The following is a 144,179-nucleotide window of genomic DNA, read 5'->3' on the forward strand; positions in this document are numbered from 1 at the left end:
GTTAATATAAATGGAAGAGAGTTTTGATGATATGATGGTAATAATTTCTAGCGACACGCAACGTGTCTTGACGCCGATTAATCTTCCCATGCGTTCGCAACGCGATTTTATGCCTGAGAAGTTTAAACGGTTGATGGTGCTGTATTTATATATGCTTGTTATTGGGGTATGTTTATGAGCTAATGTATTATATTATGTTTCTCTCCAATAAAAGAAGAAGTATATGATTTTTGCTATTATAGATACAAATAAGATGTAAGTGTGTAAAATTTACAAGTTTAAACTGGTTCCATGCCGGTTTATTTCGGCACAGATCTATAAGCTTTGTGTGAATATATTTGCATGTAAAATAATCTAATGTTACTCATTACTTCTTATAAATGTTATAAATCATAAATTTGTTTTTAATAAGACTATAATAATAATAATAATAATAATAATAATAATAATAATAAATACTTTAATTAATTCGAGGTAGAAATTTTTAATCTTGAAGAGGATAAAACTTATCTTCTTTTGTCTTCTTAAAAAAGAAGTTTTTTTTATTTTGATTATTAATTATTATCACAATCAACACGAGTTGACAATAAAAATAATAAATATTTATTTGATGAATGAATTAACAGATAATATCATAGAAACATGATAAATTGTGGTCATTAAAACAGAAGTTGAAAAAAAAAAAAAAAAAGAAAAAAGAAGGGATTGAGTCAAGCTTTAGTATATTATAGCTTAGCCTATAAGAATTGAAATAAAAACTGGCTTGATCTGGACTTCACTAGATCCATTCAGATTCCGAGACGTATTGTCGTCTTAGAAGTTAATTGCTTAATTTGGCTTGATTGAAACTAATTATTTTTAGGACCAGCATTTCTATTCATCACAATCTGGAGACACACAACTAATCCGCTGATAGTGATCACCTAAAACGTGGAAATGTACCACTAAAACCAATAAATCTCGTCTTCGTTAGATATTATACTGTTTTAAACGATCCTAGAATTTAAAATCAGTCATACAATAAATGAATCACAAGAAGAAATACGAAATTTCTGAAGATCTGAATGAACTACTATTTATTTCAATTCAATTCAAAATGATTAAAAATTTTTATTTTAAAGCTTTAAATTATAAAAAATATCTTCTTGTTTGTTGAATGTCTTTATTCATCCCCTTATTATTACACTGATAAAAATATTAACTTTATTCAAGGAAAAAGTTATTGAACCAAGAAAACTATTTTGAAGAGTTTCATCATATTGAATAAAGCAGAAAAATTCTTGAACTAAAAAATTTTTTGTAGTGTAAGTAAAGTTTTCTTGGCTCAAAATTTTTTTTTTAATCAAGTTAATTTTTCTATCATTCCATATAAATTTATTACATTAATAGGTATTTAAAAAAATAGAGATTGACTTATACAAAATATAACAATTTTTATGAAAATATATATTTTAATTAGTAATAAATTTTTTCACCATTCTAATCAACCATTAAATTTTTCAATCATAAATATAACAATATTATTAAAATACCACATAGATTAACCTAAGAATACTAAGTTGAGCGATTTTGTTTAAAATTATAACTGTAATTTAAGTACTAAACGAGGTATCATACGCACATTAATAAAATTTGTTAAAGTAACTGACCATTATTGTCATTATACAAGATTAAGACGCCCTAATAGTTTTAGGCATTCATTACAACATACAAAGCACCAGTATGTTTATATTAGCGTACTAGACATTTGCCTTAAGGCTAAAGCAATTTTATTACAGAAATTACAATAAAAAACAAAACGATTATCACTAAGGAAAACAACATTATTTTTCATAATACTATCCAGATTTAAGATAAAACTGGTGTTAAAATTATTGAGATAATTTAAGAGAAAAATAGCTCTGTACTTTTGTACTTTGATGGAAAACAATAATTAATAAATATAATTGTAACAGAACACGTAAAAAAATTATTGTGAAAGGCAATGATGAATATTAAAATAATGATAAAATTAAATTACATGTGCGTGGTAGCAGTATTACATCGCGTTTTACTTTCAAATTCATATTTATGTGCAGTCACTCCATTATCAGTCTGAAGCCTCTTACGAATGCGCTTGGCTATGAAAGGGAAGAAGAGATCTGGGTTAATATTTTTCGGACTCTCTAATCCGAAGCATTCCGACAACTTGCTGGTGACCAAGCCTATGACAATAGTTATGAAAAAACCGATCGGTCCTGTCCACATGTAAGAGATTCGATAAAGATACAAAAATTGAGATTTGTCGGGAATAGGAGGATGTAAATATTCTTGTAGTGTTATATGTTCCATTTCGAGTTCCTTGTAAAGAGAAGACAGCGTTTCATTGCTGCAGCTTTCAATGGAAACAGGTAATCCCTGCGCAACTGGACGTGGATTACCAAATGACATCCATAGTGAAAACATAAGGGATAGTGTTGAACCAAAGACAGCACCGCGTTGATTTGCTGACTCAAATAACATACCAAGGGTAAACAAACCCAAGAGTGGCCCACCAACAGCGGCGAATATTGTTAAACTAGTCTGAAATTTAATATAATTGATGTTACTCGCATGGAAAAATATATATGCGAAAAATATATGTTGACATATATTTTTTTTTGCGCTAAATATATGTCCGCATATATGTTCACATATATGCGCGCATATAAATGCAATATATGTCTAGAGATACATAAAAAAAAATTTAACTTGAATCAAGTCAATAATTTTGAAGAATTTAACTTTCTTGATTTGAGTAAAAAAATTCTCAGACTAAGAAATTTTCTTTTCAGTGTATGCTTACATATATGTCTACATATATTTTAGCATGTATCTCTGCATATATGTCAGCATCTATGTGAAAAATATATGTTGACATATTTTTTTTTTGCGTAAATATATATTATATATGCGACATATATTTTTAACATATATATTTCTCCATGCGGGTAATTTAATTATTTAAAATAAATAAATTATTTTCAAATTTTACGTAGTAAATCTCACTTGAAGAATATTTTTGAAATGTTGAGCAATTACAGCAAGAGCTATACATAAAAATCCAGTAATGAATGCCAAAAATTTTCCCAATAACAATGATGTTGACGGTGACAATTGTTTCTTTGTACATTTTGAGTATAACGGTTTTACATAATCTTCTAAAGTAACAGCGGCGAGAGAATTTAATGCTGCTGATATGGTACTTAATCCTGCGCTAAATACACCTATATAATAATAATAATTTTATTGCTTTATACCAGACAGAAAGATAAAATATTTGTATATTTATATAATTGAATAAAAAAAATTTACCGGCGACAATTAAACCAGGTAAGCCTGGTATCGCAGACATTGAGTCCATAACATAGTATGGCAGTAACATATCTGATTTATCTATTTTTTTGGCAGTTTTTGGATCGCATTTAAAATACTTTGAATAAATAGCTAATCCAGATAAACTCGTTGCTAAATTAAGAATTATGAGAATAGGTAAACAAAACCACATTGCTAGTTGTGCTTTTTTTAAACTCCTAATAACAATAAAAAAATTGTTTAAAAATAATAGAATAGTGAAAATAAACTAAATTAAATATTTTTATCTTGTACAATTAGTAAAAAATAAAAATAATCATTAGATAACGAAAGTAAATGAATAATTATTTTGATAAGTGACAATTATCAGCGACACAATGACATCGTATGATCAAATATTTTTTTGATAAGAAAAAAATGTTTTTTTTTTTTTTTTTTTAAATTCATGTAGTTAAATGAGTTAAAGAATCATATAAAATTACCTGACTGTTAAAAATCGTTGAACTTGAACTTGGTTTACCGCGTAAAGTGATAAAAATGTACACATCCCTCCTATTATTTGAGTCCACCACGTGTGACGTTCGGTAGGATCAATAGAGAAGCTGTAAACCATGAAAAACATTTGAATATGAAGTTATGAAATAAAGTAATAGTAAATAAATAAAAGGTGACATTACTTGAACAAATCTATTCGACCTCCTTGATTTGCAATCTCAAATATTGCACCGAGGCCACCAGCTGAATAAGTAGCTACGGCAATTACACCGATTAACGAAGCAAACATCAAAACCGCTTGGAAAATATCTGTTATTAATACAGCCTTTATCCCTCCGATACTTGAATAAAAAGCGCAAGTTAATCCAACTGATAGAATACTTGTCATTCTTGTTAAGCCAGTTGTTGTTTCAAAAGCCAATGCCGGTGCGTAGAGTACAACACCTGAGTACAATAACATTTGGAGCCATACAACGAAGCTTGCCAATAATCTTGCGTGTACTCCAAAACGTTTTTCTAAGTACTTTAACAGAATAAATTTATTGTTTTATTTATCAATCTCAACACTCATTTATCAAAATTTATCCTCATTATTTTGTTTACCAATCATAAATTAAATAATAACTGATAGATGTTATACCTCATAAGTACTTGTCGCTTGTAATTTATAAAACACCGGCAAAAATGCATAACAAATTATTGGTGTAGATATAATGTAATTAATATTAATAATAATAAAGTGAGTTCCATAATCGTAACTTTCAGCAGACATTCCTAGAAGTGTTATTGCAGACATAAACGATACCATTAAGCAAATACCAATTGCTATCGGTCCCATTGATCTGTTTGCTGAAAAATATTCCTGCAATTTTATAAGTCAGTTATTCATTGTCCATTTAAATTAATTAAAAAGGTAAAAAAGCCGCATCGATAAATCTCTTTACTAAATAAGAGTTGGCTTTTATATGATATATTTTTATGAGTTGTAACAAATCAATTTATTTATTAAAGGCTATTACTGTAGGAATATAAAGTGATAGTCATAACTCATAAAAATTTTTGTTTGTTATTAATGTAAAAACCTCGGATGTTTTTTGTCTGTCTCCAGCAAACCGATAATAAATTCCGATTCCAACACTGATAGCTATTGTTAATGTGATAACCAGGTAATCAGCCCATTCCAAAACTTTGGCGGTCTCCATAGTTGATGATTTTCTGAAATTAAGTAACTATAAATTTTAGTAATTGCTACATCAATACCTTGAATTTTATAATGTCAAGAACAATAGACTAGGTAAAAATATTATTACTTTTTTAATAATCATTGTATTAAAAAAAAAAAAATGATAGTTAGATTTTATGTTATTATTTAAAAAATAAAAATTGGTTTAGATTTAATTACAATGAAAATTAATTTAGCAGATATTTTATAATTTTAAGAATTTTCCCTGAATAAAAAAAAGTATTGAGACAAAAAAAAAAGTATTGAAAAGTATTGGATTGACTAGAAAACCAATACTTTTCAATACTTTTTTTTAATCAGGGTTTTTAATAAATAAATTATGCCAAAGAAAATGAGAAAAAAAATTGACATTTAGAAAATTAAAAAAATAAAAAATCCAATTTTTTAGAAATAATTTTTCGGAGCAAATTTATTTATTAAAAAAAAATTAAAAAATTTTCAAGCGGCTGCTAACTTTAACGTCATTAATTACATTAAAAAAAAATGACATCCGATAACTTTGAAAATATTTTTTTCAAATTGTAAAATTCTATAAAAAAAAATTTTCGTGTAAAAAATTCAATATATTATATGTATAAAGTTTTGAAATGTTGTTTTGTAACAATTTATTTATTTAAAAAAAAAAAAAAAAAAAAAAAAAAAAAAAATTGTAACCTGTCTGTTGATTTCAAACAACTAGGTAAATTTATAATTCTAAAAATAGTTGAAATTCAATGATTTTCTGAATTATACATGAAACAAAATGACTGTTTAAATTCGATAAATTAAATATAACTTAGTAATAAATACCATAAAATTATAAAAACAACATTACCAAGCAAAATTTAGATGCGGCACTAATAGACATCCAATGTGCAAATTGTGTAATGCTATCGAACCGCGTTTATTATCGGTAACATTAGTAAGACTATACTGACAATTAAATAAACACTTATATTTCTTAAACCCATACTCACACAAAAACACTGTGTTTACGTGTGCTGTTCTGTATGCATGAAGATATGGACCTTAGCACGTGGTCATCAATACTTTAATAGGTATATGTCATATATCTATCACTATCGCCTCATATATATTCTTTTAATATTATTTTTATCTTGTTTACCTGGTAAAACAGAATTTCATTAGGTTTTATTTTTTATCACGGATCATCAGATACAAAGTCAGTATCTATGCAATCAAAAAAAATTTTTTTTAAAAATGAGTAAAATTTGAATTTTAATAAATAAAAATCCTAAAAGTCATTCGAACTTAATTAAGTTTTTGTCAAAATATATTTTTAAATTATTAGTTTGAGTTTTATTCACAAGTGGCGCTAGTAGTCTAAAAGTGGGGGGAAATCGTGCGAAGATGAAATTGACACTGAAAACAGAACTAGAAACTGCAGTATTGACTGAGTTTTCAATAAAGTCACATTAAATGCGTTGGGTATCGCTTCGGTCGAGTTAAATCATTCTGAATTGCAACGGATTTATAAATTAATCAACCGGTTTATAAAAGTATGTTTTGACAGTATAAATATTAAGACAAATTCGATGTTAATTAATTTTTATCGCTGACCTTGGACTATTGAGTTCGGAGAATCTCTTAAAAAATTTTTTTCGGGTTAATAATTAATTAGTTATTGACGCAACAATTTAAGCAACACAAAAAAATTTAATTTTTATGATAGAGAAGACAACACAATTTTATTTGAAAGTTTTCATGTTTATAGACATAAATTGTATAGTTGAAAAATGCCGAATGTCCATAAAATCAACATTTTTTTCGCACTGTATCATCTAGTTACACTTTCAATTTAATAAAAATGAAATTATAGACTTTGGTTCAAATATTATGACAATAAACAGAATATTTGGGATGGAAAAGATATGAATAAATGTAAGCGAGGCTGGGATCAATTAAATGATCTTTATTCATGCACTTTTAAATAATTAGTTAATTTATTTTAATTTTTAAAATTGTTCTATCACTGGTTTAAAAAAAGAATTGTCCGATTGTATATATAAATTAAAGTTTTATTAAAATCCATTAAATTAAAGTCCATCCGTTGGCTTGAATTAGATTTACTAGTCACTTGACCAATAGGCGTAAAACTTTAATATGTTAATTTTTCATAAAAGAAGGAATTCAAAAGTATTTAAAATATTTAGAAACATTGAAGAGCATTCAAATTCCATTATTTCGAATACTTTCAATTCGTTTTTTTTTTTTTAAGATTAAGGATTTTTAATATTATTTTGAGTTGATGGTAATTATTGAATAATTTAATTTTTAGTTTCAAAAAAATTCCGAATGCAAAGTAACCAGTGCCAATGAAGAACAAAAGCATCATTTGTCATCATCATCAATTAATACAATACATGTGAATCGTTTATTTGAGAAACCCCATAAGTCATATGGAAATCCTATATAACATGGGGTTTCTCAAATAAACGATTCATTTGCGTATTATAGCCGTTAAGTGACAGCCCTTCTACACATTTATTTCTTCGTCGAGGTTTGTTACTGCATGAAACTCCATAACTACCTATAATAAATTAAGAAAAAATACATGATTCTGAAATCACCAGACATCTGATAATTTTTCAGAATTTTACTATACATCGATTATTATAAAAAAAAATATTTGAAAAATTTTGCACATAATCTTATTTTTTTAATTTCTGCATGTGGAATTTTTATATCAAATTTTTTTCATAATTACTTAATTTTTATAAGAATTTAAAACATTATCAGATGTCTGTTAATTTCAATATCATAAAAATATGCATATATTTCAAACGTGATTTCTTATTACTTTAAAAATGTTTTACATCCATCACATGCATGAAGAAAACATGCGAAGCGAAATAATTATCTGTCTTATCGATTGATGTAACATAAAAAGCACCATCTGTGTGCATCGTGAATTAGGTCTTGGTTAAAGTTGTCAGTCGTCATGATGACTCGATGACTCGACCGTGAGACTGATTGTCACAATTTATTGAAGTCGGGGTCGTGGTATTGGAGTATTGGAGAAGTAGTCAAGCCAGGCACATTACACATTGTATGTTGTCTCTGTCGTGGTCAATTTAATAACATTAGACAGTGCAATACTGTGAATTAAATAGCTGTGTTGTCTATATACAACAAACTTTATTATCAATAGTAATCAGAGCTATTAAGTAAGTACTTATTTCAAAATAATTATAACAATTTCATTGATATTTACACTTTATTATCATTTTTTTGGGTCATTAATAATTTCACTTTTACACACGTAAGCATTTTTCACTTGGTTTATAGCATCGAGAAGTAGGGCTAGGTTGACGATTTCTACCTAACTGTAAATGTATACTTAATTGGTTGATCAAAGTTTATAAATTCATATCTAAATATGAATTAATTATTTTAGATTTAATCTAATCTAATCTAACTGAATTTAATTTAATTTAGGTTCATCACCATCAGATATTAATTGAATTTATTTATTACAGAATGGCTGACAGTCCTAGCTCAGGGTCTACCGACAGCTCACAGCAAGTCGAAAAGGGCTGGGGAGCATTGAAACAGCATGTACTTGCTAATAAAATTAATGCTGGACTTTGGGCCACTAGAGTATTTACTATTTTATTTACCATTGGATATTTAATTCCAGTTTTTGGGTATATACTTACTTATACCCATTAATTATTTATTAATTGATCTCCGAGATCACTGATTAATTTATTTTGTTCTATTTAATTTATAGAAATTCGTATAATGCTTATTACAAAGTATTAATGAGTGCTGCTGCTACCAGCGCACTTAGGTTACATCAAAGAGTCCCAGTGGTTCGACTCAACATGCAATTTATTGAAGATTTACTCATGGAGGATTCGTGTCACTACTTATTATACTCTATAATATTTTTATATGTGTCACCTGTGACAAGTATCCTTTTGACTGTAAATCATGGCAATTATAATGAGCGATGACTAAGCTCATAAGTTACTTCAAATATTTTTTACAATGTCTGTCACTGATAACATCTTAAAAAAATATTAATACTGTTTAGCTTATTTCGACTCATTCGTAATAATTTAACTAATTACTCCAATGAGTCGTAAAATTTTAATTTACGTAACGGTAAAAAAATATTTTCCTTAATTTTATTTATTAATTTAACAACAGTGGTGCTGGTACCGGTTTTATTATTCGCAATTCTCCATGCAGCTAGTTATTCTCTCGCACTATTAGACGTAAGTCAAAAAAAAAATTTTATTTATTAAATAATAAATAAAATTTTTTGTTTATCAAAATAATGATATATTGTGTAAGACGACAGATGAGTAGTTAAATAAATGACTTGCGATATTCCTTTTTTTAATAGACACTTGGGCAAAATAGCTGTTGGCCGGCTCGACTCATGATATCTCTGGTTGAGTATCAATCGAGCAATATTTTACGACTTTGTGGATTATGTGAAATCATGATATTGCCGCTTACAATCATTCTAGTCTTTTCGTAAGTATATGATATATTAGGGTGTGCCAAAATTCAAATTCCGTGATGGACCTCTTAAAGTCCATGTAAAAGCCTCAAAATCGGTCATTTTTTAAAAATATTTTTAAATGTGATAAAATAATTTTATTGTTTTTAAACTTCAACTTAATTAAACTTTATTAAGCCTTTCTAGAATACAGAAGTAATTTTTTTTTTCTTTTCAAAATGGCGGTTCAGGATAATTTTTTGTCTGCTGCCTCCGATGCGAGGTCCCAAACTGCTCTATTTATCACTCATCAACCATTCATCTGAATCAAAATATTTAAAGTGTTTTCTTTCAGGACACATTAACTGAAAGGATAAACCTCTAAAATTAAAAAAAAAAAAGGATAAAATTTATTATAAAATAAGCCTTCGAAAAAAAGTCAGAATTTGGGGCTATTTTTTTGACCCCAAAAAAGTATTTTATCAACGCAAAATATTTGAAATTTTAGGTTTATCCTTCCGAAAGTAATGTTGAGAAAGGCCTCACTAAATTTCAGACAAATCGGTCGATAACTTTTTGAGTTACAACACGAGCAGTTTTTAAAAATACAGTTTCGAGATAATCGCGTTTAAAGTTGCTCGCTCCTTTACAATACGTGCTCGGCCCGCTCCATTATATTAGCTATAACTTCGTCAATATTCGAGATTTTTTTTCCTCTCGTCAGTACACGCTCAACATATTATATTTTCAGATTATCGAAAAAAAAAAAAAAATCGATTTTTTGAAAATTTTACATGGACTTCCCTCCCTTAAAGATGGAATTTTGAGTTCTGTTTTCAACAGGAGTTGTGTTTGGGTATTTTCTGACATATTTTGAGTGTAAGGGATTTATTTAATTTTTTAACAAGAGTTTTGTTTAGGCATTTTTGCTGAAATTTCAAAATTTCAAAATTTGGCTAAACAAAACTCCTGTTAAAAAATTCCATGATAATCAAATAAATCCCTTACGCTTAAAATATATCAGGAAATGCCCAAACACAACTCCTTTTAAAAGCGGAACTAAAAATTCCAATTTTAAGAGGTCCCTCACGGAAGTTGAATTTTGGCACACCTTAATGTTATATATTATAATTATAAACAACAAGAAGTAATGATTGCTATTTCGGTAAATTATTAAATCTAATAATTAAATGACTTTCTTTAGTGGGCGTGCTGGTTTGCTAACACCGTTTGTGTACTATCAATTTTTCAAAATGCGTTTATCGTCACGAAGAAACCACTTCACACGCAACACCTTCCACGAATTGAGAAACGCTTTGAGTTCGTTGTCTATGCGGCCATCAATGCCTGGTGTTGTCAGATGGTTAATAAACGTTCTGCTCAAAATCACCCAACAAATAACTCCGAATCCTGTTCCTCAGTAACCCTTTTTCATTTTCTGTGAGTTTAAATAATAATAATAATACTAACAAAAATAATAATATATAATTTTTTTTTTTATTTATTTTGTTCTAAAACCTGTTTACAAATGTAATTTTTATAATACAATCGTTCGATCAAATAAATCGACACAAATATTAATATATACATATAATATATATTGATACTAATTGAGGATTTATAAAATAATATTTAAACTATAAATGATAAATTTTAAGATTTAACAATTTTCGTATCGTTTTTAATTACCACATATTAAAACTTTTATTTATAAATATTGTGGTTATTAACTTATGAGCATTTAAAAATTATAAATCTTAAATTTCAATTTATGAACAAACTCAAGCTCAATAATTATTAATATAAATTATTTAAATAACTAATTTTTTTAATCATAAACAGAAAATTATTCTCAACTATTATTGCATTGAAAAATACATTTTTTATGGTAATTATAATGATTTATGTTATATTGCCATTTAAATAATTAATTATTCAAATTTGGTGCAACAATATAATTACATAATTTCTAAAACTTTTAGCAAATTTTATTATCATTTAAATTCAGTCTTATATATCTTATTTATCAATACAATATTAATAATGACGAAAATACTTATAAATTATTGATGAAATTTTTTGTATGTGTGACTGTTGAACTTTTGTGTACGTGTGTGTTGGTGTGTATTATACTTGCAGTACAAAATATAATGTGAAACAACTTGATAAATTTTATTCACACTCACATATCGGTATGATCTTTATTTGATTAACTACAACTCTTTATTTAACATTTTTGGCACTTATGTTGACACTGGCTCTAAGGGAATATTTAATAATATATTAAACCTTTAAATAAAAGTTACATTTTAATTATTATCAGTATAAACTATGAGATTTAAGCACTTTGTCATAAACTTGTAAGTGTGTATGATATTATTCATAATTATTATTGTTTAAATGGTTAACTTGCGTTTTAAAATAATATAATGTTATAGTTGGTGGATGTTTCAATAAATTGTCAATAATTGTTTATTTCACTGTTAATTATTTAAAATATTTATAAAATTTTATGAATTTTAAAGAAAAATCGAGTTTATTATCGTTATCTATAAGATAAACTCCCCTTTATTGCTATAACGTTAATTGATAATCTCGTTTAGGTACACAGTGATGCGATTGTCCATTTAATTGATATGTATTTTTAATAATATTTTACAACATATATGTATAATACCGACGTATAATTTAGTAGTGCAGTGAAAATACTCGAGTTACTGCAAGACAGTATAATCTGCTCACAAGTTAAGTACAGTCTGGGAAGCCTTAGACTTACTTATATTAACAGAGGATCATGAATCCCATTCAAGATGGAGTGGAGAACGGTAGCACTGTCTGTCTTTATGATAAGCCTTTGTTTTCTGGCTATACCTATCAGAGTGCCATCATCAGATACAACTGATGATGATCTGAGATTATTTGAGACTTATATTTTGCGTTACAATAAATCTTACCGTCATGATCCGATTGAGTATGATAAAAGATTTAAACATTTTCAAGTAAGTCACTCTATTGATCAATAACTAGAAATAAGAAATAACTATAAATAGAATTAATTAGTTAATTAATTGTTCATAGATTTCGCTTCGAGGGATCGAGAAGATGAATAAATTAAGAACATCACCGGAGAGTGCTTACTACGGGCCAACCAAGTACTCAGATTTGTCAGAAGATGAATTTTTAAAGCTGGCATTACGTAGAGATTTATCAACTCGCGCTGAAAGACATCGAATTGACCGTTTTATGCGTCAAAAATATTCCAGTGCCGAAGGTAATTTAATACGCTATGAGAGAGCGGTAAGAATACCACCGAGACTTGACTGGAGAACGAAGGGAGTTGTTACACCAGTTAAAAGTCAAGGAAATTGTGGAGCTTGTTGGGCTTACAGTACTGTCGAATGTATTGAATCGATGATTGCTATCAAAAATCATACACTTACATCCTACAGCGTCCAGGAGGTAATTTTATTTATCTATCTTAACATTAGGATTTTCTGAGGTCAGAACTTATAAAAAGTCAAATTTTTAAAAGTTCAGTATTTTTAAAATATTTTTTTTTAAATTGCAAGTTGATTTAATGGATAATTTAAGAAAAGTTGAAATTTGTTTTTATACGCAAAACTTGAGTTATAAACTTTAAATACGTTTTCTTCAAAAGTTTTTCTTTAAAAGACGGTTATTATATTTTAAAAACTATTTGACGGGTTGAAATGAAATTTATACAATATATTTTAGGTTGATTTAATTTTTTTTTAACAATTTTTTTTTTTTTTTAAGTTACAAATATAATTTATTTTATTTTATTTATTTATTCAATTTTTATGCCAAGGCAAATAGCCGAATGACAAATCTATACATAAGTTTATAATAAAGTACACGTGTAACAAAATTAAATATAAAAGACAGTGTAAAGTTCTAGATTTTTGGGGTTTTTCCAGTTAAATGTTTTTATATAATTTTATCATTTTAAAACTCCAAGTTAGCTTCGTTAGATGATTGATCGACCTCAGGTGGGCCTATTACTGAACTCTCTCTTATTTTAAAAGGATTTTAAATAGGGTTTTGTTTAAATAATAAGAAGTTAATTATATTAATAGGTAGTATATTAAAATATTTCAATTAAAAAGAGTCAGTCAGTCTCCGGACATACGTCCGGGGCCTAAGATGTTCGTCGGCTGACTGCCTGCTCTGCATCTGCAGATTCAGTACGGTTACCCTAGCCAGAGAAGTCGTCGGAGCCCCGATCTCATGAGTTTAGATCCGAGTCCGGCGACTTTCTTATCAAAAAGATTCCTGGAACTTTGCTGACTATGAATTACATAGCAGCAATAATAACAAAAAAATATTAAAATTTGATTTTAAATTTAATTGTTAATTTTTAATAATTCTAAAATTAGCTGGAACGTCACAACAGACAGGATCAATTTTATGAAATTTTATGATTTGAAATGATTTTAATCAAATAATTGTGATTTTCTATTAATTTATTTTTTTTTATTAATAGATGATCGACTGTGCTGATAACAATAATTTTGGCTGTCAAGGAGGAGACATTTGCAGTCTACTGTCCTGGCTCGTAGACAATAAAGTATCTGTCTCAACAGAGTCTCTTTACCCGGTAACTGGAAAAACAGACACTTGCGTACTAGAGCGGTAAAACAATGAATTATTTTTAATGTTCATTCATTAATTAATTCACTTACCTTGTAACTAATCCATTGATGGATTAATTTTTTTTTATTTTTAGATCAGCAAAGTCAACAGTTCGAGTTACTGATTTTACATGTGATAGGTGAGTAAAATACTCCTCTTTTTCTATCTACTTTATATGCCGAGAGTCATCTCAAATTACGACTTACGCAAAAGTTCAAATCAAGATTTTAATAATATCGATGAATAAATACAGTGGGTGGTTATTTTGGTCTATAAAAATACTTTTTATGTTTTTTCAATCGTTTTATTGGTTTGCATATTGAATAGTAAGAAGTATATTGCGAAATTTAAAGTTTTAAAAAAGTTTCAAACTCTCAACTCACTTGGAAATTGAGATTTTGCAATATATTTTTTTATACATACATATATCAAGTTCAGTGAAACTGTTCAATATACGATTGGAAAAAAGTTATCAATAATGTTGCGAACAGGTATTTTCACAGCCCGAAATAAGTGGAGTCCTACTTTCAAGCCATTAGTGAAAAAACAAAAGTAATAAAAAGTTATATATTTTTTTCTAGCTTCATAAATACTGAAGATCAACTGCTAGATGTGTTAGTTAATCACGGACCAGTAGCAGTGGCAGTAAATGCTCTTACTTGGCAAAATTATTTAGGTGGAATAATACAATTTCACTGCGACGGTTCATTTAAAATGTTAAATCATGCAGTACAAATAGTAGGGTACGATAACACCGGAAAAATACCTTATTACATCGTTAGAAATTCATGGGGTACCCTGTTTGGCAATGACGGATATATTTATATAGCAATAGGAAATAATTTATGTGGTTGGTACAGTTTATATATATATTATTATTATTTATTATTATCTTTATTTGTAAATTGAAATATTGACAATGATAAGATTGAAAAATATTTTATACGATAATTATTATCAGAAGATACTTAAAAATATTATATTTTATTTTCAGGAATAGCAAATCAAGTATCATCTTTAAATGTTATTTGGTAGCTTTAATTATTAATATAACAATAATAATATTTATTTAATCAAATGGTCTACAATCAAGAACATTGAATTTCTGTTGAGATTACTGGATTTAAAACAACTATTTGTACTTTTTATACACTTAAATATATTGTTAGAGAAGTTGAGATAGAAACCATAGTATTAAACATAAATGTTTACGAACAAAATAAAAAGTAATAACTTCAAAAGAACGTGTATGCACAGAAGTAGTAGTTAGACCTCAAGGCTTCTAAATATGAGCTTTTATTCCTTAGAGAGATTCTTCAACAGAACTTTCGGAAACGTTCTGATCAGATACTTCGTCTTCAAGCCCCAAACAGCCCAAGGCTATTGAGAGCTTTGTTTTCATCTGTTTTGTCAGCGGCGGAATTAGATTTCGCGGTATCAAGAATGTTGAGAGATTGAATAGATCAAGAAATACTTTGTATCTGTCACTGTAAAGTAATTTTATTCATATTTAATTATTACTTAAAATTTTATCTTCACTAAAGGATTATATCAACTGTTTACCTGAGAGTTGATTTAAGGTAGTGGTAACCAGAAGAACCACCCGTTCCTAATTGCTGAGATCCAATCATTCTTTGAACCATAAGCACGTGGTTATCTGAAATGTCACAGTCATTAGTAATAATTTATTAAATATTATTATGCATTGATAAAAATTAATATTGCATCATTGGTTATAGGTGAGGTGGTTATTGATTATAATTATAGATAATGGATGTAACTTACATCTCCATTTAGTAATTAACGAATCGATATCCATTAGAGCTGTAAGTATTTGATGAGGCTGACTAAATCGCGGTTCATCACGATAAAGTGTTATCATAACAGCACCTTGGAGGGCTCGATAACTGAATCGTCTTTCGCCTCGTGATACCAGAGCGTTGTGTTGAGACTGGTTGAATATTGATTCAAAGACAGCTTTTCTTGAAGCAACATTTGCTTTCATATGAGTACGTACACTCTCTTTCGTTTGTTTCTTTAAATTATAAATAATATACGAATTATCTATATTATTAAGAGAATAAGCAAAATTTTGTGTCCAGGATAGTCATATGATAAAATCGGTTATTTTAGTTTTCAAGGTTTCATATCATTCTCACCGATAGTCAATTTATTATGATAAGTATTTAGGCTGCATTCGAAAATGCTCTATCTCAAGATACATAATTAAGAAATGACCTTGTATCTTGTAAACTATTGAAATTTTTAAAGATATAAGCTCACCCTGACATTACACTCATCGAGACCTTTCATTTGAGTACCCACATCAATTTTTCATATATTTTATATATTTATATATCGACGGTCTAATTAGCAATTTGTCTAACTCCTTATATTTTAGAGGGTGATTTTTTAACTTTTTGATGTAGCAATAATCCAATTATAAATTATTTTAATGATTCAAACCTAAATATTATATCTCTATTAGATAATAATGATATTAAATGCTTTTTTAAAGTGATAATAAATTTTGAACTAATTGTTTTTTTCATACAAATAGAAGATTCTCTAAAATGGAGTTAGACAATGTGTTAATTAGAACGTCGATATATATATATATATATATATATATATATATATATATATATATATATATATATATATATATATATATATATATATATATATATATATATATATAATATGTATATATGAGAAATATATCAAAAATGCATGTGGGTACTCAAATGAAAGCTCTTGATGAGTGTAACATCGGGATGAGCTTATATCTTTAAAATATATATTATATATATGTATATATGAAAAATATATCAAAATGCATGTAGGTACTCAAATGAATGCTCTTGATGAGTGTAACATCGGGATGGGCTTATATCTTTAATAACGTCAATATTTAAAAAAGTACAGTGCAATTTAACAAAAGTCATTATTTAATAAAGCAAAATTTTATTTATTTATAGTTCAAAAGTCACGGCAGTCACATAGTGATTGTAAGGTTGCTAGTTAAATATTAATCATGTAAAGTAATTAATGTTTTTAAAAATAATTGAAATAATTAGACCTTTTTTACGTTATTTACAAGTAATTTTATCAAAATTGGGATTTTACTCTAATTGTGGTAAAATACCGGATTTATCATAAATAATTATTTTTTAATGAGTAATTGTTGAAATAAAAGTTTCTTTTATAACACATAAAAGCTTAATAGCAAAAAACCCAAATTATAAAATACTAAAAAAATAAAAATTAATTACATTATTATATTTTTGTTACGAAATTTAATGATTAAAAAAATTACCTGAGCAATCATCTCTTGTTCATCAAGCATCTGCTCGACAGCGGTCTGATACTTTCCCCAAAAGTTATAATCATTTTCCTCAAGTCCAGGTGTACGTGAAAGCCACTCTTGAACCAACTGGCTCAAACTTGGTTCGCACTCAGATTTTTTAATTGCCTCAATAGCCTCAGGATCATTCCCGAAAACTTTAGTATAGTTCTGATTATATCTAACTCGATGCTCCTGTTTAATTCCAAGTTTGTTTTCCAACAGGCGAAATTGTAGTGACTGAAAGCCGGATGCTGGTGATAAGTAATCACGAAAGTCCATAAAGTCCAGCGGTGTCATAGTCTCTAGGATAGTCACTTGATCCACTAAAAGCTTTGAAATAAAAACATTATTTATAAAAATTACTTTTTTTTTTTATTTCAGAGATTTCTTAGAATTATTTTAATAATTAAATTAAAATTTTAACTGAGTGAAACATCAGACTGACAAAAATGAAATAAAAAAATTCAAAATTCAAAATTTTTATACCGGGAAGAATATTTTATTCTCACGTTATCTCAGGTCTATTGACCTTAAGGTATTTAAACCACGTCTTGTGGATTGTGGTTTCGTAAATATCACTATGGATTGTTAGCTAACAAAAGTTGGCATTCGTGTGGTAATACCTTTACAAAATATTATATTACTTACAGAGTATTGAATTTATTATTATTTTAATTTTTTACTAAAAGCCATAACTCTAATAACTGTTGTTTTATCTTACAGGTTTTAAACTCTACAAATTAGCAGGTGTCGAAGGAACATCATTAGTTATTGATTGTATCTAACTCAAGTAGACGTCTTATACATAACATCTAAGAAAGCAAAAAAGATTACAAGACCAGACAAATTAAGCCTTGACCCACTTGTATAGTTGCTACTGTACGTAAAAACACAAGTAACAACAAAAAAGTAGCGAGTAGGATTTGTCGGGGGTGCTAATTCAATTACAACCCCTTTATAAAAACGCCACCGCAAATCCCATAACTAATTGGCTTGTCATCAGAGTTCATTCAACTCTTCAGAGCTGGTCTTCACTGTCAGTGTCATCTTTTAAAATTATGTTTATGTTTACTTGTTTGTTATGTTTTTTAATTAATTTATCGCACCTACTTTGAGTATAAGAACAATGCGGTTCAGCCTTTTGAGAATTTCTAATGTTTGCGACTCATCTAAGCGCAAATATTCCGATAATTTCTCATTATTATCATAAGAATTGTCATTTTCGGCTTCTGAATTGAGCAGTCTCCGAACAGAGTCGAGCTCGTAAATTATTTGCTTGAACCAAAGCTCGTAGGCTGTTAAAAAATTAATTTAATAAATAAAAATAAAGTTTTATTTGAATAGTAATTTTCTAAAGGTACCTTGGTGAGTTACGATAAAAAGGTGCTCATCGTGAACTTCTTTTTTGTATTCTACACTAAGAAGTCGTTGCGCTGAGAGGATTTTATCGAGTCTTAGATATTCGCTGTAAAGAAGTCCGACACCTGGGCCATCCGTTAATTGGTCGCCTATTTGGCTGATGTCTTCATATCTATAAAGTATTACTTTTTTTAATGATGAAATCGTTTGAATATTGTCATAATAATATTTTATTGTTAAGAAAAAAAATATTCTTATCATCTGAATTTAAAACGCGTGGCCTCAAGATTTGTTTATCTAAAACAAATTGTAGACTGCTTTAATCTAAAAACTATTGCATCAAATTTTTGGGTCAAAGTTTATCGTTTCATTTTTTCCGAATGATCTTATTTGTGTTTATGTTAGTCATTTTGTAATATTAAAAAAATTTTTAACTTCCCGTCATGAAAATTAATTATTTAAAAAAATTAGGAAGTTAGTTATTTCATTCCGATTTTTAAAAGTTAAATTTTAATCGGATTTCTACGTTTTGAGATCCTAAAAAGCAATTTTGAATATTTTTACGATAATGTCCATATGTAACTTATGAATGGTTTGACCGGTCAAAATGCGATTTGCGGCATTACAAAGTGCTTAAATTTTAAACTACTATGCATCAAAATATAATGATTTGTTCAAAAATTATCATTGAAAAATTATAAATGAGTTTTTTTTTTTACATAATTTAAAAGTTTCTTGTTGGGTCGTTTTTTAAGTAAAAAGTTATATTTTTATGTTAAAAAAAAAACTAAATGCCGCAACCTACATCAAAATCAGTAGAGTCATTCAAGAGATTGAAATTTAAAATTTGTAAAAGTGTGTTCTGCTAAAAAAATAGGATAGCCGGGAAGGAAAGTTTTTTTTTTTTTTGATATTTAACAATTGAAATTTAATTATGACCCTGAAGTTAGCCGACACCCGCCATTTTAAAAATAAAAAAACCTGTAATTTGGAAAAAAAAAATTTTTTTTTAGTTTTGAAAAAATACTCGTCTAGATTTTTGAATTTTCTAAACGAGTATTATCTAGACGAGTATTTTTTTATTTTTCACTTTTCCAATTTTTCAGCCTGAAATTCACCGTAAACCGCTATTTTTTAAAAAAATGTCTTGTAATTTAAAAAAAAACAAAAATTTTTAAATTAAAAAAAAATACTCGTGTAGATTTGTCATTTTTCTGAACGAGTATTTTTTTTTTATATTCATAATTTTTTTCATTTAAAAAAAAAAAATTTCGAAAAAAAAAAAAATTTTCAAAAAAAATTGAAATTTTTTTTTTTTCAAATTTTTTAAAAAATCAATCTTTTTGACGGAAAAAATAAAGATTTTTAAGAAAAAAAAATTTTTTTCATTCAGAAAAAGAATGAAAATCGAAAAATTGCTTATAATCGTGATTTTTGCGAAAACAAAGAATTTGAAGCTTCGGGGCACTATGAAAAAAAAATCGCAGCGCTTTGAATTTTTCAGAGATTTTAGGAGACACTTTAAGGTTGGAAAATTACCGACGATGTCCTTCGTTTATCTATTTTATCCAAAGTTATACCAAGTTATCCAAATATTCTTACAATTATGCGAATTTTTGTCTTTTTTTCAGTCAAAGTTTTCAATTAAAAAAAATTTTTTTCGTCAAAAGCCGTTCACAGTATCTTATAAAGAATATTGTGTAGTTTCCAAAACCCTCTTGAATTTTATATACGATCATTATTTCTAGAGATATTGATTATCAAAGTCAACTTTGATAATCAATTATCATCGATAACTCCGCGGCAAATCATCGTACAGGCTTTCTGATTGCGTCAAATTGAATGTCATTAAATTTTTCAAAAGAGTTTTTGAATAAAACAATAGAAAAAAATTTTTTGAAGCCCGTAGACTTTTTTTTAGACGAGAAAAAATTTGGAAATTTTTTTTTTTTTTCTAGTTTCCTTAGGATTTCTCCGAACCCAAACATGATAAAAAATTTTCATGGCCGTATAGGAAAACTAGACACTTGGAGCTACAATTTGCTTTTTTTTTTTTGCTGTACGATCATTTTAATCGGAGTTACAGCTCGTTGAAAATCACCTAAACATTTAGAATTTTTTTGATATCCCTTAATTTTTGTGACTAGTGTATAAATTTATGTTATTCAAATGAAAAAAGTTATGAATATAAAAAAAAAAAAAAATTAGGAAAACGGTTGACCCTGAGGGCTATCCCTGCAACTTCCCGCTACTTTCGTAATTAAGCGCTCAAAATAGCACTTATTACGTTTTTGAGCTCTTCGAGCTCAAAAATATAATTTTCGTGTAGTTTTGAGCTCTCCGAGTTCAAAAGTCTGATAGAAGTTTAATAAAACACTATTTTTTTAATTTTCAAACCGCAATAACTTTTGAAAGAATGAACCGATTTTCACGCGGTTGGCAGCATTCGACGCAGTTTTTTAAATTCTATGATATATTTTTAATAATAAATTGATCAGACCGGAAATTTCGGTGTAATTCGAAAAAAACACTTTTTTTCGATTTCTTTCGTCAACGATAACTCACGAACGAATTAACCGATTTTGACCGTCTTGGTGGCGATCGACGTGGTTTTTCGATGTTAAGAGCTGAATAGTTTTTGGAATTGATCGGTCAAGCCGTTTGAATGTTATTTAAAAAAACCATATTTGAAAAAATTTTTTTCCGCAGTTTTTTTAAGATTTCTTAAAATCTATCCGTCGGAATCGGTCCAACTTGTATTTAAAATCTAAGTTTAGTCAAACCCTTTCGAATGGAACCAACTGCGATCAAATCGGTCGAGCCGTTCAAAAGTTATGAGAGGTTTACACACACACACACACACACAAACACACACAAGCGCGCGCGCGCGCATACATACATACATACAGGCATATAGACACCCTCGCGGGAATAGTCAGGGAAGCTTCCTAGGACCTCAAAACGTCGAGATCTGATGAAAACTCGATTTTCGAAAAACGGGGTAAAAACAATAACTTCCCGATTTTTGAAAATTTTCAATTTCCTTAGCGGGAAGCTAAAAATACTCGTTCAGAAAAATGACAAATCTACACGAGTATTTTTTTTTAATTTTAAAATTTTTGTTTTTTTAAAAATTACAAGATATTTTTTTAAAAAATAGTGTTTTTCGATGAATTTCAGGCTGAAAAATTGGAAAAGTAAAAAATAAAAAAAATATTCATCTAGATTTTGGAAAATTATAAATAAAAATCAAAAAGTAATTAAATTTGTAAAAATTTTTAAATGAAAAATACTTAATCATAAAATTTAATTTAAAATTATAACTCGAATATTTATTATTTGATCTTTTGAAAAAAATACTCGTTTAGAAAATTCAAAAATCTAGACGAGTATTTTTTCAAAACTAAAAAAAAATTTTTTTTTTCCAAATTACCGGTCTTTTTATTTTTAAAATGGCGGGTGTCGGCTAACTTCAGGGTCATAATTTAATTTATTATTTTTTATGAGAATAAAATTGTATTTATTGATTTAAAAAGTACTTACATATCGTTTCCCAGAGGACAGGCCATTCTTTGTAAGTAAAAATTAAAAAAAATTATGATTAAATTTGTATAAAAACACTTATTGTAAGTAATAAATGTAACTTATTATATGAAAATTAAGTTAGCCGACATCTAAAATTTTTTAGAATTTTGTTTTATTCAAAAAATGATTACAAAAACATAAAAAAAAAAATTTCACTTGTAAAAAACTTTAAAAACTGTAAGTGCAATTTTTTAAAAAATATTTTTTTGTTCTTATTTAATTATTAAAAATAAATTAAAAAATAAAAATCGTCGGCTAACTTTAGTATTATCTTATTATTATGACTAAGTAAATGATTGTCAATCAATCATTTTAGGAAATTACTTTAATAAAATATTAAAACAGTCGCCTAGTAAGACAGCTGAGATTCAACTAAAGAATTGAGCAACTAAATAAGGGTTCACTTTTATTTGTAACACGATAGACCGAACTGGCTGTGGACAGTGTAGTAGTGCAGTTGAACGTGTTGTCCAATAGTGGTTTTAGCTGTAAAGTGGGAGTAAAGAGACTCTTGTACAAAAAGCGCGCACAACTGATCGACCTCTCTTTCTTTGGCGTATGCAAACCAATAAGCGATTATTTATTTTAAATTTAAATTTTATCCGATTTTGTCGGTACTTGATGGAGTTGAAGCTCTGCGAGACATCTGTCGGGATTTATCTGACGATTTATTTAATAAATTGCACGCCTCAATTATAGCGGATTGAATCTTTTGCAAATTAATTGAATTCAATAAATAAAGTTTTGAAACTTATTTTTTGCAATATGTTTTATAAAAATAGCATTCTTTTATATTAATTAACTAACCCAAGCGTGTCAAAAAAAGGTGACTTTTTGAAAGATTTTATTCAACAAGAAGTCAAAAATTAATAATTGTCAACTTAAATTCAATTAAATATTATCAAAAAAATTTTTGTGCCGCTTGGGAAAGAGTAATTTATCTTGGATTAAATTTTAAAAACATTTTTGTGTCGAGTATTTTTGTATCAATTTTTATCTAAATTACATTTTTTAAACCATTAAGCTTTAAATTACAAAATTCTTATCATTAATTTCGTCAGTTATTAAAAATAATAATCTATTAATTTTATTATTATTTATAATAAAATAAATCTATAATAGATAACAAAAATGTCTACGTCTCAATTTTTAATTCCAGACATCAAAAATAATAGAGACAATAATAGAATGACCAATCAATTAATTACTAAATAAAACTAAAATTATTACCAATACAAAAAGTTGTAAGAAGTATTAAAATAGTAAATCAAAGGCCCATTGATAGAAGGATTTCTTAGTATTTAAGAAATCATTTCTTAAACATCATTTTTTAGTATTTAAAAAATATTTCTTAATATTTAAGAAATATTTCTTAGTATTTAAAAAATATATATATTTCTTAATATTTAAAAAAAATTTCTTAAATAGAAAGAAATATTTTTTAAATACTAAGAAATGATGTTTAAGAAATGATTTCTTAAATACAAAGAAATATTCTTAAATGTTAAGAAATCCTTCTATCAGTGCCGATAAACACACTCCCTATGTACGAACAGGTTCTAGAAGAAGTAGTTAAAATACAACTTGTAAAATTTATTGATGATAATAAAATTATCAACCCGCAGAAAGTGACTATCTAATAGATTGTAAACTATTTGCTGATGAAATGATATCACTAAGTGGTAATAATTTGTCCGATATAGAGAAAAAGTTAAACTGCGGATTAAAAACACTTTATGATTGGCTAAAGCACCATCAACTAAAAGTAAATAAGACTGTATATATGATTTTGCATGATCGAAGATTTATAAATGTAAGAAATAAATGTAAGTTTATTATTAACAACAAAAAATTAGACTTTGTGCGTGAAACAAAGTACTCACGAGTCATAATTGATCATAATTTTTCATTTGACAGCAATGCAATAAATACTTATAAAAAAATTGCAAAAAAGATTAATGTAATCAGTAGGTTAAAATACTCAGTAAGTAACTATGTTAAGTGCTTTATTTATAAAATAATTGTGCTTCCACACATAAACTATTGTAACACCATTGTGTTTAACTATAATGAAAATGAAATAAATATTTTCTAGAAACTGCAAAATAGGTCAATGTGTGCAATTTTAGGAGTAAAAAAATATACGAGTATAGCCAAAATTCTAGAAACGTTGGACTGGTTTTCAATAAGACAAAGAATTTTTTATAATACATGCATATTTGTTCATAAATGAAATATAAACTGTATCGAGATTATTTGAATGATGAAATAGTAGCGCACAATAAGAACTATGTGATTCGAGAAAATTTTAATTAAAAAATTTCTCATACAGGAACGCATACAGCTGAGAAGACAGTTATATCATGAGGATTCAAATGGTTTGTTAATAAATTAGACAAGGATATAGTCAATGAAAGCCGGACAAAAATTTTCCAAATCAAATTCAAAGAGTTTATTTAAAGAAATGTTGATTATATGAATAATATTAAATTATAGATAGAATTGGATTTACAATGTATCTGTTGTTATTAATTGTCATTATTATTTTATTAGTAATGCTTGACATAATTTTTGAATTGTAAAAAATGATGTAAAATAGCTTTTGTTAAAATTTTTGAGAAACATTAATATTATTATTATTCTGCTATGGATACGATTTTAACAGTCTGAATACTGTTAAAAATTCTATACTGCATTTTGATTCTTTGCGCTTTAAATAAACCCGTATTTATTCCACATAGTAGTATATTCAGACTAACTAATTCATCCTGGAGCGCTTAATATTATTATACATTACTGCATAAATAATTAATCTGCATTTATATTAATGAGCGTATTTCCATCTCAGAATTTTAATAAAGGATTAAAATTTACTGTCAATAAAAAAATTTAAAGTTAAATTTATATCACCAACGCGGTTAATCTAAACACATTAAAGAGATAATACGAGAGTTTTTAAAGTCGCTCAGCTTAATTTCTCATAATTAAATACCGAATCAAGTGCCTAATTGTCATATTTTTTATAATTTTGATTTCTATTAATGACTTTGCAGAAAAAAAATTTATCAGGTCGTGAGTGGCAATAATTTAAAATTACATTTAATAAAAATAATATGATGACGGAACATTATTGTTTTAATTAATATTTTATGTCACTATTATCATGCGTAATAATTCGCAACTGTCCCGAGTTTGCGCTTGCGTGAACAATCACTCGAGCGTATATTATTGCTTATTATGCCGGTTGCTGGATCATTTGAATCAACGAAGCTGCTGAGTAAGTTTACTGTTTCATTACTTTTTAATTAAGTTAAAAATACTTACCATTTATCACTAAATATAATTCACAAGTAATAAAATAAATATTTTCTTACAGATCTAAGTTCAGGGGAATTTTAATAATAATCAACATGGTGATTTTATATTCGATCGATTTGAGCCCACCATGCAGGGCAGTTCTGATGGCAGCAAGAGTCATCAATCTTAATTTGGATGTTCATGAAACGAACTTGTTGAAGAACGAGCATAAAACGGAACAATTTCTCAAGGTATTACGATACAATTAATGATTTTTATGGCAATAAAAATTATTTACTTTAAATTTAAAATTAGTTTTGCTTCGTTGATAGTAATAATTATAATATTATTAATTAGACTTTTTCGAAAAAGTCTTGAAAGAGACGAAACGTTGTACAACAATAAAATCAACCATTAAAAAATAGCTTCGATTTTATTTTGTCTCATTGTAGAACCTGTGATTTTTACATTCAATTATTAATTGATGTTAATTATTCCACAGTTAAATCCTCAGCATACAATTCCTACCATAGATGATGATGGATTCATTCTTTGGGACAGGTAAGAAAATTTAACAAAGATTGTTATCATTTTTTTTAGTTTTCCAATTCGAAAATTTCCATTGCACTTGATTACGTAAGAGTCACGTGTAATTTTTTATTGCAGTCACGCAATTATACGTTACTTAGTAAGTAAATACGCTAAAGATGATTCTCTCTATCCCAAAGACCTTCAAAAGCGAGCAATTATTGACCAGCGTTTGCATTTCGAAGGTGAAATGCTTTTCGTTCGTCTACGAAATATTGTTGTGAGTTTTTACATTTATTATAAACTTAAAAATAAAAATATTGTAATAATAACGCTTTATTGCCATTAATTTTAGCGGCCGATATTTTACAATAAAGTAAAAAAATTCAATGAAGAAAATATTAATCTCGCGCATGAAACTTGTGAAATTTTAGATAAATTTCTCGAGGGTAAAAAGTGGCTCGCAGGAGATAACTTCACCCTTGCAGACATCAGTTGTGTGTCAACTGTCAGCTCTTATCCAGTAAGACTGATTAATAATTAACTTATAATTCATAGTAATCAATCACTAATTTAATATACTTATTTTGATTCTTTATTTTAGGCGTTTTTATCGCTCGATAAATACAAAAATATTGTTGCCTGGTTGAAAAAGTGCGAAAACGAAATTCCTGGCTACGCTGAAACTAACGCTCCTGGCGCAACTAAATTCATCAAAGCAATAAAATCTTTAGCACGAAGCTAAATCAGAAATAGAGAAAACTGAAAAATGTGAGAAACTTTTTTTTCTATTATCAAAGTAAGGTATAAGATCCAGTTTTATAATATGTTATTATATTTAGTAATTTAGTATAGTTAATTTTTTTTTAATTAAAATAAAATTACTGTGATTAATTAGTGTCAAACAAATAGGCCAGTGTCAGTAACTGGGTCTACTACCTTACTGAATATTTTTATTATTTGTTAACAACTTTAACTGGGATTGTAAAGAAATATTTTCATAGTTAATCTAATAAAATGTTATATCTTCATTTCTTTATCAACACCTGTCATATTTATTTTCTATATCTGTAAATACTTATTAATTATTTATTTATAATTGATAAGTTATAACTATTCAAAAATTTAGATGAATAGATTAGATTTTATATAATTTAATGTGATATAAATCATCTTTTTAATTGTTTAATCTGCAATAAATATCATAGATTTGTTGAATGGTATTTTAAATATGTTTATATATTTTTCAAACAACTTTTATAGAATATTTATATTCAATTTTTTTTATTCGCTTATTATATTACAATTATTTATCCAACTGCAAGATTATACTTAATTAATTTAGATGTATTTATTTTCTGAGACGTTTTTAAGGTAAGTCGGATTTTGCAATTAATCAACATTATTTTTTAATCATTAAATAAATATTGATATATTACATAAGATTGATATTCGGTAAATACCACATTCGGGAAGTAAATATGCAAAAAATGATTAGATGATTAGATTCCATCGACAAGAAGTTCAAAAGCGAGTTATTATTGATAATCTTATAAATTTTCAAAACGAAATGATCTTTGCTTATAAAATGCAGCTTCCATGTGAGTAGAATAATTTATTTTATAAAAAAAAAAAAAAAACATTGTAATTTAATTTTTATATTTGCCTAGAGACTTATTTATAATTCCTGTGACCAAGATGTTCAGCGCAACGATTGATTGCATTTATCACCGCTAGATATCAGCGCATTGACTTTTTACAAGGTCATAAGTATTTATTTGCGAATAAAACCCAGCAATTGAAGAGAATTGCACTAAATATTTATCCAAAAAATTTATTATGACCGAAGATGCCCGAAGAATCTTATCTGACTACTCAGGATAAATGTTTTTGATCATTATTCTTACAACAACAACGTCTTCTTTATTTGTATCTCGACGAGTTACGCCTGGAGTGCTGATTTATTCAGTCGAATAAAAGCCGGCTTTTGTCTGATACGATTAAATTATTAAATAGAAACGCGAACGCATTCTAATTGCTAGACAATATTTAATGAAATAGCTTTCTCTTGGAATTATATTATATAGAGAGCCAACATACTAGAATAGACAGATTTGTGATATAATCGTCTTATCTTCTTGTCTTCTCTTCGCTAGTTCAATTCAACAAGTTAAGGTTGTATAAATTATCTGTTATCCAATATAACACACTCAGGTATGTTGTACCTTGTACGCACACATTAACTAGTGTTAATATATAATATGTTATTGTTGTAGGAGGCATACTAATAACATGGTACGACCAATATTGTATTTTGGTATCTGGAGCCCTCCAAGTTCCGCCGTTCGCATGACTGCCAAGGCCATTGGTTTAGATTTGGATCTACGTGAAATAAACTTATTTAAGAAGGATCACCTTAAAGATGATTATCTGAAAATAAATCCTCAGCATACCATACCGGTTTTCAATGATGATGGTTTTGTTATTTCTGATAGGTAAACATTCATTCTTATTTTTGGTAATTATATGAAAATAAAATTAATTATAACTAGCAACCTTGCAGTTACTATGTGAACTGCTTTATTTTTTGCTTTATTAAATAATGACTTTTGTTAAATTGAACTCTATTTTCTTAAATATTGACGTTTTTAAATATATAAGTTCATCCCCATGTTACACTCATCAAGAGCTTTCATTTGAGTACCTACATGCATTTTTGATATATTTTTCATAGATACATATATATTATATATATAATATATATTTTAAAGATATAAGCTCATCCCGATGTTACACTCTTCAAAAGCTTTCATTTAAGTACCCACATGCATTTTGATATATTTTTCATATATACATATATGTAATATTTATAAATATATGAAAAATTGATGTGGGTACTCAAATGAAAGGTCTTGATGAGTGTAACATCGGGATGAGCTTATATCTTTAAAAATGTCAATAGTTCACAAGATACAAGGTCATTTCTTAACTATTGACCTCTTCAAAGATATAAGCTCATCCCGATGTTATACTCATCAAAAGCTTTTATTTGAATACCCACATGCATTTTGATATATTTTTCATATATACATATATAATATATAAAATATATGAAAAATTGATGTGGGTACTCAAATGAAAGGTCTCGATGAGTGTAATGTCAGAGTGAGCTTATATCTTTAAAAATGTCAATAGTTTACAAGATACAAGGTCATTTTTTAATTATGTATCTAGAGATAGAGCATTTTCGAATGCAGCCTAAATACTTATCATAATAAATTAACTATCGGTGAGAATGATATGAAACCTTGAAAAGGCACAAATTTAAGTCAAGACCTTTGCAGTTACACTAATTTTCACTAAAAAAAAAAACCGATTTTATCATATGACTATCCTGGACACAAAATTTTTCTTATTCTCTTAATAATATAAATTAAAATGATAAAAAAATTTATTTAATTTAAGAAAAAAAATTTTAAACCAAGAACATCATTTTGTAGAATTTTTTCTACTTTAAATAAAGCAGAAAAATTCTGAACTAAAAAATTTTTTTTGATCTAAGTAAATTTAACGATTTAAAATAAAAAAAATTTCGTTCTAAGCTCAAGATTTTTTTCTCTTTAATAAAATTATTTTTTTATCAGTATAAGTGGGTAAAAGTTTATTAATGATTAACTTATGAATATAAATAATTTATATTTAGCCATGCAATAATGACATACATGGTTGATAAATATGCAGAGAATGATAATCTTTATCCAAAAGATTTGAAAAAACGAGCGATTGTTAATCAAAGTCTTCATTATAGTGGAGGAGTTATTTTCTGTCGTTTGTTAGGAGCTTTAGTAAGTAATTTATTTTATTATCATTTAAAAGTTTTTTTATTTATTTGTCTATTTTTAACAGCAACCTTTACTTCGCGGTACGACGAAAACGGTCTCGCCAGCGTCGCAGCAGTTTTTGGAAGACTCTTATAAATATATGAACACTATTTTAGATGGACGAAAATGGCTTGCTGGCGATTCTTACACACTTGCAGATATTAGCAGTATTACTGCAATCAGCAGTGTTACGGTGAGATTTTATTTAAATTTAAGTAAAAATAATGAGAAGAGATTTTAAAATGAAATATCGTTGAATTATCTCTAATTATAGCTGGTCCATTCAGTTACACTTTTAAAAATCAATCATGTTATGTGAAATTATTTTAAATTTGTTTCAATTAAAATAGCCAATCATTCAAATTGCATCGCTCAATTAATAATTAATTATTCAGTGAATTCTAGCGAATCATATTGAGATAACTCTAATAATAAAAATGTAACATAATTATTTGAGTCAATTGATGAGGCTTTTTAGTAGGTCAATCGATGATCGGTTTTTTATTTTAAAATTATCAATACCGGCATTAAAAATTCAATATAATCCGATTTGCATGAAAAATTTGATGCAATGTAATCTTAATCTGCATAAAATTTTTTAGGTATTCAAATCGATAAATGATTATCCTAATTTGATAAACTGGATGAAAAATTGCCAAGAACTGCCAGGATATCCAGACATTGCTGCCGTGGGGATAAAAGAATTCCATGATTTAGTGAGCCAGCGCTTGGAAAAATAAAATTGTTAATTTTTTAACTCAAATTTTTACATATTTTGAACAAATAAAAAAAAGAATAATAATTTTACATTTTATAAATTTTATATCACAGAAATTTCAATCTATGCAAAGAGATGGCGACACAATAATAATTCGCGAATGCGGTAGTGTTTTCATCTTATTATTTATCTCCATATAGATTTTAATTAACAATCAGTTACGCAAGATTAATTTCAATAATCAGCAATTATATGATAACTGATATCATGACTCAGCGATTTTATTGATGACTCCAGTCCTTCAAAGTGTATCATGTAACTATCTAACGAAAATATAGCGGACTAGACTCTAGACTCTAGTCGTTCTTTTTAATTAATTCAACCAACTATTGTATTATACCAAGGAAGAGAATCATGGGAATCTTAAAAGTCTCAAGAAGTTTGTTCTTCCTGACACACGTACAATTCGTTGTCGTTTTAATACTAAGCTATTATGTTCTTCTTAAACTACCGCCAAAGAAATCATAATGAAATATCTTGCATTGTATACATAATTACAATTAATATTAATAATAAATAATACACACAACTCTCTATTCAGCTCCCTGATGTAACACTCTTTTCTCATTTATTTTGTTTTTATCTTCAGCTGTCTAATTCAAAGGGTCTGATGTTTTTAGCTGATGATGTCAACCAGTGATATATTATTGAGAAGATTTCACAGAATCAAAACTAAACCGGACATAACATTTCCCGAATGATAAGATTATTTCATTTGTTTTCATTTTGCATAAATATTTATTCTTTATTCTTTGTTATTTTAAATTATAAAATTTGTTTTATAATTATTAACTTAATAAATGGTTTTATTTGTATCACTTTTTACATTTTGTGTTTTACAAAGTATGATTTATTTATTTATTTTTTGTGCTGAAAAAAAATAAAAAAGGATTAGTGAACTAATAAATTAAATATCGTTATTAATTTTTAAAATTAAAGAAAAAAAAATAAATTTCTGTTAAAAGAAAATACTAAAATCCTGCATATCGATTTCTTCTTTGCGACTAGAATCAATCAAAACTCCTGCCTTGACACTGTAATTGACAATAATTATATCATACACTTATTTACGTACCCATTTAAAAGCATTCGTGACTTGATATACTGTGGCCATCATTACAAATAAATAATAGTTGCCGCATATATTCTATTTCCATTATTTATTCCTCCTTTATCATTTCAGGCACTACTATTTTATTTATAATCTTTCGTAAATTACCCTACTCATTTCCGGTCGCATTGCTGCGAAACTCGTGCTTCAGCACACAACGACAGTGTAACCACTGAAGATCAAGCCTGATTCTTCAGAACAACTCAAGGGCACCATCATCTCAGATGGCCCTTTGCTCAGTGCACAGACTATCCATGTATAAAGTATTATACTAGTTTAAAATACAACCATAACAACCTTTTATAAATTCCAATGTTAAATTTATCATTTTTTTTTATTAATCTTCAAATAGTTACTCTCGCTTATAAACTGCTACTTAATTTTACTATCCATAAAATTTTTTTTGATTTCGCAAAATTGAGTTATATAATTTTTAATTAATTTTTTTAGATGATTACTATACAGTACTTTTACTTCTGCGTATTTAACAATAATATTACAAATATTGTACTTTTTTTAAATATAATTAATCTTTAATGCGAAAAATCCGTAATTTTATTCAAATAATTTGAAATTTTTTTAATCCAAAATTAATTTCAATGTTTTATTTCAAATTTTATTTATGTATTATATCGGGTTATATAATTTTTATAAATTTTTTTAGATGATTACTATGCAGTAATTTTATTTCTGCGTATTTAACACAGTAAAATTACAAATATTGTACTTTTTTTAAAATACTAAATCTTTAACGCGAAAAATTCGTAATTTTATTCAAATAATTAAAAATTTTTTAAATCCAAAATTAATTTCAATGTTTTTTTTTTCAAATTTTATTTTTTACTTAACAAAATTTTTTTTTTAAGAATAATTTTTTTTTTCATTAAAAAAAAAATCATTTTTTAAAGAAAGAAATTAATGTAATATCAATAACAGTACTTTGAATGTAAAAATTTTCCAATATAATTGAAAAATTCAAAACTTACTAACTAAAAAAAAAATTTTGCACATCAAATCATTAATTTTGTCTAGTCTTATATTAAAAAATTCATTGATTTCTTTTTCTTCGACAAATACCGTCAGCTGAATTAAAAAAAAGGCCAAGTAAGCGTAATACAAAGCGCAATACAAAGGAGTCAAAAAAAGTACTTAAGCATTTATAAAATGCACGGATCAGGTTGATTACAGTTCATTCAAAAAGATAGCGATCAATTTGAAAATAAGTTAGCTTATAACTTATAAGTATGCAGATGACCGCAAATATAATACATGTAATGTAATATATCTATAACGCGAGTTCACCTGCTCGGTATGGATCCTTGCAATTGAACAAAGTATTTTAAATTTTCAATACTCAACATAACTCGAGTAATGTATATTAATATATAGAAAAATATAAGTTAAGCTGAATTGCATATTTGGTCTTTCCGCGAATCGAATGCCGCCGAATAAGTTACTTACTATACGCGATACGATATAAGAGTAAAATACCCAACAGTATAGTGGTGTAGCATTTGTGCGCGATCTCGTCAGACGGGTTTAGTTCTCTGGCGTGTATACTATACGTTTTGTTTCCTTTTCTTATTATAACTTATGTTTTTATTTTTATTTTTATTTTAACTTTTATTCCAACTAAACTAAACTCTTTTAACTTTTCTGTTCACCGGCATTCGGGCCCGTATTTTTAGACCGGTAATATACATAGCGCCAAAGTTAAACCAATTGGTGTAACATAACTTGATAATACTTAATACTTATACTATTATATTAATACAAGTGTCGACGAGACTTGGGCCTCAATTATTATGAAGAAAGTAATAAACTGACAACGGAAACGACGCTAATATTTATACAGGAAAATTGCCAAGGACGATCACTTTCGAGTCCCCAAGGTCTCGGTCCAACTTTTTTTCTTGATTTTTCTTCTTCGTATAATTTATCAATTATTTCAAATAAAATTCTATTTTTTTCCCCTTATTTTTTTAATATTTTTAAATTCCATATTTATACTTGCGATTATATTTTTTAACACTTGCTGACCTTGCGATTATCAATTTACTTTTTTATTAATTACTTAGATCATATATTTTTGCTGAATTTTTCTGTGAATACCCGGCATTCATTGGATATTTCTCTCAATTGCAATATCATATTTCATATATATTATAAATAAAATATATTATAAAAGAGTGGGTGATGAAGAGAGTAGCAACTACTGGGATTGGAGGGTCCACGTGGTCGTAATTCTGTTTCGCGGTGACGGCAACACACAGTCGTCCACGAACTGTCTTGCTGAACGTGTGAATTTTTTATTACTGGAGTGAGAGGGAAAGTTTATTATTTAACAGTGTACTATAATAGTTGCTTCAATAACCTGTGATACATCTCCGAAAATTTTCCGCAGGAATACACCCGGGAAATATTTTTAAAAGTTTATTTTATCTTTGGAATTTTTATACTACTAGTTGTAGGCACAAATGATATTTATTTTGTGAATAGGTAAGAAAAATTTTCCAGAAAAAAAAAAATACGATGAATAATAATTAAAATTAATAAATAATAAGAAATGATTAATGATTAATTGTCAGATGACTGGTTGATTTGAAGAGAAAGAAAAATTATAAAAGTCAGCTCGCTGTTCACAATCGGGCATTAAACCTTGAACTCTGAACTCATTTCCATCGCGATATTTAGTCGATTCGATTTACGATGTGATTTGTGTAGTTATTAATGAAATAGCGGGATATAATTAATAATTATAATATTAAATATGATAGATAAGAGAGCACGTGTATTGTATTTTTGCGAAATGCGAACATCCTTGTTTCAACTACCCTATTCAATTGCCTGGAAATGTCAATCGATCGTGACGTGAATAATAGGTGATATATGATTCGTAATAGCGGGGACGATCCGACGATTTCGAGTTTGATGACACCGTTTGATCGAAGTTGTTAGTATTGTTATTATTATCATTATTGCTATTATTATATTTTTCATCCGTTTGTTTTAGTCAAATCACGCATTGGCTTTACGTATATTTAATGCATGGATTTTGTTTACGAAACTTTGACAATATACGTATAGTAGTAGTGCAATGTTATGTGTGTAATGTAATGGTAATCCTGCCGGGTACGTGTATAGATGTACGGATTTACGAGTGTATGTAAGTTTGTACAGACCTGACAGTATTATAACGTTTGGGAATCCACGCGACATTGTATTAAGTAAGTCGTAACTATAACCCAACAGTGAAAGTGTTGCCACAGGGTACACGGTGTTAATAAATTAACTTCTCTAATTTAATACGACCCGGAATAATATTTTACAACCTTATTAACAGTTAAAAAATTTTTTTCATTTTTATTATTATTATTTTTTAATTTTTTTTCAATTATAACTTTTTTTATCGGAGTAGTTAATAGGTCTAGCTAAATAGCCAATTTTTTTGATGAAGGCGCTTGATGATAACTAGTCGGGAAAAATAGATTTTTGAATAAAAAAGTTTTTTTATGGAAAAATATATTAAGATGAAAATTTTAATTATTTTTTTTTTTTTTTTTTTTTTTAATTTGTTTAAAGTCGCATAAACTACTAAGGTCATGAGCGACTACGGTAGGGGGTAAACTTTTTGAGATTGGAACTCGTTTTATTTTTTGGGCTGAGCAGAATAATACACTTAAATATTGAAAATATTCATTGGTGTACGTCGGACTCGAACCCGGTCCAATGCTTTGGTAAGCAAGGGCCGGATCCGATAGGGCTACTGCGCGCCTTTTGAAAATTTTAATTATAAATTTTTTTATCGCTGACTTTTAAGTTATTGCAAAAATTAATTAAAAATACATATAATAAATGATAATGAAGATATGACTAAAATTTAGATAAATTTGGTTGTTGTGAAAAATTTAAAGAGTTAAATTTTTGATTAAAACGAGTAAATCAACAATGTAAATATGTTTATTTATGATTATCTATTTATTATTCATAATCAGATAGAAAAAATTTATGTTAAATTAAAATAAGTAAATACAAATCATGTATGTAAATGTGCTTACTTGTTACTTTTTTTTATTAGAGAAAAAAAATTTTGTTATATTATTCCGGGTCTTCTTCTTTTAAAATGCCGTTTCAATTTTTTTGTACACTGTGTAGCCTCGAAAATAAATTTATGGTGTCTTATTTTGCCTTAGGCTTCTCTAATTACGCATATATTCAAAATTATTGACTATTAATGCTAATTATGCGTTTAAACAAATTCTATATAAGAATTACGGATCCTTGTTTCCGGTGGCAAAGTTAAAATTAAAAGCAAATTATTTTTCAATTTTAACAAATAATGTTTCAATAAAAAAAAAAAAATGATTTTTCGGTCCTATAATTATCTCACAAAAATTATTTTATTCTAAAAGAAAGACAAAAACTCGATTAATAGTAAAGTATTTTAATTTAATCTAGAAACTAAAATGAATATAGTTTTATTAAATTATTTCTAGAGTTATTTCATAAAAATTTAATCAACAATATGATGGAAGATGATAATAAAATTTATATTAGCATTATTTGAAATAGCAAGTATCTACATCCTGCAGAGATAATATACATTTCATATAAATAATAATATCTGGAGCAAGTAATAATTTTTATTTGAATATTCGTAGTCACAAGAACGGTTGGAATGCTTTTGAGAATGGGAAGAATTATTAGCAAAATGTGTGGATCCTGGATACCTTAAAATAAGAATGCTGAGATACTAATGAATAATTGCATATTTGTCGTTTTCAGTTCCTCCGGTTATTTTTGAGAGGGTTTTAAGTCGCAAAAAATGGGAGGCGGCCAGCTAGGCCTCCTCCTCTGGAAAAATTACGTCGTCCGCAAACGGAGACCAGTGAGTTGTTATTCAATACCTATTTATTTATTTTAAGTACACAACTAAAATATCATTGGAAATTAAATGAAAATACCAATTGAGTAATCTCTAATCGCTTCTATCTAAATCTAATAATTAGCGGTCAATTGTATTGAGTAATAATACTCACGATGATAATTTACTTTGCTATTATAACTAACAAACTGTTATTTCTTTTTCTTATTTTTATTTTTAACATACTGGTAATTGTTAAGAAATAAAAATCATTATAAAATTTTTAATAAAAAAAAAAAATTAATAATAATAATAATTTACTATTTTTTCCGAAGATCGGTGTTTTTACTAATTAAAGAGTTCTATATTTCAAAGCCATTATCCCCGATCCAAATTGATGTTAGACTAATTTTAAGTTTTACATTAAATTTTTATTTATTAAATTCTTTAAATTTTAATTTTTACTTATTATTTATTTTCACAACATTATTGTCGGTATGAGCACTCATACCATCCTTGGGTGAATATATCTAACAATTAAAAATCTTTATTTTAATTTAAGATTAAGCAAAGATGTTATATTCTTTACTCCACTATACTAAAGTCTATACTAAATTACCGAGTTATTATTTTTTCGGTGGCCGAAAAAAGTCTCACTGAGTAAAGAATATAACACCTTTGCTTAATCTTAAATTAAAATAAAGATTTTTAATTGTTAGATTTATTCACCCAAGGATGGTATGAGTGCTTATACCGACAATAATGTTGTGAAAATAAATAATAAGTAAAAATTAAAATTTAAAGAATTTAATAAATAAAAATTTAATGTAAAATTTAAAATTAGTCTAACATCAATTTGGATCGGGGATAATGGCTCTGAAATATAGAACTCTTTAAATAATAATAATAATAATAATAATAATAATAATAATAATAATAATAATAATAATAATAATAATAATAATAATAATAATAATAATAATAATAATAATAATAATAATAATAATAATAATAATAATAATAATAATAATAATAATAATAATAATAATAATAATAATAATAATAATAATAATAATAATAATAATAATCTCAACAGGGTATTCTGAGCCTGGTATTTCTATGGCCCGTTGTTGTGTTTATGATTCTTTACACCGTTCGTGACAACGTTGATCCCGAGTACAATCCAACATGTCAATTCCCAGCTCGTCGGATGCCACGCGATGGGCTTTTGCCATTTGTTCAAAGTTATATCTGCAGTATTGGCAATCCTTGCGATTCTCTGGATGACTATGAAGAAGTTCCATCCTACAAAAAAGCCACGTAAATAAAATTATAAATTATAACATACAACATAAAATTATATCTTCACTTAAAATGTCACAAAATTATTAATCATACTTATTAAATAATTAAATCTAGATTGGGCCCGCTAATGATGGAACTGCAGCCGGTGTTGCGAAACAAAACAATTTTGCAAGCCGTGGAAACTCTACCACAGAGCGTTAAGTTTGTAAAATCAATGGCAGAAATCTTAACGAGGCCAGAAATAAAAAAGCTGTTTGATCGAGGCATAAAGCTCGGTGACTTATTTAATAATCACGATGCAGTTAAACAAGCGCTCTTAGCCCAAATGCCGGGAGCCAGAGAGGACCTGGTTGACGATCTCTTTGAGGCTTCCATAAAGCTTTACTATCTCATTGAGTCCTTCGGCTCATCAAACATCGATGGGATCGTTTGTTCTCCGGAAAGCCTGAAGCAGTTCATTGTTCCACCAAAGGAAAAGGACCTGGTTGCTATCTCACAGGTTTTGTGCAATCTAGATCCCAACAAGGTGCCTCTAATTCTTGAAAGGCTGGCTCAACATTTAGATTTTCAAGGGCTCTTGGAGGTAGTTTCTCGAGTTATGGCTAAGTTTCGCGACTATGACTTCATCAGCGATATTAAAAGAGCTATTATTGCTGTTTTCGAGTTGGATACATTCAAGAAGTACGTACCTAGTTATTTGAAGTTACGTGAATGGGTGCCCGAGGTTCTTGAGCTGTTCAGAGACGTTAACTTCAAGGCCATCGATGTTTCTTTGTAAGTATTTACATTTTTCTCATTCAATTATCAGCGTACATATTATTTACATTCTCATTGATTATTGCATCGTTATATTATATTATTGTATTATTAATGCTTATTCTTACGAACAAAGGATAAAGCGCTTAATAACTTTAACACAAAAAATTAAAATATTTTTAAAACACGTTTAATTTCGTTCGTTGAGATAACCCACATACATTGATTATTTTTTTTATACAAAAAAAAAACAATAAAAAAATTACTTAAGAGAAATAAATCTTTTGAAAAGCGATAAATTTTTTTTACTTAACAATTTGAAACATATTTTACTTGAGCGATAATTTAAAGCGTGTTAATTTTTATTATCTTAAAAAATTTTTCTTTTATGATTAACTAACAATAATTATTATTAATAATACAATATGGTAAATATTTACAAGTGGGGTCGCTATTTTAATTTTAATATTTTGAAAAAAATTTCTATTTAATTTTATTGATCTATTTTTTTTAAATACATAAAAATTTGAAGAATTAAAAAAAAAAAGTTGATTATCACAATTTTAACAAATTTTCAAAAAAATTTATAAATTTTTTAGAAAATTGCAATGTTCAATTTTTTTTTTTAAATTGTTCGTTTTTTTATATACTTTTAAAAAAAATATATATATAAAAAACATTAAAAAATTTTTATCATAAATACGCCGTAAAAACAAGCAGAATAAAAATAAATAAAAAAATGTTAATTTTTCACCTAGTTATGGCCCAAAATCGGGTTGACACCACTTATAACTAATTACCTATAATATTATAATTTAACATTCTAAATTTACAATGAGATTATCACTCAATCAATTTTTTTAATAATAAATCGACTTTCTGCATTTTTCCAGCATAAACAAGTCAATCGATAAAATGAACCCGATCTTCTTCGGCGACCGAGATTGGGCCACAGCTCGTCACGGGCTCTATAAATTAAATTCAATATTAGTAATAATAAAAGACATGACCCAAAAAAATATCACTCAAGAAGACAAGAATATTTTCGAACTGTCTCACGACGTCAGTCGGAGCATGCTAAAGTTTACAGAGTTTTCCATGTACACCGAAGACATCACCAAGATCTTCGACGAGGCCTTTACGATGGTCCAAGACAGCGCCAAGCTAACGAACAAGCTTCTAGACCGGCATCAAGACGAGATCGAGTTAGCCACCGAAATTTTGGACAATTTGCGCGATATTTTTCCCAACAAGGTCATGACAACTCTCACTTATTTAGTGTCAATAACCGAGAGCATCGTTCGTATGGTCCATCACGTTGCGATAATACACGAAGAGCTCGACGAGAGAATTTACAATGTGTCAAAACAGCATGAGAACACAGTGAAGGAAATGTTTAGCGAAATCGAGCCAGATATTTTTCGCACAATCGTCAAGTCGTTCTCACGCCTGGATCTTGCTGAGACAATAGTCGAAATGCTGAAGAACAAGCCGATAGAAGAGATTATTTGCGATGAAGAAATATTCAAGAAGATTTTTGGTGTTCATGAAGCGAGCAATTATAATTATAATTATTCTGGAAAATCGGTGACACTTAATGAATTTGTTTGCCGTAACGAGACAAAATTATTGATAAAGGACATTTACGAAGTCTTTGAGTTTGACAATTTCCGGTCAGTCATTGACAACACCCTGTCGACATTCATTAGCATGGCGCTAACACGTCCGGTGGCTATTGAGAAATCGAATTTAACTTCAACAGTACGTAGTATTCGTAATTTAATTTACTACTTTGAGCATTTACCATTGAAGAAGTTAGACTGGAGTGAGTTTCAAGTTCCGGAAAAGTGGGAGCAGGTGTTCAATGATACTAAAGCGCAAGGCCGTGTTGATATATTGGGTTATCATTTGAGTATTGCTAAAAATACCGGCTCTAAAAGTTTCACCTACATGACAATAAAGCCCGACTTGGAAAATATGGATATCGTTGCGGACTTAATTCTAAAGGACTTGAGGGAAAATCCGACCGAGTGGATCAATCAAGTCCGGGAACATGAAGCTGAGCTCCTAGAAGCCTTTTACTTGACTGCAAGCGATCGGAATAAAACGCTAAAAATTTTAGAGTACGAGAATTTCACTTGTTCGTACTGCCTTGAAAGGAATAATGATTTGGTGGCCTACCCGGCGGGCTCCAACGTTACTTTGCTGAAGGGGCTGGTCTGTAGACTCGCACGCGCGGTTCAAACCGAGCTTGAGATTAATTTGACCTTGTCAGAGCTCCAGGAGATGACTTTCAAGGACCGGACTCCCTTCAATTGGACGTCGTTCAATGAAAAATTACTTGAGATTTACACTTATGTAGATACTCTAGTGCAGTTTGATGGGGATAGTTATTTACTGAAGCGCTTCGATGAACTTAAGAGGAATTTTGAACGGACTTGGACGACCAATTTAACGGCAGAACACGCTTGGGAAATCAGGTACGTCTATTAATTGTTACAAGTTCACTGTAAAAATTTTGCATGTCAAGTGATAAATTTTTTACAGTAACTTATTTACATAGTTCCCTTTCCCCGGTGAATAATTTTATAATAACAATTTTTGCAGCGTAGGTTTGCTGTGTAGATTTTTTCTCGTGGCGGAGAGCCCGCTTTTCAACGCCCAATCAAAGCCCAGTTGGCGGCAGCTTTACGCCGTAGCCTGGTCAGCTGCTACAGTATCCACCAGCATTGAGCACACCATCGACAATGTTCTGGACAACAACAGCTCTTTGAGATTATCAACAGTGATGAAAAATATGCCTCAAACTGAAATTCTTTTTGACGCCGCTTTGCGCAATCTCCCCGCGATAATTCGTGATATTATTGACATTCTCACCCAGCGAAATCCGATTCAGCTGGTCACCGCCGTCAATAACCACCAGAAAGTTGAGCAAAACTGGCCGTGCATTTTTAACAAAAGTGTAGGAGACGTTTTGGAATTACGACCAGGCACCAAAGAGTTGATTCGCGAAATTGAGAGAATTTCCTGCAACCCTGGTCTGTTTATAAAAGAGTGGGAAGAGCATGCTGCATTCAAGAGGGTCTACGAAATAATAAAAAATCACAACGAGACGATATCAGTTTCGTCCTTTAATTGGACTTCTGGGTACACGTCGTTCCGTCGATTGATTGCCAAGTTTGTCGTTTTAATAAACTCCCCCCTAGATCTTGCACTGAGTAACGATACCTCAGAAACGGAATATTCTTATAGCGGTAAAATATTGCCAGAGGTAAAGAAAATAATAGACCAGTCGATGCCTAAAATAGCTGAGCAATCAAAAAGTATATTGGAGTACGTGGACATGGAAATAGATAAAAATATACCTGTATATAAAAGTAATATAACCGCTCGAGAAGCTTGGATGGATTTAACACCACGAACTCTCGATGAAATTCTTGTGATCGTCAAGTTTGGATCTCGTGTAATTCACGATGTTGTGGACGTGATTCTACGGCTACTTGGAGGTGATCCAAAAAACATAAATCTACTGAACGTGTTAGGATTTTCAAGCGAGAGCCCGGTGTCTATTGTTAGGGATAGATTTCCATATATCCTTGCCACCCTAATTTACGGAATCACCGATATGGATTTAGATAACCGGATTTTTATTGCTATTAATAATAACAACAATAATAAAAGTATCAGTATAACCTGTGGTGAGATTTTCACGTGGTTCGAAGATTACAAAACAGGTATCACAGAAGAAGAGTACCGTATTCTCAAGAATTTTACTTGCGACGCCGACCCAGAGAATTTAAACGCTTTTATCGATCTCTACTTGAAAGAAACAACTATTTGGCGCACTCCTGTTTCGAATTACAAACTTCATTTTCTCTCGCTCGGTGAACAGCTTTATAAACTCGCAGAGTTAATAAAAACTTTTAAAGAAGATCTGCAAATAAATCCACCAATTAATGAAAAGTATTTACAAGACGCTGTTATTACGCTCAAGAATATACTGGAAGTGCCGAAAAAAATTTCTTCTACATTTAAAAATAATTCTGAATTGTCGACTTACCGTCTTGTGATTCAGGGATTGTCGGAAGTTTTTGACAATGCGGCTTTTGCGTTGAAAGACGCGATCAAATCTGAAGACAATGCGTTGCAGTTGTGGGACTTTGTAAAAGCGGGCGATGTACATCAATTGATCAAATATTTAGAAAGTTATCCCGTTGAAACAATATCATTTGTAGCGACTCTCAGTACATACAATACTACCTCGTTGATTCCTTTCAAAGACATCAGACACACGATGTGTAATTTGCACTTCAATAGTAGCTATTGGAGCCAGCCGAAGGGGAAGCATTTTTTGAGCCGGCTCTGCACTTGGGATCAGTCTGAATTACTGAAACAAGCCACCAGTGAAGACTTTGTTGATTTAATTAATGGGAAAAATGCGTCTTTAATAAAAATGAAACCTTTGGTGAAGTCTGTCGCTAGATTTTTGGACGCCTGGGTGAAATTGGAAGAGAAGAATAAACATAAAAAAATTAATTTTGTGTCTAATATTTTTAATGCTACTACGTGGAAAGAGCTTCCTAATGAAACTCATGCGTTGATCCACGAGGCAGAAAAATCATGGATCCACAAAGCCGTCGCTGAGTTGGAACCGCTGGAATATGAGTTCAGTTCTGATACACCAACTCGCTCTGATATTGTCCAGATGCAGTCTTTCTTTAGGAAACATCCGATGCATACTGCAATGCAAGTGATGCAAGTTTCTGAAGTGTGGTTGGACGTTATCAACGGCGGAGATATTTGGCAGAAATTACGAATTACTTTTGAGCACTCGCGTGTTAAATTCATACTGAATTTGATGGAAGATACGCCAAATTTGATGATTACTATTATAGACACGTTTTTAAACTCCGAAAGGCTCAACGATTTTATGGACAAGTTCTTGAATGGCACGATAAATGCCTGTGATATTGACAAGTACTTAATCCCCTCGGGCTATATAAGGAAGAAGGGGATTATTTCAAGCATCACTAATTTCTGCAATAAAATAATAAACAGCAATGACAGTTTGAATGTAAAAGATTTCAAGCCACTTAGAGTTGCATTAAATGTTATTTCAAATTCTGAATTTAATATTTTCTATTACTCGGACAAATTCGTTGAAGACAATAAAATGACTGTTAAGGCGAAGTTAAATGAAAGTTACTTTGTAGAGCAGTTGGAAATATTTCAACAGACATTAATTCACGCGGTAAGTGAGGGTTATAAATCCCCGCGAACGCCGTCTTGGATAACTTCTTTTCAAGAAGCTACTTTAAATGACTTCAAGAAGCAATTTTACACTCCTACTGCGGGTTCAAAAGACTTGAGATCGCTGGCTCACTCGGTTGTTATTAGGTCGACCAAAGTACTCAAGAATATATTTATTTCGACACCCGAGATTAAAAATAATTGTTCGTGGTGCAATACACGGGTCGTTGAGATTATTAACTCTCAATTAGCGCATCATGAAGTGTACTCGGAAATACTTTGTAAATTTAATCTAATGAATGTGTCACAGATACAAGAAATCATAGAAAATCGTCTGTACTGGAAGAAAACTATCGGTATGATTAAAAATTTTGAGTTTCTGAGTGTTAAAAAAGACGTTGATAGTTTTATTACCGCTCTCGAAAGTGCGCTGCATTATATTACCGACATTGTAATGGATTACAAAGACCCCGAAGGGAAGAAAAATTTAAACGAGTGCGTCACAAAAGCTGTTAACGGCGTAAAAAATTTTTCTCCGGGAATTTACGTTAAAATAATTGTCGGAATTATTGACGCGTTGGAGAAGAACATAAAAGTTCTGGAGCTTCCGAGTAACAGGGAGGATTTGAATAATCGCACAAGATTATCCGAGAAGTTTATTCCCATTTGGAAGCCTTTGAGGAGCGTTGTAAAGCAAGTATACATTGGAGATGTGGATAAATTACTTCCGAATGCGAGCATAAATGTTAATTTATTAGTGAGCGATAGTAAGAGCTCTGTGTGCTCAAACGCCTCTTGCAGAAATGCTTCAACGCTGAATAATATCTTGAGTTCAAAGAAGGTACACAAGTTACTGAGGTACGATCCAAGATTATCAAACTATCCGTTGACTTCAGACATCTCGAAGTTACTCGCAGATAGTTTGGATTTTGACTTGATAAACCGCGAGATTGTATCGTGGCGTACTGATGATTCATTTAATTTAACTTGGCTACGCGAAATCCTCCAGCATTTATCAGTGGTTCTAGAGGAAGGAGGTAGTTTGTTGGAAGTGGCCAGTAAGATAGATTTCGAAGACGTGTCCAATATCCTCGGAGTTCCAGATCTCGCTGATGGAGTAGTTAATTTATTGAGAGACAAGACTGTAGATAAACTTTTTGGAGGGCTGAAGGAAATTCTCGACGATGTGGAGCCTTTCTTAGACAGCGATTCAGTGAAGCATGACCTTTATCTGATTGTCGATGCGTTTGAGTCCATGGAAATTTTCAAGAATTTGGGTCTGCTTGACATGAAATACCTCGTGGCGGAAATGTTCGTAGATTGGGGCGTGTTGAGGAGGTTTTTGTTGCAAGATATGCAAATTTCAAAGGAATTCGTCGAGGTAATAAGCCAAAGCAAAGTAGATATGCTGTCGATATTTATGAAGGAGCGCTCAGCTATTAGCTTGAAGGACACTCTTTGCTCTGAGGACAATCTGAAGAACATGCTCAGTTTCGAGGGCTCGAAAACTAATGCTGAAGAAATTAGTTCTGTTTTATGCACGCTCAGTTCCGCAGTGACCCAAAATATGACGATTACTTTGATCCAAAATGTGAATTTTGATTATGTTTTTAAGACTTTAATGAGCGCTAATGTGAAGAATATTCTCAAAAATGCTAATCTCAGCGAATCTCAAGGGAAGATTATCTTTGACAACATTGGCGTGGTTGCGGAATTGGTGCCTTTCTTCAAAGACAAGCTTGCGTCAGGAGTGAGTTTCAATGATGAAGGCGATAATCCCGAGAGCTCTGAGGTATCTAGTGGGAAATTCCTGCAAGATGCTAGCAAAATGCTGTGTGGTAAGCAACTCATTCAAGACAGTGGACAGTTTTATCGTATTATTAGCAGCATCGAGGACAAAGAAAAGACCTACGATCAAGCGGAATTGAATTCGCTGCCCACGGAATTCTGTAGAGATACTTATAAAAGCGTTTTGGCCATGAGTGGGGGGAAGATTGTTTGGTCATACGTAAAACCACTGCTGAGAGGAAAAATTTTGTACTCACCAAATTCGAGTACAATAAGAAGAGTGATGGGTTTGGCGAACCAGACTTTCAGCGAAATAGATATATTTGGAAATTTGATGACCAATATTGAGAAGACTTTGGTCGCTTTGGCAAATTTGTCAGACATGGGAGAGAGTTTCAATGATTTGAAGGAAATAATGGCCTCGAAGGTGATGAAAATAGCTATTAAGTCTATGAGTGGTGGTAAAATGCAAGGTGATTTGTCGAACTTTGATTTAGGGGAAATTGCGTGGAAACTGAAGAAATCCGGCAGGTTAACGCAGATGATAGGAATGCTGAATGACTTTATTGAGTGTGTACTCGTAGATCGCATGATTGGATTTGACACTGAAGAAAAACTCGAAGTAGAAGCAAGAAAACTCACTAATACAAACGAATTTTTGGCCGGAGTTGTCTTTATAGATACAGCTAAGTACTCAAAACGTTCTTTGGACGAAGGCCTGCCGGACGATGTGGCCTATAAGATTCGCATGGACGTGGACTATGTGCCATCGACAAAAAGATTGAAGAACCAATTTTGGATTCCTGGACCTGAGGGATCTTTCATTGAAGACCTGCGGTATCTTCGCGGGTTCATCCAGCTTCAGGACTCTATTGATCGGGCGATCATAGAGGTAAAGTCGGGGAAAGAACAGAATTGGAAAACTCTAAGCCAGCAGATGCCGTATCCCTGTTGGAAGTACGCGCCTTTTCAGTCAACTCTCTATGAATCTCAAGGGCTGATAATTTGTTTCTACTTTGCCCTGATGATGTGCGTGGGTTCGGCGGTCCGATACATCGTATGGGATAGGGAGTCCCAGAATGCGATGGTGATGAGTGTTATGGGTCTCAAGCCTTGGAGAAATACTTGTGCTTGGTTCATCACCACGGGAGTGGAATTGACTATTGTGATGGCGTCTATCTGCATAATTTTGACTGCCGGAAAAATTCTTCCTAATTCAGATCCTTTGTTGGTCATGTTTTTCTTCATGGTCTATGTCTTCTCAATCGTAACTTTTTGTTACATGGTCTCTACGATGTTCAGCTCTGCTAGCTTGGCGGCTGTCACCACAGTCGTTATGTTTCTGCTTACTTACATGCCGTACGTCATCGTTATTGCTATGGAAGCGACTTTAGGACTTGCTTACAATATTTTGCTGGTAAATATTTGGTTTTTTATTACTTCAATTTTAAAATGATTAGAAAAAAAACTAGCAACCTTGCAGTCACTGTGTGACTGCCGTGATTTTCGAACTATAAAAAATTAAAATTTTGCTTTTTTAAATAATCACTTTTGTTAAATTGCACTGTACTTTCTTAAATATCGACATTTTTTAAGATATAAGCTCATCCTGATGTTACACTCATCAAGAGCTTTCATTTGAATACCCACATGCATTTTGATATATTTTTCATTTTTTAATCAGACGCATAGATAATTAATTATTAATTAAAATAACGTCCTTTTATGCGTTAGAGAGAGAGCACTAGTATCAAGTCAAGTGTGTTCCAATGAAGACGCTTGCACGTGTGAATGTGTAAGTAAATATGTGTGACTACGTTAGCTATAGAAACTAGTTAGTCATTCAGTTAGTTGTGTCTTTGTTTGGCACATACTTTACTGGACACTGGCGCTCTCTCTCTAACAAGTAAAGAGACGTTATTTTTAATTAATAATTAATTATCTATACGGTTAATTGAAAAATGGCTAAGGACTTTTCGTCTCAGAATTATTTTTTTCATCAGATGCTACAATGGCGTCCGTGACTGTAATGTAATGTCGGGATGAGCTTATATCTTTAAAAATGTTAATAGTTTACAAAATACAAGTTCATTTTTAATTATTGATATTTTTAAAGATGTAAGCTCATTCTGATGTTACGCTCATCAAGAGCTTTCATTTGAGTACCCACATGCATTTTGATATATTTTTCATAAATACATAGATGTAATATATATAAATATATGAAAAATTGATGTGGGTACTCAAATGAAAGGTCTCGATAAGTGTAACATCGGGATGAGCTTGTATCTTTAAAAATGTCAATATTTCATAAGATACAAGGTCATTTCTTAACTATGTATCTAGAGATAGAGCATTTTCGAATGTAGCCTAAATACTTCGGCTGCCCAATTTTATAACACAGTAACTGCAAAATGTTTATACCTGATTTTTTTTAGTATTGTTGCATTTCTTATAACTTTTAGACCTTAATTTCAAGTGTTTTTTGTTTAAAATATTTATATTAAAGTATATTTTCTATTCATAAATCAAATTTTTTATTAATTTGACGCGCAAATTTTTTATTAATAAGAAAAATTTTTTTAAATCTTAAAATTGTCAGTTACTGTGTTTTGAAATTGGGCAGCCCAATTATCATAATAAATTGACTGTTGGTAAGAATGATATGAAACCTTGAAAAGGAACAAATTCAAGTCAAGACCTTTGCAATGACACTAAATTTCACTAAAAAAACTGATTTTATCATATGACTATCCTGGAAACAAAATTTTTCTTATTCTCTCAATAATATATATGATAATAAATAATAACAAATTATTTCATCAGTGTCTGAGTATGTCAACGAGTTTTTGTTACGGCTGTTTATACGCAACTCGCCGCGAAGTCCAAGGAATTGGTCTCACCTGGGATCGCCTTTGGGAAGAATCTAGTCCTGGAGATCCAATGTCTCTAGGTCTTATTCTAGTCATGATGGCAATTGACGGAGTGCTTTATGCATTAATAGGATACGTTGTTACCAAATACACCAATTCAGGTATGATTATAATTTTTTTTTAATTATCAATTAATAATAATTGTGTTGTATATAAATGGGTTTGGTGTTGGTGACTATGTTGAGGATATAATTGAGGATGGTTTTACTTGTATCACTGTAGAGTGTTTTACAAGGGAGGGTGGGGAATTATTGTCTCTCCACTTTTTTCTCCGCAATATAATCTCTCAACCACTTTTTCGTCCCCACCCCCCTGCATGTCGGGATTTTTTCTTTCATGCCCGACACACATGTGCTGCGACTGTGGCCGACTTACGCGTTATAATCAGTACCTGCATTTGCATTACGGTCTTAAATAGTATGGAGGTACTTCTATAATGACATTTTACCTCCATAACTATACGGGAAAACCACAGAAAACCCGACCGGTACAGAGGCTGGCAATGAAACGCACATATTCTTAGTTTATAATCATTGAAAAATATTGGTGCGCGCCGGAATCGAACCCTGGTCCCACTCTTTCGAAATGCAGGTACCGAGCCGATTAGGCAATTGCCAACCTTGGTGTCTATGTTTTTTTTCTGTAATAATAATGTATATTTTAAAAAATTGTAATTTTAAAACATGTCATACATGGAAAGTATAAAAGAGATTGATGTTGAAGAGAAGAGGAGAATAGCAAGCAAAAGGCAAACGATAACCATTTTCAGGTAGGGATTTTCATGGGTTGAGATCACGTAGTTTATGGTGGGCCGACACTCGTTCTCTCTACGGTCGACCTAGCTACCTCGCCTTCGTCAACAGTCTCTATTTCACTAACGATGTTCTGCACCCTTCAGCAATTTATCAAGGTATCATTCGCCGCATGAACATATATATATGTTATTATCTTTTTTTTTTTTATACTGTAACATGTTAATTTTACTTCTAATTGGCACATCATTCATACCCCTGTACGCACTTTGTTGGCGTTTTAAAAAACTTTCTGTTTGTGACTACCATTATTACTAAATATTTTAATATTGTACATAAAACAAAAAAACATTCCTGTCAAAATTTTAAAAATTAACATGATAATCTATTGTATGTATTAATTGACTGATTAATTTAATAATTTGCCCCTGAATAATTATTGTTTGTATTGTTGATAAGAGTAGATGAGGATAGTGACATCAGCAGTATGACAGTAAACGAAAAACAAATAGGTGTGAGATTTGAAACAGTGAGAAAAGTTTTTCAAACAGAACGAGGAGAAGTTGTTGCAGTGGATGACTTTAGTTTAAAACTTTGTGAAGGAGAAGTCACCAGTCTCTTAGGTAGAAATGGTGCCGGTAAAACAACAATCATGTAAGTTTTTTTTTATATTTTTTTTATTTTATTCTATGAGTTTTTGAAATACTCATTAAAGTTTCTTTAAGTATGGTTTATATTTTTTTCTAAAAATCCTCTAAGGTTCGCGTATTTATTTTTATATTTAAAATCGATTAATTTTTTTTATTATTAAAGTAATTTTATAAAAGTATCAAATTTTTTATTCTACTTATTACTCACGTTGCTAAAAATAAATTATAATTTTTCAGTCTCTTTTCATAATTTTGCTAATAAAACTTGAAAAATTGTCCGGAGTAATACAATATATATTTGTATATACATATATAAATTTATTTTTATTGCGGAGGTCTCCCCACTGTACCATACGCTGGCATATTTTGTGTTGTACAAATTGGAGGCTGACCCGGGCCACCGTTCCTTAATAGCTGTGCTTGAGACGCAGGAGTACGAACTTGCTGTGCCGGTATCACTTGACCATTTATCGTCGTCGCGACAGCAGCCTTGAAAAAATATCAAAAATACAAATTATTTAAAGTTGAAAAAAAAAAAAAAAGTTTGGAAAATCCAAAAGTGCACGACTCATAATGCTCATTTAATTATGAAATATTAATAAAATGAAAAATCCGAAAAAAATATATAAAACAGCTAAAATAGCACGATAATGCGTATGCGTCTCTAGTGGGATAAATGTACACAATATATATAGATATACAGTCTTCTGGTTTTTGTTCTATTTTATTAATTGTACATAAACGACACTGAATTATCTAGCCATTCGCATTCGGTGACCTACAATTCTTCCAAAGAATTTAAAAAAAAAAAATTCAACTCAATCACTGCATTTTTTCGTAAGTTACAGTGTTTCCGGAGTTTCATACATGACAGACAGGAAAATTTTTTGACCTATTTTGATTTTTTTTTCCGTTTCTATTGCGCTAAATCAATTTTTTGAAAGTATGAAATTAATCTCTATTAAATTATCTTGAGAATAGTATGAAAAATATCTTGATTCCGTAAACTAACAAGATAATAATAATAAAAATAGTTGCCGAAATGAGGCGAAAAAAATTTTTCGATCGTAAAGTACTCTCTGATGCTTCGCATCATGAGTCGTGCAAAATGAGCTCATCTCAATTACTATTGAAGTCAATTAATTACCTGTGACGTAACTGGCTGTTCAGATGGCAGCGTAAAGTCTATTATAAGATTTCTAACCGCTGGAAAAATAGAACACACTTGTAGTTTTGTGAATTCTGCAAATCTCTTGAGGTGCATTGATACAGCATTTAGTATTGGTTTTGGAACAGGATCTTGTTTTTCATAAAGATGCATTATGTTAGTCGAACAATCATAAAGTAGTGGCAAAATTAACGATGGTGGTTCTCGTTTAATTCCTGCTTGATTTTCAATTCTTGTGATTTTTAACTGAAAAATTAAATATGATTAAAATTTATTTATATTTTTATAAATAAAAGAAAAATATAATAATTAAGCAATAATCAAACTTACGAAAAACAGTATTTTATTAGCTCGATGAATAATTGCTGGTACTCCATAAGGCAACATGGCTGGTGTTAGGGAAGGTGGAATTTTTAAACACCACTGAACAGACCAATTAGATTGGTATTGTTGTGCATGAGAATTCAGTTCTAGTTTCATTATTTGTATAAAATTTTTGAAAATATTGATAGGAAGAGATAGCATTTTACATAAACACACAAGCGGGCTAGTCTTATAAGGCGTAGAAGAAGCATTAATATCAAAAAATCTTTCAAATATTTGTATCTCTTCCCCAGTCCACTTGTCTTTATGCTCAAAAGTCGGTAGCATTTTAATGTGAAGAGACTGCATATGTTGATTATTTAAAGCAATACGACATTGCAAAGTTTCAACTTTGAAGTATACAGCACCAGGCTCTGTACCATTGCAGAGAGTAAAAGCACTATCATTTTGAAGAAATCGTTGAAGTTGTCGCTTTAGATAAACACATGCCAAGAATCTTTCCAAAGGAGGAATATGCATTCCGGGAACTTCTGAAGGATTAATTGAAGGCGTACAAAGTAAATCGAAAGTTTGGTGCGTCAAAAGTGTCGGAACTGCTCCGGCCCAAGCTTTTTGAGGCAAAACTCTGGACACATGACCACCAACTTTGTAGTCTGGAGTTGAACTTGATGCAGCGATACAGCCTGGACTTTGACCAAGTCGTACTGGTGAAGGTTTCGGAACACTAGGAGATCCAGGCCAATTTGACGCAGCAGGAGAAGGCATACTTTGAGATGAAAAAGGACTCGTCAAAGGAGCGTCAATGTAATTAGCTGGACTTGGTGCGGGAATAGTATTCATAGGATTACTCGGTACAAATCCAGAACCAGGTGACGGATGAAGCATCATGTTAGGAGTGTTTGGAGGCATTAAAGGTGGTGATAAATTATAGGATGCAGCGGGACTGTTGACATAATTTTGATGCTGAGTAGCTTGCATGTTCATTGTGTGAGGACTGGCTGGAGTATGAGGGTTGTTAGCAGAAGGAGGTGTTAAAGGATTATGACGAAATCTTAAACTTTCACGATTAGCTGGTGATATAGAATTAGTTTGATGGCGACTCATAAATCCATTTCCGACATCTATGTCCATAGAAACTGGAGATGGTGGGTTGTCATCCTCGATCTGAGAATGTTGTTTGAGCTGTGACGTTTCTTCATACTTTGACAAGAATGTCTTGAGTCCTTGAGTAGGCGTGAATTCATCTATTACATTACTTCGGTCAAATCGACTGTAGGTGCCATCTCGTATGGTAACGTATCCATTGTCTCGGAATCTCACTTCTAAACAATACGTTCCTTGATAACATATCCTTACAATTGTAGGACATTGTGGTATGATTGTAAAAGTTTGAATTGGAACTGAGCTTCTGTTGTAGAGTATACCCACTTGAGGCATCGTGGATAACTTATTGATGGAAATGCAAGGCTGCAACGTCTCATGTAAAATCTGGATTAATTGTGCTAAGTTATGGTGGCGATTAAAATGAGCTTCAAGTTGATTTTTCAGCAATGAGTGTCCATTAATCGATGTGGTTGCTAGACTTTTAATAAAATCAAGTTTAAAAGATTTATCACTTATACTCCAATAGATGGTTACTTTGTATTTGTGATCAGGACCGTAACCTAAAACTAGTTGATTGTAAGTATAAGATTTTACATCAACAATCTCTTTCAAATCATACTTTTCACTGTTGAGGTACTCTGAAAAATCATCGACAATTGAGTAGAGATGGACTATTTTTGCCCAATCCTCCAATAACGAATCTACGGTGATTGATAAGGCTTCAGCCGTTTTTACGAGGTATGAACAATAAACTGGTCTTCTTGGGACTTGTTCTTTTGGATGACTAGTGGTTAAAGGACTGCTGTAAAATACGAATTCTACCATAAAATTCATGGTGTTGTCCTTGCTTCGCATACGAATTGAAATATCGAGTAATCGCTTCATTAATGATTTCCAAGCAGTAACAATATTTGGATCTGATGAAGGAGATCGTAGTTGAAGTATCTTAAGTACTACAGCAGTGACATTAGTGTCAACTTGAAGTCCTTGATGAGGTATACCTCGTTTGTTAAGCTCGTGAGCTAAAGAAACGAATGGAATTCTCTCATCACAAAGTGCAACCACGTAAGCTAATTCTGGGATGAAATAAGCAGAATGTTTCATCTTCTTACTTTGTGATGTAACTAGCTCAACATCCTGACTAGATGGCTCAGAATTCGGTCGCTTGATTCCTCCTGAAGATAAATCAATGTCAGTATTCATATATGGTCCATGAGTAATAACAAATGTATCAAATTCTGTCAGACTTTCCACTCTGTAGTACATCTTCGGGATATCATTATCAAAACTGTCGTGGTGTTTATTATTTTGAAAAGCCCTGTCCATCAGGCAAGACTGTACAGTAGCCAAATGAAAAGTATACTCCATTTCACAGGAAAATGATTCTTTTTCTTTGAATTCGACTATTAAAATTACGGAAGGATGTTTTTCAAATTTTACAAATACCCGCTTTTTGCTATTTGTAATCATTGGATGATTAGGTTCAAAAATAATTGGAATTTGATCGTGTGTTGTTACAGGTAAATGTTGTAGAGTCTTCTTACATCTTCGTTGAGTAATCCAAAACCTCAGCTCGGAAATCAATGCTGGTAATCGGGAACGATCACCGTTAAGAGCAGCTGATAACTCTGAAACGAGTGGAACTTCGTATTCTTCAATATTACACTGTAACATGCCCGTGTAAGTATTGATAGTAATATTAAGAAGTTCCGCTGACAAACAAGGTTGAAGAACTGTGACGGATAAAATTGTTGGAAAGCCTGCCAGGGAACATTCAACATTTTTTATCATACTTTGAAGTTCTTGCTTCAGTTCTGAAAGCCTGATATTTGTTCTGACATTAATAGTATGAACAAGTAAAGATTCGATTGATAGCTGGTCAGCGCTAATCATTCGATCGGCTATTCCATTTTCTTTGCTACCAAAAGAAGGAATATTAATAACTGCGAGAGGTTCAGCTTGGTTTTCTTGGTCCATATGAACAGTTAGTTTGTAACCAAGTCTTGATTCTGGATTTTTTATCGTGAACTCTCTCCAGTATGATACTGTTAAACGTTCACCAGGTTTATATTGATCAACTTGAATGTCATTGTTCAATCTATCTTGCATCAAACGAAGTGTTTGAAAGTAAAGTACTTCAAGTTGGAGAGATTGGCAAAAATAGTGTAAGACGTAATAAGCATCAGTCAGTAAATTTGGAGTCTCTAGAAGCCTTGCTTGCACGAGCTGATGCATATATTTGCTCTGTAAAGGATGAACTAAGGCGGTTCCGCTTCCAGTTTCTCGATCTGATACAAGAAACTCAAGCTCTAACAAACGCCATGGGACATCAGGTCCATCGCCCATAAGTGTCAGACACATTGAAAATTCATTAGGAACATTAATAGTTACTCTTCCAGCTTCTATTTTTATGTCACGCATTTGAGGAAGCAATTTTCCGGTAACTAATCGGTGCTGTACAACTTGACTTAACCTTTGCAATGTTGACTTTTTTTCTGCAGGGGTTATTGGGTCACTTGGAACAATTCTATCTTTGATACATGTTGGAAGACGTTTGAAAGTTCCTGTTGTCAGAACTTCTGCAGCTGCTACTATGTCGAAATATGGAAGTCTTGCTGTAGTCAAAGTTTCTCTTGATAATCTTGCCAATTGGTCGGCAGTATCCGCAAATAATAGAGACCAATTATCGAGATGAGTTATTGCTGACTGTAAAAAATTAAATTTATAAAAATTATATTACATACAAAATTATTTTTATTTTATTTAATTTTTTTAAAGATAGTATACATACCGCAGCGTTGTTAACTTTTGAAATATTGTTCGTCCATTTAACTAACGCCAATAATTGAGTGAATAAGATTCTTGATTTTTCAGCATACTTATAAATAGAAATTTTTCTTTCCATATCTGAGTGACTTCCTAATCTGCAAAAATAAAATTTTTATTTAAAAAAATTTTGATTCTGTAAAAAAATATTATGATAATAAAATTGAGAGATATTTGATAATTATTAGGATTTTTTTTTTTTAAATAAATTATGGCAGAAAAAATAAAAATTCCAATGAAAATGAAGCAGCCGACATTTCAAAATTTTTAGAAATTTTTTATTAAAAAAATTACAATTAAACAATTAAAAAAAAAAATTTCACATGTAAAAAATTTGAATAACTATCAGTGCAATATTTTATAAATATCTTTTTAGTTGTAATTTAATTAATAAAAAAAATTAAAAAATTTTTAGACGTCTGCTAACTTTAGTATCATAAATTCCTCGTGTATAAATTGTAAGAATATATTAATAAAATTATTTAGAAATAATTTATTTGTTAAAAAAATTCAAAAATGGTCAAGTGTCTGCTAATTTCAGTGTTATTAAAACTATTAATGAATAAAAGTAAATATACTTACGTGTCAGAAAGAACAATTAACTCATCATAAGTTTTTTGGATCATAAAATCCATAAGCCTTGCAAGTGATATGGAATTTCCGCGATTGCTTTCCTGGGGCATGTCATTTGCCATAGGAATTTGATGCGAAGCCATCGAAATAATATATTTTGAAACTAGGTTTTATGAATATACTTTAGTTTCCTTTCATTTAATTAAATTACACTCCCGATATATTATTAATTGGATATATTTATTATTAATGTTTATTAACCTACCACTTTCTAATAGGTTAATAATAAAATATTACATATATTACATAAGTTAATTAAGTCTCATAATTTTTTAGCATTTATTATTTTCTATCATAAGAGACTAATTCTTATTAAAATAATATTGCAAAATAAATATTTTTAATTAAAAAAGAGTAGAAAATACTGTAACACTTTATTGTGATGGTTAACTGATAATGTTGACGATGCGTATCATTATCAAAATACTCTATTAACTGAAAAATTGAGAAAGTAAATAATCGAACTATACACATTGTATCACTGGACAAATTCATAAAGAACTATACTTTGATTTTCACAAACATATAGTTACCGTGATTTATTTCAGTCCAAAAAGTGAAACAACTGACATCTGGTGTTCGAATTTGGCTAAGCAGGTATTCGCTTCAAAAGTAAAGCCTAATATTTGAACTGATATTACATAAACTCTAAATAAATATAATTACATGATTATAAGTGAAAATATACTGAAATAAAATATACATTGACATACATATAAAAATAAGCAAAAAATCAAAATCAAAATATTGATTAAAAAAAAACATTCATACTTTTAAAAATAAATTTATTTATTAATTCTGTATTTAAAGTAACTTTAATGTGAGTATTTTACAATTACACTTGACTGAAATTAGCAGACACTTGAAAATTTTTTGATTCTTTTTGAAAAATAAATTTAGTTTAGAAATTAAAAAAAAATTGCATTTATAATTTATTGAAGCTTCTAAAGATAGAATTTTTTAAATACATTTTTTTGCTACAATTTATTTGTTTAAAAAATTCCAAACGTTATCAGATGTCTCTCAAATTCAGTATCATATTTTATGAAAATTAAATTAGCCGAAATCTAAAAATTTTTAGAATTTATTTTATTGAAAGAATGAAAAAAAAAATTTAATTTCTTAAAATTTTAAAAACTAAAAGTGCAATTTAAAAAAAAAAAATATTTTTTTTAGTTTCAATTTAATAAATGAAGCAAAATCAAAAAATTAAAAATGTCGGCTAACTTTACTATTGTTCATATTTTATAATATACTTTTCCAAAAATTAATAATTTTACAATGACACTTAACTGAAATTAGCAGACACTTGAAAATTTTTTGATTCTTTTTGAAAAATAAATTTAGAAATTAAAAAAAAAAATTGCATTTATAATTTATTAGAGCTTCTAAAGATAGAATTTTTTTTTAATAATTTTTTCTTGCTACAATTTATTTGTCAAAAAAATTCCAAAAATTATCAGATGTCTCTCAATTTCAGTATCATATTTTATGAAAATTAAGTTAGCCGACATCTAAAAATTTTTAGAATTTATTTTATTGAAAAAATTATTACAAAAAATGAAAAAAAAAAATTTCATTTGTCAAAATTTTAAAAACTATAAGTGCAATTAAAAAAAAATATTTTTTTTTAGTTTTAATTTAATAAATGAAGCAAAATTAAAAAATTAAAAATGTCAGCTAACTTTATTATTGTTAATATTTTTTTTTATAATACACTTTTCCAAAAATTAATAACAAAAAAAAATTTCAGAAAAATGTTAACCGGAATGCTCGCACCAACTTGCGGAGAGATTTATCTAAATGGAGATGAAGGAACCAAACCAGACATCGGAGTATGTCCTCAAGAGAACGTCTTGATCGACACGCTGACACCTCGAGAGCACATGACATTCTACGCTAAATTGAAAGGTTCAATGAACAACGAGGAGCTGTACAAGAATGTGAATGGGATGTTAGCGTCTTTGGAACTGGGTAGTCAAGAGCACGAACCGGTGTCAAGACTATCCGGTGGCACTAAACGACGTCTGTGTGTGGCTTTAGCGTTTTTGGGCTCGCCGAAGCTCGTTATTCTGGACGAGCCCGGAGCGGGTGTTGATCCAGCAGCACGTCGTCGAATCTGGCGTCTTATAGACCAACACCGCGTTAATAGAACGGTTTTATTGTCGACTCATCATCTAGACGAAGCCGACATGCTGAGTGACACTGTGGTGGTGATGCACCGTGGTAAAATTCTCTGCACGGGATCACCCCTCACACTTAAAACCACTTACGGGCAGGGTTACTGGATAAACGTCGCTTATCCGCCAGCAGAGATAATCAGGGAAATTGACAATAAGGCCGTCGAAAGTTTACGGTCTCTAGTGCTCGATGTGGTACACAATGCAACGGTCAGTAATCCCAGCGGGTATGAACTCACCGTAAATCTTCCTTTCCTGGGCAAGCATGGAGCGACTAATGACATCGCCAGGGTCATTAAAAATCTCGAGGACAATCAAAAGAGCTTAGGTTTCTCACATATCACCCTGGAGTGCGATACTCTGGAAAAAGTATTTTTGGATTTGTGTTCTCGGGGTGATAATGCAGCAGCCGGAGTCGGAGTCGATCCTGCTGGTGGGAATACTGGAGGTTCTGCTGTACGTGGTAGCAGCAACAGTGTCGCGAGCATCAGCAGTGTCGAGCTGAACATGATTGACGACACGGAATCTATTTTAACGAGATACCCGACTAACCCATCAGCTCTTCGTCAAATGAAAGCTCTGCTGAAAAAAAAACTGTGGCATTTTATACGTGACTGGCGAGCACCCCTGGCGACTTTAATTCTACCCACGATTTTCGTCGCCGTCGCGATGGGATTTTCATTGATTCGACCGCCTTCTACTGACGAACCTTCATTGGATCTCAATCCACATCTTTATGACACTCATCCCACTTACTTCTACAGCATTAACAATGGCAGTGATCCGTTCCTTCAACGACTGTCTTTTCAACTTCACGATCGGTTCGGTGATGATTACGCTGGTGCTTGGCAGGCTCATCCTAATGTAAGTTATTTTTTTTTTTTTTAACTTCCCGCTAAGAAAATTGAAAATTTTCAAAAATCGGGAAGTTATTGTTTTTACCCCGTTTTTCGAAAATCGAGTTTTTCCCTGACTATTCCCGCGATGGTGTCTGTATGTCTGTATATATGTATTGCGGTTTGAAAATTCAAAAAATAGTGCTTTATTAAACTTCTATCAGACTTTCAAGCTCGGAGAGCTCAAAACTACACGAAAATTATATTTTTGAGCTCGAAGAGCTCAAAAACGTAATAAGTGAAATTTTGAGCGCTTAAGTATGGAATTAGCGGGAAGTTGCAAGGATGGCCTCCAGGGTCAACCATTTTCCTAATTTTTTTTTGTGAAAAATAGAGTAATAATTGATATTAAGTTTAATTAATTAAATTAAATTAAATTAACTACTTCACAAGAACTTTTTAATTAAAAGTTTTTTTTTTATTTTATTCAGGACACGGGTACTTGTGAGTGCTCTCCAGAAGGTCAACAAATTTGTCATGGAGTTTCTAAAGCTGTTGAAGGTCTCTTTCAGACGCTGCCAGGTCGTCCAACACTTGACTGGATAATTTCGACGTTCCGCGAGTACATTGAGAAGAGGTAAGTTTAAATAATCCATTAGAATTTAAAATTGTGTATAAATTTATAGCGAGTAAATGGAGTTAAGTTTCATTAATTATTTTTACGGTATTGTTTTCGTTAAAACAGCTAAATAATTGAAATAATAATAATTCTTTTATAAATTTGTAGAGAATCAAATGTCATTTTTTATATATTTTTATTTTATTTTTTAAAAATAATAATATTAAATTTAATTATAGATATGGAGGATGGTCGTTATCTCATTTGAAAGAGGATCCTCTGTTCGTGGTCTGGTACAACAATAAAGGGCACCACTCTCTTCCAGCCTACTTAAATGCTCTCAATGAAGCAATTCTTCGAGCTTCTGGCGTATCCGGACACTTGAAAACCTTCAACCACCCTCTAAAATTGTCAAGCGACCAATTGAACCGGACAACTTTGTGAGTATTGTTGTTTACAAACTAATAGAATAATAATCTTTTATCTCTGAATAGTTGTTATATCCTGAAGTTGTTATCTAAGCACATATGTAGACAAAACAATGACTATAAATTGTATCGGTTATTACTTTAGGAAAACCCGTTAACAATCTTTAAACTATTTTTCACTTGGGAAATGTTAATGGGCCACAAGAGTCTCGTGGGTTACAACTATCATTGGATTCTCCTGACTATTCTTACTCACCTGATGGTGAGGTTCTCGAGAGGCTGTCGTCCATGACTCGTTAAACTTCTGTTTGCCTTCAGACTTGGCTAGGTCCGCGGGACTTGGTAATTGCTTTCCCAAGTTGAGCACGTTCTGCTCCTATCCGCTGTATTCTCATCCTCCAAACCTTTACTTCCATTCCATACTTCTGTTCGCTGTCGGTTTAAATACGGTTTTCAGGGTATATACTGACGAGAAATAGCTGCGGAAGAATGAGTTAAAGAAAAATAACAACTTCCAACTTCCAACTTGCTACAGAATAAAAACTATTATTATATATACGTATTCTACTTAACCAGAAAATAACTAAACTCTCTGCTCTCAAATACAAATTATACAGATGACAATAGTTCCTATTACTTTTTTTTCCTTTAAACAAAAAAAGAAATATTCACAACATTTAAATTATAGAAAACAATATAATATTTTATTGCATTTTATAATTCTTAAGGTAGTTGTCATGGTACAATATTGTCAAAAAATTAGAGATTATACGTGTCGCAAAAGTATATGAGCTTGTAGCCAAGTAATCCATAATTTTTACGCAAGACTGTACCCGTGGAGACGCAACCCATACAATTGTTTCTGTCCGACTCCGTAGATATATACTTTTTCATAAATTTTTGAACTTTAATTTATTTATAAATAATTAGACGGTCAAAAATTAAAAAAAATTTTTTTTTAAACTCACAACAAATACATTAAAAGACTGTCAGTTTGTTGAAAGTTTCTGACAGTTCGTTTTTTTTTTTTTTTTTATAACAAAGAAACTGATGCAGAACTGCAGAGAGCGTATACAATCAATGTTAAATATCCAATTTTTAATTCATTTCGAATTATAGGTGGTCAATCAACTTTAAATTTTTAGAGTAATTCGACGTTCTAATTAGCAAATTGTCTAACTCCATTTTAGAGAATCTTCCATTTGTACAAAAAAACAATTGATTCAAAATTTAATATCACTTTAAAAAATAATTTAATATCATTAATATCTAATAGAGGTATAATATTTTGGTTTGGATCATTCAAATAATTTATAATTGAATTATTGCTGTATCAAAATGTTAAAAAATCACCCTCTAAAAAAATAAGGAGTTAGACCAATTGCTAATTAGACCGTCGAATTGTATCATCATGTCTTTAATAAGTATACAAAAATTTAGAATTTTCTGACGGTATGCCTTAACCACAACTACCTTAAAAAATGTTCAAAGTCATTATCGTAAAGACCATGAAATATAAAAAATCATTATCGTATTTAACGAGAAAATTGGCAAACTTAAGCTGTTATTAATTTCAGGTTGCAGCATGTGGCAGACGTAGGGGTGGCTCTTGTTCTGCTCATCGCATTCAACTTGGTAGCAGCACAAGGCGCGCGAGAGCTTGTCCGTGAGAGATTGTCTGAGGAGAAGCGTATTTTGTATTTAGCCGGCGTGCATCCTGTAACTTATTGGACTACTGCCTTGATCTGGGATTTCTTGGTAAGTCTCCTCGAGATTTATTCAAGACTTAACTAATAAACTATAAGCAAATCCAAATACTCTGAACTCCAAAGTGACCATTTGTGGTCATCGATCTTTCACAAACTATAACTTATTTACGTCATCAGAGACGTGGAAATTAAAGTTACGATTGACAATAATCTACAGTATAGCTACTATCAGCAGCTTATGGATTTCAAAATCATAACTATTAACATACAAGCAGGGACCAACCGCAGTCCTAACAGTTTCCCCATTTCCTGTGCTTGTCTATGTTCTATACAGCAATTCACACTGTCGTTAATTGCTAAGATCGATTAACACTCAGTGTCTCATCAGGCCGAGGGTTAAACTCGTGACTAAGTTGTGGAGTTGTGCCAAACTTTTATTAGTTACATGCATTTATATCGAACGTGACTAGACTATTTAATATATATTACAGTAATAGTTTATAACGATAATGATAATGATTATTTCATAGCCGCAGCAGCCTGCCGATAATGACATAACAATTTAAATTATTTCAGATATTCCTGGTATCTATTGGACTAGCCGTAGGAGTTTTCGAAATATTTGGACTGCCTGCATACGTTGCTCGTGATAATCTTCCTGGTGTTTGTTTACTTCTTGTTCTATTTGCGTAAGCTTTATTAATTACCACTAATCAATCATTATTATATAATAATTAATTATTTCAACATCAACATTTGAATTTCTTTGTAGGTGGGCATCAATTCTTTTTACTCATTTAATTGAAAAGACGTTCGACGACTCAAGTCTTTCAAACATGGTTCTTTTCTGTCTGAACACATTCATCGGCGTGATTTGTCTTGCAACGATACTGGTAATCGACATCCTGGGAAAGAGCCAAGCTGCTAAAGACACGAGACAAATGTTGCATAATATCATGCTTCTCTTTCCACAATACGCACTGGGAGACGCATTAGTTCAAATGTCAACCAATGACATTACTGCTGAGCTATTGGAAAGATTTAATATGGATACTTACAAGTCACCATTGGGATGGGATCTCATTGGTCCTCATTATGTATTTTTATTTGTAGTTGGTGTTTTTCTTTACATAGCTAATTTAGCCATTGAGTGCAGGATATTTCCTAGTTGGGAAAGAAAGAGGTAAATTTTATTTTTATAGTTTTTATACACAGAAAGAAAAATTTCTTGACTGGAGAACAAAATTCTTGGCTCAAGAAAATTTTCGGGTGCCTGAAGGAAGACCGAAGTTGTGTTGGTCGAAGTAAAAATTTTTCTTGAAATTCTATTCTTGGTGGAAGTAAATTTTTCTTAATTCAAATTATCATAAATACTTGATACAATAAATTTTTATATTTGATCAAGATTTTTAGATACTTTAGAAAAGCAGCGCCACCTACTTTAGCTGAGAAAAAAATTTTCTCACCTTGAGAAAATTTTTCTCTTGAATATTTGACACCCATTTTATATTATTTTAGCGTGCAATAATACATATTGAATGAAAAAAATGATTCAATATTATTTGATCTTCCCATTTGACATGTTAATCAATTAAAATATTAATGAAAATTTATTTCTATCGAGATATTTAATTTTTTGGAGCAAGAGAGAAATTTTCTCAAGACAAAAAAATTTACTTCTATCAAGAACTAAATTTTTTAGAGCAAGAGGCTGTATTTTTTCAAAACAACAAGATTTTCTTGACGTAAATAAATTTTCTTGAATCAAGATACGTATTTCTTAGCAAGAGAATTAATTTTGTTGGAATAAGTGAAATTTCTTGTGTAAAAAAAAAATTTTTTTTCGCTCAAGAAAATAATCAGGAAGAAAAGTATTTTCTTGGTTCAAGTGAACCTTTTTTTCTGTGTACAAATTTTAAAATTAAATTGAAATTATTCAAAAAATCTTCACTAACTTATGAAATATTAAAATTATTATTATGGATAAAGTTATCATAATTATTATAAATATGTTATACAAAGTAAAGTGCTAAGTAAATTATAAAATAGTTCCGTAATCCTATTAATTAAATCTGATGCTGAAGCGTGATAATTTATTCCAGAGAATCTTACAAAGACGCTGGTGAAGATGAAGATGTAGTAAAAGAGCGAGTGAGGGTTGAGAATGGAGCGAGCACAGACGTACTAAAGACCATTAAGTTACGTAAAGAATACAGAAGTGTTTACGGGACCAATGTTGCCGTACAGAATTTAAGTATTGGAATCCAAGCGGGTACTTGTTTTGGTCTGTTGGGTGTTAATGGAGCGGGAAAAAGCACGACATTTAAGATGCTTACCACTGAATTGCTTCCGACAGCCGGAAAAATAGTATTAAAAAATAATAAAATAGATAGACGGCCTCTTTGTAACGGAGAAATCGGGTACTGCCCTCAAACAGACTCGCTTGACGGATTCTTAAGCCCCCATCAGTGTTTAACTATTCACGGGGAAGTTTGTGGACTAAGTAATGTACCAAAAGCCGTTGAGTCGATGTTAAACAGATTTGACCTGCTGAAGTATGCACATCAGAGGGTTTCCAGTCTCAGCGGCGGAAACAAGAGGAAGCTATGCGCAGCAATCAGTGTAATGGCCCCGGTCTCTGTAGTGCTGATGGACGAGCCCACCAGTGGTATGGATCCTGCCACCAAGGAGCTTGTGGCAAGAATTATTCGCCAGATCACAAGAGCTCAAGGCGCTGTTGTTATGACATCACACAGTGTTGCTGAATGTGAAAAACTTTGTAATCGAGTGGGAATTCTTGCTCGTGCAGGGCTAAGGTGCATTGGGACTGTTCAACATCTTAAACATAAGTATGTTTGATTAATAATTAATTTTATAATTTCGCGGGCCAAATGCCAAAAGGGCGTATAAAAGTTATACACCTTTTTGGCTTTACAAAACCAAAAGGGCGTACAATTTTTTTTTTTGGTGCCAATCGTTTTGTAAACATGTTCTGAGCCTAAAAATGGAAAAAATATTTCCAAAGCCAAAAGGGCGTATGTCTCAAGTTATACGCCCTTTTGGCTTTAGAACACTGCAAATTTAGTGATCTAAAACCAAAGGGCGTATAATTTTAAACTTTCTGCTAAGAAAATTTAAAATTTTCTAAACTCGGGATCATATGGGTTTTATCCCGTTATTCGAAAATAGAGTTTTCATTAGATCTATATCAGCTATATTCAGCTCAAAAAATTTTTCATCGATTAGTTAATAATTTCTTACTTATAATGAGGTATTTTTCATTTTATATATACATATTATGGATTTTAACTACAATTTTACGCAACGGAATCGGTGGCTTGAATTTTTAGGCGAGAGTAGAGCATACAACCTACGCTCGCGCTTAAGGTATACAATCAAATCAAAAATATATTTTTTATTGAAGCTATAGCGGACAAGAAATTATTATAATTATTGGAAGTTAAAAAATACAAGAAAAAACTACAGTCAACGCTCTCTGTATTTGACTCGCCCGTACAGGACCATTCTCTGTATTTGACTCGTCCTTATCCATAAGAGCTGTGTAAAATCGTCAAATATAGAGGAAGAATGTGGTCAAATACAGAGAGCGGTCAAATACAGAGAGCGTCGACTGTAATATCAAAATACAGAAAGTTTATTGGGGTACAATTCCTGCACCTTCTACATTTTCATCTGAAAAAATAGTATATTGTGTGACTAGGGATGAAACAAAACGATTTCAGACCAGAGTGAAGTTGCCTGCCCGAGCGAAGCGAGGGCTGGCATCACACGGTCTGAAATCGTGTTTCATCCCGCGTCACACATTATATTTTTCATATAAGTTACATTAAAAATGCTAGTTTCAATGTCTGGAGCCAACCAGAACTCGATAGTTTCAGACTAATAGCGAAAATACCATTTTATTATAAAACTTATAATAAAATAGAAAGTAATGGTTTATTTTTTAATAAATATTATTCGTAAATTGAATAGTTTTCTTTTGTCATTCTTATTTATGCTTAGTAACAGAATTATAATATGTCAGTACGGTTAACGGTTAGAATGACAATTATAAAGGTATAAAATAAACAAAAGATACTCTGATAGGATTAAAAATAAAGCTGCAACTTCATCTCGCGGGCAGAAAATCGTCATTTTCTGTCCGCCGGGAAGGAATGATTGATTCCTGCCCGACAAAAGTCGCATTGGTCTGAAATTGTCTAGTTTCGGTTGGCTCAACAGGCATTGAAACTCGCATTTTCAATGCAGGTTATATGAAAAAGAAATTTATAAAAAATATGAAAATTTTAGCATGCCAAAAAATTTTTAATTCATATGCTTTTTTTAATCATCGAACTGTCCAAAATGATAAAAATTTAAAGTTATATACTACCATTGAAAATGTTGACTTTTTCAAAATTTTTTTTTATACAAACCTTCTCCGGACAATTTTGAAGACTGTTGATCGAAATTTTGAAAAATCCTGATTTTTTTTTATACGCCCTTTTGGCGTTAGTACATCAACAATTTTTTTTTTCTGCAGATCTTTACGTTTCGAGCGATTCTAAAAAGAATGGCAAAAAAAAATTTTTTTATACGCCCTTTTGGCATGGAACCCTATCTAACTTTTGTAATACGCCCTTTTGGCATTTGGCACGCGATTTATCCTTTAGTTTACTTAATTAATACTGGTGAAAATTGCGATCTTTAATTAAGACAAATTTAATTATCCTTAATAACTTTTTATTAAAATCCAGTATTATTAATTTTATTCATAGAGAAATATTTTAATAATATTAAACAAAACAAACCGTGGTTATTTTTACTTTGAATGTTGATATCAGCTCAAAGTATTAATGAAATGAAATAAAATAAAATAATAAAAAATAAAATAAAAGAGTAGATAGGAAAACGTTAGAATTTAAAATGGCTTATAAACGAAACGGGCTATTTTCCTAAAGCATGAAACGAAACGAAAACGATTGTGGTATAGGAAAGAATTCAATGGCACACGATTTCCCATATGCTATGACTATAAGGAAGAATAAGAAAAAAAAATATTATAAAATAAATGGAGGATAGAGAGCAGAGAAAGAGAATTAAAGAAGGAAGGATAGTACTGCCAAACTCCACACGAACTCGATCCCCTTCGAAATGGGCTTTTAAAGCTTCTGTGCCTCAGTTAAGTGGTTGGTGGGACGAAGTACAAAGTATCGACCACCTTTTACTTATATATACCTATATATCTATGTATTTATCTATAGATATACAGGACTTATCCGTGCGGTATGGAGAGCGACCTTCTGTAAAACTTCTCTGGCTCGCCAGCCCAAACTATCGTTCTATTCTACTCGTGAACTTTAAAAAGCCGTGAACCCGTCCAGAGACAACTTTATACATTTCACAGTAATTAATACTAAATATAAGTGCATGCAATAGTGATAAGTAATAATAATAACAACAATAATAATTATAATTATTATTATTATTGTTGTCATGAAAATAATTTTTTTTTCGACTAAGTATAGACTTTATCGTTAATTCCATTTTAATTATTAAACTTTGCTTCGGCATTAGAGTTCTGCTCATACGCTTCAGTCTCTGTTTATATTTTATGAAAACATTTACGTTGATACGAATAATAAATGTTAGTAATGCAACTCATTTACCCGATGGTTGCCAGTAAAAAGCTCTACAAAGTAGTAGTGGTAAAACCGAGAAACCACATAACAGTGAAGAAGAGAAAACAGCTTCTGGTAATGCCGGTACTACCACTGGTCTCTACCGCCTTTCCGGTTATTTTCTCTAATTGAGATATATTACATGACTGAGATACAACGACCTTTTTCTCTATATCCTTATTTATTATTTGTTTTTCCGATTTTAAAAATTTTTAATTTTTAATATTTCCTCGGTCTTTAAAAGTTATTATGTTTGTAAAATTATTTTTATAAAAAATTTTTATTTATTTAATAATTTATTACACATAATAATAATATATTTAAAACTATGCTTTCCACTCTAATGTCTACTGAAATAATTATCTAGTTAAAACCCATTTTTACCTTCACATAAATTAATTTCATGTGAATCGTTTAAATATTTAAATTAACGGTTCTCGGTATCTAGCGAATTCAAAAACTGTTATTTTAAAAGCCCGAGTTGAATTTTAAAATTAATAAAGTTTCTGTATTATTAATTGTCTCCTAATTTATAAACTATTTAATTAACAATATACATGTATAATATAATAATAAGAATAATTATATTTAATAAAGGTTCGGCGAAGGACACATTGCTTTTTTGCGCTTCACCCAGCCAGTAACGATGAAAGAGCTGAAAGACGCGATATCTCGGCACTTGTACCGAGCCCAAGTGTCATCAAGACAAGCAACAGCAGCGCGACTGATGATCCCCAGGGTCCACGATGTCCCACTCAGCGAAACTTTCTCCCGAGTTAAAAGGCTTGCCGAGGAATTGAAAGCTACCGACTACACGCTCACCCAAAGTTCATTAGACCAGGTACAAAAAGTCTAAAAAAAATATTTCATTATTAATAATTCATTTTCACTCCCTTTACTTAGAGCTTAATTATTACTTAATAATTAATAATTAATAATGAAACAATCCAGCGGAAATAATTCAGTGTAAAATATATATGTGCCTTCAAGTACACGATACACGGGTCTTTCATAATACAATGTGTGTATATACTCTCGCGCTCTTACTTTGCCCGGTACTGGAGATTCGTTTATCCTGGTGCCTGAAGGATATTAATGGGTACACGTATGGTGTACTAGTGGGATGAAAGCTGATGGAAAGCACATGCTAGTATCTTTCAGTAAAAGCAAGTAAATAAGTGAGTAAGTGCGCTTCTTCCTTCTATTCTGGCCTCTGTTATACTTTGGACATCGGACACATTCCATACTTTTGTCGCTAATAGACTTTGCTAATGGTTTAAACCACATTTTCGTCCCTTTATGCTCTTCTTTAACTTCATATCCTTATTTTGATTTTTTTAGAGTGTTTTTCTTCAAAAATATTGACGTGAGAGTTATTTTATGATGTGACACGGTAAAGAAGAATATGAAGAGTTAAAATTTTTCTTTTAAATTATAATGAAATTTCTTTGAAGGAATTAACTAAAATGTATAATTATAGTTGATAATGATTTTTTAGGTAGATTTCATTGAAATCTATCTATTGCATTGGTCCTCATGTCAAAATTAAGTCGGAATTTTTCTATAATATCATCTAACTAGTCGAGTATTTAGCTGAAACTTTTCTATTCTATTCTACCCTTTGAAAGACATTTTTGAGAATTTTTTTATCCAAGCCAAACAAAGTTATGAATTTTTCAAAAAAATGGCTTTTTTATTTTCAAATAACCATAACTTTTTTGGACATTGACCTTTGGGTACCTTTTTTTTAAAAAATTTTTGTTTTTGAATGAACTTTTCGAAAAAATACACAAAAAAAATTAAATATGATCAATTCTATAAAATAATCGGTTTTTATGAGCAAAATCGTTATTTTTTCAAAGTTGGTCACTTTTTTTTTTATTTTTTTTTCTCAAAAAAAACTTCAATCAATTTGACAACTATTCCCGCTCATCCCGGACAGGGCCGATTTTTTTTTATTTAATTGAAAAAAAATGGTCAAATTTTCTGAAATAAAAATTTTTTTTTTTTTATTCAAAATAAATCACCTATAATTTGACGTTTATAACATTGACATTTTTACCATTTTTAATTATTTTATTAAAATTAAGAGTGCAATTTAACTATTTTCAGGCAATGTGTAGTACAACCTATGTATGTTATTTTATCAAGAATTTTCAACAGATCCTAATGAAATTCGGTATACATATTTCTCGGACAATTAGCTTGCATGAGCGAAATCCTTCAGTTAGTTCAGAAATAGTATCTCTTCGAAAATATCAAAATGTATGTAAAAATATGACAAGTATCAAATATTATTAATTCACTGTGAAATCTACCTTCCATTTCGGGTAAGGCCGAATGGCGTTTTTTATTTTTTTTTCTTGTATGATGGAGTCGAAAATTCAAGTATATAAATTTTTATAACAGTTATATTTCTGAAAGTTTGTAAATGACTGTTTAAGAAAAAAATATGTATTATATTTATTTTAAATAATTTTTATTGTAAATTGTCTTTTAACTGATAAAATACGCGATGATTAAATAACAAAAAAAAGACAAAAGGATAATAGATAATAGAATGGATAATGGACTCTTGACAGAATTTTATCCGGAGCTTTTTACTGTTTTCTTGAAATGAACTGAATCGCAAGTCAGGAGGTTAAACAATTGTACTGTCGTTCAAGATCGTTTTAGCGAAATAAATAGACGACGACAAGTTAAGGGATCGATTGTTAGGAAATAGAAATAAAATAAACGAAAAAAGGTTGAGTATTGAGTTCTACCTGGGAGATGTGATTGGAACAAGAGACACGAACTCTTATCACAATTACTCTCTCCACCTTATCGTACTTTTTCCTTTTGTTTCTTCTTTTTTATTTATTTTTTAATCGTCTCGTATTCATTCGTAACGTCGTTCTAGTTTTCACCGTACTACTGCACTGTTATACTCTGTAATATATAACTATCGCTGTTGTTGCTCTTCTAGACTCTCGACAAAAGTACAAAGCACAATTTAAACAGTTACTAAGTTTACCCAGCGAACCAAGTAATGAGACTTTGCACGTGACATAAAATAATCCAAGTGTCTTTACAGATTTTTTTTTTTTTTTTCAATATTTTATAAATTGCTTTTTCTTATTTTTTTCATATTTAAAATTCAGCATTCATTATAATTATTCTTATAAAATAAATTACTAAAGCAAATTTCTCAGATTGCACGGTGAAGGTATTGAATAAACTTTGACGAGAAAATTTTTATAGGATCGTCTTTTGCAGAAACGGAAGTTTGTATAAGTGAGTCAAAAAAAACGAGAATAAGAATAAGAACCAGAACAAGAAGATAACTGGCGAAGGATCGTTAAACCCACGCTTTTAGAAGCCAAATTCTTTTAAATTTTCATGGCACTCAAACTTTACTCACTTCGTCAATTTTAATCTCTTTATTATTAGAATAATTCTTATTATTATTATCATTATTTTATGACTGAATAACAAAAGTTCTAAGTACAAAAAAAATTTTTTTTTTTTTAATTTTGTTCTAGGTGCTGGTGAATTTCTCTGAAGAAGCCGAAGACGATTCATCAGACCCGCGGTACAGATCTCTTGTCAATACGTATCCGAGTATGGACACCATCCACATGGATACATTCCAATAGATAATTTAATATAGTTATTTAAAAAATAATTAAAAATCAAGCGGAGCAAAATTAAAATTTTATTATTATTTTTAAGTTTTTTTACAAGGAAGTTATTATAAAGTAAACCTATTTTTTATTATGAACGGTTATATTAAAAATTTTATGTGTATAAATTCTCGTAATTTTTTAAAGTCAGTATGAGAAAATGTTGTTTACACGAAGTTTATAATTAAAAAAAAAAAAAAAAAATTATAAGTATTTTTATATTATATTTATGTATAAGGCCTTACTTTTAGTGATTAAAGTTTACCTGTAAGTTTTTGTGCGAAAAATTCGCGTGGATGTAAAAAAAAATGTGTGTAAAAATATAAAATTGATAAATATATAAGTATAAAATAATGTATTAAAAAATGTTTTATATATTGAATTGTATGTATTAGATTGTGATGGTAAGAAGATGAGAGTTGAGCAATAAATACTTGGAAATACTTGTCTATCAAGACGTTGTATGACGTAATGTGTGAATCAAAAAATAGATTTCATATATAAGTGGAACAAGAAAGTTTGTGAAATATATACATATATAATATCGCGACGTAATACGTTGAGATTTTCATGGACGTCTACGCTTCACGTCATATATTATATAGGTATGTAAGTATACACAGATATATTTGTATTTGTATGTAAGTTAAAAATAAATTTTGAGCACACAGATTGATGAAGTGGGCTTATATTTTTACTATTTAAATGTATGAATTTACTCATCGTGAGTCAAAGCCTGTACGACCGGAAGGAATGCTCTAATAATGTGCAATTATTTTTAAAAATATCACTTGGTTTTGAAAGACGCTAAAGAGATGAATCAATGAATTTTTAATTACATAAATAGTGCTTATTTATTTTTATAAATAAGTACTTGATTTGGCTATAATTTTTTATGTTATCAAAAAGATATCGGGGACCGAAATAAATACTTGCTCCCAATAATCTAAAAATAATGTAGGCAATAATAATAAATCGAGATTTTCCATGGGTTTTCTGCCAAGAAATATATTTTAGATTAATGGTACTGTATATTAAAAGTTGCTGAAGGCCAGATACATTAATTATATTTTGAATTATTTTTTCAGTCAATTCTATCTTTAATGACAAATTTAGATATGAACTGAGGATAATTTGTTTATGTCTGGAGGGAAATACAGGCTAACAATATTACAAAAAAAAAATTAGAGAAAAATTGTTGTATTGGACTGGACAGCCAATAAATTGAAAAATATAAAGTATTATAAAAACCAGTCTTAGAAAAAATAAATATTAAAAATATATTTTGAAGCTTAAATCACTTTATGATTTTGCTGTCCACTTATTATTTTTCTCACTTTTTATCTGGTAATTTTTAAGTAAGGGCCTTCCTATTCTACAATTAAAGTTCTTCTATTATCTTTTGGATTTCAAACGAAGTTTGCTTTTAAAAAAAATTAATTAAATTTGGTGACAATAACTAAAAATTAATTATTCAAAGGGTAAATTTGTACAGAGTAATGAAATTAAAGCTTTTATAAAGAAGTAAAATAGATCTCAGAGACTCAAAGTCTTTTTAATTTCTTTGACAAAACAACATTGCAATTTTCTTAAGCGAAAAATTCACTTTTAAAATATGTTTTACTGTTATTAAAAAAGGTTTTTTCTTTAAATAGCTTGAATTTAATATTTTTTTACTTTTTAGTCTGTCTTTATCTTACCAACTTACTAATTCCCAAATTTAATCAAGATGGCACAATTTATAAAAATAAACATCAGAGTTAAGCTCTGTATGTAAATTCACAACTTGCAGGTGTAGAAGTAAGTAAATAACCGAAAAAGTAGAGCCAATTACAAGGAAATTTTTCATCTAGGCATTTAACCCCAGAGTGTGCTCAGTAAAATAAAATAAAAAAGTGTTTAAGTAAAATATAAAAGATTTTCTCTTACAAATGTACCAAGAAATCCTTCTCCATATCTATCTCTATATCTATCTTTTTATTATTATTTTTTATTATTACTTCAGCAAATTGTTTTTGTTCTTCTCATTGCAGTTGATCCTACTTCGTAGAGTAATCTACGAGATCCTTTTCTTCAACCTCCATCATCCCAATGGGAGAATAGTTTCTGGGACACGACGCTCGTGGTTATCACTCCGAGACTTTATCACACCTCGTGGGCTCAATATCTTTTCTCTTTTATTTTTATTCCTTTCTTAGTTGTAAGTAATCCGGAATTGTTGAAAAAGTTCTTTACTCTTTTCTTAAAATCTACCCTCTAGTTCCCGTTTTCTTTCCAGTGGTAGTTGCTTCACCTCCCTTTCATTTCTCCTCATCACTTCTTTCTCTTCTACTCTTATTACATGTTTTTTTTTTCAATTTATTTTTTCTTCAAAATTTTATCGCAAATACCCTGACTTTCCATTTACACATTTTTTTAAAACTTTTCATGCTCATTTCAGAATATTTTTACTCGTAAAAACATTTTCTACCTTTTCTTCTCTACTTCACTTCATTTCTTTTATTTATTTTTTACATTTTAGCGTTTTAAATTTTTAATATTTTTCTTGCATTACTTAGATGTTGTGTCAAGAATGTTTTTATATTTCATGGAATCCAAATATTAAAAATGTTTGTTTAAATTTATCATTTATTTTAAAAATACTGCTGTGAAACTTTTAAAAAAAAAATAATAACTTATACTTAATCTTTAATGTTTTTTGAACACGCGGTTAATAAAATAATAATTGTTAGTTATTGTCAGTCGCATTTTATCGTAATAGTTTTATTGATCCGAATAATTTGATAACACGAAGGCAATTACTAAAATTTATATCGATAAGGGAGCGTTTAAGTATGACGTAAGCAGACTAAAAAATGAGAATTCAAATTTTTTATTTTTTCCACCAAAAATTTTAATTTTGACGCTTAAAAAAATGAAAAAAATAATTTTAGTCTTTATTTTACAAAAAAAGTAAAAATATAAAATCATCGGAGATCAGCTTATGTAATTATTGATACTTAAACCTTGACTATAAAATTGATAACAAAGTTAAGTTTAAAGGCACACCCAAATCGTTTACTTTTAAGTCTATTTTCTTGCAGGAATCTTCGACTAAAGTCTACTTATTAAAGAAAGTAGAGGAAGATTCCTGCGGTAATTGCGAGTGAATAATAATATTAGAGTAAATTCGACGGTAAATGATTAAAGAGGTTCGACAAAAAAAAAATCCGTCACCGTACCTCTAGTGAAAAAAAAAATATATATATATAAAACAAAAAAAATTAGCTGCCGTAATGATTGCATTAACTTTTACAACCGCATTGATGGAGTGTCAGAAAATTAAATTCCACTAATTTTATACTTTTTCCAATAAAATTTATTTACTACCTCTCGAGCTGAAGATGGAGTTAAGGGTAAGTTAAAGAGATTAATCATACGCCGTAGAGTCAGGCTACGAGGAAATAATAGCGCTGAAAGTAGAAGTGTTGGTGAAAAAAAAATTATGATAAAAAAAAACAGAGGACGGAAAAAAATGTAAAAAAAAACAAACTCACACGGCTTACTAGAGTTTATTAAATGCACTCTTTACAACAATCTCACTTAGTAATTTACGAAGGGTTTTTTTTTTAGTGTAAACTCACCCACTGTGAAATTTGTTTTCATTTTTATTTTTAGTTTTTTCTACTTCATTTCTTCATTTAACTTGTGCTTTTTTATTTACGGTTTTAAAAACGCACACGAGGATTTTCATGATCATCCTATATTCTATGTTATGGTTTTTTATTTCGATAGAAATGGAAAAATATTTTTATTTTTTTCTCTAACAGTAACCGAAGTTTAAACTGTTAATAAATTTACCGCCGGGGAGTATATTTTTACTAACTGCTGTAGTTAAGTGGAGTTTTTATTATTTTTTCTCTATTTTTTGTGTCAGATCTGAATTAGTAATTTTTAAATTATTGTAGAGTATTTTTTAAATTAAATTTTTGGAGTTCAATTTGCTGCGCTGGTCCGCAAATCAACGAATTTGGTCTTTTTAAGAATGTGTCATTACAGTCAACCTTAGACCCGTAACGTCACGTCAAGTATATCAGAATGTTTTCCTTTACACTGAGAAAAAAAAATACTTTTACTCAATTAACAATTTCTTGGTTCAAGAAATTCGATGACGATCAAATATTCTATTATTATTAATTATTAATTTCTAAAGAGAAGAGCATCAATATTTATCTTTGAATAATAGATAAACAAGAGAATAGCTTTATTTAAATTAAGTAAAAATTATTTCAATCAATTTAACAAGTTCTTGAGCTAAGAATATATATTCTTGAAAATTTTCAAGAACATGAATTCTTGTATCAAGAAAATTTTCTTAAAAAAAGTATTTTTTTTTTCAGTATACGCACATGTATCAAATAAAACTATACAATTATATCAGACACGAGTTTAAAAAATTTTGATTAAAAAAAAAACTATTTTTAACCTTTTTAATTATAATTTACATATTTATATTTAGTAACCACTTGTAAAATATGATTTAAAAAATTAGTAGACGAATACCGTCAATTTAAGATTAAAAGGGTGTGTATGGAATAAAATAAAATAAAAGAAGAAAAAGTAAACGGAAATGTTTAGGTAAAAACACGGTTGTAGGATGAAAGAAAAATTGAGATGTAATTAAATCGGGCGTCGACGGGAATTGGGAGATAAAGGAGTAGGATTATACGAGACGTCGTTAGCGAAAACGAGCAAGTCCTGTTAGCTGTTAGCTGTTAATACTGGTTGCTCCTGGCTCTGGCTCTGGTACTTCTGCTCCGGTCGGTGTACCTGAGCTATAACTATCCTCTTTTACACTCAACTCTCCGTTTTTCTATCTCTTGAACTTCCAGACTAGACTAGACGGATTCCAATGAACGGACGGATGAGAGAATCCGCGTTAAACGAAACCCGATATAGCTTAATCCGATCGAGATTTCGTTTTCCTTCCGTCTGTTTTGTTTTGTTATACTTTTTATTTCTTCACTTTTTCCACTTCCCTATTAGTTTTATTTCAACACTGCACTAGAGATTCCAGTTATTACCAAGCTGAAAAATAATAAAAAAAATTAACGGGATAACAGTAATGAAGATAAATGTTTTTGTGTTATTTCTTCTCTTTATGTTAAATATTAATATACTTAATTTCATGTAAAGAAAGACTAATAAGTCTTTTTTAAATTTATTTAATATATTTTGAGCGTACAAATTTTTTTTTCATTATAATTTTTATAATTCAGAATATGTTAAAATTATACATTGAAAAAATAGTATAGTGTGCAACTAGTGTAGGAAGACAAAAGAAAAAAATTGAAAGTTTAATCTATACAGTAAAAAACTTTTAAATTATAACCATAACTTTTTTTACAAAAATGAACACTAATTAAAAAAAATTAGCTTAATCCAGGAGCAAATTTCTTGAACCAAAAAAATTATTTTTGAAGAGTTTCATTGGTCTTGATTTAACTGGAAAAATTTTTGAACTGAGAAATATTTTCTTAATTTAAGTATATTTTACTTGATTAAAAAAATTTTTTGTCTGTATTCAAGACAATGCAGCTCTTTAAAATGATTTTTTTAGTTCAAGAATTTCCCTCTTGAATCAGATTAATATTTTTTTTCAGTGTAAGCTCGACATAAATTAATTAATTAATTATAATTAACTATAAAAGTTTTAAATAAATATCGAGTACTTTTTGTCCAAGAAAAAGGAAAATTTGATAACATTGTAATATAAACAATGGATAAAAACCTTCATATAGTTAATTAATTATTTTTATCTTAATTTAAATGAGAGACCCGCTTTCGTGAAAAAATGGTTCGACAAAGAATGCAAGGAACTGAAAAAGATGGCCACTCATGAACTACGCGCATATAAAAGATCCAATTTTATAGAGAAACACAAGTCCGCCTACCTAGAGGCTAGAAAAAAATACCTAAAAACCTGCAACGACAAAAAGAAAAACTACCAGCTGGAAATCCTAAAGAACATAAATAACGCCCGCAATAGCACAGACTTCTGGAAGGCAATTAGAGCCTACCATGCCAAAACAACAACTCCAACTTCATTGATAAATTTACAGAAATGGCAAGAATATTACGCTGAACTCCTCCCCCCTTCTCAACAAAATCTAACCAGCTACGTAGGTATTACTCATCCTATGCTGGACGCCGACATAACTCTCAAGGAACTGAATAAAGCCCTAAAAACTAGTGCAAGAAATAAAGCGGCTGGCGTTGACGAAATAACCAACGAGTTTTATCAAGCTCTACCCCAAAATTGGAAGCTGCTGCTATTAACATTATTTAACAAGGTTAACATAGACACGTACAAGAAGCAACTTCACGAATCTATAAACTCAAGAGCTATGAACTCTCATTATCTACAAGCGCCCATCCGCAATAGAGAGCTTAATAATTACTACCTCAAATGTAATATTCCTTTGAGCATGAAAAAACTTATTGCTCAAATAAGATGCGCCACCAACTTTGGTGTCGTCATCTACGCAAATAAGTTCGATCCGACAAAAAACTGCCCGAGCTGCAGCGTAGCCTGCGCCGATACGTTGGAACACTTCTTCTGCTCATGCCCAAAATTTAAGGAAATAAGAAAGCACCTGAATTTTATTAAATCACATGATGAGCTGACCCTATCTAATGTCGCTTTACCTTGCAGACCAAGTCAAATCAAAGCAATTTACAGCTTCACAAACACCGCTCTCAAGATTCGCCTACTGGAACCATCTCAAATCGACGTCAATTTCTAATATTTGTGCTCACTTTTCTGGCTTTCCTCCTCCAAATTTATGATTTCTTAATTTATTGTAATTTAATTTAACTGTTCCACTAATCCTTTTAGCTATCTTACTGGTGCCCAAACCCTAATTCTTCTTTGTAACAAAGATGTACTTATCTTTATATACAATAAATAAATACATACATACATACATCTTAATTTAAATAAATTGAAATATTTAATTAAATTTTTTGATTACTATTTGCTTCAATCTACTTGTAAGGTACTTCAGCTTTTCTTTTTTAGTGTTGATACTTTGATTGTCTCTTTTTGGTACTTATTTTTTCACTTTTAAAAGTTTTTATCGTCATTTGTATTCGACATAAAAATTTACTTGAGCCAAGAAAAATTTCTTAGTTTTAATTTAAAGAATTTTTCTTTTAAAACAAGTTAATTTTTTTTTTAGTCTAGTAATTGTCACAAATAAGATAAAGTGTGAGAGATGAAGAAACGAAGAATAATATCCTATCTGTTTACAAATCTTCTGCTTGTCTCGAATTCACAGTTTCAGTAGTTGCACGTTACATTGTGTGTCGCTGAATCGAGACTACCGATTCTCTAGCAAGGAACACGGGAAAATAGAAGACAAGAAGACTAAAAAGGGATTAAGGTTGTAGATAGTATAGTAAGAAAGACGAGCTCTAGTTAGTGACATCACGTAAAGCTCGATACGTGATCCGAGTTTAGCAGCAGATGAAAGACTGATGCGACAAAAGTTTGCTTACTCACGTAATCACACTGGATCCTAACAATTTAAACTATCGGCTTAATTTTTCTATTGCTTACACATATATTACCTATTAAATATACATGAAACATTATAGTGGTTAAATATAAACTCAGTAAATTTAATTAAAATATATAATTAAATTTCATATTATTATCATCAACTGCGTAGTATATTTTTGCATATTATTTCAGATTAATTATTTTGAATATTCGATTATTAAATTATTAATATTATCAATTATTAAAAATTGATTAAACAAAATCCCAACAATTGAGATTATATCTTACCACATTTCACGAACCAGTAGTTCAGGGAATTACAAGATATATTATTAAATTATTATCATTTGATTATCTCTGAATGATTAAATATAGATCTCTGCTGGATTCTCTGAGTAAAAATAAATCCCAGTAACAAAACTTTTAGTTTTATATTTTAGATATTTTTTTTTAGAAATATTTATTTTAGAAAAATAGTATATTTTATTTTATTAGTTTTGAAATGTGAAAAACACATTTAAGGCACATTTAATTTGTGCAGCTAGAATAAGAAAACCTGTAGAGGTTTGATATTATGACCTTAGGTACTTGATTTGTACAAAGACTCCTTATTTTTCTATATACAGTACAATCAAATATTACGGTTTTAGTTAAGAAGAAAAACATGTGTTTTACTAAGGACAATACAGAAGGTTAGACCTCACAATAAAATAGTTTTAAAATTATAGTTAGTCTGCGACTAAACTCTGTCAAGTAACAACACTTCTCTTGATACGATTCTTTTAGAATGAAGATTCTATTTGAATCACTCTAGGGTAGAAGTATCGTTTGTGGCCAGTGTACCTTTTTTGGCCACTTTATTTTCAAATTATTGTATAAATATTTCTATAAGCGCAAGCCTTTATGAATTCAATTCGTATAAATCTACTAACTCATAAATTCTATAAAAATTCTACTTGAATAGTTAAATTTTTTACAAATTATTAACTAAAATGTCAAGTGGCCAAAAATGGTCCTAAGATGACCAAAATCGGTACTTCTACCCTATGTAGATAATAATATTGTATTTTCTCATCATTTATTGTTAATCCTATCCATAACTTCCTACAATCTCCATTTTCCCTTCTGATTATTTGGAAAATTATTTAGTCATTTGTTCAAAATTGATATTGTTATATTAATCTCCATTATTGACTAAATATTGCCTACTTTATATTATAATATATAATTTTAGTTGTTAAATATTGAATATTACATTAACTTAAATTTTGAATACCAAATATCAAGCAACAAACATTAAATATCAAATGATGAAGAAATATTAAACATCAAACGTCAGATATCAAATTTTTAATATTAAAATATTAAACATTAGAATGATGTAGATGATTGAATATTAAATATACTTCTTTTTTTTTTCAAATATATATCAATCATAAAATTTTTGAATGAAAATACAATTTTTTTCTCATTTTACTGTATTTGACTTTATTGAATGAATTCTAGCTCACTTAACCTCTTTTTAGAGTTCTTTTACAGATTTTGCATAAATTTTTAAAAAACCTAAAATGTTACTAAATTAAAAAATTTTTTAACAGTGTTATTTATTTATCAAAATAAGAAATTCAATTATCAAATGTTCTATCGTTGAAATTTGAACGATAAAATTTTTTTACAAAAAAATAATAATAATTATTATTATTTCAAAATTAATCAAATAACTTTCAAACAAAAAAAAATTAATTTCAGTTCATTAGCATATTCATTTGCACAACTTTCATTATTTCCAGTTACTCCAACTTGTTTTCACTCGGCGTAAAAAACAATAATTAAATAAAAGAAAAAGAAGAAGAGAATCTTAGCGGTATTTTGAGTAAATTTGTTAGTTTTTAGATTAAAAAAAAAACATTTCAAAAGAGGAAAAAATTTATAATAGGCAATTATAATTGAATATTTAGTAAATTTTTAAAAAGCAAAACTTGTGTCGTGCATTAATTCCATAATTAAGGACACTAGATGGTATACATGAAATTTGGTAGCAGTTAACAGCCCGAATGTAAGCATGTCCCTGTAGACGACGTATTATACACATATGTATGTACATAGAGGCGAAACAAGTCCAGTGGAGTATGTATGCATTCCAAGTGGTAACGCAGGATATTTGAAGCAAACCCCGTGAGGTAGTTTTCCCGCCTGGAGCTCTAAAACTTGCCACGGAAACCACCTAATCCAGCTCACCTCGTACTCGGTACTATTGCAACTATCTTGCTCGAACATCCCCATTTTCCCTTTAATACTTCTTCCTCATACCAATAACAACTCCTTTACACACGTTCTGTCGTCATCCAGCATCCACCAAATAACAGTGCCTTAGTTCCAACCGCCGGTTTTCGGTACACTGAGTCTCTAAAATCCTTGAGTGCATCCTGGTAAAATATACGCCACACCAGAATCAGACATAATAGAACCTACAACATTTAGCTTTGGCTAAGCTTAGGCACCATTATACTCTTGTAGCGAAGATTATTACACGTCATGGCTTTTTATCTTATAATTTACAATATTACAAATGTATGTAAGTATAAGCCAGAAAATGGCCAAAGTCAACCTGCATTTATGCAAAAGTTCATATTAAATCATTTTTAAGTGAACGTTAAGACACTCTGTAAAAAAACTCTGAAAAAATAAAATGCCCCTCTTATGGAATAAATTTGGTGTTTTTTTAGGAGAGTGATTATTTATTATTAACATTTTGGGAAGTAAGTGCTAGCGAGTGAGCAAATAGATATATTTAAAGTTTAATAATTTTTATTTAAATAAATCTAACTAATATATATTTATTTAGTTTTATATATTTTATTAATACTCCAAAATTTATTTTACTTATTTGAACACTATCTATGTATATAAAATTTGCCATTCGACTCAACGTCTTGGCATTAAAACTAAATAAATAATACACGCGTGTCACTTATAAACGAAGTGAAACTAAGGGGCCATTCATTAATTATGTAAGGACAATTTTGGTGACTTTTGACCACCCCTACCCCCATATAAGTATATGTAAGATTTCTTGAACCCCCCCTCCCTTTTCTAACGTAAGATTTTATCTTCATCTTCTAAATAATAAACTGTTATGTTAAGAAAGGATCAGTTTCACTAAAACTTACAAGTCAATGTGGATCCATCATTTTTATTCTTTAACAAGTAATAATGTTTTTTAACAAGAAATGTTTTTTATTTTTTAAATAATGAAAATACAATAATACACGGGAAAATGTACTATAATTTTTTCTATAGAACCAAACATTGATAACAATGAAAACAACTGAAATTTTAATAAGTTATTTTTAACTTCCCGCTAAGAAAATTGAAAATTTTCAAAAATCGGGAAGTTATTGGTTTTACCCCGTTTTTCGAAAATCAAGTTTTCATCAGATTTCGACGTTTTGAGGTCCTAGGAAGCTTCCTTGACTATTCCCGCAAGGGTGTCACTATATCTGTCTGTCTGTCTGTATGTATGTATGTATGTGTGTGTGTGTGTGTGTTTTTTTTTTTCAGAGGGGGGAATCCTTTTTGCGGATTCCAGGCATAGCTGTTTTGCCTGGATATGTGAAGACTCGACGCAGCGTCATACTAAAACTCGACGCTAACGCCCCTACTCACTAAACCCTAAACCCCTTTTCTTCTTTCCTGTAATCCCTCATGGGAACCGCCAGGCATTACTTCGTGAGGGGAGGAACTAGCTACTGCTCTTCCTTCTGGTGGCTAAGGTGTTAACTACCTTCCTTCTATCTTCTGATATTTGCTCTTCTTCTTTCGGTGGAACGCAAGTCTTTGAGAACTTCTGTTGCAAACGTGTTGGTAGCGTTCCAGGCAGCTTCTGATGACAACATTGCTTTCACTAGTGAATCTGGTTGCATTCTCTGGTTCAGGATCCTCTCCAACTCTTCACGCTATGGATCGAAACGAGGACATACAAAGAAGACGTGCTCCGCATCTTCAGCAACTCCTGGGCAGGACGGGCACTGCGAAGAGTCATCGTGCTTAAAGCGGTGTAGATACTCTCGAAAACACCCGTGTCCCGACAACATCTGCGTAAGATAGTAATTGACCTCGCCGTGATTTCGGTTAAGCCAAATGTCGATCCGAGCTATGAGGCGGTGCGTCCACCTACCCTTCTCTGCAGCATCCCATTGTAGTTGCCATCGGCCTATGCTGTTCTGCCGTTCTTCAATTCTAAGTTCTTCAGGGTTCAGTGCAGTTGACCTTTTTCGTTAGTAAAGGGCTCGTCTTTCCTCTGCTAGAACTCTAAGAGGTAGGGTTCCGGCAATGACGCACACTGCTTCTTCTGATATAGTGCGGAAGGCACTAGCTACTCGTACACAGCTACTAGCTACTCGTACACAGCTTTTCTCCATGAATCTTGCACCTCTAGTGCGTCAGCCCAAATGGATATTCCGTAGGTGAGCACCGATGTGACTACTGATGACAATAGCAGCCTCCTGCTTTGCTTTGGGCCTCCGACGTTCGGCATTAATCGTGCGAGACTAGCTTTCACTACTGACGCTTTCGTACAGACGTGTTCCACTTGCTGCTTGAAGTTGAGTCGGGCATCAAGCATCACTCCCAGATATCGTATATGAGGTTGTGATGTGATTTCTCGGTCACCGACTTTTAGTGATTTCGAATTTCACTCCGAAAAACATCCGCGTTCGGAGTTTTTAAAATAAATAAAATAAGGATGAATTTTCGTTCTACAAAAAAAATCTCAAAATTAATCTTTATGTATATATTTCTTCTGTGCGTGTGTTTGTCACTGAACTCCTCCTAAACGGCTGGACCGATTTTAATGAAATTTTTTGTGTGTCTTCCGGTGGATTCCAGAATGGTTTAGATTCACAATTCAGTCCACGAGAAAATGTTTATTTAATAGATTTTCTATTTATAAATTGTTGTTGATCTTGACTACTCACATGCACTTTTCATATATTTTATAAATATCATATATATAAGATATATGATAAAATTCATGTGAGTACTCAAATGAAAAGGTCTCGATGAGTATAAAATCATAATGGACTTATATTTATAAAAATGTTAATAATTAACGAATGATAATATATTTTGTTAACTATGATGTTTTTAACGATATAAGCTCATTCCGATGTTACACTTTGCATTTTTGATATATTTTTCATAAATACATATATATAATATATATAAATATATAAAATACATGAAAAATTGATTTGGGTACTCAAATGAAAGGTCTTGATGAGTGTAACATCGGGATGAGCTTATATCTTTAAAAATATCATTAGTCGACAAGATACAATGTCATTTCTTAATTATTGAAGTTTTGAAAGATATAAGCTCATCCCGATGTTACACTCATCGAGTTCTTTCATTTGAGTACCCACATAACATTTTTTATATATGTTATTTGTGAAATATATAAATATATAAAATATATCAAAAATTCATGTGGGGACTCAAATGAAAGCTCTTGATGAGTATAAAATCAGAATGGGCTTATATTTACGAAAATGTTAATTATTGAAGAATGCCCATTACATATTGTTAACTAATGATGTTTTTAACTATACAAGCTCATTCCTAAAATTTCTAAATTGAAGACGTGTGTACATGACAACGTCTGTCGGGTCCACTAGTATACATAAATATATATATGTCGGAGATGAGAATAGCTGGATTTTTCCAAGGGATGCTGGGAAAATCCGAAGCACTTTTAGTTTATAGCTAGAAAATAAAACTTAGCATTTTAATTTTTATGATTTAATACGCTAAGGAAATTTTAGTAAACTTTCCTTAAGTCTTTTATGACGGTAGGCTCGGGTTCGAAAGATCACATCTGCGGGTCTAACGTAGCCACAGTCAAGGGACAGCAATACCTAAGTGAAAATCATCGGGACGTACAATTGCAAGACGTAGCTTGTGTATTTTTTTCAGAATAATTACCTGAAGGAGCTACGGATTGAAAATAAGTTTTGAGAATAGTCAGTTCTCTCCGAACAGTGAGCGATAACGGTTTGCTGTCCTTCTGATCGTGGATTCGTTCTCTTATCCAAGTCTGTCATCGTTTGATTATTTCTAACGTCTAACATTAACGATATCTTATTTCATTAATATTGTTCATATTATTAGTTCAGTGTGTTAATTAAAATTATAATTGTTAATAATTAAATAATAATAGTAAATTATACTTCGAGTGTAGTGACTATATAATATTGTGTGTGTGTGTGTGTGTGTGTGTGTGTGTGTTACGCATAAACAAACATTGTTACAAGCAACTATAATTAAGTATTAATAAAGTTGTACGATATTTGTATCATCTGGATATTGTAATCAAATAATAAAATGTCTCAAGATAATAATAATAGTGTGCGCCCTTCTCAAACCAACGCTATTCCGACATATATATATATATATATATATATATTTTTTTTTTTTTGACAATTTTTAATTATAATTAATTTATAAAAAAAAATAAATAAAAACATTATAATAATAATTAAAATGAAATATTATTAAAAATAATAAATTAAATTTTTAATAATTAAATATAAAAAGGGTTTATAAAAATATTTTCTTTACAAAAATTTATTTATTTCTAAATTCATTTATTTTGGGAGTGAATGCGGAGTGAATTTTATTATTAATAAAAATTAACTCCTACTCGGAGTAAATATCACTCCCGCTGGGAGTGAACCAATTAAAAATCATTCACTCCGCAAATTTTTTACAGTGTAAGGACATGTAGAGATTTTCTTAACCCCCCCGCCCCCTCAATACCCTTACGTAATTAATGAATGGCCCCTAATGGGTTTCCTGTACAAACTGAAATTCTCAGTGTCCATCTCGGCTTCTGATCTTTCAGGAGGTAGGGGGTCCTCGAGGGAAGTATTGAGAAATAATGAAGAGTAGGAGTACGTAAGTTATATGAAAATTCGTACAAGTAGGGTCCTCAGGTAGGCGTATGTCTGAGGGCGTACAAAATTTGATAAGAGTAGAAGTATTTCCAAGAATTTGAAGACTATTAATGTATAAGAGAGATAGAGAGAGAGAGAGAGAGAGAAGTGAACTGTGACGTTACGGAGCCCCAGGTCACTGGCCTGGTGACGTTGGGTCCGAGCCCCTCAGTAACAGAAAGAATAGGCTGTAAAAAGATTTGTACTGTAGAAAAACTCAGCACTCGGAAAAAACCCATACGCTTCATTACAATAAATTTTTTTAATCCTACAATTAGGTCTAGACAAAAAATTAAAATTTTCCAAAAATATGTCTCGCTAGCTGCTGTACTTAGTTCTTGTAACAATATTGCCATAAAGCATAGGCTTAACAGGACAATATTGTCATAAACAAGGAACTTAGCATTGCATTTAAAAATTATTTTGCAGCCGGTGAGAATTTTCTCAAAATATCAGGTAGGCATCATCTCTTAACCCTTCAGCACTCTCGCAAAACGATTTACTATCATTACTCGCGCGATGAGAAAAACTCTCACGCCTTATGTGGAAGCGCACGCATGCTTATAGTCCCTTTAATTTAAAAAATCTTAAATAAAATAAATTTCTTAAAACAAAAAAAAATTGATTTATTTAAAAATAATATTTAATAATAATACATCCAAACACAAATGCACTCTTACGGGAACCTCCGAACTGTACCGATCAGACCCGATTTTTTAAATTCTGACCCCCCTACTTTACTATTGCGATGAGAAAATATCTCACAGAGTTAATAAAATTTATTTTATTTTTTTGTAGGATAGAACAATTAAAATAATAACATTGCAATCTGAAATGATATTAATTTTTTGACAGATAGAAAAAAAATCACATAGTCATTCCATTTGAAATTTGAAAGAAAATTTGAGTTATTGATGAGCGTGAGAGAAAATCTCATAGCGAGAGTGCTGAAGGGTTAAATTATAATTCAGTATAATTTATGGTACTGTATCTAATACTTTTACTAAAAACTTAAACATACATTAAATAATAAAAACTAAAATCATATTTAATAATAATTCAGTATTGTTAATTGTTGGTAACTAATACATATGTGTAAACGATGTGCATAATTATCATTATCAATCATAATTATTCTCATGTGAAAATAAATAATGATTGACAATAATTATTCGCCAACAATTAAAAATACTTATATAATTAATTAAATCTAAATAATGAATTTAAAATAATGTTGGTGTGAGGAACGACCCCCACAATATTATACGAATAATTAAATAAAATTAATAACTTTAATGTTATTAAAATTTACTGACATACAATTTTTAGGATTTTATAACAAATAAATTGATGTAGTGAGATTAAAAAAAAGAATTTTACTTGTAAAAATTGACATAAAATATTGATGCATTTTTTTAAAAATAATTTATTAAAATTTATTTTTTTATCAAATTAATTAATGAGGTTGTATTCATTTTTGATTCTCTAAGTACGCATTTTTTAATTTTCAAACAAATAACTATTTTTTCATTTTTATTCAATAAAAAAATTAAGAATTCACCTTGAGTTTTTTTATTGATCATCTAAATAAAATCCTCCTCGAAGTGAATTTCACTCTCGAGAAATTAAATCAATCAAAAATTATCCATTCCGCAAATATTTTACAATCTAGTTTGATCAAATATTGATAAAAATAAAAATTATTAAAAAACTTAACCAGGCCGTAAGGGAATGAAGGACAATATTTATACTAATACGTAGACTTAGAAGGGGACAGATCTTCCTAGGAAATATATATTCCGTCCCTTATCCATTCTCTCCATACCCCAACCCTTCTCTGCACACTACATTACTCTAGTCAGTAGCTCTATATATAATCCGTAATCTCCTATCCAGCTTATAACATGTGCGACACCCAATATGTATTTCTACATACCTATATTGTATGGATGTATTAGTATTGTGTAGTGCAGTATGGAAACTTGTCAACGAACATGGATCTCAACGTCAGTGGCAGATGCCGTGTGATCCTTGACGTTAAGATGCACATGCTTACTTCCACTATTCAGTTTCACTGATAATCATGTTATGTAACATCTACATTTTAGTTATTGTTACCATTAATTCAACTGATAATAGGAATAAAGAAAATTTATATATTGTACTTGATAGTTTCATTTATTTTATGTAAAAATTTGTAAACATTTGGGTTGTATTTAATCAACGAATAAACAAATAATAATAACAATAAAAATAATAATTTTACACAGAAAAGAAAATGTTTTTGAATCAAGTATATAATTTTGAATAACTTCATCTTCTTGATTTAAGTAAAAAAATTCTTAAACTAAGAAATTTTTACTTGGTTTGAATAAATTTTATTTGATTCAAAAATTTTTCATCTTGATTCAAGACAATTACTCTTTTAAAAATTATTTTCTTGGTTTAAGAATTTTTCTTTCGAGTCAAGTTAATTTTTTTTTTTCAGTGTACTATTTGAGAGAAATATTTAAAAGAATATTAAACAAAATTTATAAAGGAAGTATATCATTTGTTATTAAAAACGTCGTGGTATTTATACTCATATTTTTTCCCTGGAACGGATTTTTGAATGATACATTTTTATTGTGTGTTATTCAAAATGTAACGGTAGCGTGAAGAAAAGATAAATTAGCAGTGGCAATAGACGTATTAGCTACGTAACATATTGTAAAGATATATTTGTATGAATTTAACAATAACAATATAATAGAATTGAATGTATGTATAGAATATCATTGGTATTGATTCTCGGTCGGTTCTTAGTGCCGCCAGCTCGTCGCCATTCAGCTGACTCACGCACACATCCCGGAATCGATAAGAGACGGATTATAAATTGCGATTGTATGCACCGAAACTCTCATTAAATAGTATATCAATGAATAGCAATGTGCTTCAGTGCCAATCGAGCTATTCAATGATCATTATTGGACATATTTATTCAATCAACTTATAAAAGTAAAAATATCGTTGATTTATCTTTTAAAACGGTCAAGAGCGGATTAAGAAAAAATTTTGATGATTTATTCATAAAAATTCTCATGAGCATATTGAGCAATTTCACTTATCTGTCCATTTTATTGATAGATACAATTGAACATAATTCGAATGATGTATAGTTTGGAAATAGAATTTGAATATTAAACTGTCAATGATCCTATGCATTGAAGCTAAGCAAAGGTCGAAAGGAATATTATCACTGGAGAAATAATTCACCGAACGCTAGGAAGATAAACGTGCCGTAAATATATGTTTATCTAGGAGTATATTTATATTTAATAGGTATATAGCTGGGTGATTGTCTATATGGGTATGAATATTTCCGAGGGTACGAGCGGAGGTGATGTATACGTAAGTAAGACAGGCGAAACCTCTGGGAAAAGCTTTAGTGGAAGTGTTACACCAGCCATCGGAAATTGAAACTGACTCAGGGCACCTACATATTTTATCCCTGTATACGTTATTTTGCGGTGAAATATAAATTCAAAATCACGGTGAGAAATCGTATTTTTTAAATTTTAACGTTTACGTCGCGCTGACGATAAAGTACGATAAGGTGAATGGACTAAGATAAGAATTGTATAATATCACGATATATGTACATTATCACGATAAGTCGCATTATGCGCGATTATTAATTTATTACTCTTGAAACGTTATTTAATTCAATTTTATTGTTTTGTTTTCCTTTTTTTGCGTCACATCGGTTGTGAATTTCTAGGCTACTACTCAACCTTGATTAAATTTTAAAAAGATATTTCATGGAACTAAAATTTTTAAGTTCAAAATAACTTTGTTTATTTTTTTTACATTAAAAATTGAAACATACAAAGTAGAACAAATTTAAAGATATCAAAATTAACGCATGTTTTTTTTTTTTTAATTTAATTCTATAAATTATATTTGTAAAAATTAAAAATTAACCGGCATTCATCATTTTTATAATGACGTTAATGTTTTGGAAATAAATCATTTCTGTTAAAAATATAATAAACACTGAGATTTTTTCAAATTCTCAATCTATTTAAAATTGTTAATCTATCCCGTTGTTTAAAATGAAAAATCAATTTCGGTTAGCTTCAGTAAATATTGAGTGTATTTTTTTCTGAGATGCTATGCATGCAAGTTGATGCCTGAGGTTCCAAAATTTACCCTACTTTTATATTATATCCTTAGCCTAAAGAATTCTTTCAAAGAAGTCGTTAAAACTAGTCGTATTTAATTCAAACACCCAAGTGTGCAAGCCATGTGTCGCTACGGACATTCGACACTTTTTTTAAAATAAAGTATGAAAGTAAACATAAAACTTGAGATAAATACAGTTAGAATAATATTGTTGTTTTTGGTAAGCTGTTGAGAATACTAACTAAAAATTTAACTTTTCTTTATATTAATAAAACAATATTTACTTCCTTCAATATTAAATAAGAATACATTTTTATAGACGATAGAGGTTTTTGTGATTGACTATTTGATGTAAAAAAAATTCACTGCAAGAAACTTGACCTAGAGAATTTTTTACGGAAAAATTTTTGGAAAAAATTAATAGGAAATAATATTTACAATGAAAAAATTTTTTTAAACACAATGAATAATAAATCAGGAAACAAATTTTTGAGGAGACAAAAAATTTCAATGAAAAAAAAAAATTTATTTATAGATATCTACAGAAATTCTTACGAGTTTTATAATTTTTGCTTATAATAAATGATTTATGTCAAAAATTAAGTAGTTCAAAGGTTTTTTATTCAAAAACAAAAAACTTATGTGAAACTTATCGACTTCCATTCCAATAAAGTATGTTTATCTTTAATTATCAAACAATTGATTTTAAATTCTTCATTTCATCGGTCTAGAGTTTTCAAATCTGTTCTTTCCAATTTTTCAATATTCAACTCTTAATTTATTATAAATAAAATCCCGATATATTTTCCCATAAATAAAAATTTTATTACATCGCTTAAATTATTTCCTCCGGCTCGGTTTTTTTCCATACTTTTTACCAACTACCTTGAAGATTACAACACACCGAATTAGATATACAATAATAATAATAAAAATGTCCGCTCAATAAACACTGTCGAAGATGTCAAACATTACAAGCTCCATTGAGCATCGATACGACATAATATATCCCACATCTAAAACGTGACACTCAGCGAAACTAATCTAACAAAAAAAATCAATAAACCGAGTTTCCGGAAATTGTTTCTCAATGTTAATATAATTGATCAAGTCCAAGATCAATGAAGAGCGATTGAACAATTGACACCCAACAATCAACAATTACTCACATATGTACATTTTAACTTCGAAAATATTACTTCTGTGTGTACTTGTAATCATAAAATTAAAAAGATCTTTCGCACGAAAAAAATAAATACCGTTACGCAAGCTACAAGCCGCACGTCTGCTTTTACTCCTTTAATTTGCAATTTGCGTAAAATTTTACTAGAAAATTAATAAATTAAATAACAAACTTATTACATGCTACATAAATTTGTTATCATTAAATCATTAATTTTTATCGAACTTATTTGACATAAATTAAAAAAAAATAACTTCAATAAAAAAATCATAAACATAATTCAGTAACTAACTCACATCAGGTATCACATGATTAAAAAAAAAACCTAATTATCAAACTCCCACATTTTCAATACACATATGAAATATGTCTGTCTGACATTATGTCTCAACTACCAATATGAATAACACAAATACATTGTACATTATACGAGTATCGCGTGCTATGCTGGATCGAGGATGTAATGTACAGTATACTCATACTTACACTGGCATAAATACATGTAATACAGACTTTATGTACGAACAAACACACACTTTCTCAACTGTGCCAAGTTCTCCGTAACTGTAGGCCTCGTGTCGGTATACATAGAGCCTCCAGTCCGAAAAGGGGCCAGTGTAAATCGGCCTTCTGTCCGTGAAACGTCGATCGACTGGTGTAAGTCGTCAGACAATAATTAGTCTGAGTAACGACTAAAATAACAACTGGTGGATTAATTCATCTCATTGTTTATTATTATTTACATTCATCGATTATTGATTAATTAACAAAATATTTTAATCCACTAATTTGATGGTTTAAAAGTAATCAGCTGTCGGATTTGTAAAACGTGGTGTTCTTTGTGTTTGATCGTTAACGATCGGTGGACAAAAGGTAAATGACTTCAGGAAATAATAATATATACTTAACATCAGTTAGGTGTACTTTTGCATATTATTTTGTCATTTATAATTCAAATGTTTTTTTGGAGTATGCACAGAATTATTATTTACAATTTGAATGATTTTGCGGTTTGCAATCGGCGCGTCAAATTTTGAAATTGATTTAATTTAATTATTTTATGACGTGTTGACTTATATTAACTAATTAAACCAGATGGAAGATGTTTAAATAATAAGACCAGAAAAATAAGTTGCGCCTTAACCTCGTGTACTTAACTGACGCATATTGGAGCTATTTCTGGAACTTTCCACTTCCCCTTGCGGCTCAACCCTCGTGCCCTGACTAGACGGCTTTTACTTTTACATGTATTTGTATTGCTATACACATCTTTGCTCACATTTACGTCTTACATATTACATCATAGTTTGCTATTGGTATGAGTTGAGAATTGAAAAATAGAGCTGTATGAATAATAATATTGTATTTAATGTCGGTGTTAAATGTAAAATTTAAGCTCAATTTTGCTCTCCTGAAAACGTAAGGTCTAACGTGCGTTTAATCTGGCCTTGCTCTCCGATAATGCTCTTGACCGAGTTTGCTTGTTACAAATAAACTTTACACTTAATACATTAAATTATATGCGGCTTTTGGGTTATCTTAATAATAGTTATGATAACACATGCTCATTACCACGTGATAGTTTGGTAGCTCATACTTAATTATTATGACCAGTTAATAATAGTTTTTTTTAACGACATTTTTTTAAATTAGTGAATGACGCAGTCTAAAGAAAATTTTTCGATGGTCTACTTATGATTCAGTAAGAGCATAATTTGTTTTTAAAATTTTTAATTAAAGCATAAGAGATACAGTAAAACTAATAAAGACCTTTTTTGTGGGAAATTTAATTTTTCTCAAAAAAACTCTGTCATTTTTTCGTGTTGCTGATATTTAGTCCAAAAAAATGAATTTCACATTATTAAAAATTTTATTTGTTACTCCAAAATGATTTCTAATGAATTTTTACTTAAATGTTTTATAAGAAATAAGTAGAAAAAATTTGGACTCCACTTTTGTTGTGAAAAATACAATTTTATGCAAAAATAGCTTTTTTATCATTTTTTTGTATTTTGAATACTTAACCAAAAATTTTTATTTTAAAATTTTCCTGGCTACTCAAAAAAAAATATTTTAATCAATTTTTACTTGAAATTTGTACAAAAATTGAATATAAAAAATTTAGACTTAACTTTTGTTATGAAAAATAAATTTTTTTACAAAAACTTCTTATATCTTTTTTGTATTTTAAATATTTAATTCAAAACTTTAATTTTTAAATTTAGGATTATTTTTAATACTCGATAAAATTATTTTTAAAATAATTATCCCCTGTAAATTGTTCATATTACATCGGAGCTGGAGCCCAAAAATTTTGTAGTTTATTATCGTATTTATCAGTGGTTTCGTGACCATAATACATTTCAATAATTAAATACATACATGTATATTATTTAGCATAGATAAAGTTAAAGCTAATGCTAGAATATCTGCAGTGCGTCAACGTCATTTGAGATAATAAATTCCAAAGGTTTGTATTACAACTTTTATCGTCTTAAGTTGTATACAAACTTACAGTCATCATTTATACGCTTAGTTATTAATTATAATAACAATATAAATACTTATCAACGTATATATAAAATACGAGTTAAAATGTATAAGCGTGTGAATAAATGGTTACGTCACTTGAACTAGACCTAATTAATTTTTCTAACTCGCATGCTGTACTATAAATGAATGTTTTATTTGTGGTAATGACTCCTCGTAAGTCAATGAGGGTAAAATGTTTTTATTAAGATACGCCAAGCTCAATTAATAATTAGTTATTTAATAAAAAAATAAAAGATATGAGAGCGGGAGTTATGACCAAGAATAAAACAGAGGGTAGATATATTAATTACTCGAGATATATTACGATCAGCTGTCATTATTTGTATAGAGTTTAATGCTTGTATTGATCATACGGAAGTAAAAGTAAAAATAAAAAAAAAAGTTGAAATTTTTTTATCAAAAAAAAATTTAAGGAGAAAAGATTAAAAAAATTGGAATTTTCTCAATAAATGAAGCGACAAATTTTTTTATACTCCTCCAATTTTATTATTACAATTATTCTATTTTTTATACTATCATTTAAAATTGGACATCAATTATAAAAGATGTTATATCGTTTTCTTTATTCTTTTAAAAAATGCCAGATTTAATTAACGTCTATGTCACGTGCTTACTAGCAGTGGTGCTAATAAAGCAAGACATTGTATCAAATTTCCATAATTTTTTTGAATAATAATAAAAAACAAAACAAATCATTTTTACACGGTTATAAATCTGTATGACAAAAAAATTTTTTTTTTACGTAAGTAATATTTAAAAGAGTCAAGGTAAAATTCAACACTACGACCATGTCTGAAACCAATCATTATAAAACACTATAAAATCCGTTTAAATACAACTTTTCTAAACAATCAATCATTGTAACGATTAAATTTAAATAAAAATTGATTTTGTACCCATGAAATGCAAAATAAAGCTCAGGTTAATTTTTTTATTAATGTAAAACTCATATAAGATTTTCTAAGGTCATATATGAAGCTCTAAGAGCAGTATAAACATAAACACCGACAAATAAGATTTAGCTATAGATGCAATGGGCAATTAAACATGTTCAGAGCTGATATAATTTTTCTTAATCATATCAAATTATATAAGCGCTGTAAGATAGTAGATCGCTTTCCGAATCGGCTAATCGTTTATGTGCGTAATGTTGTAGTGTAAATATAATACATTTGACAAGACAAGAAATAAATATCAAGTTGATATAATTTATTATACGGATTTTGTGTGTTTGTAGACAAAACTATATTATATACAAGATTGTAAGATTGTAGGCGACATATAAACATGAAAATGTAGCATGCGTGTGCAATACAAGTATGATGCCACCGGAAACATGTAAATCTGGCAACGCTGTTTCACTTTGCATTGCCGTTCTATAATCAGAAACGATATTGCACTTTTCTTCTCTCACTTTTAGCGGTTATCTCACTCGTTTCTACTCTAATCTCGCTTGTCTGCATGGCTACATGACTATTATGTTATATATACATACCTTTAACTCGCTACGGGCGCCTTTGAGTAGCCAATCGGTTGTAAAAGGTAATCTACCGTTTGTATCGCTCTACATTTAAATATATTAAATAAGCTATAAAAAAAAATCCGGCATTATGTTTGTTATATTTGTGGCGGTCATGTGACCGCTGACATTAAAATTATTTAAAAATTAGTAAAAATTTAGTTAAAATTAAAATTATTTTGTTAGACATTTAGGCTACAGTTAAGATTTGAAATTGTAAAATGTAGTAAATTCAATAGAATAATTTAGTTGTAAACTTTCAGTGGTAATAGGATTAAGTTGTAAATATTTGTACATTTTAAGATCCGGAGCCTTTTCTCTCCAGCTTATGGGTTTTTCCCATGAGTTTTTTCCCAACAACTTTCCTCAAACCTTTATTACTCTTTTTTCTATGTGCAATAAACCCAAGCGATAGAGGACCCGAGGTCAGCATGGCCAGCTGTACTCTCGGGCCCGCTGACGTCACGAAGGCTTATTGCCCCTTTGCACTTTTCTCACACTTTTCTATTTCCCGAAGATTTCCTTCGTATCCCTTCGCAAATCTTCGGGGCCTTCTACCCCACTACTACCCTTTAAACTTCGACTCTGATACCCAAATTGCGGTAGTGGACACCATTATTCCGACCTAACTCCCCGTCCTGAGTGCACGTGGCTCTGGGTGATATATTTCTGTCGTGAATCGTTACAATATACATAGTAAATTAACCTCACGTTTACTTATTAACAGAACCTATCACCGTACCCATTAAAAATCCTAAATATTGATTTATTTTTATATTTAAATTTCCTATTATTGATATAATAAGGAAAAATGATACTCAATATTTATGGCAAGCGTTATTGATTGGGGTACGCAATCATGTTTGTAATTTATTTGATGGTTGTTGGCTTGTTTGCTTTTAAGATTAACATTTTCTTTTAGCAGAAACTGAGAAACTTTTATTTTTATGTATACATAAAACTGATCTCTGTAAATACAATTTTGTAAATTATTAATTTCTCAAGGTTTAAATGTACGTGGGAATTAATGATTATCATTTTATTTTACATAATACTGATGATTTAGAAATATTATTAAATAAAAAACATGTTGTTTGTTCTATCTTCAATAAATCTATAGTATTCATTTGTTGAATAATAATAACTAGCAACCGTGTGACTGCTAAGAGTTACGAATTAAAATTTAAAAAACTTTGGCGCAATGATTTTTCGATGTTTTTATGTTTCTTTTTTTTTTTTTTTTTGTAAAACAATAGGTAATTGTTTAGTTTTATAGATCACAATACTTTGATTAAATAAAATGATAGAATTTTTTCGATGATCAAAAGTTTTTTTCTTAAAATTTATCAAACGTAGAATAATTGAAAAAAATATCAATTTTTGATTAAAAAATGAATAATATTGTAATTTTTGATAAAAAAATTTTTTTTTTGTTTGTTTTTAAAAATTTAAATACAGAAAAAAATTTTTAAAATCACTAGACTTATGTGAAAACGTTTCATTACTGATTTTTTATTGAATCAAAGTTTTCGCTTAAATTAAAAGCTTTAAAACTAATTAAAAATTTTTTATGATTATTATTCTCAGTAAATAATAGTAAAAAAAAAAAACAATGTTTCAAACATTTTCTTTTTAATGTCATAAAACCCAATTGACCGTGAAACTAAACAATTATCAAATATTGATGCACTGATAGAAGGATTTGTTTATAGTTAAAAATATTTGTTAATATTTAACAAATCATTTATTAGAGACCATTTTTTAGTCCTCAACAAATATTTCTTAGTATTTAAAAAGATTTATTAATATTTAATAAATAAATATTAGATTTATTAAATACAAAAAAATCATTTTTAATACCAAGAAATATTTGTTTAATACTAAAAAGTGGTCTCTAATAAATAATTTGTTAACTATTAACAAATATTTTTTAAAACAAATAAATCCTTTTATCAGTGAGATCTAAAACTTTTTCACCCACCTGATTTCTGCATTAACTCAATTTTTATTAAAAAAATTTTTTTATGATTTTAGATCCGACATAACTTGACTGGTGAATGGCTGGCAAGAGGGGCTAGAAGGCCCTAGAATTTATCAAGTCGCACGTGCGATTAAACAGCCCGTAACCGATGAGTGTTAGTATAAAAAAAAGTTTAATCATTCCCTAATACCCAGCATTACCTCGAGGGTAAATGTCTAATCGTTTTTACGATCACGAATGTCATTAAAATTTAATCATCGTCATTATCATTACTCTCATAACACTCTATTACTAAAATTATGATACGAGGATAATCCGACTCCAATAATATAATAATGACAACTGGAGGAGTATATAGTGATCGTAGTAGTAGTAGTTTGAAATTGTCCGGTCAGCGGTATTTCAATGGCTAATACTTGATGAATGAGTCACATCACGACAAATACTTAAATGAAACGCGTGTCTGCTATGTTATGCGCGCGTGTATGCTTTATACTTTACTTCTTATTTTGTACCATGTATGATTGTCCCTTCATATAAGTTTGCTTAATAAGTTTAAGTGAGGTGCGGACATGCGATTCATTTGTGAGTCGGTGATGTAGATAACGTGACTTAAATTGAGTTCAATAAATGCTGCATAGCAATTCACCCTTGCATTAAAATTCTTGAGATTCTAATTGATAAAAAAAATTAACTGTCTTTAAAAAAAAAAAATCTTGAAACCAGAAAATTATTATTAAAAATTTTTTTGTTTTGACTCGAGTAGAAAACTTTTTGACAATTAAATTTTTTAAATGATCATCAAGGATATTATTTAGTGTCACAGTTGGGAAGATTTTAACCCATAAAAATGATGATTATAATTTTTTTTGAACAATAACATTTTTTTTTCAAGCTTATTTTCGAAAATTTTTCTTTTTGAAATTTTTTATTGTTATAAGTAGAATACGTAAAAAGAAAAAAAAAAAAAACAGAATTCACTTAAATTATGTAGACATTTTATAAACAATTTTTGGTCAATATAAAATTTTATTAACATTAAAAGCTCCAATACTAATTGAAATTTTTTTTTTTTCAAATTTTTATGATTATTATCATAAATTTGACGCGAAATAGAAAATTAAAAAAAAATTTGAAACTGAGCAACTACTAAAAAATTTAATTAAAAATTGACTAAAAAAAATGGAAATTTTTCGCATTTACCCTCGAGGTTCTGATAATTAAAAAAATTAAATTTATAAGTAACTAATCAAATTTAATTTGTTTAAATAAACAGGTTAGGTTGACAGGAGGTCATATGGTGAAGCAGAGGCGGTTTATTGGTAACACTAACAACAAAATGATAAATATACGAGAAAATCTATTAGGAATGATTTAGACAATTAGCTCTAATGGTATATGAATAATTGTTACTAATATCCTGAAAAAATAAGGAATTTTTGACAGTAGTCGCACAATTGAAGACCTTCATTTTTATACTCACACGTGAGTTTTATTTAAAATAATTAAGAGAAAAAAAAAGGAAATAAATAGTTGCTTAAAATTAACTGCTAAAATTTGTTAGGTTTTTATCGGTGCACGTGGAAGTAAATTGCCACTGGAGGCAAGTATTGAAGATTTTCAAATAAAAGGGTGCTAACGTCGTAAATTTAACTGACAAAAATTTTAATCAACGAGAAATACTTCCTGGTGATTTGGAAGAGCAGTTAATTTTTTGTTACAGATTATGAGAGTATAAATATTTAAATGTACATAATGCTCAACGGAAGTTTATAAATACAAATGTATATGATAAGAATTTGTGGATAGATATATGTAAAAATATATAAGTACATATTATACTTGTGATTGATTTTTGTGATCTGGAATATCAGAAGGAAGCTTCTAGATTATTTAACGTTATAAAGGTAATTTAACTGAATGAAATTGTTTGAATGCCGAGCGGAGATTTAATAAAACTTTGCCGAGCATTATCATGATAATGTAATTTAATGAAATGAAATTAAATTTTGTTTCCTTTCAGTTTTTAGGTACACGAGACTGGATAGATTAAAACAAGAGAAGTTTGTTAAGCCAAAGGAATTAAGTGATATACAAATATAACTCAGTATTTAATAGAAGATTTTGTTCATTGGAGTTTTAGAGGATTTATTTATAAATACAAACAAGTCTACCAGAATATTTAATTTAATTGTAGATAGATAGCGAAACGTACAAATATTGGATGCTAAATCCATCGGATTTTTTTATTTCTTCTTTCGCTTGTTTGCCGTCCAGGCAGTGTTTCGTCATAATGGTAAGTACATAACAAGTTTTTTTCTATCCTCCTTTTTAATAATGTTTTTATTTTAATATTGAAAGTAATTATTTCATTATTCATTCATATATATTTGATTGCAAAATGCACTTGAAAATGATAATGTAAAAATAGGTACTATCTGCAGATAGATTCTAGTTAAATTCCAAATGGACGCCACTTCTATGTAAGATGGGACTAACGAGCATGCGTGTGGTACTGACAACCATCTGAGACAAATAAATCTCAGATGGCTCTGAGCCCCATCCCGGATTGAACTGAAATAAACGAAAACTGTACCTACTACATTCTTCATTGAAGTAGTAACCATTAGTAAATTTTTTTCACTGTAGATGGAACTAGGTTCCGTCCAACATGGAAACCAGTTAAATCTCGTTTTTTCCGTGTATGATGCTTCGCATCAGGAGTCGTGCAATTGTAATGGTTTTTTTAATGAATTCCTTACTAAGCGATATTTCAAAATATTTATTTAAGAACTAAGCATGAAATTTATAACGAAATAAAAATTTTTTAATGCATAGGTAAGCACTGATGTTTGATTTTACATTAATGCCTTGAAAAATTAGCATAAATTTTAATCATCGTCAGTTAATAGAATTATAAATTTTTATTCCGTAAAAAATCTCTTCTAAATCACACAAAAAAAATATTCGAGTATCTTTCTGTCCTTCTTTCTCACGCGGTTGATGTGAATGCCGACGGGGTCACGTACAAGTGGAAATTTCCATTGCCCCACGCAACTTACATTACATTCGATGTATACCTATATATATTCTCGGAACGTATAAATATATATGTGTATATCCAGCAGTGTAGTAGTTTATAAATTACAAGTTAACATAGATTTGTATGACTATTATTTGAGAGTACTGAGTATAATTAATTATCCTGGAGTAAATATAGAAAATAATTACTTTTAAAAGTTTGGAAAATCCAAAAATGCACGCCTCATAACGCTCATTCATTTTTTAAGAAAAAATAAATTGTGTAACTGATAAAAAAAAAGGAAATTATAATTAAGTAATTTCTTACAGAGTATTTTTTTTTTTCTTAAATATCAGCGCCCTTTTTTCTTGTTATATGCGCACGCAGTCTAAAAAAATCTAGCTTTATCAAGTGGCGCCATAGTTTTCACGGGACAAATAAGAAAAATTCGTTTGTCTTTGTACGGTTATATCGTAATAAATTTTAATAAAAATTCAATTTAAAAAAAAATACGTAAATTAGGCTACTGATATGAAATACGGACCCAGTTCATCGCATTCGTAAACTAATAAAAAAGGTCCGGTCTTGAAATATCAATTTGTTCGGGAGTAATCATTGGTACATCCAAAATGGGGTAATAACCGGACGTCCACGTAAAATTTTTTTCAAAACGTTTTTTTTTCAAAATAACTACATGAAATGATTTTAGAAAGTAAAAGATGGTTTAATTTAAGTGTTTTCTCCGTGTACATCTACTTATATTATTGTATAAGTGTAATATGGTTGTGATAGAGACATTTAAAGATCACAAAATTGCTTGACCTTGACGAGTCGAGTATAAAGCACAACCTGCGCTATGAGGCGTGCAATAAAATTCTATTATAAATAACTTATTTAATAAAGGTCGATATTGAATAACTAACACAAAAATAATGGTAATTAATAATAATACTCTGTTCATTATTAATTATAACTACGAGTCACTAATCAATTGTTGGGATAAATTTGAGTGATTTGAATATAAATAGGTTTATATTAATAACAACAACAATAATAATAACAATCATCATCAATAAGAACACATGCGTGTAATGCCAGCCTTGGATAACGGAAATTAATTTAGAGAGTACGTAAATTGGCATGATATTGAATTGAGGGAATAAAGTGTAAATTTATTTAACGATTCGCTCGATAGGTAATTTAACAAGCAAAGACACACGCGAATTAATAATCAGAAACATAAGCGCTCTGATGTTATATCTGCTTACGCGATGTAATATTGTCACTCAGCAGTGCCGAGAACGATTTATCGAATTTATCCATACGTTTCCAATCAATTGTTATTAAATTCATCGGAGTATTAATTAATTTTAATTTTACGTTATAAGCGATCATATTCCACATGTTGTGAATGAGTAATTGGATTCGCGAGACGATTTATTAGTTGTTTTTATCATGATAAATTATATTATTTATCTTTCTTGTTTTATTATCCCAGATTTTAATTGAGATGAAAAATTTAGCGAATTTTTCAATCAATTATTTTGGATGAATTTTTAATAAAAAATCAATTGATAGACTGATGATTCATTTGATTATAAAAGATGACTATGGAATTGAATTTTTATGAAATTATGGGGATGAAATTGAGTAATTTGTTTTTTAAATTTCAGACAGACTCGTGTCGAGATGGCATAATATATGATATGAGTATGAGAATGTAGTAGGGTATAGGTAGTATGTAGAAGTAAGTTTTGTATATAACGCAATATCTAATATGTAGTAGAAGACGCGGTATGGGCTCATTAATAACGCAAGAAGTGAACGTAAACTCAGAGAGCGGGTACAGCAATCCGCTATATAGTTCATGGTACACGCGAAACGAACTTTACTTCTATTTGGCTAGTCGATTAATCTCATCCGGTTAACGCTCGGACGGATTTATAACGAAAGTAATAGAAAGTGTCGTGGTGCCAAATAAAATCCGTTAAATAAAGAAAGACGGAGAAATGAAGCAAGACGAGAAGAAAAAGTCGGTGATAAATGGCGAAAAATAAAATTTTATTCTTGACGCACTGTCCGGTTGTTTTTACTGACATTTTAGTGGCTTGATTGCGGTTAATCTGTAAATTTCTACTTTATCATCAGAAGATCGTGGAATTAGCTGTATTCACTCGTCAAATGAGAATATATTAAAAAAAAAAAAAAAACACAAATGACTGATTAAACGATAGAAATCAATTGATTGTAGTTTATAAAATTCAATTAAACAAAATGTAGTTGTTACTTCAAAAAGGAATTACTTTAACATAGCACTTCAGTTATAATGAAATATTTTATCCAATTAAATGTTCTTTAAATTTAAACCACCAACATAAAATAATTAGCTTCAATCGATGTAGAATAATTAAAATGAATAATTAAATTAACATTTATTATTTGAATCTACAATGGTCCACTTTATTATCCTTAAATAAAAGTTATGTAAATTTGAAAGCGGATGAATTTTTATGATTGATTAAATGAGCATGGAAATGACGGATAAAAATAACAATCGTATTGACACTGAAGTATCATTACATAGGTCTTGTGTTATGAAAAAAGTCAACTAGAATAAATGGGAATTATGACACCGCAGTTGTATATTTAGATATTTCATAAAGTCTTGTCACAGTTAACCGATGTTAATCATTTTTGCCTATGATAGGGGTATCATGATTCAATCCTGCTAGTTATGATCATTGATCAATTTATTTATTATACGTCTTACTAGCAATAATAGATAAATAACTCGGTGGTTTGTCGCTACAGAATTTCCGGTAGTAATTTAAAATGATCAATAAGTTTAATCATTTACTTAAATTAATTCGATTTATCAATGGATTTCCAAGAACTTACCCGGAAATTCGAAATTACAAGGAAAAAAAAATTTACTAGAATCAAAAAATTAAACTGAGAAATTTTTCTTGGTTTAAGTAAATTTTATTTGATTCAAGATAATGAAACTCTTTAAAATTATTCTCTTGGTACAACAATTTTTCTCTTGATTCAAGTTAATTTTTTTCGGCGAAGGTAGTGAACAATTTTTATTAAAAAATTTTTATTTTGGTATTGTACAAAAAAAAGTTAATTTTTTTATCAAGTAAAATTTTGAAATTCTGAGTTTTTTTCGAAAGTCAATGACAATTATATCATTCTTTTATTTGTCGATAGAAAAACCGACGAATATAAATAGGAGAAAAAAATTGAACAGTTTGCTCGTTAAACACTAAAAACAATGAATCTGATTTTTACAAACATTGTACTGTTATATTGTACGCTGTATATTTCGTCGAGATAGCATGCAATGATTGTTTGCATTACTATACATGAATTCTATTAAACCTATCCGGTTTTATTCTATAGAATATACTGGTTGCTCGAGTTTTTTCTTTTTTTGTAGATTACTATACGATGCACGTGGAGGATTGATCAGCTCAGATTTAATCGTAAAAATTAATAACAGGGTTGTTATAACTGATGACCCCGGCAATAAATTAAAAAAAAAATTTTTATTAAATCGTCTCTCGATATTGCGTACCCTCGCTAATAGATGTTGTTAATATCTCTCAGAATAATATCCCAACAGGATATTTTTATTCCGTTCAATTATTCATTTATATTATCGTTCCTTCACCAGCACTATTTTAATTAATTTAGTAAACTGCCTGACCGGATTGAACTCATTCAATCAAAATTTATTTTTCATTCACCATTTGTTTTAATTATAAATAAAAAATTCACTGGATATATAAAAAAAAGTAAATAAAAAAAACACGCCAGGTAGCTAGTCGGCCATCTTTCAAACGTCCTAAAAAAAAAAAAAAAAAGTAGATAAAACCTATCGCTAGTTATTATAAATATTGATTTCGCGTTTTATTAAAAGTGAGAAGAAAAAATAATAAAGGTAGATCCTAAAAATGAGCTACAAAAAATAGTTATTTTTATTTATATAATCGCGTCTATACTCAACAAAAGCTTTTTACTGAAAATGTATTGTGCATTGTTACTCATGGGTTTGTTGATGTTTCGTTGGAAAAATTTTATGTTTCATTTTTTCATGATACTTTGTTATTATTTCTTCTCACTCCTCTTCTTTTTAGTTTTCGGTATACATTCATTTTTATTTTAATATTGCATTTTATTCATGCGGTCTCTATAGTTAGTTGTTCTTTATTTATCAAAGGTTATTCTATAATAGGGCTGCAACGAAAAATATCTTTTCACTATACACATAAAGCAGAAGTTCATAAGCTGCGTCAGATTTTCGATGAATATATTGGAAAGGCTGCAGTTTAATTTATGCTATAAAATAATCATTAAATTTAAAACAATAATTATATAAAAATAGAACAATTTATTTTTTAAATAAATTTCGAAAAACTTTTTTTTTAATTGAAACTTATTTTTTTAATTATTCTATTTAAAGGTCGATTTACAATAATAGTTTGTAAAATAAATTTTTCAATTACTTTTGAAGCTTTTAATGAAAATTTTATCTTGAACGACAGTCGATAGTGAAATGTGTACATAAGTTTATACCTAGCGAGATCTAGTATTTTTTTCCTCATTCTAAATATAAAAAAAACTGATACGGAAAAAAAATTTTTTAATTTATATTTCTTTTTATCATTATTTTACAATTTGTTTTGTATCAAAACATTGACATTGTTAAAATTGTTTTTTATTATTCTACTTTTGAACTTTTAAACTTTGAGAAAAAAAAATACATTATTGTTAAAAAAAATTCGAAACATTTTTATTGGTTGAAATATTGTGGACCCTAAAACTAAACAATTACCTCAAATGTAAAGAATACGATCAAAATTTTGACTTAAAAAATTATGATTTTGTAAAATAAATCTGATAAAAAATGTCAATAATTAATTGCACCTTCGTAATTTTGAATTTTCAAGCACATGAGTTCATAAATTTACCGCTGTATATATTTTTAATTCATATCTTTCTCCAATCTCTTTTATAGGCTATAAAATACTCAATAAAATTGCCGTTCAACTTTTTTACGCGATATTAAAATTTCAGCACCTAAAATTTTTACCTCTGCATTTTACGTTGCTAGTGTTATAAAATTCCTCTCGAGCTTCTTTAACTTTGATCAGTAATAATTTTTTATTAATGTTCACTAAATAATTTTTCTCGCTAAACCACTAAAATACGCACATTAAATTCTGTCTATTTTTCAAGAGTATATAAAAGTATTTCAGCGTGAAAAATCTCAAATAATGATAAATTTTATATCTATCTAATTTGGCGGGAAAGCGCCGCTTAACCCTTTGATGCTGTAATGATGCCAGAAATATTTTATTAAGCTGTCCATTTTACGTAGAATCTCCTCGTTTGATTAAATTGACTGCACCGAGCAACAGGAACGGATGTGACATCCGGAATAGGACTCGAAATGCATTAAACTGTTGGTGGAATGGTAACTGATGGATCAAATCACCAGTATGTTTACTATCGAGGTTGGTGACGTTTTCAATTGGAACGAGAGCTTCATACGCTCCTCCGTGTTCTGGACATGATAAATATTTATAAACTCCCTCACGAATATATTTGGTACAGGAAAGCCTGCATCAAAGGACTCTTTCTCTATAAATATACTATACCAGGAAAATTTATTTTCCGTCACTAAAGGTTTCAATACATTGTCAGTTATTCCGATAACTTTCTTTTGCCAAAAAAAAAAAATTACTTTCGGGTATTGTTTCCTCGAGATGAATAGACGGGTTCATTAAATATGAGACAGGATAATAATTAAACAGAGATGAGCTGATGAGTACAGGGTTGTACAAAGTTGTCAATGCTGGCAGCTTTTTTAAAAAGTGAAATACGAAATACGGAAAATAATTGGAGTCCGACAACTTTTTTTTTTTTTTTTTAATTATGGATCGATTCGAATTAAAAGTTTATTTGTGTAAATAAAAAATTTATTTGTATTTTTGTTTATTTTCATTTATTCATTATTTCCGTTACTTCTTGCGATGTTTATGTCCATACTTTAAAGCCGTACAATATAATTATTAGCTGATATTGAAGCATGTATATTTATACGAATTTAATGCTCCCGGCAAAAGAAAAAATTTTCAATTTATTCATTTCATGTTTTCAGGAGGTGAATTTTTTATCCGATAAATTCCCGAGTGAAATTCATGTTGCAAGCTCATTACTTTTGGTACACAAAACTCATTTTTGTTTTATTAATTTATTAAACTCGTTATTTAACAAAAAAAGTATTAGCTTTCACGTAATCTGTTTAACGAATGTGGAATTTTTTTCATTTAAAAAGCTTTAGTTATTCAATACATGGGATTCGGAATTAAAATTTTTACACTGAAAAAAAAAAAATAAGTAAACAAATAAATAACGTTGATTTAGAAGAAAAATCATTGAACCAAAAAAATTTTCAAGAATTTCATCATCTTAATTTAATTAGAAAAATTCTTAGACTGAAAAATTTTTTTTGGTTAGAGTAAATTTCACTGAAATTAAGAATTTTGTCTTTAATCAACTTAATTTTTGTTATTTAAATATCTAGTATGTAGTTATAAGAGGAGGAAATTTTAATTAACAGCAAAATTCGCTGCACTTTGAGCTAGACAGATTTCAACTTCACTTATGAGACCTACAATAACTTTAACTGAAACTTTCAATGCTCATTTCAAATTTTTTCTTCGTGTCAATTATTATTCATTTTTTGAAGAAAGCCACGGGAATTTTATATTAATTGCACATTGAAAGTTACAATAAATATTAGCTCGAATGATCACATGGATAAAAGGAAAATGCCAATTCGATGAAATTTGGAATCTCTGTAAGTCAATACAATACTCCAATTAAATTTCAAGTTTAAATGTACAAATACAATTCTATAAACGCCTAGCGGAGCGGGCGGGTAACAGCTAGTTAAAAATAATTGTGATGTTAATCTATTTTGTTCTCCGAGACGCTAAATTATGACTATTAAACAAGGGTAAATAAAGTATCACATAAACTATATTTACCGTCGTCTGTGCAATCTAATAATAGGCATGATTAAATACTTAATTAATTGCTCAAGAAATATTGATTCAATCAACATAACATTATTTTTAGAAAACGATTCAATTTTTGAGCCGTACCAAAATTTCCATTCTTTTTTTTTTGTCCAAATAAAAAAAATTCATCCAAATATCTCAATTGTTAATCAATTATAAATCACATTGAATTTATATATTTCGATATTTTAATGAAAATCCAGCGTTAAAAAAGACAAAATGATTCGCGGTGATCTTTTGTGCTGGGACTTAATCCTCGAGGTCAATTGAAGGCGTGAAAAGTTTTTCCGGGTTGCTATTGTAGTTACGGTGTCGCTGGTGTTGCTCGCACCGAAAAGGTGAAAGAAAAAATGAATTAAAGCGACAAAAAAGACAGCGATGAATAGGAGAGATTAAAAAAGGCGTAAAATAAAAACTAATAAAAGAAAACTTTTCACCTTTATGTGAAAATCTTTTCAGCGTCCACTAACTTTTTAATCGCGTTATCTCGATTAATTAATCGCTGCTCTGGCCTCATCCTCATCCTCAGCCTCTCGGTTATTTCTTCTCGAGGAGGATTTTCACGGCGATTTTTCCATTATGCACTTCCGTTTTCCGCTTTCTGAATCGATCAGGATAAGAAAGAGTTGCGGGATATTGTTATTCGTGGATATTAAATGAAAATTCCTATTTTGTTTCAGCGTTCGGAGCTTCTTCTCCACTTTCAACTCCTCGTTTGCCGGCAACTTGTCGACACATTAATAAGATAACAACCTCTACTCGTATTCGTACTCATTCGGAGATCCCGAATCTTCTATTAATGCTTTACAATTATGTAATCTCTATTTTATTATCTGATAAGTGTATATTATTATCTCTCGTAGCTTAAGCGCATTCAGAGTCAGAAGTATACTCAGCAAACAGTTTAAATAATTTACTTCCCAATTAATTTTTCAGACTGTCACTTGCTATTCAATTTTGACTTTGTGATTTAAAAAAAAAAAAATTAAAAAGAAATTTATTCTTTTACAAATGGAATATAGAAGAAAAAATTTTAATAAACAATTTTCATAGAAAATTTAATGTTTTATCGAAGTTTTTCATTAATTTTGATGAATTTTTTATTATTTGGATTAAATATGAGTTCAAAAGTCATAAAAAAAATAGTGAAGTAATATTTATTCAAAATTTTACTTCCAAAAATTATAACACAAAATTTGAGTTAAAATTGAAAGTATGAAAAATTTATTAGAGAAAAAAATTGTTGAAAATTAAATTTTTCATTAAAACTATTTTTATTAATTTTTCTTATCTCTTACCCTCAACCCAAAATTTTAATTCAACGAAAAAAATCCGAAAATTTTGTACCAAATTTATATAAAATTCTTGGAGCAATTTTAAAAGACGTATTGGAAATTTTAGTCCTTCAAAAATTTCATCTCAAGGTTGATTAAAAATTCAGTAATTGTATTATCAAGACTAAAAATCTCTTTCTCTTAAAAAAAATCCTTTGATATGCAAAGTAATGAATTGTAAGTGAATGGAATTTTTCGTCCTCATAATAAAGCTTTGACCCAATTGCAGATATGAATGATCCATACCGGGTGATCAATGTCTAGTAGCATTTTAACTTGGGGGCTAAGAGATAAAAGTGTATAAGTGTAGCTTGTGTGCCAAGCCTGCGCTATGCATGCCGCAATATACATACAGTAGTATGCTTTACTCTACTCGGTAATAATAAGAAAAAAACCCAGTACACATAAAGGAAAAAAAGCTCATGATCTTCACCCCCTCCGCGCATTTCTAGTGTACCGTCCAGTACGACTCGGTCTATTCGACTATCACCTTATCTCTTTGTTTGTTTCAATAATCAAATATTGATACCATTCTAATCATTATTATAAATATAACATACACACCTTTCGCTGGTAACTGTGCTCACTATCATGCAATACAGTCTTGAAACCATCAGCTATTATATTTTTTGAGTGTTACTTTTATATTTGTCGTTAAGTTAAGTGATTTAACATAAAGTAAATTGTTATTTTAAATGACTGGTGAGTTCTTTAATAGTGAAGTAATATATCCAAACAGTGAAACTCAGCATTTGACCTCAAAGGAAAAATCACTTTGTTCCTTAAAATTTTATAGTTTATTTCTGTAAAAATATGAACATACGCTGATTATAAATTAATTTGATTCAAGAGAAAAATCCTCGAACCAAGAAAATCATTCTAAAGATTCCCATTGCCTTGAATCAAGAAGAAAAATTTTTGAATCAAGTAAATTTTTATCAAATGCTTGATTCAAAATAATAAAATTCTTTCAAATGATTTTCTTGGTTCAAAAATTTTTTTTTTAAATAAATTTAATTTTAATATAAATTTAGATACATTTTTTAAATTAATTAATCCGATATGATTAAAATAGAAAAAAGCTCACAAAATTTTCTATCGATCTGAATCTTATGTAAGATTGCAGATTTGATGATAATACATGATTGATTTTTCATCAAAAAAGAAAACAAAATAATTTTTCACCTTTTTTTCTCATGTATACATATATCCAACCATCTATTTATCGTTTTGTCTAACGTTAGTCGTAGTGCATATAGTCATTGCAGCATCAGCTTGAATACTCCGATAGCCTATCCGCTCTGGTAATGTCGCCAAGAGGACGGCGGGGCGCCGACGACGTCGACGTCGTTTTGACGCTGTCGCGTTTTCGTTGCGTAAGTGAGTCTGGACGTCGGGTCGTCGCGGCGTCAGTTGATCGAGCGCCGCAAAACCCTTCGGAGTTAGTGAGATTATCGGAATAATTATTGCTCTGAGATTATTTATTGTTAAGTTAATATAAACAACTTACTACTTTCTGGTCACATCATCGAGCATAAGTGAATTTAACTGTTCAGACGTTTGGTTTACTTATCCGACATTTAGTGTTCGCTTCAAGCTTAGGGTATTTGAGTCTCAAGGTTACGGGGTCAATGGTAGGTCATACTAATGCCGCTGCAGAGGCTGCTTTAAGTGTCCTTGACCTACTTAATCACTTGTATTGTTATTATATTCTAACAGCATTTCGTGAGGGTTTTAATCTGGAATACGTGAATTTTATTATTCCAGTATCTAATATCACTTTCGTTGTCGGCCTGGAATAGTTTTCTCAGGGTCAATGCCACATGTCACTGTCATTAGACGCCTGCGCCTTGGCCATCATGCAACACTCGATGCATCTCATTTTATCTTAACTTCTTTTACATCACAAATAATTCGCTATTATTATCGAGGAAATTACCGATAATTATTTATTATTATATCATAAATATTGTTTCTAAGAAAAATTAATTTTTATTTTAATTTAACAAAGGCGTAGAAATTTTTTATTGATATTTGAATCATTTTTTACCTCAAAGAGAAAATTTTTAGTAATTTTCAGTAAAAACTGAATTTACAATTTTTGATATTGATAAAAGTTGATTAATTTTATTTTCAAAAATATTTATAAATATGATCAATATTATAAAAGTTATTATCTAATATTATTATTATTTATCAGAATCTACTCATTTAATTTACAATTTATAATTGAAAATTTTACTATCAATTTTATAATCTCGAAAAACATATTTGTAATACGAATAATTGAGAGATGGTAACATAACAGTTACCTTTAGAAAGAATAATCGTTATCATTTAAGATACAATGATACAATTCAATTCTTCGTCTAAAAAAAAATTCAGAAAAAATTTAGGGTCGGAATAAAGCCAGCATTCGAACCTAGATCTCCACGATTATATTACAGGTGCTCTACCATTAAAGCTATACAGATAAAATATGACTAGGTTAACCCTCAAAAGCTTGAAACAAACTCATTAATTTAGAAATCATGTACTGTTTTAAAATCTCTCAAATAAAAATTTATGAGAATTATTTTTAAAAATTTATATTAAAAATATAAAAATATTTTAATTATTTTCTTAACAATTTCTGTAGATAACCAAGAATAACTATATACTATAAATAGAGTTGAGACTAGTACCGGATATGAACAAGTTCTGTACTAAGAACACTCGACATGTTATCGAGAGACCGCAAGTTCAATTGCTCGTTGGAAGTAAACTATAGTTGAGGAAAAATCGTATATTAATTTTTTTTCAAAACGGGTCAACTTAAAATTACTGAAAATTTGATGAAGATTATAAAAAATTACTGTAACTTAAAAACAAACTAATAAAAACATAACGATATTATTGAAAATTTGTAATTAATCGATTCTCAGATTTTTACACATAAGAATTTCATTGTCAATGTAAGCAATTTTTTACATGCTAATAAAATATTTCACGAGAACTATTAATTGAAGTCACACCTCTGAGATGATATTTATAAATACAAAACTAGTCGTATTTTCAACAAATTTTTATACTTAGTAAACTCATTAATTTCTTAGTAATCGTACTTTCCAGAACATTTTAGTTATTAAAAAGACAAAATTTTTCCACTGTCCACTTAGGCTAATGTTAAAATTATTATGTTGAAATTAAAAACAGTGACATAAAATGACGAAACATAGTACATATTTTTATTTATTTTTATCAACATCCTTATCGGTGTGTTTTAATTAAAATTTAATCGTAAAGTAGACATCACAACGATAATTCCAGTCAGTAGAAAAATGAACGGTGGCTTTTTCCAGTAACCAAGAGTATAAAATAACTTCCAAATCTAAGTTAAATTTACATGTGTTCTAACCGCTTACTCACATATCATAATTATCATCTGTCATTAAAGCTTTGAGCTGACTGATAACAGGGAAAATATAGTTTAGATATCATTTCATAATAAATTATTTATTTACTCCGAGAGATGGGAGGTGGCATTGTTTTCATTACACATCAAGCTATTACCGGAAAGGTATAAAAGATACGTTGGTGATCAAGTATCTTCAGTGAACGTAACGCGAGTCGGGTGTGAGAGCACATTTGTCGTCTTGTTAAATTTAATTAAATTTTTTTGTTTTGTTCGAAGACAGAGGTATTACGGTCTCCTCACTTTAATCCTGCCTGGAGTTCATTGATTGATGATTTAATGCTCGACGATCAGGGGCAAGTGATTTTAAACCAATTACGGACGGAAATAACAGCTATTTACATAAGACAGTTTCTGTGATTATTATTATAATAAACTAGTGATTGTTTATTTTGTAAATAGTTAATAACATAACTGTGATATAATCAACTAGGGTGATCGTGAATTGTTCCGCGGATTAGTTACAGTTGATAAAGTTACTAAGTAAAACGGCAGGACACTTATGAAGGGGTCCGTCGTTCCAACGAGATCCACTGCTGAGCTTATTAAGCATATTTGGGATATTGATTGGAAACAGTAGTTATAATAAGGTAAACTTTGCTTTAACAAGTGGTTTGGTTTGCTAGTTGGAAATTTTAATTGATAGATATCTAGTGCATCAAATATCTATAGACAATGTTAGAGTTTTAACAGTAATACAATGATGGGTTAATAGTACAAAAATAAAATTTGTCTCATTATGAATATTATTTTTAAATTAATATTTTAAAACAAATATGACTTTATCAAAAAGACATTTAAATTTTTTTATTTCAATATATGAGATATTTTTTGCAATTAAATATTTTTTTTTTCAACAATAACATTACAAAGTTGAACTTTCTAAAAAAAAAAAAAAGAAAACCTTTACTATCATGTTATTTCTATATTCATCTTATTGTTAGTTCAATATGAATTTTGCACTATTTTGGTAATAATCTTCATCAAATTCATTATAGTTTACTTCACGGAAAAAAGAAAACTCGAAAAATTACAGTATATAATGCAACGTGGCGCTTCGTGATGAAAACTGCAAAAATTACAGTTTCAGATTGTTATTATTCCAGATTTTATAAGAATTACATTGTAGAATGTAATATTTACATTGAAAGCTCTGAATATTAAATTAAAAAACTGAATTTAGAAAAATGTTATTTCAAACTGTAATTTTTCTAGTTTTGATTACGACGGGATTGATTTTACATTTTATTCTGTAATTTTTCGAGTTTCCTTTTTTCCGTGTACTTTTCATTGCTTTAATTTCTGTCATATAATAAAGCTAAAAATATCCTAAGAGTATCTGCACTTTCGTTTTGACTATAAAAAAAAATTCATCCAATTTGGTTCGCTATTTTTTTCCATACATTTTTTTTAGGAAAATTACACTACTTCGAAAAAAAAATTCACTACTGAGTCATATCTGTTTCAAAATATTTTTAAGAATGAATTTTTGTTTAAAATTAAAAAAATAACAACAAATATTTCCCCCCTAAATTATTTCGAAAAGTTGAAGCTTTAATTTTTTTTTAAATACTGTCAGAAATTTTGATACGGTTAATCATTAAGTAATTTGTTTATATTATCAATTAACTCCAAATTGATCATGTAAAATTTTTAAAAATTATTTTTACGTTTACAATTTCTTAAATATACAAAAAATACATGCACTTTGTTGAAAAATTAAACAATATAAAAAACAACATTTTTAACTGAAAATAATTTTAACAGGGATAAAAATTAATTCAATTAATTTAATCATAAAATTTAAACTTTTTAAGGAATAAAATAAGCCAAAAATGAAAGTTGATAAAAAAACGGTAAAGTAAACTCATTTAGTTAGCAAATTGAATTTGTCAAACGTTGTTTGTTATCAGTTATCAGTCTTTACCGATGAATAGACCATAAGATGTAGATCTTGATAGGAAGAATCCTTATGAGTGTCAGTAGAGTACTAGAGTTTCCGCTAATCGGATAATCCGGACTCTTTAGTCTTTAGCGGAGTAGAGGATTTTAATTTTCTTTTCTTCCTTTAAAAGCTCCCTGTTGGGCTGTCTCGACCGGGATACCTCGGGGCTCTGGCAGGTCAAGTAGACGCTTTTAAAGGGATGAAAATCAAGTTCTCAGTTTCACTGACATAACTCTTATCCAAAAGTTTATTTCTTCTCCTCTTTCTTTCCCTCGTCCTTTCTGCTCTTTATGTGTACTGAGTAGAGCGTCTCTTCATCAGAATAAGATAAAACCAAGTGTAAGCGCTACTAGATCTTTCTTAGCACAGCTTCTTTTTCCCACTCTCGCTCGGTTCGCCCTTCCTATCTCCTCCTTTAATCACTTTAATCTCGTAATCTTTTATTTCCAGTTAACATTTTTTTTTCATTTCAACATAATCTTTTTATTTTAATCTTTTGTACATGCTTATAACAAATCAAGGCGACTTTTTCTTTTTTTTTTTTACTCTTGAATTTTTATAATATTCCAGTTTGTATTTAAATTTCCAATTAATCTTTTTTATTATTACTTGGAAATTATTTTTTCGGCGATAAAGATAAATTTAAATGATAAACTTTTTTCAGTGATTACACTTTTAGAATACAAATTTTTTTTTACAAAAAAAATTTTCTTCATAATTATGATTTAAAGAATTTTTGATAGTTAATGTTATAAAAATATTTTATAATAAATTATTAAAAAAAAAAAAAATGAAAAATTATCTAATTTTTACAAAAAAAAAAAAAAAAAAAAAAAAAAAAATTACTTACTCCTAATTGCCAATAATAAAACGGCTAATTTTTTTTTTCAAAAATAATTTTTAACAAAAAATTTCCTATACCGCACTGAATACAACAAAAATTTTGTTTTCATTAATTGTCTCATTTTTATTATAATTATAATTCCTGTATAAGTACAAAAAAAAAAGGTCGGTTACTGTCTGCAGATATTTTCATCAATTTTCTTAATAGACATTCGATGTTCGTTGAATCGTGTAATAAAAACGTATAATAAAATAGAAATGAGAATTTTTAAAATGCAACATTTGCTTGCAAGCACTGGCTTGTGTTTTTCGTGACTAAGCGAAATAATACAAGTATAAAGACAAGACGAGACTAGACGTACATTGATATTGATTTCTATACCGCGTTTATTTATATTTCGACCACGCTTCCGGTACTACGAGAAATATCAATAAAAATAGATATGTTTCATATTGAGATAAATAAAAAAATCAATCGGAAGTCGATGAATTGTGATTTTACTAATCGTATTTTTAAAAATATGAATTTTTAATGATAAAAGATTATGTATTTATTTTTATATTTTAATCTCTAGTGGATAGATATTGTAAGTTAACAGCTACGATCGCCCGAGAGATAATTCCGTGGGACTTTTCTCGACAATTAAAATAGCAACCGCTTTTATTTATTATAATTTGATCCCATTCTCCGGGTCTCTTTTGCTCTCACATTCAGCTCTTAACCATTATTATTCCGATTAACGTACCATACATGTGACAGTGGTCAGAGAGTACGTCAAAGCTCTTTCCCGCAAGGACTTTACTCGAAATAAACCTGGCAACGATACTAACCGTGGCATTTTGCAATTGCTAAATGCATCGTTGTTAGAGAAAACGATGATCGTTTGTGCACCTGTACACAGTCCTTCCATTTATTCTCGTCTCTAAAATAAACATTATTATAATTATTATTATCTTTATTATTACTTTACGTTCATTTGGATTTTATTCTGTAATTTTAGTAATTTTTATTACATTATTTATGGTGTTAATCCAATTTTACGGTTTCATTTATTGAGTCAATTTTATTAAAAGTTATTTTTGTGTTAACATTCATTTTTTTGGGATTTCATTTGTGGAGTGAAAATATAATGTATTCCATTCTAATATCATTAGGTCAATCTTATTTTACAGATGAATTTAATGTAATTTTTTCGAGGTTTTTTTAAATTACATTTTATATAAATATTAAAATAAGAAACTTCTTCTTAGTTATTTGAATTTCATATAAATAAGTTAAAGATTTATTTACTTTAGCTTCCTCTGAAAATTAAATAGAAATTAAATAAAATTAAAAAAATTGATTAAAGTAAAAATTTATTATTTTTTTGAAATTAATATTTTTAAAATATTCTTGTATTTTTATTTTACTTTTATTTTATTTATGAAATAAATAAAAAAATAAAATTTGTCAACATTGAAGTTGGTTATATTTTTAAATTAAAATTTTCAATACTACTATTTCAATTCCACTCTACACGCAATTAAATTCACTTCGTTATTGAACAATAAATTTTTCACTTTAAATTTCCACACTGAAAATACAATGGATTATATTTTTAATAATATTACTTCAATTCCAATCGTCAATCGAACCGATAAAAAATTTCCACCTGTATAAAAATTTATGATTTTCCCGAAGACAAATTTGTATATTCGAAATAAACGGATTAGTTTTAAATGATTTGATTGCTTGTTCATTTAATTGATACTATTGAATTTGTAGTTTAATATATTTTGCGTAATAAAGTTTCTCTTAATCCAATTTATCTTTAAAAATTATAATGACTTATTCAATTTTTACTAACATAAAATAAATTATAATTTTAAATAATAACTCTGAGTTTTATCAAAAAAATTTTTTCCCATTTTAAATATTATAATTCAATAGAAAAAAAATTACCATCAAAATTAATAATTTTTTTTTAGTAATTTTGTAAAGAAACTAAAAAATGTAATTTTTTTTAGTCGTAACAATCTTTCAATCTCTTTAATGAAAAATTTCGACAATTAATATCCATGATTTCCAAAAACAAGAATTTAAAAATGAATATTTTAATTAAACGCAAGACCTTAACCTTATTGCACTTTCGGGTGAATAATTGTGCATTTACTGTCATAGAGTTTGACCCAGAAACTCATCTAAAAATAATAGTTGTTGTCTCTTGAACATTCTGTTCTCTCTTAAGCACTCATCAAATCCTATCTAGATAAATTGCCAAAGAGAAAAAGAGAGCGATAGGTAAATTAAGATAAAGCGACTGATGACAGATATTAGCGTTTAAAAACCGGGGAAACCCGATATTTTTATTTCTGAACTTTTATCTTTACTCACATTAGATCTGGATCAATAATAAGAATAAAAATAAATATTGATAAGTCGGTAAGCTGATGAATTATATAAATGTGTGTACTACAAGATAAAATTTGTAACATGTATTAAGAACTAGATTATTTAACGGAAAGTTTCTCAAGTAGTAGTAGCAGCAAGTATATTGTTGAAACGTTGCCCCCAGCGTTGAGATGTGTTCCCTGTCATGTATGAAAAGGCGAATGGCGTACGCAGCTCAGTGGTTCATCGAGTTCACTCTACGGATTACTACATCACGGATAATGTCCACTAAAGTTAGTTTTCCTCGTTGGTGATAGAGTTCCGAGGGTTTTAAAGTACTTTGCACAGTCCTCGACTCTGAAATTAACTATAAAGCGAGGATTATCACATTTTACAAAACCATAAGGCTTGTAAAGTTCGGAGTTTTAAATTTTTTATATTTAATAAAATTTTACAACTTCTTTTACAAATTTCTCTCCTCAAAAAAAAAAAATTGCATGATTTTTTTAAATAAATAAATTATTTATTTATTTATACTGCATCTCATATTCTTAATTTTATTAAAATTTTTTTTGCTAAAATTCAAAATTTATTTCGTAACAAAAAAAACATTATAATAAAATAAGAAAATAATCGTCTCCAATGAGTTTTGGACTAGTATATAGAAAACAGCTTATGAATAAAAAAAATATGATACAAAAATTTGATGCGTTCTTACTTTGATCAGCATAAAGCAGAATTTGCTGACGAAATGAGAGTGTGAAAAAGATAAGGAGGGTCGGGGGTTACAGGAGGCTAAGTGTGAGAGCGAGAGAAAGAGAAAGAGACTTGAGCTTTCGAAACGCCCGAAACCCATTGACCTAACGAAGTCTTGTCTGAGGAGCTTTTATCGCGATTGAAAAAAGCCTCGTGAAACTTTTTCATTGACGATCTTTGCCAGTCTTCTTTATATTACTCAGGTAATAAAAGACTTGAATACAGGAATGGGTTTCAATAGCTTACAAATGGGATTTCCATTTTCATTACCGGGCACTAATAAAGCTATAGCTATTTATTATCGACATTATACACAAGATAATTCATCAAATTTATTTTTTTTTCTTGCAGAGTTGTTAACTGAGAATGCGCGATGACGCAGCGAATTTACCAGTGGTCCACGAACCCTCTCGAGGGGGCCCCCCAGAGTATCCAAATGGAGCCTCCCAAGACAAAGTCGAATCATCAAGAAAAAATCCCCTTGAGGTGTAAGTACACATATCATTAAGTAACACATTATATTTTAAGTTCGTTCTATTTATCTTTTCTTCTTTTCCTAAAACTAAAACTTTTAATTTCAATTAACAGTTTATAATAATTTTTCAAAGTAATTAAATTATATTTTAAGTTATGAATTCTTTTTTGATCAAAAAAAGAATAAATATTTTTACTGTTACACAGATAATTTAATGAAGATTCATTTCACATTTTTCAAAAATTGATTTAGCGTAATAGAAACGAAGAATTTTTTAAAATAAACTAACAATCGTTGTTCCTGCCTTGCGATAGAAAAATTTTCGTAGCTTGGAAACACAATAACTGACGAAAAAATTTATTATTAACGTCACTTTTTCTTTTAAAGACTCCTTTTGTTCTTAGAAGACTTTTTGTATTTAAAATAGCTGTCTAACTCGGTGTTTTTTGTTTATAATCAATGAAAATCTCAAATGTTATTTTCTTGAATATTGTATACAAAATATACGCGGTAAACTTTTCCTTATCTGCATGCGCGTTATAAAATTAGCTGGAGTTCACTGCTGTAAGAAAAATACCACGAAATATTTGAAATAAAAATAACTTTAATAATTAATAAAAATAAATTTCCTTCTTTTTCACTTTATAAATTAGTAATATAATATATTATTTACCAAAAATTCAATAAGCATTATAAGTCGCGGCGCACTTGTGGATTTTCCAAACTTTTTTTTTACTGAAATTAATAAATTTACTTTTCTTTTAATTAATTTAACGAAATTATTTGAGCGCACTCGACTGATTTTGTGTATGTGAAAAAAAGTATTGGGTATAGAATCAAAAACTTAATATCTCAAAAATGAATAGAGCTTTGCACCTTAACAAATACATACTTTTTAAATTTTATTTTATTATCAAAGACCTTTTCCAAACTTGAGCAATATCAAAGTAACTTATCTCTTGGCCTCTCCTCGCAGTATTCTAGATCGTGTTCCGATAGTAGCTTTGTCGATAAAGTTTTCCAACAGCAATTATGTCGGTTAATGGATCCCCCGGGGGATTGCGACAGATTTTCACAAAAGAAATAACTATTCTACCAGGTAAAGAGTAAGAAGCAGAGTAACTTCGACAGCTCCTTGGACTCGTGATACTTGCACTTCTCTGAAGAGTACGATTACTCGACTCGTTCCTCTCGAAGCAAACTCCAACTCCCAGCTACTCTAGACTTTCCTGCTCCGATATTTCTTCATTACTTTTTTTTTCATCGTTAACTTGCAAGATCTATTGAATTCCTTTTCAGACGTTTATATTTATCATTTTATTTTTCAAATAAAATTAAATTACTTAAAAAGTCAGATCGAATGCTTTGTAATATATTTTATTTTCATGAATTTTCATACTGCATATTTTTATTTTCAGAATATAGATTTTTATAATTAATCGGGTTTATATCGTTTCACACATTTACATTATAACTTATAACGTCATCTCGTTATTATTGAAAGGGACATTATTATTTTTGAAGTATTGACCTTATTATATTCGCCGCATGACCTGATAGCCGAGTTTGAACCTTAAATTATCTAACTTAAAAAAATAATTATTATAAATTTAAAATTTGATAAATTTTATACGAAGGACTTGTAAATATTTCCGTATTTTTTTTAACTCCAAAAATTATTGACTGATTTAATTCTTTGTAACTCAATTTTTTTCCAAGTTTATTTCAAAAAATTTAATAAATACTTTTGGAATAATTTGTGCTATTGCTTTATTAAAAAATCTTAAAAATTTGATTGTAATTATTGTGATTTTTCCGTGTAAAAAATCTTAATAAACTTCCTATCAAACTTTGATAATTAAAAGATAAATTAATTAAAACATTGTTTAATTCTTTTGCACTTCTCTCTGTTCTATTATATTGATATTTCTAACTTTCGTAATTTACATTTATACTAATACTGATATTAACATTAATATAAAACACTATTGCACATTTATATTGTATAATAATCATACCAATAAATTTACACGTTGTAACATTAAGTGGTTAATTATAGGTTTGAATGAGCGTGTGTAGTACTAGTGTATTTAATTTACAGACACACAACAAGACAAGGAGAAGGATAAACAGGAAACAGAATGTATACTGGATGATGATAATGAACCAATGTACGAGTTAAATACATATGTCAATTATCGAATATCAAATATATCATTAAATGAGTAATTAATGGGTCCAATAAAATTTTAAAGGATGCCTTAAACGTGATACATTAACAGACAAAATAATTTAACAAACATTAAAGCCAATTATCAATTTTTCATTACACTTAAGCTAATCAACGAATACGGTTTGCGTAAATTATTCTGATGGATATAAAAGCACATTATGTAATTATAAAATGTATCTGTTCACAGTGAATTTGTTCCACCGCAAACAAAGGAGGAGGATAAGCCACCCCCAGAGGCGCCATCCTTACCACCCATCCCTTATTACAAACTCGTAAGTACCTGATTTTCTGCATCCCTGGTTACCAATATAATATCATGTAATATAACTTATCTTTTACTTAAATGAACTTAATACTCAACTTTAACATTTACTTACATTCGTGCATGATCTAATTTGAGTCTCATTAAATATCAGAAAGGACTTGCTAATTTTATTATGTAAGTTAATGTAATGTATTCCTATTAAGGTACTTTACAGCGATGTAACACGTAGTCATTTTGTGCATTAACAGTTGTAATTTATAATATAGCTTCAGATATCATTATAATTGTTAGATAATTATACACTGTAAAAAATTTTGGAAGTGGGTGATTTTTAATTGATTTAATTCTTCCGATTTCTTAGTTTTTTTTTATTGAATAAAAATACAAAAAATTGTTATTTTTTTCAAAATTACAAATTGCGTATTTAAAGATTTTAAAAATGAATAAACTTTTTTCTTTAGTTTGATCTAACAAATAAATTTCAATGTTTCAAAAATATTACATCAATATATTTTTTCAATTTCTACAAGTAAAATTTTTTAAAAAATTCTTTGTATAATAATTTATTTGTGATGAAATCTTGAAAATTACCATAACCAGTTAATTGCAAAAACATCAAAGTATTTGATTTGATTTAATTGAACAAAGTCCTGTTGATAATTTATTATTTTATACTTGTTACATTAGTATTTATGAGCAAGACTTGAAAAAAATAATCTATGTGAAAATCATATATAATTAATGTTTATAAATTTAAACTTCAGATAAATTGCTTCAAATATTCCTTAGTACACTGATAGAAGGGTTTCTTAGTTTTTAAGATTTCTTTGTATTTAAGAAATCATTTCTTAAACATCATTTCTAAGTATTTAAAAAATATTTCTTAGTGTTTAAGAAATATTTGTTAGTATTTATAGTATTTTCTTAGTATTTAAGGAATATTTCTTAAATACTAAGAAATATTTTTTAAATACTAAGAAATGATGTTTAAGAAATGATTTCTTAAATACTAAGAAATCCTCCTATCAGTATACTTTGGCACATGATAGTTGTTTAAACTAATTAAAATTCGTTTAAGTTTAAAAACTCCGTATTTGGAAAATTCACTCCCGATTTTTTACAGTGTAAGATTGACTTTTATATCTTTTTAAAAAAATTGATTGCATTTTGCACGAAATAATCATATTTGTTTTAGTTTCGATTTGCGACATTCGGAGAGTTGATGTACGTCTTTGCTGGCCTCTTCATGGGCACCATGACGGGCCTGTGTATTCCAGTAGCAAATATTCAGTATGGTGAGTTCACAACTCTTCTGGTGGATCGTAACATGACGAATCAGACCAGCACGCCTACTTTTGTCATGGAGATGTTTGGTGGTGGAAAGATTTTGTAAGTATTACCAACAAAATAACAAGTAAAATTCATTACAGATTAATTAAATCCTTTTTTATATTACTCAAAAGCAGTATAATAATTAATTCATTGAAAATAATATTCATCATGATTATTAGAAAAATCAATAATTTTAATAAAAAAAAAAAATAATAAATTTAAAAAAGTTGTAATGAAGATCTGAATAATAAAAGAATATTCTAATGACTATAGACTCTGTTAAAAGTTTTATTTCAACTTCTTTAACGATCAAAATTAACTTTAACCCATGAGACGTCTTATTCAAATACTTTAACGACTCTCTAGTTTTTTACTCATTTTCGTTCTTAAGTTAACAGAACTACAACTATTTCATTAAATTGTTAATTAACAGTCTTGCGAATTCCTTCGAAGGATGACAAATTATTTTAAACATTGAAACTAAATTAAAATTTTTTGCAAAATCTTTGATTATTTTAATTTAAAAGCATCATTATTATTATTATCATTACATGGAAGTACTCAACTGATACTATTATATTCTTGTGTCAAGAAAATTTTCTTAATAGTAGTTAGTAGTATTTTTTTTTCTCATTGTAGAAAATCTTACTATCACTTTATTGTAACAATTACCATCATATAGATATTAAAAATGAAAAACAAGGATCGTTAATAAACATTAATTCATAAAAAATAACGTTATAATAAAATTATTTCCATGTACAGACAACATTTCAATAATTCAACATCTTCTAAGAAGTTAGTGAAGCTTACATTATACTTAATGTAAATATTGTTATTAAAATTACTACCCATCATGTAGCTTTTGTGCATGATATTGAAGCCAAAAGTCTACTAAAATATGGACGAAGTAATAAGTAATAACCAATAAGTATACTTATCTAATCTTAACTATCACTATCATTATTTATTATAATAAGTAATGATAGTGATGATTAACTTTTAATAAGATCTATGCTTTCAATATGTAAGATACTAATGTGATCAGCTCACAAATTTCGTATACTATAAGGTAAAAGCCCCAATAGATGCTCATGTACCAGTATATGATCACTCCATGTATTTGTATACCCCTGCAAAAAAAATTCTGATTCAAAATGAATTTAATATTGAAATACATATTTTGACACAAATATGAATTAGTTTTGAGATCAATCCAAACTTGAGATTGATTTGTAGATAGAAATTAGTACGCCTGTTGAACTTTCGATCCTGCTTCAAAATTTTAATGAAGACAAGAAATGAAATTTATTTATTTTACTTCTGATATACATTCTATAGAGGTGCATAACACCTGTGCATAGACACCAGAAAAATACAATAATATTTAGTTATATATAAATCGTGTTAAAACATTCATAAGCCAATACAATGTACAAAGTATAAGTTTCCTTACGACTAATTATACAATATTTTGCTATCTAATATAGTATCTTAATTTATAATTCAATAGATCTAATCCACCTCCCAAAATTCTTGCTTAATAAGTTCTTTTTGCATTCAAGAGCTTTTAGATTATTAGGAATTAGATTGAAATATTTTATTGCCACAAAAAACGCATTTTTGGTACTTAAACTTTACTAATTTTGGTAAAATTATCAGTCTATTACGTGTGTTTATAAACCTCTCAGAGTACATTAATTTACAATCTGTAAAGTAATAAGTAAGCGCATTCACAACAGAATATTTAGGATAAATTTTATATATAAAATTGGCTGCCCAATTTTAAAACACAGTAACTGCAAAATTTTTATACCTGATTTTTTCAAGTATTGCTGCATTTTTTATAACTTTTAGACCTTAATTTCAAGTATTTTTTCTTAAAAATATTCATATTCAAGTATTTTCTATTCACAAATCGAATTTTTCATCAATATAGTGGGCAAACTTTTATTTAATAAGAAAAATTGGAAAAAATTTTTTAATGTTAGTTACTGTGTTTCGAAATTGGGCAGCCGAAATATTCTTAAGTCTTTATTAAAATTCTGAAGTAGGATCGAAAATTCTACAGGCATGCTAAATTCTATCTACAAATCAATTCCAAATTTGGATTGATTTTAAAACTAATTCATATTTGTGTTAAAATATGAATTTCAATCATAAGTTCATTTTGAATCAGAATTATTTTTTGCACGTTTTTGGCCAGTTAAAATATGAATTAATTTATAAAAAATTATAATATTATAACCATATTTTCGTTGAGTTTTAAAAAATTTATATTAAAACAAATTGAGTTTCTAATGGTTTATAATTATAAATTCATTTCTATCGTTTATTTGAACAATAAATGGCCATAAACGGTACAGTGGCCACAAACGGTACTTCTACCCTATTTGTGAATATAGAAAAAAAATACTCCATAATCAACATGAGTATTTATTTTTTCTTGTTATACTACCAAAATGTCAGGAGTATAAATACTACGCTTAACGATATTTTTTACAAAACGTATCTACCTGAATTTAAGATATATATTTTTGCTGTAACCTGGCTTAAACCAGGTGTTTTCGATACTGAGATTCTTACTAATATTTATTCTTTTTTCAGCTCTTAGTTAACTTTTTTGGATAACTATTCTAGGCTTCTCTCTTTATGTTTTATCTTATTTTTTTCCCTTATTATATCTCAATTATTGTTACTATTCTATATAATACATACATAAATAGTTATTATAGATCATATTCCTGACTTACTGTGTGGACCTGTAATTTATTAGCATTAATTACAATTTCTAATTTGTACTTCGCGTCTTGTTACAAAAATCATACTAAGTTAAATTACGTATAAATTGTTTTGTGACCCTGTTATTGGCTTTCGGGTTGTTGGGTCTATTCTGAATGAAATAAATAAATACAATACTGGTACATGATCATCTATTGGGGCTTTTACCTTAAGATTCCAAAAAAAAATTTATGTTTAATGTTACTGTTGCAGAGGACCTAATGCATCAAAAGAAGAAAGAATGAATGCGTTGTACGACGATTCAGTGGCCTTCGGAGTGTCTTGTGCAGCTTTGTCGACCCTTCAATTTATCTTTGCAATATTCACAGTAGATCTGCTGAATGTCGCAGCGTTCCGTCAAATTCACAGGATCCGTCGCATGTTTTTGCAAGCTGTTTTGAGACAGGACATGTCCTGGTACGATACCAACACTTCGACGAATTTCGCTAGCAGGATAACCGAGTAAGTTATTTCGCTGAATAAATATTATTCGTTTATTTAGACTTGACAAATTCTTCCCTTGACATCGATGTCAGCATCGATATCGATACTAATATTGATACTGAGGTTATCGATTCTGATAAGAGGAAAATGCCACGTTAAGCACGTGACATCTAGGGTCGGTTAAATAGGATAAGAAATGCCAGAGGGATGAAGTTTCTGTGGTGAATGAAAACGAGCTGGAGACGAGAGGAGATAGGAGATAGAAGAGTTGAGAGGCAGAGTTGATGCTCCTATCCCAAATGCTGGGGCTGAGTAAGAGCAAAGTTCAGGACACAGGGGAGGAACGCAACAGGTGGTTCAGAGTTACTGGTAACCCGAAAATCTTGTCTTTGGTTCAACTTATATTCCTATTGTGTGGGCTTTTCTCATCACCCATTGCCTGGAGGTTGTTCTTGACTTGTCTTGTGCAAGCTCTGCCATCTACCTTCCATTCTGATATCCAGTGTAGCATAAAACAAGAGTGAGGAGGAGAGTCTGTCGACAAGAGAACATGACTGACCGACTACGGACCGAGATCATGTTCCGCACGTCAATATCATTTCTGTTAGTTTATCTCGTTTAGCTTGAAGCTGTAGACCAGCCTTATCAGTGAACTAGCTCGTTCTCTAGTCGTAGTAGTATTAGTAGTATCTCGTGTCACTCATTGTTGGAAATTCAGCTCCTTGCTCTCCTGGGTTTTTTTAACTCGAACAGCTCGACTGTGCAAACTCGTCAGACCGATAATCAGAAAGATGTCCTAGTCAAAGCAATGATACGTCTTGTCACTCGTATTCTCTATTAATCACGCTGATAACTTCCCAGTTCAACGCTTTCGGTGACTCATATTTTATTTTTTTGAGATATTATTTAATCTAATTTTTATTGCACAGGCCGACTCAATTATTATTATCTATATATAATTAAGAGAATAAGAAAAATTTTATTTCCGGCGTATTTATATGATAAAATGGGTTTTTGTAGTTAAATTTAGTATTATTGGAAATGTCTTCACCTGAATTTGTATTTTTTCAAGGTTTTATATGGTTTTCTGTGATAGTTAATTTATTATGATAAGTTATCGGAGTAGTTACAGATTTCAATTTCAAACTAGATAAAATTTGTTTATTTACTTATTTTGTCGATATGAACGCCGTTATATGTCGAATGTTAAACTATATAATTAGAAAAATAAGAAAAAATGTTATTCAATTTATTATCTAAATATTTATGAGGGAAAAAAAATTTTGCGGCCAAATTTTTAATTTAAAAGGGATTTTTATAGTTAAATTAAGTATTATCAAAAAAATCTTTATCTAAATTTGTATTTTTGAGGATGTTATAAATTTTTTTGTGAAAGCAAATCATTTATTTTTATAGATATTTTTCTGACATAAGTCATTGAAAATTTACAGTTTATTGGCTATCCAGTCTAATACAACATTTTTTTTTCTCTAATTATTCTTAATTTTATTAGCCTGTATTCCCTCCAGGGATAGACAATTTATTTTCAAATTTGTCATTAGAGATAAATTTAACTGGAAAAATAATTCGGACGGCCCAAGACCAGGACTCGAACCTGGATCGTTTTGGCTACGCGCCAAAGGCTCCACCTGTTAAGCTATCCGAAACATTGTCCAGAATTACCATTCAGTCATCTCTTAATGACAAACTCAACTATGAATTGTAGTTTTAATATAGTATGATGTTAATTTTTGCTTGACCTCCTGTCAATACATTTTTAAAGCCGATTGTATACTTTTTACAATATTTATTTTTTTCTAAAGACTCGTCAGAAAAATATCTATAAAAATATTATAAACCAGTCTTTAGAAAAAAATAAATATGGTAATAAATTATTTATGTTAAGTTTTTGGAGCAGTTTTGAATAGGTTTTTTTTTTTTTTATAAATTTGTTCCGTCCCATTTGCTATTAAATAACCGGTAATTGATTCTGTCATAGCAATATTATTTTTTAAATTTATTTCAAAAGTACTTAAACTTTGTGTATTGTGATTAAAAATATCGAAAAATCATTAAGCCAAAGTTTTTTTTCTTCACAATTCATAATATTATTATTATTATTATTATTACTTTTCTAGGGATTTAGATAAGATGAAAGAAGGAATGGGAGAAAAATTGGGAGTATTCACGTATCTGACGGTTTCATTCGTGTCATCTATAATAGTGTCCTTCTACTACGGATGGAAGCTGACCCTGGTAGTCCTGAGTTGCGCTCCAGTAATTGTAATTGCCACTGCGATCGTAGCCAAGGTTCAAAGCTCGCTAACTGCCTTGGAATTGACGGCTTACGGTCAGGCAGGTAGCGTAGCTGAAGAGGTTCTTGGTGCGATTCGTACAGTAGTGGCATTTGGAGGTGAAAAAGTAGAGGTCAATCGTTACACTGCTAAGCTAGTGCCTGCCGAGAAGACGGGTATTAAACGTGGAATGTGGTCCGGAGTGGGTGGAGGTATTATGTGGTTCATCATCTACCTGAGTTACGCGGTTGCCTTCTGGTACGGAGTGCAGCTCATTCTTGAAGATCGTCCGAAGCTTGAAAAAGAGTACACACCAGCAGTCCTGGTAATTGTCTTCTTTGGAGTGCTCGCTGGCGCCCAAAATATGGGATTGACTTCACCACATCTTGAAGCTTTCGCAGTGGCTCGCGGATCCGCGGCTACGGTTTTTCAAGTCATCGACCGGGTGCCCACTATCGACAGTCTTAGTACACAAGGGCAGAAGCTTTCTGCTGTTAACGGGGATATTGAATTCAAGGATGTGTACTTTAAGTATCCAGCGCGTAAGGATGTTAAAGTCCTGCAGGGGTTGAATTTGAAAATCAAAAGCGGAGAAACAGTCGCACTTGTGGGTGGATCTGGATGTGGTAAATCGACCTGTCTCCAACTTATTCAACGACTCTATGATCCTCTTCAGGGTCAGGTATGTTAAATTATATATATTTTTTGTTTAATTCATAATTAAGATATAAATGGTTGATTATAAATTATTTCAATTAAAAATTTTATGTTAAATGTATCAAAGTAATTGCTTCAATTAATTACTTTTTTTTATAAATTTTGAATACTTAAAAAAATTTCATTAGTATATTATTAAGAAAATGAAAAATTTCAATGATTAAATGTTTGAATCCATAAAATAAAAAAAGCTTGAAAAATCCAAAAGTGCATGCCTCATAATCTCATTTTTCAAAATAAAATCTAGAAAGCAAAATAATAAAAAACAGAAAACTCTGCTATGGTTTAGTGGGAAAAAAATACTATAATAAAATGTATACATAGATATACAAAAATACACAGTCTTATCTTAGTTTTTTATAAATAATAATTAAACGGCATTGAATTGAACGCTCATATTAATTGAGAAAGTCCACAGTGTGTTACTTTAGATGATAAAAAAAAAGTTATTCCAATACGATAATTTTTTCGACCAATTTCCCTGCCACATACACCCATTCATACACGGACGTTCAGAAAAGATTATGTTTAATGTTATTATTTACTATGTTAAACAAAAAAATTGTTATTGAAATTCATTTTAAGTGCCTGACAAATTATTTGACTTGATATAAGTATTTATATAAGACAAATTATTTGACTTGATATAAGTGTACTCATATTAACCTGTAAGTGCGATATAAATAACAAAAAATCAATTTCAGTTTCGAGAAAACTGCTTTTTTTGATATGTCGAGAGTAGGGCATAACCTCAACGCTTCGCTTATGAGGCGTGCAATAAATGAGACCTTGAGGTAAGTCAATAGTCGAAATTCGAAAAAAATGGGACACGATCATTGGTTGAAATTAAAGAGCGCGCGTAACGCGTTATTTAAATTTCTAGATAAATATAAAATAAAGATTCAAAAATTGTTGTCAATTTAATTTTGGATTTTTTAAAAAATAAATTTTTTTCAGTTGATAAATTTTCAGGAAGTTAAAAATTTGAATTATTTTTAGTATTCTATAAAAAATGTTCTTTTTTTTTTTTTTTTTTTTAAACAAATAACTTATGGATAATGATTTAATAATTTTTGGAAATATTGATAATGTAAATAATTTTATTTAGAATGAATTTATTCGCAAACCCGTTACGGTTATAGGTTATACTATTAAAAACTTAGAAATAATTCTCACAATTTTTTTTTTATGTTCTAATAAATTTCTAAAAGCCAGCTTGTAAAGTTCAAATGTAATGAGGTCAAAAAAATTACGCGATGATTTTTTTTATATCAGAAAACTTTGATACCTTTTATTCCCTCTTGGCTATATTTTATAACCAGACAGTAATATTGCGGTAATAAAGCGTTACATCATCACATTTTACGAGGAAGCTTACTCGCACTAAGAATCTAAACATATATATAACATTTAACTCTGATACATTTATATAAATACCGTTTGATCTTTACTGCTGATTACATTGAAGTTTATACTTTACACAAGTATTAGTGTCAACTCAAACATACCTTTGATCTCTCAGATAATTATGAATATAAATAAATTGCTCCTATAGTAAGAGTACAGTATGTCTTAAATATGTTTGTGATAGGTGCTGCTAGACGGAGTTGACATAGCCAAACTTAATGTCGGATGGATGCGGTCGTACATCGGCGTAGTCGGGCAAGAACCAGTGCTTTTTGATACAACCATAAGAGAGAACATCCGCTACGGAAATGATAATGTCACTGAAGAGGAGATGATCAAAGCTGCTAAGGAAGCTAATGCTCATGACTTCATTAGCAAATTACCGGAGGTGAGAAAATTAGATGTTATGTACAATCTAGACATAAGACTTCTGATATACGATACAAGATATATCTCATAAACTAATTACAATTAATTCAAATGATCTGTGAACCGATCGGGTGATTTCGAGTTGAGAGATTTTGATTGGATCTATTTACCTACCCTTACTCTTGGAGGTTCGAGGTTGTGTAATTAAATGTATGTATTTTCCACGAGTTGATCTCGGGAGACAGATTATTTATGGTAATTATAGGTGTCAAAACGGTGTGAACGACTGTGGAATACTCACAGAAGCTAATTGATGCCTGTTGACACAAGTCAACAAGTCAACCAATTCCCCAAAGACACTGGTTAAATTTAGGTATACGTCATAGGCTATATAAGTCATGAGTACGATTAATTAATCAGCTTGATTATCGACGCGTGATGTTGTTAATGATTGGACTTGTTAATGTTAATGTTTATATGTTCTCCTCATCATTTTATTAATTATCATTATCATAATCATGACTATAAAATACTAAAGTCGCAATTGGTGATTATTATTCTTATACACATCGAACAGTTTACATAGGAACAGTTTAAAATACAGTAATAGTAACTAACATTTATTAGATTTTTTATAATTGTTTTATAAGAAAAAGGTTTACGCTCTACATTGATAAAAAATTTGATTTATACATTCAAAATATATTAACAAGAACATTTTTTAGAAAAAAAATTGGCTAAAAAACTAAAAAATGCGCTTCAATTTCAAACCAAATTAAAAAGATATAAAATACTTTTGAATTATTTTCAATAAGTTTAAAATAACAATTTATTAATTAACTAAAAATTCATTTTGTTATAAAAAAAAGCGTTAGGTTTTTGATAATACTGTTGTAAATATTCTATTGGTAGATATTAAAAGTAAAATAATTAAAAAAATGAAAATAAAAATAAATAAAAAAATATCTTGAAAAGTAACTCACATTTTTTTTATAATAAAATGAATTTTTTTTGTTAGTCACTCGATTTTTATTTTAATTAAAAATTATTTAATACTTTTTAGTTTGGTTTGATATTAAAGCGAATTTTTTTAGTTTTCTAAGCTTTAATTTATTTTTTAATTTTTTAGTGTAATTAAAAATCATAAGTGTTAGATTGTACTATAATATTTAATTAAAAAAAAAGCCACATTTACCGAGCATCATTTAATAATTCGTTCTACTTTATTTGAAGTTAATTATTCAAATGTTATAACTTGTAACAATTATCTAAATTTCGAGACTTTATACGGCAATAAAAGATACTACGTAGACGAGAAAATAAATGAATAAGTCTTGGGTGAGTTTATTCAAAGCAAGTAGGATGATAAACATTAAAATTGGTGCTCGGTGAGGTTTATAGTGGTTGCGGGCTTCCCAATTCTCGGGGTTAATCAAACAAGCCCCCATTTTCGCTGATAGCAAATTGTTGAAAAGCGAGAGATCCGGGCGGTGAACACTTGTCTCTTCTCTCTTTCACCCCCAGTCCCTCGATTTTCACTCACCACTATTCACTTTCCACTCTCTACTATCCACTGTTTATCCTCGTATAGTACTGCCGACTAATACGTGTGATAACTCATGTTAATTTTCATCTCGTGGCCGATTTACGAGTCCACTGTGAACTGTGAATGCATTTTAAGTGTTAATATGATGATAATTTCGATTTAATCGATTGCAGATTTATTATTAATTATTATCAGCATCTCCATCATTCTATCACTATTAACTATTATTTCTTCGTTCACACTGTTATCAGTTATTAGTCATTAGTTATTAGTGATGACGATTTAATGAAAGTTCTTGTCGCATCAAAGCGTTCAATCATACACTGAAAAAAAAAAATTAATTTGATTCGAGAGGAAAATTTTTGAACCAAGAAAATAATTTTGAAAAGGATAATTGTCTTGAATCAAGATGAAAAATTCTTGAATCAAGTAAAATTTATTGAAACCAAGTAAAAATTTCTTAGTCTAAGAATTATTTTACTCAAATCAAGAAAATGAAGTTCTTCAAAATTATATACTTGATCCAAGAACATTTTTTTTAATTTCCCCTGTGTGGGTGTGTGTGTGTGTGTGTGTGTGTGTGTGTGTGTGTGTGTGTGTGTGTGTGTGTGTGTGTGTGTGTGTGTGTGTGTGTGTGTGTGTGTGTGGGTGTGTGTGTGTGTGTGTGTGTAAGTATGTAAACCTCCTATAACTTTTGAACGATTTAACCGATTTCATAGCGGTTGGCGTGAATTTGAATTGATTTGGACCGATAGATTTTGAGAAATTTGGAGAAATCTCAAAAAAACTAAGAAAAAAATTTTTTTTAAATGTGGTTTTTTTGCTATAACTTTCAAACAGCTTTATCGATCAATTCTAAAAACTAATCAGCTCTTTAACCTCAAAAAACGACGTCGATCGCCACCGGTCCGGTCAAAATCTGTTGATTTGTTTGAGAGGTATCGTGAACGAAAGAAAATCGAAAAAAGTGTTTTTTCGGAATCACTTTGAAATTCCTAGCTCGCTCAATTTAAACTTGAAGATTCTTTGGGAGACTTAAAAAAATGTGTCGAATGTCACCAACCGCGTGAAAATCGGCTTGTGCATTCAAAAGTTATTGCGGTTCAAAAATTCAAAAAATAGTGTTTTATCAAACTTCTCAGACTTTTGAGCTCGTAGAGCTCAAAAACGTCATAGGTGCAATTTTAAACGCTTAAGTATAGAATTAGCGGGGTTGCAGAGATGGCCTTTAGGGTCAACCGTTTTCCTAATTTTTTTTCTGTATATAAATGTATATATTATCAATGGTTTCAGGGTTACGACAGTCCTGTAGGTGAGCGCGGCTCACAATTATCAGGTGGACAAAAGCAAAGAATAGCCATAGCCCGGGCATTAGTGCGTAAGCCCAAAATTTTGATTCTGGATGAAGCGACATCTGCTTTAGATCTTCACAGCGAAGCGACCGTACAACGTGCACTTGATGCGGCTGCCAAAGGCAGAACTACTGTTGTTGTTACTCATCGGTTATCAACGATCACCAATGCCGATAGGATCGTCTTCATCAAGGATGGACAGGTTGCTGAAATGGGAACACACGAGGAATTACTTGCGTTGGGAAATCATTATTACGGATTAGTTTCTGCTGATGCCAGTACGACTGCTAAAGGTATCTATATATAATATATTTTCTATTGTATATTGTACATTAATTACGGATACAATATATTATACTATCAGCATAATTCGCGAACACATCAATTCAAGTGTTTAATCACCTACTACTTAAATACTTCAGTTTGTTAGTAAAAAATGAGGGAGAATTCAACACTGATTTATTCTAAAAACTTTTATGAATTTTAAACCAAAAAATTTTTGATAATTTTTTTTTTTGATAAATATGTATTATTAATGGTTCAAATTTTCTCTCATTTTTTAACAAAAAATTTTAATTTTCAATATTAAAAGATTTTTTGGATTAAAAATTTTTAGAGAAAAATTTACTGGATGAAGATGAATTTCTTGCTGACCTTTACAAAAGAAAAGATGATAAAAAATAATATTTATTTTACAGCTAAAGCAACAGCAACCGTAGCAAAAAGTACAGTAGCAGCCGTTCCAAAAGCCAAACCACCATTAAAGAAACAATTTTCAACGTTGTCAATGCATTCGCATCGTCTGTCACTTGCCGGCGCGTCTACAACATCCGAAGAGGAACTCGACGAACATGAGAAACCCTACGACGCTCCGATGAGAAGAATTTTCGGGCTGAACAAACAAGAGTGGCTCTTCAATTTGATTGGCAAGTACTTTAAAACCTCTGCACTGAGAAAAAAAATACTTCTATTAAAAATAAATGTTCTTGATACAAGAATGCATACTATTAAAAATTATACTGAAGCTATTCGTTTGGTAGTTCATTATAATACAAATAGTAATTGATATTCTTCCTTAAAAAAATTTATTTATTAAATAGTTAATTTAAACAAATTCTTGAGTCAATAAATCCTTATCTGCCCTGATAGAACAATTCGTTAATATTTAATAAGCCTTATTATCTGTTAATAAATAATTTTTTGACATTAGATGATTTGATAAATATTAATTGATAGTTGATAAATCTTTATTAACAGTTAACAAACATTTATTAATATTCAACAAATCATTTTACGGTACATATTTATAAGTGGGGTCAACTATTTTAATTTTAATTTTTTTGAACGAAATTTCTATTTGATTTTATTGATATATTTTTTTTTGAAAAATACATAAAAAAATCAACAATTAAAAAAAAAAGCTGATTATTACAATTTTAAAAAATTAAAAAAAAAATTTATAAATTTTTTAGAAAATTGTGAAATTCAACTTTTTTTTTTTTATTGTTCGTTTTTTTATGTACTTTTCAAAAAAAAAATATCAAAAACATCAAAAAAAGATAAAACAGAAATTTTATCCAAAAACATGAGAGCCAAAATTTTCTCCAATTTTTGAAGGCAAAAAAAACTATCGAAATATTTATTTTTTTTTTCACGACATTTTTTATCATAAATGCGTTGTAAAAACAATCAGAATCAAAAAAAATTTGAAAATGTTAATTTTTCACCTAGTTATGGCCCAAAATGGAGTTGACCCCACTTGTAAATAATTACCCATTTTATTGTTAATAAAGAAATTTTTCAATAAGAAATAAGCATAAAAATTAAACTTTGGAGTTTTTTATAAACTTACATTACTTCGTTAGAAATTTCTATCAGATGCAGGTACATCAATAATTTTCTCATGAAAGGATAAAAAAAATAAAATGAACAATAAAGCAATAGTTGCAATTAATTATACATTTTATTTGCAGTGAAAATTATGAGTACCTCGTATATTTATCATAACAGTTTATGCCAATATTCATTTATGACAAATTTTCACATCTACACATTTAATAAATAAATCAGTGTTTACATAATTTATTTTACAAGCGTAAATTAAAAAAAAAACACCCTAATTAACAATTAATTAATCATTTGAATCAATAAAAACAGGTTGTCTAGCCGCAGCAACAGTTGGCGCCTCATTTCCAGCATTCGCGATGTTATTTGGTGACGTCTACTACGTACTGGGTCTGGAAAACCCGGACGAAGTTCGTGAGAAGACGATAACTTTCTCAATCTACTTTGGAATAGTCGGAGTGGTAACCGGAATAGGAACTTTCCTGCAAATGTACATGTTTGGATTGGCAGGAGTGAGGATGACCGCACGAATTCGTAAAATGACATTCACAGCGATGCTGAAACAAGAAATGGGGTGGTACGACGAGGACACCAATAGCGTGGGAGCATTGTGTGCTCGGTTATCATCAGACGCGGCTGCTGTCCAAGGAGCAACTGGGAGTCGTATTGGTGCTATTCTGCAAGCGATGTCGACTTTGGTGCTGGGAATCGGTCTGTCGATGTACTATTCGCGAGAAATGACTTTAGTGTCGGTGGTTTCGATACCACTGGTACTTGGAGCAGTATTTTTTGAGGCGCGTATAATGGGCGGACAAGGGATGCAAGAGAAGAAGAAAATGGAATGCGCAACGCGAATAGCGGTCGAAGCTATTTCGAATATTCGGACTGTTGCGAGTTTGGGAAAGGAGAAGGCCTTCCTAGAGCGATACTGCGTTGAGCTAAATCACGTTGCCAAAGCCACCAGAATAAAGAACCGTTTGCGAGGTCTGGTCTTCTCTTGCGGACAAACCATCCCCTACTTTGGATACGCTCTTAGTCTCTATTATGGTGGTTATCTCGCGGCCAGAAAGGATTTACCCTATCAAGACGTGATAAAGGTTTCAGAGGCGCTGATCTTCGGGTCCTGGATGCTTGGTCAGGCGCTTGCCTTTGCTCCAAACTTCAACACTGCCAAGATATCTGCCGGGAGAATATTCCGCCTGCTGGACCGAGTACCCGAAATCTTAACTCCGCCGGAGATGGAGGGCAAAGATTTGGACTGGAAGGCTGACGGCTTGATACAGTTTTCGAAAGTTGAATTCCATTACCCGACGCGAACGGAGCAACAGATCCTTCGTGGTCTGAATTTGATCGTAAAGCCGGGGCAGATGGTTGCGCTGGTGGGTCAAAGTGGATGTGGTAAATCAACTTGCATTCAATTACTTCAACGTTTGTACGACCCGCTTACTGGAAGCGTTACAATAGATCGCCGGGATATCACATCCGTATCTCTGTCCGCTCTGCGTGCGCAGTTCGGTGTTGTAGGTCAAGAACCAGTCCTCTTTGATCGGACTATCGCTGAGAATATTATGTATGGTGATAACAATCGGGTTGTTACCATGGATGAAGTTATTGAAGCTGCCAAGAAATCTAATATTCACAGTTTTATCAGCTCTCTACCTTTGGTAAGAATTTTTGGATTTGGGAAAATTATTTTATGCTTGAAGAAGATATTATTGGATAGTCATTATTTCAAAAATTGTCAAAAAATGCATTTTTTTTTCTTAATGTATTATTTTTAGACTAAAAATTTTGGATGTTCTTAAAGTTTTAAGTTGATACTTTCATTCTAAAATTTAGCTTAAGATTTTGAAAATTTTTTAACTTTTTGATTTAGAAAGGAGTTAGAGAAAAATGGATCTAATTGTTGATGGAAATTAAAAAAATTAAAAATTATGAAGTCAATCGATTTTTTTACTAGATGTCCAAAATAATTGATTATACTCAAATTCTTTTAAATTGAGAGATTTGATTGGTTCTAAATCATTTGATTCTTATTCAATAATTTATCATCAAAGATCTCAATTATTGTAAATATAAAGGAGTAAACCGTCATGGATTTTTTCTTAAAAAATTTTTGATATTTTTTTTAAATGACAAAAAAATAATTGTATAATTGCTCAGCAAGAAATTTTCAATGAAATTCATTTTAAATTTGTTCATTCTTTTCATTCAATTTCCTAGTATTTTTGAAAATTGATCCAATTACGAACACGAATGTACCAACATTAGAGGTAATCAAATCATAATAATAACAATCATATTTTACTTTGCGCAAACAGGGTTACGATACAAGACTCGGTAGCAAAGGAACCCAGCTCTCTGGTGGTCAGAAACAACGTATTGCAATCGCACGTGCCTTGGTCCGAAATCCAAGAATCCTGCTGCTTGATGAAGCCACTTCCGCCCTCGACACGCAGAGTGAAAAGGTAAGTTCTTTTCACCCTTCACTTCCACGTAAATGTAAAAGCACGGAATCTATTGTGTTGACGACTGAAAATAACGCATGGCACTTTTTTCTCGAGAATTATTTCCGTAAAATAAATAAAAAAAGAGTTTTAAATTAAATAGGAGTATATGGATCTTTGTGCTGTGTCAGGTCACCAATTAACGGGTTGCCAGAAACTCGGTCTTTCGTGAAATATAATTAAGGATATTCTAACCCTACATACTGTCACGCTAATGACTTTATACTCCCTATATACATTTGATATTAATCTTTAACAGGTTTTACTGTTTATAATTCTTTTATATATCCGGTGATAAATTTGTCGCTTGAATAAATTTTGAATAAATGGAATTATTAGGCCGTGTTGAAATAATTGAAGTGTTAAAATTTTATTTCACTTAACGAGATGAGAAGAATTTATTTTAAAAGTCACTCCTTAATAAAACAAAATAACTTTAATTACTTTTACAAATTTTATTCTACTAGATCATTTTTATCGTCATAAGAAAATGCTACTTATTTATAAGCTTTAATCTGAAAATAAATCAAAGCACTTGATGAGTAACAATTTGAATAAATCTATTTTCAATAAAATAATGATCAAGTAAAGTGACTTCACTTTTTACATAAATAATTAAAACAGTTATTCTCTTTAGAATTTCAGTAAAAAATTTCAAATTTAGATAAATTAAGAGTTTCCAATCCATTTTTTCTTAATATTTAAGTTTTTAATTCATAATTTAATACTTCATTTATGTACATTACATTTAACCTAAATTTTTAAACTGTGTAAGTACACTGATAAAAAAATTAATCTTAAAAAAAAATCTTCAACTTTATTAATTTTTAAAAGCTTTTATTTAACTTCACTTTCATATCTTAGAATCTTGTTATTAACTTTGTTAATTTTTTTTATCAGTGTATTAACTTCAAGTAAAAAAAATGAGGGCAGATGCTTATCGATTAACTGCAGGTCAATTTAATATTAAAATTTTTATTTCGCTATTTCTGAAATATTACTCTATATTTTACCTCCCGTATAATTGTAAATGAAATAATTTTTTAAATAATAATAATTATTGTTCTTGTTATTCCCTTTGTAATTAGGTCGTCCAAGCAGCCCTGGACAAAGCTATGGAGGGTAGAACTTGTATCACCATCGCGCATCGTCTGGCGACCATAAAGAACGCGGACGTGATTTGCGTCCTGGAGAAGGGAATGGTCGCTGAAATGGGAACTCACGATGACTTAATCGCTGCAGATGGTCTCTACGCTCACCTCCACGCCCTCCAAGAAGCTGCCATGGAGTAAACCTCCAAGTTCTCGCGCTCCAGTACAATACCAGTTTGAATTTCGAAAATGATAGCCGCGAATTCATTTTTTTGTTTTTTTTTTTTTTTCATAGAACCAAACAAACGAGATAAACCAAATGGGAAATAATGGAAAAAAATAACCAAGACAATTCAAAAATCCCCTTAAAGCTGTATTACAACGTAACATAACATTAGTTAGGTTATATCTCTAGCGAGCGCATTTAAAGGTTAGGTAGAAGTAAATGAACAACGCACGGCTTAGTCGTTAATTGATGGAGTGTCGGGAACTTAAGGGCTGGTTATAATATACGACTTTATTTTTTCGCTCGTTTATATTTATCATAGCTCATAGCACAAGAATCATGACTACTTCCTTTTTATTATTATTATTTTTGTTTTTTAGATACAAACAATAATCCTCTGCTTTTTTGATGGTACTTTAATCCCTTCTTATCGTAAAGTAAGATTTATTTTTATAGATATTTTGGTTTTTAAATTAGGTGTAATTATTAATAATTATTATATGTCAAGAATGATCTTTTTGAATCTTTAGGTGTTATGTATTACTTTTTATTTAATTATTGTTTATTTTTAAAAATATTTTTCACTAACCGGTTGATTACTTGAACAATTTTAACCTTTTTTTTACCCTGAAAAAAATTAATTTGAGCAATCATCTCTATTATAGATTTCATAAAATTTCGAAATTTTTTTCACAGTCTTTTGAGGTTAATCAGCATTATTAAAGAATCTTGATACAAGGAAGAAATCAAATTTTTCAACTTAAATGTGTTATTTAATTTCTTCTACATGTATTGATTTTTATTAAATTTATTTTTTTACCTAAAATATTTTCTTTCAAGAAATTACTTTCATAGAAAAAAAAAAAACTTATATTCTTTTGTTGAAACGAAACAATCAGATAACTATTTCTGTCTCGTTATTGTCGAATCAATCGATATTTTTGACGGAAATAGAGAAGTGGCATGAGGTCATGCACTTCAAGAAAAAGGTTCAATATCTCTATAAAATAACCTCATAAGCATACATTCAACTTTATATATATTATACATATAATGGAGAACAAAAAAAAAATTACATACACGCAGGCCTTGAATTACGGATTACAACCTTCCGTTTTTTCTATATGCATATTACACATAACACTACAGCAACGATTTTTCTTCTAACGAACTATCATGAAATATGTATGAGTTAACAAACAGAGCACGTGAATTTGTGTTTTATGCGTTCACTCGTTCTTGGGTTTTTATCGTAAATTATCATAAATATCTACATATTATTCAGCGATGAAACATTGGACGTGGAAAAATATAATATATAATATAATGTAGAATATTATTGTTATAAATTATGTTCATAAAATACCGCACCCCATAATATATATTTGATTTAAAGATTATAAATATTTAACTATAATCGCTATTGAAATTTCAAAATCTTCTTCCCGATATTTACGATTTATGATAATTATCTATTTATATTAAATTAATACTCGTTGACGTTTAAAAGTATATTTCAAAAAATACAAGGTCTTATGTGATCAAAAATAAAATATGTGGAGTTCAATTTTAGATATGGAAAAATAAAATAATAATATATTTAAATATTAATAAATATATAAGGAATGTGAAAAAATCGTGCCTCAGTCATTGAAATAAATTTTTTGAATATTGCTTAGATTATTGTAACTATACATTTAAAATAATTATTAATATTATATATTATAAATTTTTTAGATAATGTTAATAAGATTTTTTGTAATCGACCGTGCCTAATTAAATGTCAGGACAAATTTTAAAATGCGGAGTACTTAAAAGTATTCAATCGTTTCTATCATGATTAAAATTTTTAACATGGACAAACGATTTTAAATCAAAAAGATATTAATTAATTAATAATTATAATTGATAATAAATATATAGTTTTATAAGTAGAAATAAATGATTATATAAATGATAATAAATAAAATAAAAATAGGTGATTATTGTAATAAATTTTTTTCTGATGACGAGTCGTGTAATGACTATTTATCCATGCCACTTTGTGCTTTACGCAGTGACAATACATATTTATTAATGATGATTATTATTAATACTATTATTATTACTTTTAATGTTGTAATAAATCAAAATGAAAATTAAAATTATTATGTGTTGAAATATATTATTATAAGTTATACATATATTAAATGTAAGCACGGGTAACGGGAGCAGTGAAAGTAAACCTAATGTTATAATTTAAGATTCAGCAGCGTGAGCGCTTGTTACGATAATCGTGTTAAATTCAAAGCTCGTACTACGGCGACATGACGACGGACTTGGATTCAGTGCTGGATCCCCGGCAGGATAACGCGTGCACCGTATCTTAATATATCCTTTCTTACTGTTATCGTTAAGTATAATGCTGCGTGAGAACTTGACACAACTAACAAATACAAATTAAAAACAAACAGGACTTTAAAAAAAAAGATTGTCTTTGATTTTAAATAAATTACTACGTTGATAAAAAAAATAATTTATTTATTTATTAGTTTTAATGCCAAGGCAGTAGCCGAATGACAAAATTATACATTTTATTTACATTAAAGTACACGTAATTCAGTAAAAGAAGCTTATAGGTTATTTTGTATTTTCATTTTGAAAATTTTTGAACATTTTTCTGTGCGAGGATTTATATTAAAAAATTTAAAAAAGAAAAATAAGAATAAAATAAAATAAGAAAGTAAAAAATTAAGTAAGTAAGTTAATCAACAATTCTTTGTAAATTAAATTTCTGTAGGCAAATAAAGTAGCATTTGAAATCAATCAATTTATGTAATTTAAGAATTTACTGTCTGGTAAATCACACGTTCATGGTTGGCCCTCTCGTTCTTGATGAAGGTAGAATTCATAACAGCAAATCTTGAAAGTGTCAAGGCTGAGTGAGTTTATTATTTCAACTGGTAATTCCCTTCAAAGTCGATAATCTTGATTCAGTAAGAAAATTTTAAATTAAAAAACATTTATTATAATTTAATCATTTTTGTTAGATGATAAATTTCTAGTCATTTAGTCTAAGATTAGTCAATTTATTTTCTTTCGCGAACTTGCCCTGCATTGATTACTTGAAAAGTAGGTTTTTGTAACAGATTAATAGTATATTACACATCTAGGGCAGTAAAATAAGAAATGTCTCAGATCACATGTAATTGTTGTCCGAGGCGAAGCCGAGGTCAATAAACATGTGATCTGAGGCTTTCTTATTTACTACCCGTGGTGTGTATACTATTTTTCTCCTCGACGGAGGCGGAAAGCGGCATTTTCGTTTAGCGCAGCGGGAGGAAAATTGACGCTTTCCGCCTGGAGGTGAGAAAAATAGATTATATTACTGCAACGTAGTCTTTTTTCATACAGTTTTCAGCTTGCCACGAGAAGTTTTAAGGATGGTCTGCAAGGTCCTGATTTCTAAGTTTTTTTTTCTCCAACAAAATCTCGAAATTTTATCAGAGACAATCAAAATAACGACTCTGTTAAAATTTGAAACTTTAATATCGATATTCAGAGGTTATGAATAGAAATTTTCCGTTTTTCATTTAAAAAACATAAAAATAGCTATTTTCGCTTATTTTAGCTATTATAGCTTACTTTTAGCTATATCCATAGCCTCAAACGTGTGCCTTCATTTCAAGTTTTTCAGGGTCCCTACCTTTGAGCATAAAGTATCGAACATAATTTTTTGTCATATCAATTGCGGAAGTTGGATTTGAGAGAACAGTCAAGAATGTTCCATTACTGTTTATTTTATTCAAAGGCATAAGAATTATGTCACACGAGATTCAACTCGTCGCTGTTTACAAGATTCAACTGTCGCTAAGATTCTTTGTGCGATTTTTACTCCAACCAGCAGACGTTTGTCGAATTAAAAGATAATTCGACTCATCTATAGCGTATTTTAGCGTAGTCGTGCAGAAATGTAGAGACAGATAGAGAGAGAGAAGTTACTTTTCGATACTAGTGCGAGGTAAATTAACTAAACTATAGATTGCCAGAAATCGTATTCTTTGTGCCTTCTGTATGTTGCTGGAAAATCCAACTTTCGCTGTTGATATAACAAAAAAATATTTTTAAATACAATATAAAATTCTAAAGTTTGAAAAAAATGCTTTTCCACGTTTTTTAAAATGATAAGTTTCGATTCGCAACTCTTAAATAACAATATTTAAATATCTTTTTTGAAGCAACTTTATTTGATGAATTTGATAGCTTAGTATAATATTAATTAGAAAGTTTCGGAAATTTATTGGATTATAAGTTACGTGAGAGTTCGATATGTTACAATAATTAACCAAATGTGTACAAAGAGAACATATAAAATTAAATTGTACGATCTAATATGATAGCTAGTAAAAGTTTTGAGTGGATAAATACTGAAAACTGATGCTGGGAAATTTAATCTCAATTTAGTTTTATACAAAGTTGATTGAGCTTCAAAACAGTATAAGTATGAGTGACACCAAAGTGGTTACGCTGTCATGTCTCGGTCTATTGTCTCGCAGACAGGAGCCCTTACCTCCCGGTGAGTGAAAAAACAAAGTTGACCAAAGTAAAGAGAATGGCATTTGCAAAAGTTACGAGAAGTGATTCTCGGGGAAAAGGCAATGTACATTATGACAAGCGAGAAGAAGGAGATGAAAAATATAAAAAGAATATAAAAATAGCTTATAATAATAATGAAAAAAGAAAAAAATGATAATAATAAAGAAAATCAAAAGCAAAAGAAGAATAAGAAGATGATAAACTGAGTTTTTACTTTTTTACTAGCAACTTCCGTTCGCAAACTTATAACCCAGTGCTACGAATGGAACTAGTAAAAAAGTTTTATTTCACAAGCACAAGCTACTACCCTACCACCTCAGGTTGATCCGTACCAACTTTTAGAGTCTCCGAGGATGACTGGCTCCATAAATATTCTGCCGGCTCATTCTCTGGGGCCACGACATTTTTCTGTGCATTGTCGCCCGAAGAG

The 144,179-nt window shown here is 29.6% G+C and overlaps 8 protein-coding genes across 20 annotated transcripts; 5 read left to right on the forward strand and 3 right to left on the reverse strand.

Annotated features, from left to right (window-relative positions):
- Positions 1–1,463: 1,463 nt before the first annotated feature.
- On the reverse strand, positions 1,464–6,093 carry LOC123262250 (putative sodium-dependent multivitamin transporter). 2 transcript variants are annotated; one of them, XM_044724410.1, is made up of 8 exons: positions 6,028–6,093; positions 4,911–5,043; positions 4,469–4,690; positions 4,011–4,351; positions 3,816–3,935; positions 3,334–3,551; positions 3,028–3,245; positions 1,464–2,562 (listed from the first exon to the last, which is right to left on the reverse strand). In XM_044724410.1, exons 2-8 carry the CDS (start codon positions 5,028–5,030, stop codon positions 2,017–2,019), a joined length of 1,785 nt encoding a protein of 594 aa, XP_044580345.1. In that variant the 5' UTR covers positions 5,031–5,043; positions 6,028–6,093; the 3' UTR covers positions 1,464–2,016. The 2 variants fall into 2 exon arrangements, with proteins under 2 accessions (XP_044580345.1, XP_044580344.1); XM_044724409.1 differs by lacking the exon at positions 6,028–6,093 and adding an exon at positions 5,886–6,021.
- A 1,905-nt stretch (positions 6,094–7,998) lies between these two features.
- LOC123262253 (Krueppel homolog 2) lies at positions 7,999–11,022 on the forward strand. Its single transcript, XM_044724416.1, has 6 exons — positions 7,999–8,238; positions 8,551–8,718; positions 8,805–8,986; positions 9,227–9,294; positions 9,426–9,559; positions 10,729–11,022. The coding sequence occupies exons 2-6, from the start codon at positions 8,552–8,554 to the stop codon at positions 10,946–10,948; spliced, it is 771 nt and encodes a 256-aa protein (XP_044580351.1). The 5' UTR covers positions 7,999–8,238; position 8,551; the 3' UTR covers positions 10,949–11,022.
- A 1,040-nt stretch (positions 11,023–12,062) lies between these two features.
- LOC123262252 (cathepsin O-like) lies at positions 12,063–15,418 on the forward strand. The gene is made up of 6 exons (XM_044724415.1): positions 12,063–12,523; positions 12,603–12,983; positions 14,029–14,177; positions 14,272–14,316; positions 14,759–15,027; positions 15,172–15,418. Exons 1-6 carry the CDS (start codon positions 12,335–12,337, stop codon positions 15,210–15,212), a joined length of 1,074 nt encoding a protein of 357 aa, XP_044580350.1. The 5' UTR covers positions 12,063–12,334; the 3' UTR covers positions 15,213–15,418.
- Positions 15,200–23,779, reverse strand: LOC123262251 (tryptophan 2,3-dioxygenase). Of its 3 annotated transcripts, none has more exons than XM_044724414.1 (8): positions 23,701–23,779; positions 22,429–22,455; positions 18,888–19,057; positions 18,637–18,821; positions 17,497–17,856; positions 15,963–16,212; positions 15,741–15,834; positions 15,200–15,664 (listed from the first exon to the last, which is right to left on the reverse strand). In XM_044724414.1, the coding sequence occupies exons 2-8, from the start codon at positions 22,452–22,454 to the stop codon at positions 15,481–15,483; spliced, it is 1,269 nt and encodes a 422-aa protein (XP_044580349.1). In that variant the 5' UTR covers position 22,455; positions 23,701–23,779; the 3' UTR covers positions 15,200–15,480. The 3 variants fall into 3 exon arrangements, with proteins under 3 accessions (XP_044580349.1, XP_044580348.1, XP_044580346.1); XM_044724413.1 differs by lacking the exon at positions 23,701–23,779 and adding an exon at positions 22,795–22,887; XM_044724411.1 differs by lacking the exon at positions 23,701–23,779 and adding an exon at positions 22,742–22,875 and having other exon boundaries at positions 22,429–22,528.
- A 1,858-nt stretch (positions 23,780–25,637) lies between these two features.
- Positions 25,638–31,271, forward strand: LOC123261460. The gene is made up of 12 exons (XM_044723053.1): positions 25,638–25,747; positions 25,847–26,018; positions 26,270–26,328; positions 26,434–26,575; positions 26,651–26,818; positions 26,900–27,035; positions 28,452–28,509; positions 28,572–28,790; positions 29,999–30,140; positions 30,202–30,369; positions 30,779–30,920; positions 31,008–31,271. Exons 2-11 carry the CDS (start codon positions 25,881–25,883, stop codon positions 30,914–30,916), a joined length of 1,368 nt encoding a protein of 455 aa, XP_044578988.1. The 5' UTR covers positions 25,638–25,747; positions 25,847–25,880; the 3' UTR covers positions 30,917–30,920; positions 31,008–31,271.
- Positions 31,272–34,165: 2,894 nt separating this feature from the next.
- Positions 34,166–72,175, forward strand: LOC123262254. 3 transcript variants are annotated; one of them, XM_044724417.1, is made up of 18 exons: positions 34,166–34,564; positions 36,851–36,953; positions 38,026–38,249; positions 38,349–39,008; positions 39,884–41,470; positions 41,598–47,445; positions 48,855–49,062; positions 49,731–49,871; positions 50,178–50,367; positions 58,172–59,462; positions 59,926–60,071; positions 60,293–60,493; positions 62,059–62,239; positions 62,767–62,879; positions 62,963–63,373; positions 64,293–65,039; positions 68,469–68,712; positions 71,396–72,175. In XM_044724417.1, the coding sequence occupies exons 2-18, from the start codon at positions 36,891–36,893 to the stop codon at positions 71,507–71,509; spliced, it is 12,369 nt and encodes a 4,122-aa protein (XP_044580352.1). In that variant the 5' UTR covers positions 34,166–34,564; positions 36,851–36,890; the 3' UTR covers positions 71,510–72,175. The 3 variants fall into 3 exon arrangements, with proteins under 3 accessions (XP_044580352.1, XP_044580354.1, XP_044580353.1); XM_044724418.1 differs by lacking the exon at positions 34,166–34,564 and adding an exon at positions 36,689–36,778; XM_044724419.1 differs by lacking the exon at positions 49,731–49,871.
- LOC123262255 (mediator of RNA polymerase II transcription subunit 14-like) lies at positions 50,617–56,578 on the reverse strand. The gene is made up of 5 exons (XM_044724420.1): positions 56,368–56,578; positions 55,751–55,883; positions 51,862–55,665; positions 51,511–51,777; positions 50,617–50,852 (listed from the first exon to the last, which is right to left on the reverse strand). The coding sequence occupies exons 1-5, from the start codon at positions 56,499–56,501 to the stop codon at positions 50,688–50,690; spliced, it is 4,503 nt and encodes a 1,500-aa protein (XP_044580355.1). The 5' UTR covers positions 56,502–56,578; the 3' UTR covers positions 50,617–50,687.
- A 19,881-nt stretch (positions 72,176–92,056) lies between the features above and the next one.
- LOC123262256 (multidrug resistance protein homolog 49-like) lies at positions 92,057–139,193 on the forward strand. Of its 8 annotated transcripts, none has more exons than XM_044724422.1 (17): positions 92,057–92,291; positions 97,525–97,625; positions 98,748–98,956; positions 99,036–99,378; positions 99,495–99,767; positions 118,642–118,778; positions 120,867–120,936; positions 121,186–121,270; positions 122,459–122,652; positions 125,590–125,838; positions 127,959–128,796; positions 130,423–130,626; positions 133,447–133,798; positions 134,204–134,431; positions 135,663–137,014; positions 137,672–137,818; positions 138,946–139,193. In XM_044724422.1, exons 6-17 carry the CDS (start codon positions 118,664–118,666, stop codon positions 139,147–139,149), a joined length of 4,038 nt encoding a protein of 1,345 aa, XP_044580357.1. In that variant the 5' UTR covers positions 92,057–92,291; positions 97,525–97,625; positions 98,748–98,956; positions 99,036–99,378; positions 99,495–99,767; positions 118,642–118,663; the 3' UTR covers positions 139,150–139,193. The 8 variants fall into 8 exon arrangements, with proteins under 8 accessions (XP_044580357.1, XP_044580358.1, XP_044580362.1 ...); XM_044724423.1 differs by having other exon boundaries at positions 99,195–99,378; XM_044724427.1 differs by lacking the exon at positions 120,867–120,936.
- Positions 139,194–144,179: the final 4,986 nt, after the last annotated feature.

The sequence above is a fragment of the Cotesia glomerata genome, linkage group LG3, assembly GCF_020080835.1.
Source record: "Cotesia glomerata isolate CgM1 linkage group LG3, MPM_Cglom_v2.3, whole genome shotgun sequence".
Taxonomy (NCBI): domain Eukaryota; kingdom Metazoa; phylum Arthropoda; class Insecta; order Hymenoptera; family Braconidae; genus Cotesia; species Cotesia glomerata.

Bases quoted from the DNA above. Each gene is read 5' to 3' on its own strand.
- LOC123262254 (XM_044724417.1), top strand. From the start codon at position 36,891: ATGGGAGGCGGCCAGCTAGGCCTCCTCCTCTGGAAAAATTACGTCGTC. The intron at 39,009-39,883 runs GTAAGTATTTAC...GCATTTTTCCAG, and splicing joins AAGGCCATCGATGTTTCTTT to CATAAACAAGTCAATCGATA. The intron at 59,463-59,925 runs GTAAGTTATTTT...TATTTTATTCAG, and splicing joins CTTGGCAGGCTCATCCTAAT to GACACGGGTACTTGTGAGTG.
- LOC123262252 (XM_044724415.1), top strand. From the start codon at position 12,335: ATGGAGTGGAGAACGGTAGCACTGTCTGTCTTTATGATAAGCCTTTGT. The intron at 12,524-12,602 runs GTAAGTCACTCT...AATTGTTCATAG, and splicing joins AAAGATTTAAACATTTTCAA to ATTTCGCTTCGAGGGATCGA. The intron at 12,984-14,028 runs GTAATTTTATTT...TTTTATTAATAG, and splicing joins CATCCTACAGCGTCCAGGAG to ATGATCGACTGTGCTGATAA.
- LOC123262255 (XM_044724420.1), bottom strand. From the start codon at position 56,501: ATGGCTTCGCATCAAATTCCTATGGCAAATGACATGCCCCAGGAAAGC. The intron at 55,666-55,750 runs GTATGTATACTA...AATTTTTTACAG, and splicing joins CAAAAGTTAACAACGCTGCG to TCAGCAATAACTCATCTCGA. The intron at 50,853-51,510 runs GTAATTAATTGA...TATTTTTTCAAG, and splicing joins AACAGCCAGTTACGTCACAG to GCTGCTGTCGCGACGACGAT.
- LOC123261460 (XM_044723053.1), top strand. From the start codon at position 25,881: ATGGTGATTTTATATTCGATCGATTTGAGCCCACCATGCAGGGCAGTT. The intron at 26,329-26,433 runs GTAAGAAAATTT...TTTTTATTGCAG, and splicing joins GGATTCATTCTTTGGGACAG to TCACGCAATTATACGTTACT. The intron at 27,036-28,451 runs GCTAAATCAGAA...TCTCTTCGCTAG, and splicing joins AATAAAATCTTTAGCACGAA to TTCAATTCAACAAGTTAAGG.
- LOC123262250 (XM_044724410.1), bottom strand. From the start codon at position 5,030: ATGGAGACCGCCAAAGTTTTGGAATGGGCTGATTACCTGGTTATCACA. The intron at 3,936-4,010 runs GTAATGTCACCT...CATGGTTTACAG, and splicing joins GGTCGAATAGATTTGTTCAA to CTTCTCTATTGATCCTACCG. The intron at 2,563-3,027 runs GTGAGATTTACT...ATTAAATTTCAG, and splicing joins ATTTCAAAAATATTCTTCAA to ACTAGTTTAACAATATTCGC.
- LOC123262253 (XM_044724416.1), top strand. From the start codon at position 8,552: ATGGCTGACAGTCCTAGCTCAGGGTCTACCGACAGCTCACAGCAAGTC. The intron at 8,719-8,804 runs GTATATACTTAC...TTTAATTTATAG, and splicing joins TATTTAATTCCAGTTTTTGG to AAATTCGTATAATGCTTATT. The intron at 9,560-10,728 runs GTAAGTATATGA...GACTTTCTTTAG, and splicing joins ACAATCATTCTAGTCTTTTC to TGGGCGTGCTGGTTTGCTAA.
- LOC123262256 (XM_044724422.1), top strand. From the start codon at position 118,664: ATGACGCAGCGAATTTACCAGTGGTCCACGAACCCTCTCGAGGGGGCC. The intron at 118,779-120,866 runs GTAAGTACACAT...TTTAATTTACAG, and splicing joins AGAAAAAATCCCCTTGAGGT to ACACACAACAAGACAAGGAG. The intron at 137,015-137,671 runs GTAAGAATTTTT...TTGCGCAAACAG, and splicing joins TTATCAGCTCTCTACCTTTG to GGTTACGATACAAGACTCGG.
- LOC123262251 (XM_044724414.1), bottom strand. From the start codon at position 22,454: ATGGCCTGTCCTCTGGGAAACGATAT. The intron at 19,058-22,428 runs GTAAGTACTTTT...AATACTTTATAG, and splicing joins TGTCCTCTGGGAAACGATAT to ATATGAAGACATCAGCCAAA. The intron at 15,665-15,740 runs GTAAACAGTTGA...ATTACTTTACAG, and splicing joins TACCTTAAATCAACTCTCAG to TGACAGATACAAAGTATTTC.